Genomic DNA, 144,179 nt, shown 5'->3' on the forward strand with positions numbered 1-144,179 from the left:
TTAGAATTTGCTAAGAAACTATTAGTATGTTATAAAATAATGGTTATGGGAATGAAAACGTTCAGATATATAAAATTTGTGGAACTAAAAAAAGGGCCTAATGTAAGAATAAGAAGAAAAAAGAGAAAAAGCAATTTATTGGTTAGTTGCTGTCCACATTTAAAAAGAGTACATATTCTCACTTAGCAGTCCTGCTATGGGCCATTTGACGGGTCAGCTTTGGGCTGATTTATATAATGGGTTAGGATGGGTTCTACCAAAACCAGCCCATCAGGAAAATTCTTTATGCCCAACCCATTAAATGTTGGGCGGGTTGGACGGGTTGAATGAGTTTGAGACACTTTTGCCATCCCTATGCGCCACATTAATGGAGGAATTCAGAATCTTGCTCAAATGTAGGGTTGTTCAAAATCGAACCGAAACCGTTAACCAAACCAAACCGATAGCTTATTGGATTATTGGTATCGGATTATCGGGGTAATGGATGGTGAACGGATTAAGATTTTATAATTAACGGCTTAACGGTTTAGGGGCGGATTATTCAATTTTTTTATCGGGTAAACCGTTAACCCGTTAATAATTTTTATATTTATACTTTTACCCCATATGTATATAAAGTACTACTAAGAAGTCGCCAGTCACCAGAGCTTAGAAAATCTTTCAGCAGTTTTGCAATGTAACTTAGATGCCTTAGAAGTTACGTTCCAACAGATTCAGACTATGTACTTGCAGCAGATTCCGACTATGTTGCCTTAGATGGCATTTGGACTAAGTAACTTAGATGCCTTTGTAATAACCAAATGAAAAATAAGTGGAAACTAATAAGAAGTTAGAAGTGCATCTGTATTCTGTGCAGTAGTGATATAATTATTTTTTTTCATAGCAGAATTTTACCAGATATATAATATAATTTTTTAATCAATACTTTCCATAAAATATGCATGAAAATTGAGACAGTGCAAACACAATTCCAAGATAGAACCAAAGAAGATATCAACACAACATCTCAAGAGAGAACTAGAGAAAGAGATCTATGATAATGGCCAGAACTGGAAGTAATTTGTAGATCTCAGATGGTATTGATTTAAAATCATTTGGTATTGATCGAATGATTGTTCAAAATATTTCTATTTGACTTAGCCGATAAACCGCCTGATAACCGTTAATCCGATACCAATCCGCCCGTTGTCTTATTGGATGACTAGTGGATTACTACATTTATAATCTGATAATCGATAAGCCGAACCGTTAAGCGTAATTATTCACCCGATCCGTCCGATAAGCACCCCTACTCAAATGTAAATTGATGCAATATTTTGAATTGCCACAATGTGTGGCACGTTGGCAGACACACATTGTCATGCCAAAAAGTCAAGAATGCAACTTTTGTGCTTTTGAGTTTTGATGGAATTTTGAGCAGCCACCTCATGTGGCTTATCGTGCATCACGTCATGAGAGGCCACTTTATTAGCTTTGAACGTTTCTTTTCTTTCCTTTTTATATGCCTACTCAGTCCTAGACTCTTGAACTCGATCCCGGTTTACCTCTTGAATTTTTACTTAGACTTCAATGTTTTTTTTATTCACTTTAGCTCCAAAACTCATTTTAGCTCGGAATCTCAACATACACAATATAACATACGTAATAAGTACAAAGTACTAACAATTAGGCTCAAATACAATCAAAAAATTAGAGTGCGAAATATAGTTAAAAACGTGACTTCTTAGCCTACCATCAATATCCTACTCATCCCTTAGCCTACATTACAACCTGGAAAGACCTGATTGATCCTAAACTTTATAAGCTTAGATTAGTAGAGACATATACTATGGGCAAACCTATAGTACGACCTCGGGATGCACATGAATTTCTTTGTGAGAGTGAGTGAATTCTTTCGATTTGTAAGTCCTTAAATGCATATTTGAGTGCCTGAACTAATTTCTCTTTTTGATTGTGGTGAGAGCACATGATTTACAAAGGATTGGTAAAGTCCAGGCATTTTGAGTTGACACAAGAAGTGAGTCATAGTAAGGAAAGTATTGGAGTCATCTTTTGAGGTTAGGATGTTAGAAGAAGTCGCACAAATATTTTAAATAGTCCTGTCATGGGTCTAATTTTGAAGAAAGATGTTAAAAGTTCTTATCTTGGGTTCTAAGTATTGGTATAAATCATTGCCATTGGTAGGATGCTTGAGTGTGTTTTGAAATGTGTTTCTTGTCATTGTGCTTAATTTTGAAAGTTGCTTGAGGATGAGCAAGAGTTTAATTGTGGGGTGTTGATAAACAGTGAAAATGTATATTTTTTGGTGTACTTTCATCTCATAACTTGTGTAAATGTGGGAGGTTACATAAGTTTTTGTATTGAATTATGCTCATTATATGCATTCTTATGTGTAGGAGTAAGTTGGATGAAAGGTGAGCAAAAGAAGTTGATTCGGGACCAAAAAATAAAAGAAGAACTTTGCTCGTTCATTCTCACGTGTACACAAGGGAGTTTTAAAAAAGTAGCAAATTATGGCAAAAAGGCATGGAATTGTACGAGAGACCTAGAAGGAAACGAAAAAGAGAAGAACTTCGCTCGTTCATTCTCGCGTGCGCACAAGAGAGTGAACGAGCTAACCTAAAAAGACTGTTCCGAAGTTGGCTTATATTATTTCGCCCCATGCAAACCCTATCACATATAAATAGTCCTTAACCTCACTTTAGGATGGGGGATTCGACCTAAGGAGGCATGAACACACGAGCAAGGCGGAGAATTCTTCTACGAGTTTTTCACTTTCTTCTTCCTATTTCTATTGTTGGTTATGAATTCTAGTATTTTAATTTTATATACTTTTATGAGTAGCTAATTCTATTATCTAGAATTTTGATGAAACCTTTTGTAGGATGAATCATGATACGTTGATATAATTGAGTCTTTGAATTTTTCTATTTGTTCAACTACGTCCTTATTTTAGTTAATTGAAGAGTTCGCAATTGACTGTGCCTATTTATTATGTATTGCTTGAAAAAGAGTACATATTTAGGTGATTTTTGAACAACGTCACTCCCAACATATGTGAGAGATCAATACAGCGGGTTTAAAAGCAGGATTAGAGATAACAAAGATTTGACGTGATCATAGCGAGCGGTGAAAAAGTGCGAGCTAGCATAACTCAAGAAAATATTACTAGTATATTTTTATAGTTGCTCGAGAGAGAATTACGATAAGTTGAGTCCTCACAATCAGTAGAGAATAACTAGGCAAAATTAAAGAATAGGTAGCGGGAAGGATTCCGACAATTGGAAAAATCATAATTCTGGACCTCCGTCATCTTGTCTCCAATCCTTAGTATCTTTATATAATGATCTGACCAGTCGTTTTGAGCTCTAGCGTGTCGCTCGGCAGTCTGGACCTCCGTCATCTTGTCTCCAACTCTTAGTATCTCTAACCCTTAGTATCTCCAACCCTTATATGTTTTATGACTAGTACGCATAATCAGAATCGAATTTCGGGAAGTTCAGAGTTGATTCTGATGGAAAATTCTAATTTCGGAAGCTCTAAGTTGGAAAAATTGACTAATATTTGACTTTTGAGTAAACAACCTCGGAATCGAGATTTGAAGGTTCTGATAGGTTCGTATGATGATTTTGGACTTGGGCGTGTATTCGGGTTGAGTATCGGGTGGTCCGGGGGTATTTCGGCACTTATTATGAAAAGTTAGCATTTTGAAGGTTTTAGAATTTTATAAGTTGGCATTCTGGCACTTATTATGGAAAGTTGGCATTTCGGCACTTATTATAGAAAGTTGGCATTTTGAGTAAGCAATTTCGTCGAAGTTTGAATGTTTGAAACTTTAAAGAAGGTTTCGATCATTGATTCATGGTTTTGATGTTGTTTGGTGTGATTTGAGGCCTCGAGTAGGTTTGTGTTAGTTTTGGGACTATTTTGTGTAATTGGACAGGGTCACGGAGGCCTCGGGTGTGCTTCAGATGTGTTTGGATGGTGTCGCGCTCTTATTTGATGTTTCGATGGTCGTTTCTTTGTGCATAAAGGGAACTATATTGAGCAAACAGTCTTTTATTTGTGATTAGTTTAAACCTTTTGATCTGTATCATAATTACGGAGCTATATCAACAAGAATCGTCGAATTTCGATGTCGTACGAGCGAGTTATACACATTTTCGTGTTGGACAAAATTGCTGGTTTCTTGTGCGAAGCGTTGTTCTTCGCGAATGCGAGAGAGGTTCTGTTACATCTCATGTTTTTGTACGTAAAAGTTTCGTTGTAAGTTAATCGACGTAGACTCGGGGATGAGATTATCTTGAGGTTATAAGCATTTATGATATTTATAACAAGCGATAAGTAAGTGCCGTGAATGATAAAGGGTTAACGAATCAAAGAAAATAAGTTTCGTTGAAGGTTGTCGAATTGGATAAAATACGGTCCGAGCTATAATACCTGTCATTTATGGACTAGTACCATACAAGATACCATATGACCGTGGTAGTATGCTGTATAAAGTGTATTAAAAATAAATAAAATTTTAAGTAATTTAAAATAATTCTTAATTATGTGGGTAATTGGTTAATTATCGGGTAGTGGGATATTACCTAATTAATTAATTGGTTATAGGATAAGATTAAGACCCCTCCCCCACCCCACGTGGCAGCAAGACACTAACCAAACAACTGACTCTTGGTCCTTTGTGATTAGGTGGCAACCTAATATATTAATTTCAAGACACTTCATTTCTAGGATTTTGAATACAAACAACATTTCATTCTCAACCACTACAATCATATTCCTATAATTCCTTACACAACACTACAATCAAGAACGTGAGCTTTAGCACATTAGCAACACAATTTATTACAAATTCCTACAATTCCTACAAGTTCCTACAAAGACACTACAACGTGATTTCTTCAACCAACGAGATTTCTTAGTACAGTAGCAACGTAAAATTTTGTAGTTCTAAATTTGTCGCAATTAACATGTGTTAGAGGATTATCAAGAGAATCGACTCAGGTATGTTAAGGCTATCCCGTCTTTCTCTTTGGCATGATCTATACGACACAAACGAAATGAGCAAATGCACAACTTTCATAAATTACTCTATTCATAGAAATGCTAGAGATGTGTATATTCTTGTTTTCCCATAAGTCTTATTATACTATCGTATGTTCATGGGTCTCAGAAAATACGTAAGTTGATAAAGTCTATTTCATGATATTAATAAGAGGCATAATGGTCTTATGACACTCCGAAAGATTTTATTGACGTACTTATCATGCATTGCATTCATTTACATTGACCCATGACCAGATGGCGTTATATACGCGTATATATGTATAATATATGTATATGGGATATGGGAAAAGGTTACGATATTATATACGCACCACCACCTGATCTGTTGGTATATGTTGATGATTTTGCCCATAGTGGCCGAGATGATATGATGGGATGCCCTCAGAGGCTTGATGATATTATGTACACCTATACATATGCATGGCACAACATTTATACGTACGTGCATGATATTATAAATATTTCAGGATTACAAAGTTATTCAGACTTACAAGTGTATTTCTTTATTCCATGTTTCATCTATGTCTTTTTATGTACTGATTTTTATGCCTTTCCTACACCGTACATTATTCGTACTAACGTCTCTTTTTGCCTGGGGACACTGCGTTTCATGCCCACAGGTGCAGGTAGGCAAGCTGACGGTCCCCCTTCTTAGGATCTTTGATCAACGAGAGTTGGCGTGCTCCATTTGATCCGGAGCTGCTTTTGATTTTGGTATGATATGCTTGTATACATATATGGGTATGACGTGGCACAATCTCGTCCTTGTACAGTTGTATATTCTAATAGAGGTCTGTAGACAATATGTATAGTTGGATAGTATGTGGCCTTGCCGGCCTCCAGATTCGGGTATATAGTTATGTACAACAGCCTTGTCGGCTCGCCCTACGTATTCTGAACGTATATGTATATATTACTTTTGGGCAGGTTTCCTTTACTGTATGTTAATCTCGTAATTCAGCAGATATTATTCAGGTTTATATCTTAGATGAATGCCTAGGGGTGTTCGGCAGGTAGGACTCGGGCACCCGTCGTGGCCCATCGGGTTGGGTCGTGACATGTTCTGCGAACACGAAGAAGGATTTCTGGGTTGACCGGCCAACGCGAAAAATTGCTTTTTGCTAACGCGGAGGTCTTCAGCAAAGGCGATGAAGAAAAGTCATCTGGACAGTGATTTAAACCGAGAATTTTAGTATCCTGGGCATATCTTGAGTTTTAGAGCTCTATTTGAGGTGATTTTCACGGAATTGTTCTCGTCTCAACAATGGGGTAAATATATAACCTTTATTTTGATATTTCTCCATCATTATTTTCAATGGTTATTATTTTTATCCTTGAGTAGCTTCACTTGTACGCGTAGTCGAAATCAAATTTGGGATCGAATTTCGGGAAGTTCAGAGTTGATTCGAATGGAAAACCCGAATTTTGTAAGCTTTAAGTTGGGAGAATTGACTAAGATTTGACTTTTGAGTAAACAACCTCTGAACCGGGATTTGAAGGTTTCAATAGTTTCATATGATGATTTCGTACTTGGGTGTGTGTTCGGGTTTGGTATCAGGTGGTCTGAGAGCATTTCAGCACTTATTATAGAACGATGACATTTTGAAGGTTTTAGAATTTTATAAGTTTGGTTTGAAGTGGATTTTAATATTATCAATGTCCGTTTTAGGTTCCGAGCCTTGGAATAGGTTCGTATCGTGATTTGTGACTTGCACGCAAAGTTTGGTGTTATTCCGGAATGTTTAAGTATGAATCGGACGCGTTCATCAAAGTTTGAATGTTTGAAAGTTTAGAGAAGGTTTCAATCATCGATTCATGATTTTGATATTGTTTGGTATGATTTGACGCCTCGAGTAGGTTCGTATTATGTTTTGGAACTGGTTTGTGTGATTGGATGGGGCCTCGGGGGCCTCGGGTGTGTTTCAGATATGTTTGGATGGTGTCACATTCTTATTTGATATTTCGGCGTCGTTTCTTTGGACATAAAGGGAACTATATTGATCAAATGGTATTTTATTTGTGATTAAATTAAACCAATAGATCCGTATCGTAATTACGAAGCCATAGCAATAAGAATCGTCAAATTCCGATATCGTATGAGAGAGTTATGCCCATTTTCGTGTCGGACAAAATTGTTGGTTTCTAGTGGGAAGCTTTGTTCTTCGCGAATGCAAGAGAGATTCCGGTCTCCCGCGAAGGCGATGAAGAAAAATCATCTAGACATTGTTTTAAATAGAGAATTTTAGTATCTTGGGCATATCTTGAGTTCTAGAGCTCCGTTTGAAGTGATTTTTGCGGCGTTGTTTTCGTCTCAAAAAAGGGTAAATATATGACCTTTATTTTGATATTTCTCCATTATTATTTCCATTGGTTAATATTTTTATCCGTATTTGGATTGTAGAAATTGGGATTTTAAGCCTCAAAGTTGAGAAATGGTAAATCCTTGATTTGGGGGTCGATTCATGGACGAAATTGGATGATTTTCTGGATATAGACCATATGAGTTATGGGTAATATTTATTTTTAATAATTTTTCGAATTCGGGCACGTGGACCCGAGGGTTTACTTTATTGACGTTTCGAGTGGAGTTGGGAATTGTTATAAATTAATTAATTATGATGTTGGAGTAAGACAAGAGTGGGTTGCTCTAGTGGTGAGCATCCTCCACTTCCAACCAAGAGGTTGTGAGTTTGAGTCACCCCAAGAAGTTCTTGGAGGGAGGAAGCCGAGGGTGTATTGGAAACAGCCTCTCTATCTCAGGGTAGGGGTAAGGTCTGCGTACACACTACCCTCCCCAGACCCCATTAGTGGGATTATACTGAGTTGTTATTGTTGTTGTATGATGTTGGAGTATATTTTTATTGGGTTTTCATGATTGTTTGACTAGTTCGGATCGATGGGCTTTCAGTTTGAGGTATCGGAGAGGCATTGGAGCCGGTTATGGAACATCAGAGCGAGTTGAGTCTCTTGTCTAACCTTATGAGGTGGAAATGACCCCGTAGGTATTATATTCTTATGTGCTACATGTTGTGGGAGCTACGCACGTATGAGGTGACGAGTGTCTGTGCGTATCCTAGAATTTCTTAATATATCCGGGTAGACTTAGGTTCATGCCATGCTATAATTGTACCATTTGAGTTATCTTTGCTCGTTTAAATTCCTTTACTTCGTGTTACGACTTGAGACTAGACTTGCATAAGGTGATAGACTCGCTATTGTAGAGATGTGACATGCTACTTGAAAATCCGCGGAATAATTTGTGCTTTCCTTATGAATTTCTCCTGCATTGTGCGTATTCATCGCAAGGTTTTCCTTAAAATTCATAACTCACACATTTATTCATGAGTGGGATCAGGGATCCGTTAAAGCTTCTTATTCTAATGGAATTGGGCCATTCGCCTTGGCAGGATTATGTAGTACACTCTTATGGGAGCGAGTCATTCGCCTTGACAGTATAATAGATGCATATATGGTTCTTGCCAATTGACCCTCGGCAGTGCCAATTGACCCTCGGCAGTGCACACATTATGATGAGATCGGGTCGTTCGCCGCGACATTTCTATAAAACACTCTTACGGACCGGGTCGTTCACCTAGGCAGCATCGTGCGTTATATTTGATAAGAAATTAGTGTATCCATGTGTTGTTTTTCCTGATTTGAGTTGTGAGGACCTATCTAGTGAGGTCCATTTTATATATACTCCGGTTGAGGAAGTAACTGCTAATTGAGAGCTTGAGTTTACCGTCCAGAGGAGGATTGTACCTCGTATTTATATTGATTTATATCGTTTATTTACTCTTCCTTATACTTGTTTACTTCTTACTATACATGATTTATTTGATCACTAGTAAGTGTCGATGTCGATCCCTCCACACTACTTCTCTGGGGTTAGGCTAGATACTTACTTGGTACGCGTTGATTTACGTACTCATACTACACTTATGCACTTATTGTACAAGTTTACATTTCTGGAGGTCTCTTGGGCATAGAGGCGCAGCTATTGCGGGGACTTTACGGTGAGTTGAATTCTATATTACGATCTGCATCATATAGAGTCTCCATCGGCATTATTTATATTCTCTTGTCTAACTTGTATTCGAGACAGATGTTGTATTTTATTATACTTCCTAGTTGTTGCTCATGCACTTGTGACATCAGATTTTAGGGGTTCCTACTGGATGTTTAGTATGGTAGTTCATGTAATTATTATCATTTCATCCTGGAATATTCATTTTATATTATTTAATTAATAGGAATTATGATTTCAAGTACTAAAAATGAGTAATTAAGTTAATCAATCACCGTTGGCGCCATCACGGCCTATAGTAGATTTTGGGTCGTGACATCTTAGTAGTAGAGCTCTAGGTTCACTTGGGTATCATGAGTCATGAGAGAGTCTAGTAGAGTCTTGCGGATCGGTACGAAGACGTTTGTACTTATCTTCGAGAGGCTATAGGGTTGTTAGGAGCACTTACCTTCTTGATTCCTCATCGTGCGATTTGATTCTATTAAAGCTTATGCCTTCATTTCCTTCCTACTCAATCTTACGCAGTGTGGAGATATTTTTACCAATTGGGCACCGAGGAGTTGTAGTGGTACTGCAGTCATAGTGCAGGATGTTTCTCCCTGCGTATTCGTGAAGGCTATTATTGTCGCTTTACGGAAGGGTGTTATGTCGTTTCAGCCCAGTACTTGTATTTCCTATGGTTTCGGGGCTATACATAGATTATTATGATGTTCATGTCTTGTTATCACACAATGTTGGTATAATGGTAGGGTGCTAGTTCATGTGTCGAGGCCATGAATGACTCGAAAGGAGGATTTTTCAGTGCATGGTTTAAAGGTTCGACATCTAATCCCAGCAGAGGAAAGGCAATTAGACTATGTATGTTCAGGCTCTGGTTGATGGATTAACGAGACTTGATATTTCTGAGTGTGGTGGAATTGTCATTTGTGGTGTGGTGTCGTCGTCCTTATTGGAACCCATGACGGCCTATGGGTGTTAGGGCCACTTTTGATTTTCCTTAAGGGCAGGGTATTGTAAAATGATGCCTAAGTAGCAATTATCAGATATGGCGGTGTATGTTGGCTTCAGAGTCAAATCAGTGCTTCTAATGTTGATGAATTGAGGGAAATGATCTTTGAGGAGGCTTAGAGTTGGTAGAAATTTATTAGTTCAGGTGCTACAAAGAAGGATTTTGATTTGAGGCAGCATTTGGGCAGCGAAGGATGAGGAAGGACATGGTGGGAGGTGTCTCGCGGTGGTTGAATTGCTAGAAGGTCAAGTATGAAAAGCAGATATCGAGAAGTTTCTTAAAGGAGACGGTTTAACCGAAGTGGGAGTGACAGAGTAGCATATAGATTATGTGGTAGGATAGCCACGTGCCTTGAGAAAATTTTAGAGTGATTTGGGAATCGAGGTGGACAGTGACTAGCTCCGCAGATTCTATTTGGGATGTGGGCTATTGTGTTGAGGAAGGTTAAATATGACAGGAATGAGTTTGCTTGGAATGAAGAGGGGTGTAAAAGCTTGATTTTCATTATGGGATACGACGTGACTTCGAGTTTGGTAATGTATTGTTGGACTTTCAGTTGATGTCAATGGGGGATGAACATACTTTTACAGCTGGTGGGCGAGCATGGGCTCAGTAGGGTTTACTGATTTCGTGGTAGTTGTACCTAGTGCAACGTTATTGGAAGATGTCGGTACGGAATTCCATGGGTGGGCTATCTCCTGTGAGCAAGTTAGCAGTTGCATGATTTTGATAAAGCTTCTACGAGGAGTTCTACTTACTACCCAACCGAAGGTCAAATCTGCGATCGTGGCTGATAATTCAGAATGTTCATGAGAAGTTTAATAAGATATTACGAGAAATGTAATGGTGCGAGATCATAGTAATTGGGAAGGAGGAATCTTTGTAGGCTCTAGATTTATGTGATTGTAGCTTAAAGCTAAGTAGGGAGTCCACCGCCTACGATTGGATCGCGTGGTTGTCTGCTTGTGCGATTTCTGGTTATCGATGCATTGGTGGATTAATTATGACTAAGAAAAGAAACCATCAGGGGTAATTCGAGCAAAGAACTTGATGAATGTGTGCTATATTTCGCCTTATCGATTCATGTGCAGGTTTTGGGAAGACTCAGAGTTTATGCTTCTTGTGGATGTGATGTGCAAGGAAAATAATTCATCTGGTTGCTTCTTTGGGAGTGTTCATGTGCTAACAGAGCGTTGGAGTTTGATTATACTCGGGACCAGGTCAGAGTGTGTGACTCCGAATAGTGGTTCTAATGGGTTCAAGGATGTAAGCGCGGAGTCTAAGAATTTTGGGTCCATTGTGTGGTTAAGGATCGAGTTTTTGCAGTGGGTATTGAGACAATGTGATCTCATGATTTGGGTCACTCGTGATGATGTTGATCGAGTTTTTTTATATTTTTAATGGGGCAATTTATTTCTAAGGCAGGTCAAGAGTGAATTGGAGGAAGTTGGGTCGGTTGGTAATGGTTTGAATCAGCATGATTATGACAATGATCAGTTCCTTCGACGTGTTAAGTTATACAGGGGGTTGGTGGTTGTATGTACGGGCTTGACAGCCACCATAATTTTATTGATTTGGGAGGTATTTGATTCTAATGGCCTTTTTATGTGTAAATGGATCCCGGAAGAGTTATGACGGTTTAGACCACGACTCGAGGTTTGTATTTTCTGCAGTTTTGGGAATTCAGTTGCGTGTTGCAATGGTTCTTCTGAAATGAGTTGTGTGAAAGGGATTCTAATCAAAGAAGTGTTTATTATACTTGTAGTTCAGGGGTTATGATGAATTTTTATACTCTCGCATAGCGACGCGATAGGTGCAGTGAGTGGCATATGAATTAGAAGTTGAGGATCAAAGTTGCGGTTCGGTGTTGACAAGAATGTCACGATCTCGGATGAGCAGGGAAGAATTCAGATGTTCAGAGTAAGCTGGCCTTTTCTTTAGTGTCTCCTGAGAACAGTGTCCTGCTTAAGAGACTTTGTGTATTGATTTGCGGACTCTTGGTTGGCTTTATAGAATTAGTACGATTGGTGGTGTGGAGGTGCAGAATTTGCTACCTGGTGCGGAAGGTCGTGGGAGCGTATCCCACGGGAAAATTGTATAAGTGTGACATATTAGTCACTTGATTGTTAAAGATTGAAACCAAGCATGGAGATTATGTTACTATCGTTAATGTGATAGCTTATGCCTGGAAGGCGCTCTATTCCTTTGGTTGTGAATTGTAAGTGTTTGTTCCGGATTGGGAAAATTGCTTGTGTGTGTCATGAATAGGGCCATTGTGGATCCTTGAAAGGTTGTTGGCCCATTATGGGATGATCATAATTGTCTTGGGGTATGTTGGTGGGTCTAATGTGAATGTGTGGTCTACAAGGTCGGATATGTTCGTTCGACATAACATTACTTGCGGAGGAGTCTTCGGTCATTGAATGTTATTCCCGTCATCAGCTATTCCATGTAATACTCTATTGTGCCATGTGGGTTATTAGACGGGTTGATTATTCGCACATGTGTTATGATCCCGTGTAGCTTGTGGTGTATATGAGCAGGATGGATCTCGAGATGCAGGTCATTTATCACCCCTTAGTTGTGCTTGGGTTTTGTAGCGTATGACGCTATCCGTCTTCCCAGGGTTGTGTTTTTGCACGTAGCGCGCTTGTAGTCGATATTCGAGTATTTCGTAGGAACAAGCATTATGGCTCGATGGGCACTTACTTATTTATTGTTATGTGTGGATTGGGTGGCACACCGCCACGAGTATGTTGTTTGTATCGGGTTTCACCCCGCAACGGTATCATGTTTGGATCTGGTTGCACGCTGCAACGATGTCATTCTTGTATCGGGGTGCACGCCGCAACAATGAGATATTAAGTTAGGTTCCCTATACTTATTTCTATGTATTTTGTTTCTCATTCTCTGAGAAAGGTTCATAGCATCTTTTCGGTTGTTTTATTCGTTACGCAGGCTGGGATGGGTAGTTTTTTTCCAGAGTTCATTCTTCCTTATGTGTCATGTTCGAGTTATAGCTTTTTGGTGCTTCGATGGCGCTGTATGAGATTTTATACGGTGTGTGAGGTGACTTATTGCCTGAGCAACTTATACTGGGTGAGACAAGGTTATTGGACCTGAGGTCATTGCGATCGGATTTATGTAGGGTATATTAAAGAGAAAATATCATTATTTAGTTCAGAATGAGGTAATGATTCTTGCCAGGTGATAGACCCCCGTGATTTATTTATTTGGCAGGTGGTAATGAGTTTCTATGCATCTCTTTCGTCGTGGCAACACTGCGAGAGTTGGAATAGGGCTTATATGTGTTATGAGGTGTATTGCGGGCATCAAATTTGTGGAATTTCAGCTATTGTGGTCGGAGGATATTATTATGGGCAGACGACTTATGTGGTGTGCATGGTGTGATTTCAGCATAGGTGCATGATCACATTTTGGAACAGTGTGTAGGGATTGATGTGATGTTCGTATGTTAGAATCGGGTCTCATGGAGAAATCCGGATATTGGAATTTGGTTCTAAGGCTTGTTAACTAAGGTTATATGGAGGATCTTCAGTATCCCTCGAGCTAATATGCTCACATGGGTTGTGGTGGCACTGGAAGGTGTACGAGGTGTTAACCAATGATTTTGGACAACTCCGGAACGGTCCTTGACACGTTCGAGGACGAACGTATATTTAAGTGAGGGAGAATGTAACGAACCGACCGGTCGTTATAAGATCTAGCGCATTGCTTGGCATTTTGAGGCCTTGAGTAGCTTCACTTCATGTTTTACAACTTGTACGCGTAGTCGGAATCGAATTTCGGGAAGTTCAGAGTTGATTCGAATGGAAAACCCTAATTTCGTAAGCTTTAAGCTGGGAGAATTGACTAAGGTTTGATTTTTGAGTTAACAACCTCCGAATCGGGATTTCAAGGTTTTAATAGGTTCATATGATGATTTCGCACTTAGGTGTGTGTTCGGGTTTAGTATCGGGTGGTCTGGGAGCATTTCAGCGCTTATTATGGAAAGATGACATTTTGAAGGTTTTAGAATTTTATAAGTTTGGCTTGAAGTGGATTTTAATTTTATCAATGTCCGTTTTAGGTTCCGAGCCTTGGAATAGGTTTGTATCTTGATTTGTGACTTGCACGCAAAGTTTGGCGTTATTAAGGAATGTTTAAGTATGAATCGGACGCGTTCGTCGAAGTTTGAATGTTTGAAAGTTTAGAGAAGGTTTCAATCATCGATTCATGATTTTGATATTGTTTGGTGTGATTTGACGCCTCGAGTAGGTTCGTAGTATGTTTTGGAACTGGTTTGTGTGATTGGATGGGGTCTCGGGGGGCCTCGGTTGTGTTTCAGATGTGTTTGGATGGTGTCGTGTTCTTATTTGATATTTCGGCGTCGTTTCTTTAGGCATAAAGGGAACTATATTGATCAAACGGTATTTTATTTTTGATTAAATTAAACCATTAGATCCGTATCGTAATTACGGAGCCATAGCAATAAGAATCGTCAAATTCCGATATCGTATGAGGGAGTTATGCCCATTTCCGTGTCGGACAAAATTGTTGGTTTCTGGTGTGAAGCTTTGTTCTTCGTGAATGCAAGAGAGGTGCCGAGAACATGAAGAAGGATTTTTGGGTTGACCGATCAATGTGAAAAATTGCTCTTCGCGAACGCGAATGTCTCCCGCGAAGGCGATGAAGAAAAATCATCTAGACAGTGTTTTAAATAGTATCTTGGGCATATCTTGAGTTCTAGAGCTCCGTTTGAGGTGATTTTTACGGTGTTGTTTTCGTCTCAAAAAGGGGTAAATATATGACCTTTATTTTGATATTTCTCCATTATTATTTCCCTTGTTTAATATTTTTATCCGTGTTTGGCTTGTAGAAATTGGGATTTTGAGCCCTAAAGTTGAGAAATGGTAAATCCTTGATTTGGGGGTCGATTCATGGACGAAATTGGATGATTTTTTGGATATAGACCATATGAGTTATGGGTAATATTTATTTTTAATAATTTTTCGAATTGAGGCACGTGGACCCGAGGGTTGACTTTATTGACTTTTCGAGTGGAGTTGGGAATTGTTATAAATAAATTAATTATGATGTTGGAGTAAGACAAGAGTGGGTTGCTCTAGTGGTGAGCACCCTCCACTTCCAACCAAGAGGTTATGAGTTTGAGTCACCCCAAGAGGTTCTTGGAGGGAGGAAGCCGAGGGTCTATTGGAAACAGCCTCTCTATCTCAGGGTAGGGGTAAGGTCTGCGTACACACTACCCTCCCCAGACCCCATCAGTGAGATTATACTGAGTTGTTGTTGTTGTTGTATGATGTTGGAGTATATTTTTATTGGGTTTTCATGATTTTTTGACTAGTTCAGATCGATGAGCTTCCGGTTTGAGGTATTAGAGAGGCATTGGAGCCGGTTATAGAACATCGAAGCGAGTTAAGTCTCTTGTCTAACCTTGTGAGGGGGAAATTACCCCGTAGGTGTTATATTCTTTTGTGCTACATGTTGTGGGAGATACGCACATATGAGGTGACGAGTGTCTGTGCGTATGCTAGAATTCCTTATTATGTCCGGGTAGACTTAGGTTCTTGCCATGCTATAATTGTACTATTTGAGTTATCTTTGCTCGTTAAAATTCCTTTACTTCGTGTTACGACTCGAGACTAGACTTGCATAGGGTGATAGACTCGCAATTATAGAGATGTGACATGCTACTTGATAATCTACGGAATAATTTGTGCTTTCCTTATGAATTTCTCCTGCATTGTGCGTATTCATCACAAGGTTTTCCTTAAAATTCATAACTCACACGTTTATTCATGAGTGGGATCAGGGATCCGTTAAAGCTTCTTATTCTAATGGAATTGGGCCATTCGCCTCGGCAGGATTATGTAGTACACTCTTATGGGAGGGAGTCGTTCGCCTTGACAGTATAATAAATGCATATATGGTTCATGCCATTCGACCCTCGGCAGAGCACACATTATGATGAGATCGGGTCGTTCACCGCGACATTTCTATAAAATACTCTTACGGACCGGGTCGTTCACCTCGGCAACGTCGTGCGTAATATTTGATAAGAAATTTGTGTATCCATGTGTTTTTTTCCTGATTTGAGTTGTGAGGACCTATCTAGTGAGGTCCATTTTATATATACTCCGGTTGAGGAAGTAACTGCTAATTGAGAGCTTGAGTTTACCATTCAGAGGACGATTATACCTCGTATTTATATTGATTTATACCGTTTATTTACTCTTCCTCATACTTGTTTACTTCTTACTATACATGATTTATTGGACCACTAGTAAGTGTCGATGTCGACCCCTCGTCACTACTTCTCTAGGGTTAGGCTAGATACTTACTTGGTACGCGTTGATTTACGTACTCATACTACACTTATGCACTTATTGTGCAGGTTTACATTTCTGGTGGTCTCTTAGGCGCAGAGGCGCAGCTATTGCGGGGACTTTACGGTGAGTTGCATTCTATATTACGATCTGCATCATATAGAGTCTCCATCAGCATTATTTATATTCTCCTGTCTAACTTGTATTCGAGATAGATGTTGTATTTTATTATACTTCCTAGTTGCTGCTCATGCACTTGTCACACCGGATTTTGGGGGTTCCTACTGGATGTTTAGTATGGTAGTTCATGTAATTATTATCATTTCATCCTGGAATCTTCATTTTATATTATTTAATTAATAGGAATTATGATTTCAAGTACTAAAAATGAGTAATTAAGTTGATCAATCATCGTTGGCGCCATCACGACCTATATTAGATTTTGGGCCATGACATCTTAGTAGTAGAGCTCTAGGTTCACTTGGGTATCATGAGTCATGAGCGAGTCTAGTAGAGTCTTGCGGATCGGTACGAAGACGTTTGTACTTATTTTCGAGAGGCTACAGGGTTGTTAGGAGCACTTCCCTTCTTGATTCCTCATCGTGCGATTTGATTCCATTAAAGCTTATGCATTCATTTCCTTCTTACTCAATCTTACACGACATAGAGATCTTTTTACCAATTGGGCACCGAGGAGTTGTAGTGGTACTGCAGTCATGGTGCAGGATGTTTCTCCCTGCATATTCGTGAAGGCTATTATTGTCGCTTTACGGAAGGGTGTTATGTCGTTTCAGCCCAGTACTTGTATTTCCTATGGTTTTAGGGCTATACACAGATTATTATGATGTTCATGTCTTGTTATCGCACAATGTTGGTATAATGGTAGGGTGCTAGTTCATGTGTCGAGGCCGTGAATTACTCGAAAGGGGGATTTTTCAATGCATGGTTTAAAGGTTCGACATCTAATTCCAGCAGAGGAAAGGCAATTAGACTATGGATGTTCAGGCTCTGGTTGATAGATTAACGAGACTTGATATTTCTGAGTGTGGTGGAATTGTCATTTGTGGTGTGGTGTCGTCGTCCTTGTTGGAACCCTTGTTGGAACCTACAAAGAAGGATTTTGATTTGAGGCAGCATTTGGGCAGCGAAGGATGAGGAAGGACATGGTGGAAGGTGTCTCGCGGTGGTTGAATTGCTAGAAGGTCAAGTATGAAAAGCAGATATCGAGAAGTTTCTTAAAGGAGACGGTTTAACCGAAGTGGGAGTGACAGAGTAGCATATTGATTATGTGGTAGGATAGCCACGTGCCTTGAGAAAAGTTTAGAGTGATTTGGGAATCGTGGTGGACAGTGACTAGCTCCGCAGATTCTATTTGGGATGTGGGCTATTGTGTTGAGGAAGGTTAAATATGACAGGAATGAGTTTGCTTGGAATGAAGAGGGGTGTTAAAGCTTTATTTTTGTTATGGGATACCACGTGACTTCGAGTTTGGTAATGTATTGTTGGAATTTCAGTTGATGTCAATGGGGGATGAACATACTTTTACAACTGGTGGGCGAGTATGGGCTCAGGAGGGTTTACTGATTTCGTGGTAGTTGTACCTAGTGCAACGTTGTTGGAAGATGTCGGTATGGAATTCCACGGGTGGGCTATCTCCTGTGAACAAGTTAGCGGTTGCATGATTTTGATAAAGTTTCTACGAGGAGTTCTACTTACTACCCAACCGAAGGTCAAATCTGCGATCGTGGCTGATAATTCAGAATGTTCATGAGAAGTTTAATAAGATATTACGAGAAATGTAATGGTGCGAGATCATATTAATTGAGAAGGAGGAATCTTTGTAGGCTCTAGATTTATATGATTGTATCTTAAAGCTAAGTGGGAAGTCCACCGCCTATGATTGGATCGTGTGGTTGTCTGCTTGTGCGATTTTTGGTTATCGATGCATTGGTGGATTAATTATGACTAAGAAAAGAAACCATCAGGGGTAATTCGAGCGAAGAACTTGATGAATGTGTGCTATATTTCGCCTTATCTATTCATGTGCAGGTTTTGGGAAGACTCAGAATTTATGCTTCTTGTAGATGTGATGTGCACGGAAAATAATTCATCTGGTTGCTTCTTTGGGAGTGTTCATGTGCTAACAGGGAGTTGGAGTTTGATTATACTCGGGACCAGGTCAGAGTGTGTGACTCCCAATAGTGGTTCTAATGGGTTCAAAGATGTAAGCGCGATGTCTAATATTTTTGGGTCCGTTGTGTGGTTAAGGATCGAGTTTTTGCAGTGGGTATTGAGACAATGTGATCTCATGATTTGGGTCACTCGGGATAAGTGTTGATCGAGTTTCGTTATATTTTTGAATGGGGCAATTTATTTCTAAGGCAGGTCAAGAGTGAATTGGAGGAAGTTGGGTCGGTTGGTAATGGTTTGAATCAGCATGATTATGACAATAATCAGTTCCTTCGACGCGTTAAATTATACAGGTGGTTGGTGGTTGTATGTACAGGCTAGACAACCACCATAATTTTATTGATTTGGGAGGTATTTGATTCTAATGGCCTTGTTATGTGTAAATGGATCCCGAAAGAGTTATGACGGTTTAGACCACGACTTGAGGTTTGTATTTTCTGCGGTTATTGGAATTCAGTTGCGTGTTGCAATGGTTCTTCTGAAATGAGTTGAGTGAAAGGGATTCTAATCAAAGAAGTGTTTATTATACTAGTAGTTCAGGGGTTATGATGAATTTTTGTACTCTCGCATAGCGACGCGATAGGTGCAGTGAGCGACATATGAATTGGAAGTTGAGGATCAAGGTTGCGGTTTGATGTTGACAAGAACGATCTCGGATGAGCAGGGAAGAATTCAGATGTTCAAAGTAAGCTGGCATTTTCTTTAGTGTCTCCTGAGAATAGTGTCATGTGTAAGAGGCTTTGTGTATTGATTTACGGACTCTTGGTTGGCTTTATAAAATTAGTACGGTTGGTGGTGTGGAGGTGCAGACTTTGCTACCTGGTGCGGAAGGTCGTGGGAGCGTATCCCACGGGAAAATTGTATAAGTGTGACATATTAGTCACTTGATTGTTAAAGATTGAAACCAAGCATGGAGATTATGGTACTATCGTTAATGTGATAGTTTATGCTTGGAAGGCGCTCTATTCCTTTGGTTGTGAATTGTAGGTGTTTGTTCCGGATTGGGACAACTGCTTGTGTGTGTCATGAATAGGGCCATTGTGGATCCTTGAAAGGTTGTTGGCCCAGTATGGGATGATCATAATTGTCTTGGGGTACGTTGGTGGGTCTAATATGAATGTGTGGTCTACATCAGGTCGGATGTATTCGTTCGACATAACATTGCTTGCGGAGGAGTCTTCGGTCATTGAATGTTATTCCCGTCATCAGCTATTCCATGTAATACTCTATTGTGCCATGTGGGTTATTAGACGGGTTGATTATTCGCACATGTGTTATGATCCCGTGTAGCTTGTGGTGTTATATGAGCAGGATGGATATCGAGATGCAGGTCATTTATCACCCCTTAGTTGTGCTTGGGTTTTGTAGCGTATGACGCTATCCGTCTCCCCAGGGTTATATTTTTGCACTTAGCGCGCTTGTAGTGGATATTCGGGTATTTCGTAGGAACAAACATTATGGCTTGATGGGCACATACTTATTTATTGTTATGTGTGGATTGGGTGGCACGCCGCCACGAGTATGTTGTTTGGATCGGGTTTCACCCTGCAATGATATCATGTTTGGATCGAGTTGCACGCTGCAACGATGTCATTCTTGGATCGGGTTGCACGCCGCAATAATGAGATATTAAGTTAGGTTCCCTATACTTATTTTTATGTATTTTGTTTCTCATTCTCTGAGAAAGGTTCATAGCATCTTTTCGGTTGTTTTATTCGTTACGCTAGCTGGGATGGGTAGTTCTTTTCCAGAGTTCGTTCTTCCTTATGTGTCATATTCGAGTTATAGCTTGTTGGGGCTTCGATGACGCTGTATGAGATTTTAGACGGTATGTGAGGTGGCTTATTACCTAAGCAACTTATACTGGGTGAGACAAGGTTATTGGACCTGAGGTCATTGCGATCGGATTTATGTAGGGTATATTAAAGAGAAAATATCGTTATTTAGTTCAGAATAAGGTAATGATTCTTGTCAGGTGGATAGACCCCCATGATTTATTTATTTGGCAGGTGGTAATAAGTTTATACGCATCTCTTTCGTCGTGGCAACACTGCGAGAGTTGGAATAGGGCTTATATGTGTTATGAGGTGTATTGCGGGCATCAAATTTGTGGAATTTCAGCTATTGTGGTCGGAGGATATTATTATGGGCAGACGACTTATGTGGTGTGCATGGTGTGATTTCAGCATAGGTGCATGATCACGTTTTGGTACAGTGTGTAGGGATTGATGTGATGTTCGTATGTTAGAATCGGGTCTCATGGAGAAATCCGGATATTGGAATTTGGTTCTAAGGCTTGTTAACTAAGGTTATATGGAGGATCTTCAGTATCCCTCGAGCTAATGTGCTCACATGGGTTGTGGTGGCACTGGAAGGTGTACGAGGTGTTAACCAATGATTTTGGACAAATCCGGAACGGTCCTTGACACGTTCGAGGACGAACGTATGTTTAAGTGAGGGAGAATGTAACGAACCGACCGGTCGTTATAAGATCTAGCGCATTGCTTGGCATTTTGAGGCCTTGAGTAGCTTCACTTCATGTTTTACAACTTGTACGCGTAGTCGGAATCGAATTTCGGGAAGTTCAGAGTTGATTCGAATGGAAAACCCTAATTTCGTAAGCTTTAAGCTGGGAGAATTGACTAAGGTTTGATTTTTGAGTTAACAACCTCTGAATCGGGATTTCAAGGTTTCAATAGGTTCATATGATTATTTCGCACTTAGGTGTGTGTTCGGGTTTAGTATCGGGTGGTCTGGGAGCATTTCAGCGCTTATTATGGAAAGATGACATTTTAAAGGTTTTAGAATTTTATAAGTTTGGATTGAAGTGGATTTTAATTTTATCAATGTCCGTTTTAGGTTCCGAGCCTTGGAATAGGTTTGTATCTTGATTTGTGACTTGCACGCAAAGTTTGGCGTTATTAAGGAATGTTTAAGTATGAATCGGACGCGTTCGTCGAAGTTTGAATGTTTGAAAGTTTAGAGAAGGTTTCAATCATCGATTCATGATTTTGATATTGTTTGGTGTGATTTGATGCCTCGAATAGGTTCGTAGTATGTTTTGGAACTGGTTTGTGTGATTGGATGGGGTCCCGGGGGGCCTCGGTTGTGTTTCAGATGTGTTTGGATGGTGTCGTGTTCTTATTTGATATTTCGGCATCGTTTCTTTAGGCATAAAGGGAACTATATTGACCAAACGGTATTTTATTTTTGATTAAATTAAACCATTAGATCCGTATCGTAATTACGGAGCCATAGCAATAAGAATCGTCAAATTCCGATATCGTATGAGGGAGTTATGCCCATTTCCGTGTCGGACAAAATTGTTGGTTTCTGGTGTGAAGCTTTGTTCTTCGTGAATGCAAGAGAGGTGCCGAGAACATGAAGAAGGATTTTTGGGTTGACCGATCAATGTGAAAAATTGCTCTTCGCGAACGCGAATGTCTCCCGCGAAGGCGATGAAGAAAAATCATCTAGACAGTGTTTTAAATAGTATCTTGGGCATATCTTGAGTTCTAGAGCTCCGTTTGAGGTGATTTTTGCGGCGTTGTTTTCGTCTCAAAAAGGGGTAAATATATGACCTTTATTTTGATATTTCTCCATTATTATTTCCCTTGTTTAATATTTTTATCCGTGTTTGGCTTGTAGAAATTGGGATTTTGAGCCCTAAAGTTGAGAAATGGTAAATCCTTGATTTGGGGGTCGATTCATGGACGAAATTGGATGATTTTTTGGATATAGACCATATGAGTTATGGGTAATATTTATTTTTAATAATTTTTCGAATTGAGGCACGTGGACCCGAGGGTTGACTTTATTGACTTTTCGAGTGGAGTTGGGAATTGTTATAAATAAATTAATTATGATGTTGGAGTAAGACAAGAGTGGGTTGCTCTAGTGGTGAGTACCCTCCACTTCCAACCAAGAGGTTATGACTTTGAGCCATCCCAAGAGGTTCTTGGAGGGAGGAAGCCGAGGGTCTATTGGAAACAGCCTCTCTATCTCAGGGTAGGGGTAAGGTCTGCGTACACACTACCCTCCCCAGACCCCATCAGTGAGATTATACTGAGTTGTTGTTGTTGTTGTATGATGTTGGAGTATATTTTTATTGGGTTTTCATGATTTTTTGACTAGTTCAGATCGATGAGCTTCCGGTTTGAGGTATTAGAGAGGCATTGGAGCCGGTTATAGAACATCGAAGCGAGTTAAGTCTCTTGTCTAACCTTGTGAGGGGGAAATTACCCCGTAGGTGTTATATTCTTTTGTGCTACATGTTGTGGGAGATACGCACATATGAGGTGACGAGTGTCTGTGCGTATGCTAGAATTCCTTATTATGTCCGGGTAGACTTAGGTTCTTGCCATGCTATAATTGTACTATTTGAGTTATCTTTGCTCGTTAAAATTCCTTTACTTCGTGTTACGACTCGAGACTAGACTTGCATAGGGTGATAGACTCGCAATTATAGAGATGTGACATGCTACTTGATAATCTACGGAATAATTTGTGCTTTCCTTATGAATTTCTCCTGCATTGTGCGTATTCATCACAAGGTTTTCCTTAAAATTCATAACTCACACGTTTATTCATGAGTGGGATCAGGGATCCGTTAAAGCTTCTTATTCTAATGGAATTGGGCCATTCGCCTCGGCAGGATTATGCAGTACACTCTTATGGGAGCGAGTCATTCGCCTTGACAGTATAATAGATGCATATATGGTTCATGCCATTCGACCCTCGGCAGTGCACACATTATGATGAGATCGGGTCGTTCGCCGCGACATTTCTATAAAACACTCTTACGGACCGGGTCGTTCACCTAGGCAGCATCGTGCGTTATATTTGATAAGAAATTAGTGTATCCATGTGTTGTTATAAATTAATTAATTATGATGTTGGAGTATATTTTTATTAGTTTTTCATGATTGTTTGACTAGGTCAGATCGATGGGCTTTCGGTTTGAGGTGTTAGAGAGGCATTGGAGTCTGTTATGGAATTTCAGAGCGAGTTAAGTCTCTTGTGTAACCCTGTGAGGAAAAAATTACCCGTAGGTGTTTTATTCTTATGTGTTACATGTTGTGGGAGCTACGTACATATGAGGTGACGAGTGTCCGTGCATGTGCTAGAATTCTTGATTATGTCCGGGTAGATTTAGGTTCACGACATGCTATAATTTTACTATTTGAGTTATCTTTGCTCGTTTAAATTTCTTTATTTCGCATTACGACTCGAGACTAGACTTGCATAGGGTGATAGACTCGCTATTGTAGAGATGTGACAGACTACTTGATAATCCGCGGAATAATTTGTGCTTCCCTTATGAATTTCTCCTGCATTGTGCGTATTCATCGCAAGATTTTTCTTAAAATTCATAACTCACACGTTTATTCGTGAGTGGGATCAGGGATCCGTTAAAGCTTCTTATTCTAATGGGATTGGGCCGTTCGCCTCGGCAGGATTATGTAGTACACTCTTATGGGAGCGGGACGTTCGCCTCGACAGTATAATAGATGCATCTATGGTTCGTGCCGTTCAACCCTCGGTAGTGCACATTATGATGGGACCGGGTCGTTCTCCGCAGTATTTCTATAAAACACTCTTATGTACTGGGTCGTTCGACTCGGCAGCGTCGTGCATAATATTTGATAAGAAATCAGCGTATCCGTGTATTTTTTTCCTGATTTGGTTTGTGACGACCTATCTGGCGAGGTCCATTTTATATATACTCCTGTTGAGGAGGTAAGTGCTAATTGAGAGCTTGAGTTTACCATTGAGAGGAGGATTGTACCTCGTATTTATATTAGTTTATACTGTTTATTTACTCTTCCTCATACTTGTTTACTTCTTACTATACATGATTTATTGGACCACTAGTAAGTGTCGATGTCGACCCCTCGTCACTACTTCTCTGAGGTTAGGCTAGATACTTACTTGGTACGTGTTGATTTACGAACTCATACTACACTTCTGCACTTATTGTGCAAGTTTACATTTCTGGTGGTCTCTTGGGCGTAGAGGCGCAACTATTACGGGAACTTTACGGTGATTTGCATTCTATATCACACGTTATTTATATTCTCTTGTCTAACTTGTATTCTAGACAGATGTTGTATTTTATTATATTTTCTAGTTGCTGCTCATGCACTTGTGACACCAGGTTTTGGGGGTTCCTACTGGATGTTTAGTATGGTAGCTCACGCAATTATTATCATTTCACCCTAGAATCTTTATTTTATACTATTTAATTAATGAGAATTATGATTTCAAGTAATAAAAATGAGTAATTAAGTTGATCAATCACCGTTGGCTTGCCTGATGGCGGTGTTAGGCGCCATCACGACCTATAATGGATTTTGGGTCATGATAAGTTATTAACTAATTACTTTAATTTGTTAGTTAATTAGTTAAACACGAATCTTAATATTTATAACTTAGAAATTGTTCGAGCTTGCTTTCTTAGTAATATTGAACAGTTATAGCAAAACCTTAGTTTTCTGTGAGATTCGACTCCAAACTCTTAGACTGGATTATATTTGCAGCGACCGCTTATCCTACTTAGTACTAGAGTTAGGCGTGGTCAGTGCTAGTGAAATGGAAGATAATGGATGCCATATAATTACATTGTTTTGCAAATAGCTTTGATAGGTATGACGTACAATTTTGAGACAACATATTTTTTTTTTTGAAGTATTTGGCTAACTATGAACAAGGTGTACATAATTAATCCGAAAGTAGATTGTATAAAAAGTAATAACTACTAGGAAAATATTACAATCGAGTTTTACGACGCAATTAGAACGTAAAGAGGTTTCATGGAGAAGGTAATGATGAATGTAGCTTGAGTTTGCAGTATGTCTATGACTATGCTTCCATTCTTGTGGTAGTAATCTTTGTTTTTTAACCCTGCCTAAGAGCTTCCCAATTTGCTCCCTTGATGATCGAACCCGCAAACTTAGATTTGAAAGTGTAGGGTGCTTACCATTTGAGCAATTTTCTATAGTTTTTATGGTAATAATTAATTATAGTGCTCTATGCAAAAATAAAATAAAATAAAGGCATTTAAGTACTATGCTAGTACAATCGAGAAGCTTCTTCATATGATTTAAATTGCAATAGAGGTAAAAATACGAAGTGATTTTTTTTCACCTATTCAAATTCCGGTGGATAATAGGATAAGATACTCGATATTCATATTAAAAGGAACGTAGCATGGGAAATAGTATAGCGTACACACAAATTACCCTGAATACTACGGTATACAAAAAAAGATAACCGTGATTAAAGAATTTTCAGCACAAACGGACACTTTTTGCTAACTCCCAAACTGACTCGGACTCCCCAGTGTGGCTCGCGTTTGAGAAAGCATGAGTGAGGTCATTAATTACGAGTGAAAGAAACCTAAATAAAGAACACAGCTTCAATCCTCTATTCTTTTCCAAAAAAAATGGGAAGACCAAGGCCGATCAAGCTTCAGGCTAACCTTCACTATATATGCATTAGCACTTCCATTTTCTGTTGTATCCGACCCAAGACATGATGGACCCCCTTTTGCCTAAGACTTTCAACTTCAAAGGTAGAAGCTGTGAAGCCTCCTTCTGATAAAATATCAAGGAAAAGAGAAATAAGATACTTGATCAAATTGGCATATGATTCAGGTACAATAATACCTAATCACGACTACACGCCCCAAGAAAATTAAAACACATAGGAGATTGGTACAATGGAACAAAATGAGTTCTTCCTCCTGCCGAATAGTTCCATAGTACTTCAGACCTCCTATTCTAGCCAAATGTTGAAATGAGGAAACTCTTGTAGATGCTCATGAATTTGGCCACAAATGCTGCAAAACAAATCAAAAATGGAAGGTACCAAAATGAGCTCGTAATATATCTTGATCTATATTTCAGATGTCAAACTACAGCTGAAATAACATCTATACATATTTAACCCACAACAATAACATTGTAAAAGCTATTTAACTCCCACAAAAAAATTCGTGTTTAACCACTAGTATGTATGCAATGTAGCATAACTATAAACATCAATGACACTTATCGAATTAAGTATGTTTGCCTCCGCCAAACAGCAGAGTATACAGTCATAGACCTGAAGATAAATGCTGATGAACAGAGTTGAGCAATCCTCTTGCTTCCATTGATTATCTTCCCGATTGTAATGAAAGCACTACCATCGTTTATCGATAGTAATTGTTGCAGTATCACCTGGGGGATATCATCCCGTCACCATGGGTGGGAAGATGATAGAATCTAATTGATTTTCATGGCTCTTAATTGGGTTGTTTAACGGTGTAAAGTAAATATATTTTCAATTCATATTGAGCCCCTTCCCTCATCAGTAGTCAATTTGCGTTAAATCCCTTAAGTTTCTCAGCTCCAAGTTACCAATGTCAGACTAAAAGTAGGAGGACTAATTAGGAGAACAAAAATAGCTAATGTTTTTAACTGTTCAAAAACTTATTTCCTACGAAACAGGCAACCCCATAACAATTGAAGTATTATTCCTTAGCTTCAATCATTCTATTCAAGTTGTCCATCAACACTCTTCACACACTATCATGCACTCAGTCACTTATAAATAATGGGAAGAAAATGATGCTCTCAAAATAATAGCCAAAAAAATGTATATTTTTGTATAATTTTTTGTATATATATACATTTCTGTATATTATATACAAATAATATACAAATTTTATTCACTTTTGCGGCTTCCGGATGTAAATAGTTTCGGCCGCGGGCTAAAAGTGATCTTTGCCCAATAATGAATTATGTCTATATCCTAACCCTTTGTCGATATGCTCGCTATGATGCTGGACAGGAATTTAAGTATATTAGACACGCAGTTGATCAAAATATGAGCCCGTTTGGATTGGCTTAAAAAAAGTGACTTTTAAGTTAAGTGCTTAAAAGCATTTTATAAGTGCTGGAACTTGTTTTATAAATAAGAAATTACGTGTTTGGATAAAAGTGCTGAAACTGAAAACAAGCTGGTGAAGTGTTTGGTAAACAAGTGCTAGTAAGCAACTTTTCTTGTTAAAATGACTGAAATATCCTTAAAGTTGTTAACATTATAAAGAAGATGATGACTATAATATTATATTTTCCGTTCATAGGTTCAAATTCAGGGGTAACACGTAAATTCATTGAATGATTTGATTTTAGAATATAGTTACACCAATTAAAAAAAGAAGAAAGATTCAACGACCAAAAAAATTAAATGTTATGGAACCAAAAAAAGAAACTAAAAGAACAATATTTACAAAATATTGAATGTATCAAACATTATTTAAAAAACTACTGTTTGCTTCACGTTAAGAACTTCAAGAAATTGACAAATATTGGAGAATGACAGTAGCAAAGGCAAGATGAAGAACGAAGATTAGAACTGACATAAGGAATGTGACAGGGAAGGGAGCAGCACTGGAGAAGAAAGAAAGGAAAGGGAAAAGAGGGGAAAATAATGAACGAAAGTGTAAAGAAAAAAATGAAAGGAAAAGAGAGAAAAGTTATGGAAGAAGACGCAGAAGAAAACAGAGGCTGCTGCAACAAGAATGGAGAAAAGAAAAGATAGTATGTTGCAGGGTTTTCTACTGAGGGGTAATTTCGGGATTAAGAAAAATTATAAGGGATAAGAATGTAATATCTTTGGTCAAAGCAATATGGCTTTTAAGCCAATTTCGAAAAAGTTGGGTTTTCCAACTTATTGGAGATTTTAACTTTTTTTAAGCCTTTTTTTTTTGTTGCCAAACACTTCCACAAGTTAAAAACTGCTTAAAAGCTGGTTTAAGCCCATTCAAACAGGCTCTATGTATTCAACTATATGGACAATGTTGTAGAGTCAATCAAGCGGGAAGCTAATAAATTCCTTCCTACTACAATCTTCCAAGCTTCTAGTATCTTTTGTTGCTAAATCCCAGGTATCCATGTCTTCTTGTATTTGTATACGGGTGAAACCGAGACCGCGGGACGCCTCAATTTTCAATGAAGTAAACAGAGCAAGAGACGTGACTGCAAGGAACCGGAATCGAGACAAGGAGCTCTCGAGTCGGGGTCCGGGCAAAACGCCTACCCTCGGAAGCATCGGAGCCACGACCCCAGGTTCGATTCGAATCCCAAAAAATCTCGGAGAGCATTACCAGATAATCGAGCACGACTAACAAAGGGCCGTGATATCCGTGACCAGCCGGATGTCACAGCGTGAATATCGACACGTATCGGCAGAAAATCGGTGATTAGTAAAACGGAAGATTTTTACCTTTTATGAAATTGTACTTAGGGTAAAACTTCCTACTATATAAAGGGGGGGGTCTGATTATTCATTAGCAACATTGTAACACGCATATCAACACAATATACTCTTATTTTCTCTGTTATTCAAAGTTCTTACTTTTGTTCATCAGTTCATCATTAACGTGAGCCCGGGATCGAAGGCAGGCATTCCATTAAAGCTGCTACTGAGTCCGGGATCACTTCCCTTAATTGGTTTGACAATTTATTACGTCCTTTATATGTTAAATTTAATCTAACGCGATTCCTCATTTGTATTGAATTAATCCGCATATCCTTAAAACCACTTATAAATTTAATTGTTATCCGTTTTTAGGGTAAACAATTTGGTGCCCACCGTGGGGCTAAGGATAATAGTGGCAATTTGATAAAAATTTCCATAACACTCTATTTTACACTTGTTCTTTGAGTTTTTAATTTCAGGTCAAAATTAAAAATGTCGAACTCTCAATCTGCCCATTTGAACATGGATGCTGAGTCTAACCACCATGGCGAGAACAACGTGGTACCCAGCAACGAGGTGCCCCTTGTTGACCCCAACGGAGTCCTAGTCGCTGATCCGGTCGATGCTAACTCATACGTGGCTATCGAAGCAAACTTGCCTACCGACCCCGAAAACAACATTCGCGGGGGAGCTCGGTCGATAGCCCGGAGTACACACGACGGCGAAGGTGATGGGATCAATTTGCGCGTGATCTTCGAAACAGGCTCAACAAGCAGCGATAGCCAAGTTGCAGAACCAAAGTCGCGCTCCCAGCAGGGTTGAGCCCGAATCATCCCGAAAAAACGCTCGCAGACATGAACCGGCCACAGAAAGGCCGGGTGAAGCAGAACCCGGGACCAACCCTGAGATAACAAAGATGCTTGAGGAACTGACAAAACGGGTGGAGTCGGGAGAAAAGAAAATCGAAGCCAACGACAAAAAAGTACAGACCTATAACTCTAGGGTCGATCAAATCCAAGGAGCACCACCGATAATGAAGGGCCTGTATTCCAAGAAATTTGTCCAAAAGCCTTTCCCTTCGAGCACAGCTCCGAAGCCGATCCCAAAGAAGTTCCGTATGCCCGAAATTCCGAAGTATAATGGGACAACTGATCCAAACGAACATGTGACCTCCTACTATGCGCCATCAAGGGGAACGACTTGGAAGATGATGAAATCGATCCGTTTTGCTGAAAAAGTTCGGGGAGACCTTGTCAAAAGGAGCTATGATATGGTATCACAACTTACCCCCTAATTCTATTAACTCGTTTGCTATGCTTGCAGAAGCCTTTGTAAAAGCACACGCCGGGGCCATCAAGGTCGAGACCAGGAAGTCAGACCTTTTCAAGGTAAAGCAAAGAGATAACGAGATGCTTAGGGAATTCGTATCGAGGTTTCAAATGGAACTGCCTCCGACTGCAGACGATTGGGCCGTTCAGGCCTTCACCCAAGGACTCAATCCCCAAAGCTCATTGGCTTCAGAGCAGTTGAAGCAAAATATGATAGAATACCCGGCGGTAACTTGGGCCGAAGTCCATAACATGTACCAATCGAAAATCAGGGTCGAACCTCAGCTCGGGGCCCCTTCCGGGTCCGTCTATCCCGCCCGGACTAGTGACAGATCCAAAAGGGCCATCGATCATGAACCAAGATCGAACAGAGATCGGTATCAACCATAGAATGGAGATCGAAGGGGTAATGGGTCCGGACGCAACACTGTGAGAAGCGAATGAAGAAGCGACCGAGGTCATAATAACCGGGGACTCATGAGCAAAAACGATTTTGACAGACCTATCGGGTCTAAGGAAGCACCAAGGTTATCGGAGTACAACTTCAACGTCGATGTTATCGGCATCGTATCGGCCATCGGACGCATCAAAGATACTAAGTGGCCTCGACTATTGCAATCCGATCCTGCCCAAAGGGACCCCAACCTAATGTGTAAATATCATGGCACTCAAAACCGAAGACTGCCAACAACTGAGAGAAGTAGCCAAGTTATTCAATAACGGACACCTCTGAAAATTGTTGAGTGATCGAGCAGGGACTCCAACAAGCAGATCGAGCAAGAGGAACCTCAGCATATCATCAACATGATCATTGGTGGGGTTGACGTCCCCCAGGGGCCGATGTTAAAGCGCACTAAAGTGTCGATTACAAAGGGAAAAACAGACTCGAGATTATGTACCGGAGGAAACCGTATCTTTCAGCGATGAAGACGCTGAAGGCATCGTGCAACCACACAATGATGCACTGTAATATCTGTACTCATAAATAAATCTCGAGTTAAGCATGTGTTAATTGATCCAGGTAGCTCGGCCAATATCATCGGATCGAGGGTCGTGGAACAGCTGGGTCTACAAGACCAAATTGTGCCTGCAGTTCGAGTTTTAAACGGGTTTAACATGGCATGTGAGACCATTAAAGGGGAGATAACCCTGCCGGTAAACACTGCCGGAACCGTTCTAGAAACAAAGTTCTACGTGATCGAAGGAGATATGAGATACAATGCCCTATTCGGGAGGCCATGGATTCACAACATGAGGCCAGTACCCTCGACACTACATCATACATTGAAATTCCCCACACCGAGAGGGATCAAAACAGTTTACGGAGAGCAATCAGCTGCAAAAGAGATGTTCGCGGTCGATGGGGTGATCCCGATATCCGCACTCTCGACATCGAAGAACTCGAGTTCCGTCACCAAGGAAGAAACCAAATAGCAATCACCGACATCGGCCCTGACCGAACCAGAAAAGCAGGGGACAGGCGAGGATGGCGATTACAGAGTCCCCAGGTCTTTTATAGCCCCTGACGATTCCGATGCCACCAAGTCAACAGTTGAGGAGCTGGAGCAAGTCATATTGATCGAGCACCTGGCCGATCAGAAGGTATACCTGGGCACGGGGCTAACTCCCGAGCTCAGGAAAAAGCTCATTAAATTCCTTATAGCTAACATAGATTGTTTCGCTTGGTCCCATCTTGACATGACAGGGATCCCGCCAGAAATAACTACTCACAAGCTGAGCTTAGATCGGAAGTTTCACCCGGTTATACAGAAGTGAAGGCCTCAGTCCGAAGTCAAACACACATTCATCAAAGACGAGGTATCCAAACTCCTTAAAATAGGTTTCATTCAGGAAGTTAAGTACCTGGACTGGTTAGCAAACGTAGTGGTAGTGCCTAAAAAGGGAAATAAGTTAAGAATGTGTAAAGACTACAAAGACTTGAACAAGGCATGCCCTAAGGAATCTTTTCCCTTGCCTAACATCAATCGCATGATTGATACGACGGCCGGCCACGAGGCACTCAGCATTATCGACGCCTATTCCGGGTACAACCAGATCCGGATTGATCCGGGCGACCAAGAAAAGACTTCCTTCATAACTAAATATTGCACCTATTGTTATAATGTAATGCCATTCGGACTAAAAAATGCTGGTGCCACTTACCAACGCCTAGTAAATCGGATATTCGAAGAGCAAATAGGAAAATTAATGGAGATTTACATTGACGACATGTTAGTTAAGTCCCTGCGAGCAGAGGACCATTTGGAACATTTGCAGGAAACCTTCAACATACTGAAGAAATACAATATGAAGCTGAACCCGAGGAAATGCGCATTCAGAGTCGGGTACGGGAAGTTCCTCGGATTCATGGTGTCCAACCGGGGAATCGAGATCAATCCCGACAAGATCAAGGCCATAGAAGACATCACCGTGGTGGATAACGTCAAGGTCGTTCAAAGGTTAACCGGACGCATAGCCGCCCTGGGTCGGTTCATTTCGAGGTCCTCCCATAAGAGCCATCAGTTCTTCTCGTTATTGAAGAAGAAAAATAGCTTCTCGTGGACCCCGGATTGCCAACAAGCTTTGGAAGAACTCAAACGGTACCTTTCGAGTCTACCTTTGCTTCATACTCGGAAGGCAGACGAACATGTATACCTTACTTAGCGGTATCTGAGGTAGCAGTAAGTGGACTCCTAGTTCGGGAAGAAAAAGGTACGCAATTTCCTATATATTATGTTAGCAGGACTCTAGGCGAGGCCGAAACGAGGTATCCTCACCTGGAGAAATTAGCACTCGCTTTGCTAAGCGCCTCCAGGAAGTTGAGGCCATACTTTCAATGTCATCCCATATGTGTTGTGACTGCTTACCCATAAAGGAAAATAATGCACAAGTCCGAGCTCTCGGGACGATTGGCCAAATGGGCCGTGGAAATTAGTGGGTCTGATATTGAATATCGACCCCGAACCTCCATCAAATCTCAAATTTTGGCAGACTCCGTGGCTGACTTTACGCCGGCCATAATACCTGAAGTCGAAAAGGAATTATTGTTAACCTCGAAGACCTCCTCGAGGATCTGGACCCTCTTTACGGATGGTGCATCGAATGCAAAGGGGTCAGGACTCGGCATCGTATTGAAGCCGCCCACGGGTAACATAGTTAGGATATCTATTAGAACTGTGAAATTGACTAACAATGAGGCCAAGTATGTGGCCATGATTGCAGGTCTCGAACTAGCTAAAAGCCTGGGGGCCGAGGTGATCGAAGCTAAATGTGATTCCCTTATTGTGGCGAATCAAGTCAATGGGACGTTCGAAGTGAAAGAGGAACGAATGCGAAGATACTTGGATAAACTACAAGTAACACTACATTGATTCAAGGAGTGGACCCTGCAACATGGTAATTGAGCGTGAGAGCCAAATGAATCGAAAGATTCATGTTTGGTTCGGGAAGGGATTATTATCCCTTAAATAGTTAAAGGATCCTTCGGTTTGATTCGTATTCCGATCAAAAACTTTACCACTAGTAATTGTCCAATTTATGATTATGAGGATTCTTATCTGAATAATAATAACACGGGGAAATGCGTAGAGATCGGAAAGAACACCAACGGCGAAAGCACTCAGCGAAGCCGACGCTCTAGCTAACTTGGGGTCGTCGGTTGATGACGATGAATTCAATTCGGGAACTGTCGTACAATTCATGAAAAACGCCGAGATAAACTTGACAAGCTTAACCTGGGATTGGAAAAACAAGTATATAGATTACCTAAAAACGGGGAAGCTGCCCTCGGATCCGAAAGACTCGAGAACTCTGCGCATGAAGGCGGCCGGGTTCAGCCTGTCCGAAGATAACACCCTGTTCAGAAGAACGTTCAATGGCCCACTCGCCATATGTCTGTGACTGGGAGACACCGAATATGTTTTGAGGGAAGTTCACAAAGGCACCTGCGGGAACCATTCGGGGGCCGAATCGTTGGTTCGTAAGATAATCAGAGCTGGCTATTATTGGATCGACATGGAGAAAGATACGGAGTTTGTGCGGAAATGCGACGGCTGTCAGAGGCACGCACCGATGATCCATCAGCCTGGGGAGCTACTATATTCGGTCTTGTCACCTTGGCCATTCATGAAATGGGGAATGGACATCGTCGATCCCTTGCTCCGGGCACCCGGTAAGGCTCAATTTATATTATTTATGACTGACTATTTTTCTCAATGGATTGAGGCTCGGGCATTTGAGAAAGAGAAAAAGAAGTTATTAATTTTATTTGGGACCACATAATATATCGGTTCGGGATGCCGGCCGAGAACGTATGTGACAACGGGAAGCAGTTCATCGGCAGTAAGGTAAGCAAATTTTTCGAGGACCATAAGATCAAAAGAATCTTGTCAACACCCTATCACCCTAGTGTGAACGGGTAGGGGAAGTCTACAAACAAGACCATACTCCAGAACCTTAAGAAAAGATTGACCGATGCCAGAGAAAAATGGAAGAAAATTTTGCCCGAAGTCCTGTGGGCACACCGTACGACCTCAAAGTCTAGTACCGGGGCCACCCCGTTTTCGTCGGTCTACGGTGCCGAAGCACTAATACCGATCGAGGTAGGAGAACCGAGTTTCAGGTTCTGATATGCGACCGAAGAGTCGAACGATGAGGTCATGAGCACGAGCCTAGAACTATTGGATGAGAGGCGCGAGGCCGCCCTCGTCCGGTTAGCCACCTAAAAACAGCGGATCGAAAGGTATTACAACCGAAGAGCCCATCTCCGGCACTTCAATATCGAGGACTTGGTGTTAAGAAAGGTGACACTGAACACCCGGAACCCGAACGTCGGGAAGCTGGGACAGAATTGGGAAGGTCCATATCGAATTATCGAGATTATCGGTAAAGGTTCGTACAAACTCGAAGCAGGGAACGGTGAGCGGCTACCGAATAACTGGAACGTGACCCACATAAAACGATACTACTACTAAGGTACGACCCCCTTCATTCTTTCTTGATATATATTGCAAATTGGACTAACACTCGCATGCAACAGCCAAAGGATGATGTAGTTGTTAGGCCTGAAAGCACGCGTTGCACTCTTTTTTCCTTGAACCGATTTTGTCCCAAATGGGTTTTCCGGCAAGGTTTTTAACGAGGCAACAATGGATCGTGCTAATTTAGAATCAAAGACCGGTTTTGAATCGGAATCAATGGTCACCTCGACAGTACCCGAGCACTCTCGTCGATCGACCTCGAATACTGGGGGCCATCACCCTCGGGTAATGATTTTTAGCAATGAAGGAAACTTTGTGCTTTAACAGTCTAGGCTCGGTGGATAGGATTTATGGTAAGGGCCAAACGGTCAAATGAACCGTGCCTGCATAGACCACCTAAGCCATAACACGAAGCTTGTACACACTTACAATCTTGTATATTACGCACAAGAATGAAAAAAATATTTCTACCTTGCAGATACATATTTTGTCCCCTAAAACCATTACATTTTGTTCCTTATATCGAGCCCAAGGGCCGCCTCTATCCGAGCCCACTCGGGGACTGTCGTCCAAGACAAACTCGGACGGCTCGGGCTATCGAAGCCCGGAGGTACAAAGCCTATTAGGTAGTGCCTGAACTTAAGAGGCTACGGCAACCCCCACTCGGGGACTGTTGTCCAAGACAAACTCGGATGGCTCGGGCTATCGAAACCCGGAGGTACAAAGCCAATTAGGCATTGCCTAAACTTAAAAGGCTACGACCACCCCTAAAAACGGCTCGGAGACGTCCAAAGCCCGTAATTAAAACATAAGGCCTTCAAAATTCCAAACCGGTTCAAAGGTTACCCACGGCAAAATTATAGTCTAAGAACATTTAACCAAGCACTTTGGGGAAAGCTTCCGGTCATACCGAGCCCCCACAAGTTTCAAACAAAACTTACATCGACGACAAGTCTTGTCCGAACCTCCAAACAACTTATTACTACGTTTTACTCCGTGCTAAGGCATTTGAAATCATTGCAATCGTAAAAAGATGCTAAAGGTAATAGACTAGAAAATTGCCAAAAGGGAAAAAACCTTATATACACGTTCCAAAATATCTTTACAAAGGCCAATAAAAATGGTCTCAACAAAATAAATGTACAAAATGCAAAAACAAAGATAAAAATTCCTAAGGCACCTATGCCGGATCTCCACCGAAACCCACCTCGTCACCAGAGCCATCGAGGTCTTCTCCATCTTCGGGTTCGCCGGAGCCCTCAAAGCCTTCTTCACCCTCGGGTTCAGCCAGCTTCTTGGCCTCTACCCCGAGCCTTTTCACCTCTTCGATCTAATCCGACAGGTCGAAACCTCGGGCATGGATCTCTTCAAGGGTCTCCCTTCGAGACAACCGCTTCACGTACTCAACAGTAACTTTCAGGCGGGCCTCGGCTGCCTCAACATCAGCCCTGTACTAAGCCGCCATCTCTTCAGCATCAGCCCTAGTTATTTCTGACTCGGACCTTATTATTTCGAGCGCCTTGCCAAGGGCATCCCGTTCAGCAATGGCCGAGCCCAGTTGAGCTTGGAGGTCCTCGATTTGCCGAACCCGTGCATCGACCTTCTCTTTTGCGACTCAGAGTTGGACCTCTACCGATGCCAGCTGCTCCCGGGCGGTCTCCTTCTCCGAAGCCAGTCGGTCCATTTTTCCCTTCCAAACATCGGCCATGGCCATGGTCTTCTTCAGTTATCAGGCACTGGAGGTAGCTCGCTACTCCAACGGGGGCAGAAAGAACCCGGGCATCCTCCGGGAAGGTGATGATTATTGATCTCTTCCGGTCGGGATCCATGCTCGGGGCAGGAAGTAGTTGATTAATTTTGGGCTTGAGTTCAGCCCGCCAACCTCTGAAGACGGGTTTCTCCTCGAAACCTACAAGTTGCCCAACCCGAAGAAGTCTTCCAGAGCGATCGAGTCCACACCTTCGAAAAAAGAACGAACAGGATCGTCAGCTCCATGGGCCCCTTCGTTGGATCGCTCCTTCGCTGCTCGGGCTTCGTCAAACATGGACTCGATCAATGAAGGCGACCCCAAAATCTCTGACACCGGGCGGAGCGAAGCCGGTATCTCGAGAGGTCTCAGCCCTCATCTCTACATCGGCCTTCCGAACCTGAGGGGGATCAGCCTCCACTGTTTCCCCCTCGGCTGTCGCCCACTCTTCGAGGGAGGTCGTCTCACGGGCCACAAAAATATCATCTTCCTCGGGCTCATCCTTTAGCCGATAAAGCGAGACTGAGTCGGGTGCTCGAGAGCTAGAACTCTCCTTTGGCTTACGGGCCAACCTTCTCCTTGGCTTCTTCTTCTTTGAGCTCGGGGAACCCAGAGCCTTCCTTTTCTTGTTCTCTTTTGTTAGGGGTGGGCGTCAGTCGGTTCGGTTCGATTTAATCGGTTTTCGATTTTTCATTTGGTGCACCAATAACCGAACCAATATTAGTTCGATTTTATCGGTTTTCCTTAGTTCGATTCGGTCAATATTCAATTTGGTTAGGTCGATTTGAGGGATTTTTGTTTGAGCTTTTTCTACCAAAAAAAGGCCTTTAAATTTAGTTTTTTACAATTAGCTTTTTTTAAAAGTTAATTGGACATTTTCTCCAGTTAACTAGTTAAATACTAATACACCACAAACTCACAAAGATTAAAAAAGAATGAGGCCATACGTTCAACTTTCCTATGAAGCTCCTTGGAGCAACTTCAGTACATTTATAACTATGGATATTATTTCAAATATAAATTATTTTCATTTCGCCAAAATAAAAATTGGAAACTAAATACGTATCATAAAATATGAATAGCAAGGAATACAACAGTAGAAAACAAAAGGCACAACTTAGTCTTTATAGCTGTTATCTTTTGCTTTTCACTTAAATAGGAACCCTCTAAACTGGAACTAATCTTGAATGAGAAAATAGAAAAGGGATTTGGTAAACTGAAATCGTAGTCTAAACTATATGTATATAGATATTAACAAATATATATATATATATATATATATATATATATATATATTAACAAAAGGGCTTGGTTTTGAAAAATGGGTTTTTGGACTTCAGCCTTTAGAGTGTGGGTAAGCAAATTGGGCTAGAGATTATAGGTGAAGAAGAGCCCACCAAAACCTATACACTAAAATTTCGGTTTTTCGATTTAACCGAAAATTGGGGCACCAAAACCGAAAACCGAATCGATCACCGAACTTTTTAAAAATATAAACCACAAACCGACCGAAAAACCGAAAAAAACCGAAATTATCGGTTCGGTCGGTTTTTCCGGTTCGGTCGATATTATGCCTACCCCTATCTCCTGTTGCAACCCCGAGCTGCCCCAAAGCAAAGGGATCAACGGACAGGTCTTCGTCCCATACCGAAGGCCTAAGCTCAATGGTCTTAGGCAAGCCTACGAAAAGAAAAGAGAAGAAATGAGAATATGATGCTAAAAGGGGAGCCTAATGTTACTTATTCGAGAGAGAAATCTTACCGTGAGAACGGGCCTCCCAGCGGCCCTTCGAGAGATTGCGCCATCTGCGCTCGGAACAAGGCATCTTCGAACAAATGCCCTCGATCCACTCCTTGAAACGAGGAATGGCATTTGGTACTCGAGCAACAACTGCACCACCGCAAATACTGGTGAGGAAAAAAGAGATGAACGTAAAATCAACATTTAAAGGAAAGTTGTTGTTACGTGATACATTCCACTTCTCGCGGAATGGCATAAGCTCGGAATGGATCAAGTCTGCGGTCTTCACCCGGACAAAGCGTCTCTGCCAGCCCCGATCCCAGTCCTCATCGATGCTCGAGAATGGGGCTTTGCTAGCCCGGTGTGTGAGCTTTATCAGTCCCCCTCGGAAGATTCGGGGACTGTATAGGCGGAGAAGATGATCGATGGTGAACTGACAAGATTCGATCTTGTTCACAAAGTATCGAAGAAAGATTACGATCCTCCACAGCAACGGGTGGATCTGACCGAGGCATACTTCATACCTCTTGCAAAAGTCCAGAATAACCGAGTCCACCGGGCCCAATGTGAAGGGATAAGTGTAAACACTCAGATAACTCTCCACATGGCTAGTAATGGCGTCCTCGGGCCTGGGGACAACTACGTCCTTATCCGCCCAGCCGCAGTCCTTTCGAACAACAAGAAGGACGTCTTCGGTGATGGAGCAAATATACCTATATACCGCCTCACATCGGCCCTGCACCGACGAGGGCTTTTCGACCTTAGAGTCATCGGCGACCGAGCACCCCCCGGGGACGAACATTTTCAAGGGAGGCTCGGAAGCTGGTTCATCGGTAGCCGCGCCCAGAGCGGATCTCTTAAGGACGACCACATCGGGAATGGTCTCCTCGACTTCAGCGATCGATTGTGAAGAAGAGGAAGCAACCTTTTGGGGAACAGTTTTGGAAGTTTTAGCCATTATTATCTGGAAAAAGCTTGAAAAATATGAAGAAAGGTTGGAAGATGAAAGGTCAAGTGCGCTGGTTTGGGTAGAAAATAAGTAAAAGCTTGCAATTTACTGAGAAATCTTGAAGAACAGAGATAAAAATGTTAAGAGTATGAAGAAAGGCAGTGAAATCCTAAAGACTCGAAAGTAGAAGCTTGGTCAAAAGATAAAAAAATGAACGAAGGAGAGGGGTATTTATAGAGGCTTCGCGTCGTTTCACATAGAGGGATGACCTGCCGATTGTTGACACGCGTTTGAAGTCATAATGACACAACTGACGGGACGTTTTAGATTCTTTGTCGTTTCTGTCACGGCGTATTGAAGAAGGAATCGAAGTGCACATGTCGTTTCTCGTCGTTTCCGTAAACTCTCCGAGAAACGAGGGGACTATCTGTATACGGGTGAAACCGAGCCCGCGGGACGCCTCGGTTTTCAATGAAGTAAACGAAGCAAGAAACGTGACTGCAAGGAACCGGAATTGAGACAAAGAGCCCTCGAGTCGGGGACCAGGCAAAACGCCTGTCCTCGAAAGCATCGGGGCCACGACCCCCAGGTTCGATTCGAATCCCAAAAAACCTCGAAGAGCATTACCAGATAATCGAGCACGACTAACAAAGGGCCGTGATATCCATGACCAGCCCGATGTCACGGCGTGAATCTCGACACATAACGGCAGAAAATCGGTGATTAGTAAAACGGTAGATTTTTACCTTTTATGGAATTGTACTTGGGATAAAACTCCCCTACTATATAAAGGGGATCTAATTATTCATTAGCAACATTGTAACACGCATATCAACGCAATATACTCTTATTTTCTCTGTTATTCAAAGTTCTTACTTTTGTTCATCAGTTCATCATTAACGTGAGCCCGGGATCGAAGGCAGGCATTCCATTAAAGCTGCTACTGAGTCCGGGATCACTTCCCTTAATTGGTTTGACAATTTATTACGTCTTTTATATATTTAATTTAATCTAACGCGATTCATCATTTGTATTGAATTAATCCGCGTATCCTTAAAACCACTTATAAATTTAATTGTTATCCGTTTTTAGGGTAAACAGTATTAATAAGGCATTTCTGAGCAAGCCATAAACAGAATCTTGAGAATATAATATTTGAGGAGAAGAGATAAAGCACTCAGGCAGAAAGGTGGTAATTGGTCGAAACGTCAGAATGTTGAAATGTTACTTCTAACAATAATAATGGGTGAGCCAATCAAGTACTCAACTTTTTGATGTCTTTTCTACAACAAAAGAACAGATTGGTACACAGGAAATCCACGTACACTAAAAATGAAAGGCAACTCAGGTAATTTATGTTACATTCTGAGTAGTGATTACTTGTCCTTGACATGAGCTTATCAGGAAGCTTGCATCTCATAAAGAAACCTGAAAGTAATTTTGCATCTCATAGAAGTGCTTATTCTCTCAATTTAACTTAGGTTTATTTCATTTCTACGAGTCATTCATGTATCCTTTTCTCAAGTCAATGTATATTCTATTTCAGAGGTCCGATGTTAAGCTATATCTAGCCATATTATTTATTTATTCATCTAATATGTTTTTTGTAACTGATAAATCCCTCAAGGTCTGTGGCGCACAGTTTGATACTCGGTGGATAATGGGCACACTCCATCTACCCTTCTCCACTTAATACCAAGGCTTTGTCTATGGCAAGGTTCGAACCCGTGACATGCGCTTAACTCAAACATCATGCTGCTTTCTTACAAATAGAAAGCCCCAGGCAGCTATATCTAGGCATATCAAATTAATTTTTCAACACCATATCAACCTTCTTTCTTAAAATTGATTTCTAGTGCCTAACATTCAGCTGTGACCTATGAGATACACCTAAAACACCTGACATTCATCCATATATATGTAAGGACCTCATATCCTATATAGTTTGATACTTTGATTCGAGATGAAAACTAGAGAGATTTAATAGACTGAGGAATTCTAATAGACTATCTACATCATAATACTTGGAAAAGCTTCAGCAATGTTAAACTTTCAATCTAGTTCAATTCAAGATGAAAACTAGAGAGAAATGCTCGCATATTGCGGTGGTTCAATAGAAGAGAATAGGATGGAAGCAAAAGCCTCTCATAATGTCCCTTTTTCCTATTTGGCAAGCAAAACAGAAAGGGAAGGAAAGTTTTCCTTATCTAGAGGTGACAAGTTTACGCTGCTCTGAATATGGTGGACCACTTGGATGGAAAGAAACAGTAGATGTTTCGAAGGAAACAGCAACTCCTTACAGAAGATCAAGATGAAATGTCTTTTTTTGTTTCACTTCTGGTGTAAGGAAGATTTTGTACAGGATGTAGATTCAATGATAGATATCATAGGATCACTGTAGTAGGAGATAGCAGATAGCCTTGGTTTTTGCTCTTTTTGATATGTGGCCTTAGTACAGCCTTTTTGCTACAATTATATAATATTTTACCGTTCTCAAAAAAAAGTTTACACTGCTCTAATGGAAAGTGCTTTAGATTTTCTGTTTTTCTAGAGGTAACAAGTTTCCACTTCAACACAGCCCGTCTAACCCATTTTCACATTATGCTCAAAGTACTTCTGATTGAAAGGTTATACAATACCTTCAAGATGAAATATAGCCTTCTGACCCAGGCGCATCCTATGCTCCTGAAAGACAGTGAGAAATTTTCTAAATTAAGAAATGTTTTAATTTTCTTTTTATAAATCTGCATAATTCATCCATGCACAGCAAAAATTTCCAGAAGAATCTATAAAGCAGAAGAGCACTATAACCTAATGAATCATATGACATTGGATAAAAAGCATCTGTTAGCTGCCCCCCCCCCACCCACCCACAAACACAACACAAGGAAACACAGTTGACTCGGTAGTTACTACTGCTTAAAGAAACAATTAATCCTTTCTAGTTACCTATTGCTTCAATATTTGTGCCTACCTGGATATTAAGTAATTTTCTTCTGCATATCATAGTAGTGATGTTGGTCTTCTTTTAGGGAAAAACCAACTCAAATCAAACCGCAAACACCCTTACCTTCCAGCATGTTTAACCAATTCTAAGTTCACACGTGGACCTGAATCCGACTTACAAGTGTGAGAATAAAAGGTTGATTCTAGTACCACGTGAATGAATTTGGTCATCCAATCCAAACCCGTAAGGCAATGGTTGGGGTAGTCAAGACATCCATAAGTTCCTTTGATTCCCTTAAATATCCAACGTGCTACATTATGTAGCTCAACAACTTACATAATAAGCAGCCCAGTGGGACACCTCATGCTTCAACTCTGAATCCAATTTCTTCAATAGTTCGAAAAGCAGCCTCTGCAGTCAAAGGCAGAATCAATAAAAAACACAAAGGATTTCTAACACCTTATAAGAGAGGAAGGTGAAGCACCTGGAGAAAGACCTTACCTTCAAAATAATTTCAGGTGGAATACAATTTGTTAGTAGTTCATATAACTTTCCCCTAACCTCAAACAACCTGAAACAAATGACATTGCAGTTTAGATAAAGAGGCAAATGTATTATAGTTTTGAGGTGCTGTCATTAGTACAAAAAGGAGACAAGTTATGTTGTCCACGCTCTAGAAGTTCAGCCCTGGCGTGCCGGGGGTGTTAAGTGTCCCACATTGGTTGAGAGAATTAATTGTTGTCTCCTTATAAGGTCTTAAGCAATCCTTCATCATGAGCTATCTTTTGAGTTTGAGTTAGGCCTAAGGTCTATTTTCTTAGCAATAACATACTCTTCTCTTTGCACTCAAAAGCCTAGACTCCTCCACTATACAGTTTCCCTTTTCTCAAAGTTGAACCTTCAGTTGCCTTGTATCTCTAGTGTCAGCCTCTAGTTCTAAAGTTAGACAATCAAAACACAGTTATCCAGAACACATTGACATAATACTTCAGAGCTGGAAAAGAAAAAAAGGCATCTTTGTCATCATAAAGCATAAGCTTCTGAATCACTTGCTGGACATTAAATACCCTATTTAGATGGACGCGGCCGTACCTTTTAGGGCTCTGCTCTTTCATTATGTCTGATGCAATTTCTGAAAGATATTGCTCCCAGTCCATTGGAGGTATAGCTTGGTTGTTTGTGAAGGGATACCTTAGGCAAATAGTACAAGGGGTCAGCACATGCATAAGGAAACTCTGGTGCAAATAGTTCAAATAATATGTGAAAAGCTTGGATTTAGCAGCTCAAGCTAGCAAGAAGCTAAGACAAAGCAGTCCAGCCAAGGTGTTACGAGCTCAACTGTTGAACACGACAAGTCTCAAAAGTCAAGACTGCCCTCCTCAGATTCCTATTTGACTTTTCCACAATACGAGCAGCAAATCCTTGTGGAAGCTGAAGTCCTTCCTTTTTGGCAATAAAATCCAAAACATTAACAATCTGCCAAACAAGAGATATTGTTAGAAAATTTCAGGAATGCACCAAATAATCAAAGAACATGTCAACATTTGCTACATGACTAACCAGGCTGTATATATACTCGGATTTATAGCCTGTTTGGCCAAGCTGCAAAAATAAGCTTATTTTGAGAAGTGTTTTTTTCTCAAAAGTACTTTTGGTGAGTAGCAGTTTGTGTTTGGCTAATTAATTTGAAAAGCACTTCTGAGCAACAATTAGTGTTTGACCAAGCTTTTAAAAACTGTTTTTAAGTGTATTTTTCTCAAAAGTGCTTTTCAAAAAAGTCCTTTTGGAGAGAAGCTACTTTTTTCCTGCTTCTGCTTCTCCTCAAAAGCACTTTTTTTTCTTCCAAAAGTTTGGCCAAACACTTTAACGTTGAAAAAAAAAATATTTTTTGGAGAAGCTTGGCCAAACAGGCTATTAGAAAGTTTTAATGATTTATAAGACTCAGAGAACTTCCTGATGGACCTACACCAACGTAAATTACGCATTAGGTCAACTAGAGTTACAGGGTCCTCAAAACAATATGTTGTATAGCCCTTCAGTTGAGGTGATTTCTAAAGTCAAATATTAATCTTAGACACGTCTTTTCCTGGATACAACATGTTAGTGGAATATCATTGAATCATGCCTATCCATGATTAAACAAAAACTGAAATAGGATCAAGAAAATGATCAATTGTTCTTAAACTTTATCCAAATATAACGAAAGAATTCAAATGGTAGAAAAAATTAAACAAACTCATGTGACGATAAGTTTTACAAGTATGCTACACTTATATCCTACTACTGTATAATGTGTTGACTAGGTAAATGTTCTCCTTAATGAGCCTACATCTATTATCTAAGGCACAAATTGGTATATAAGAGTAAAGACTGCTCAAACTATTTCAACGATGAACAAACACCCTTTTCTCAAAAAGTGCACTTTCAGTGTCACACAATTAACCAACACAACTGACTACGGGCATTTATAGTCCACCTCGTCTAAACAAGTGCAGCAGGCTACTACACTTAGCACTCCATTTGGTGAGTCAATGTATACTACGTTGACCATTAAATACGGCATTTACAGTCCACCTCGTCTAAACAAGTGCAGCAGGTTACCTCTCTTAGCACCCATTTTGGTGAGTCAATGTATGTCATTACTGAAAAACCCTCCACCATTAAATGGGTCCTGGAGGCAAGACCAGGAACACACTAGTCTAAAGCAAGCCTGAGCCTAGAAGATGCAGGCAATTGTTATACAGAACACACTTCCACTCCTGACTTTGTAGTATACAATGCAGAAAAAAAAAGGGAAAAGAGAAGAAGACATAGTTGTCATATCAACTGTGGGACAACTGAATTTCACTGACCTCTTCCTCCATTGGCGCATTTATTCTCACATTAAGGCATCGTGAGCGGACTGCTTCAGTAACCTTTGAAGAACTGTTGGAGCATAGAATTAGGCGGCACGACGCACTGTACTTCTCCATTGTTCTTCGAAGAGAATGTTGTGCTTCTCTTGAGAGCTTGTCAACTTCATTTAGCACTAATACTAACATTTACCAAAATGAAATATTATCAGCTAGGTAGCTTATATAAGTAATCCACAAATTACAAGTAATACGGCATATCTACATAATGCTGCTGGGAAACAGTTGAAACTCTGGAAAATAATATTTCAAAGTTGATAAAATATTTCAGTATCTTTTTTTTTTAACTCCCCAACTATTATTTCTTACCTAAACTAATTTCTAGAGGAAATCACCTTAGATTATCAGTCTTCTTGCCCTGTTTCACCTTTGTCATGCTATCTCACATGAATCTTTTTTTTCCCTTCTGACAAGCAAGGTATAACAGATGACATGTATTTCCCTTATAAAAAAAACATGACATGTATTTCAGTTACAGTTCAAATTTGCAATATATGAGAACTATTTTGGCCCACATTATGCATCAATATATATATATGTTTTTTTGTAAGTTAACTGAAATTTTGTCAGGGTACTTAGCCATAATATTTAACATAATAGTAATAAGATATTTTAATGTTTCGCCATTTTGTAGATGATTGCACTGCAGATCGCAGCAGATGCTCTTTGTGTGCATCTCCTCTCAATAATTTGATAATAGTCAACTTTAAATGTCCGAATTCAGGAGGGAAATTCTTCAGAAGAAATTTTAAACATTTTTTTTAAAAAGAGGCAGAGAAACGAAATATTGGCCTAAATGGTGGAGAGTGGAGAGAGTAAAACAGCTATGACCAAAATGGTCCCTTCATTATTGCATAAACAAAATAACATGCTTCTGAAGCTGCTATGTATAACCAAGCATAATTTATTAGAAACTAGCATAGTACAAGAAAACATGAACAAAGCCATACTTGAAACTAAGAAAACTTTTATAGCTCCCACAGAAGATACGAGCATGCAAGGCGAGGAAGACGGAGATAGGGGGCAAGCTCAGAGAAGAGAAATCCAATCCAAAATGTTGTGGTAAAGGTCATAACGCCAGAGGAATCATTACCACGAAGCATAGAGGGGGAGGTCATAAGCGTCTATACCGTAAAATTAATTTTCGATGGAATGAAAAAGACATATATGGTAGAATTGTAACCATAAAATACGACCCTAATCGAAATGCATACATTTATCTCATACACTATGGAGATGGTGAGAGGAGATATATTTTATATCCCAGAGGGGCTATAATTGAAGATGCCATTGTTCTGGTGTAGAATTTCCTATAAAAATGGGAAATGACCTACGTTTGAGTGTAGCTTGAACTATCGATTTACGTAATTCGATATAACATGACAAAACCTAGAAAAACTCGAAGGCTATTTATGTCGACAGTTGCATATTAAGGACCAAAATAAACGTATAGCTATTATTAATGAACTATTTTGGTTCTTTCTTCCAATCAAAAAATTGAGATTTTAGTTCATCAAGTGACTAAAAACCACCGAGTCTGACAATATAAATGGGCTCCAAGGGAACAGCACTTCAAGAGAGAGGCAATCTGCTCAGACGAAGGCAAACAGACAATTATTTAGCAAAACTACACCTCAACATCTAAGTGCCACTTGCATAAGAAACAAAGGTAAAGTTTAAATCATAGACAGAGGTAGAGTATGGCATCTTTCAACATACTCTTAAAACTAACTGACTTATTTTTAAGGAAATAATTTTTTTTAATCCCTCCCCAAGAACTCCCCAATTTGCTCCCTTGGTGACTCAAACTCGCAACTTTTGGGCTGGAGGTGAATGGTGCTTACCACTTGAGCAACCCTCTCTTGTCCTCTTAAAACTAACTGAAGTTGAAGACACTATATAACCAAGTACAACCAAAGTCCAAGGTGTAGCTTTATCATCATCCCTTCAAGAGGTCCAAAGTAGAAGGTTTTGAGTGCTCTCCAAAAAAGCCCAAGTTCAGTAAAGAGATTATATCCATTTAGTTTATCTTCACAATAAGAAATTTGGGCCTCAGAAGAATTGGCTTTACTTTCAAGACACTCTTCTATCAATTAATTCCTTACTTGGGCGAATAAGAAAATCATTACATATCTTAAACCTTTTCCCATTACTCTTTCCTTTCCTGGGTTGGCCTCTATTTAGTCTAAAAATGAAGCTGGTATTAGTGCTGTCAGCCTTTTTCATTGCATCCTTGACATGGTAAGGTCTTAGGACCCTACTCCATATAAAACCACGTGAACAAAAAACAACACGCCTCAATCCCAAACAAGTTGGGTAGGCTGTATGAATCCTAGCTGACCGTGTTACTCCATTTAGGCTCATCACATGCCAATATTATGTGAATACAAATGAAAAGTATTAGGAGTTTGCAAAATAAAACCACATGAACACAGATGAAAATAAAACATAAAAGGTGAGTCAGAACTTCTACAACTTCTCCATGGATTAAAATCAAAAGATAAAGTTGTTGAATCACCTTTAAACCCCTTCTTTCCTTTAGTGTCAATTGGTCTATTCTTGGCCATTTCTTTGATTATCTCTTGAACAACGTATCTATCCTGAAATCCAGCATCACTTGGACTCAATTCCACGTGGTGGGTGCTTGACAATGTTGTAAGCTCCACATCAATTGTCCTCGTACCAGCCTGAGAAGAAAAGCATAAATCAAATTAACATTACTAAGATCTCAAGCGAATCACCATGCTTGTTTTCAATTCCCGGAAAACGAGTATGGATGAATCCCAGCCAATGCAAGAAGTAGTGCTCCTCGTCGTTTCCTTTTCTAACTAATTTTTTCCTCTCTAGCCAAATGTCTCTCACCTCACAGATAACATCTCCATCTACTCTTGAATATCAAATTTCTCAGTGTTGACAAATAGATTAGAGGCATACTTGCACAAAAAGAGGGATCTGTTTTCTCAAATGCAACAACACCCTCAATCCCAAGCAAGTTGGGGTCGGCTATATGTATCCTCAGTCCCTCACTATCCATGTAACTCCATTTAAGGTCATCACAGTCCAATATGTTTTCTCAAATGCAATAAATAATTAAATATTGTTAATATGTAAAGAATGTATCAAAGTAAGTTTATGAATAAGTACTTTTTTAATTAGAATTTTTATGAATAAATACTTGAATTAATCAGTTCCAGACATCAACTGAATCAAAGTAGCTTTCGTAACCGATAACACATTTCGTTTCATTTTGTGGTACTCTAAATTTTCTGCCTCTTTACATGGAAAAAGCATTATGAGGAATCAAAAGGATTATCATGATTTTGACACTTCTGTTTATTTCAATTTAACTAGCAATACTTCTCCTGAAGTTAAAATTTATGGCACTTGTGCATTCACATGTTGCCTAACCCTTTTATACTTTAAACTTGAAATCCACATAATATGTTACTAAAACAAAGAGAAAAAATACACATGCACATGGGTACAGTAAAACTAAAAATTCTAAAAGAATTAAAGAATATAGAAAGAAAGAAGGATATCAGTTGCAATTGATCCCTAACCATGGAAGTCACTGGTTGTTGTCACTTTTACCAAAAGTGGATCTCTAGTGATTGCACCCTAAGTTTTGTTAAAACAATATAAAACCAATTATACTTGACTTTTTTCATCCATACAAATTGTGTGAATACATCCTTTCCCTCTAGCATCAATGTCTGATGATAAGTCATGCATTTTATATTTAAAGCAAATACACATTAAAAAAGAATTTCTACTATTACATGTGCATCATTCAAGCTGACACCAGTGTTTTAAAAAGCGACGAAGCGATCGCTTTAAGCGAGAAGCGACGCAAAGCGATGGCTGCTCGCTTTTCCATGCCTGAGGCGACTCGACCACACGAAGCGCTCGCTTCAGTCGAAAAAGCGCGAAGCGACCTTGAAGCGAGAAGCGCAGAATCGCTCGCTTCTGTTCAGAGAGGTCAGTTTTTTTAAAAGAAAAAGTTTGGGTCTGTTTTTTTATTATACAAAACATATCCCTAAGACCAAAGTAAAGACCATTTCTCTCTTCTTCCCAAAATCAATTGTTGTTGAGTACTGCTAGGGTTCAAGTCGCCAGAAACCTCCTCCAATACTCCGGGTAATTTTTCTTCTTTTTATCTTCTTTCTTCTTCTTCTCCTTCTCCTTTTTTTCTTTCTTCTTTCTTCTTCTTGTTCCCGTCCAGGCGTCTGCTCACAGCTAGGGCAGGCACGATTTATTTTTCCTTTTATTCTTTTTATTTAGTATTTTAGCCTTTATTTATTAATTTGTATGTGTATTTCAATTTATAAAGTTAATTATTATATATATATATATATTATATTTTCAGTTTATTTGATTAGTATTTTAGCCTTTATTTATTAATTTTTATGTGTATTTCAGTTTATAAAGTTAATTTTTATGTGATTTTGCTTGTCTATATATATATATATATATATTATTTTCAGTTTATTTGATTATGTTTTTTTCTTATATATAAATTGAACTCTTTGATTATTTATATTGTGTCTTTGCAAGGTTTACATTATATTTTTTAAGAATTGCGCTTCACTTCAATGAAGCGTGCGCTTCGCTTTGCGCTTCGTTTTTGAAGCGAGGCGAGCCCCTGTCGCTTTTTTGCGCTTCTCGCTCTCAAAAACACTGGCTGACACAATATCAATCATGAATTGTTGCCACAAAAAACTACAGCAAAGGAATAGGATTTTCTAGCCAAGCTACTGACCCTTTTTCTTTTCTTTTACAAACCAAAAGAATTTATTAAAAGAACATCAAGATCATGATAACTTCACAAAAGAAGTTCAGCTGCACTGCACATTAAATCTCCCACAACTCTAACCAACTATCTATAAGTAGGTATGGCCGCTGTGCACCAAAAGTATAAGAGGATCAAAATAGAACTTTTCACTCTTCACTCAAAGCTCTCAACGCTTCAAAAATTCCCTATTCCTTCCTCTTCAACTTCACCAAAAAACAAAATGCAAAAAACACAAAGAATGCAAAAACTAAAGCTGTTGCTCATTAAAGATAACCTATTTTCTGTTCTGTGCCATCCACTTTCTGAACAATGTAGGAATGACAACTACAAGTCAAACACGAGGGCAGAAAATATTAAGCTCTAGAAATGCAAGAAGAGAAAGATAGATGAGAACAGAGCTGGTGCTCATTAATAGCAGGAATGAAGATTAAGGGGAATAGATGAAATCAGTCAGCTATTAGCTTTTTTAGAACCCTTCAAACTGGACAGTTCAAAGAATGACTCACTGGTGTGGCTGACGAACAATGAAGGAATTTTTACAGAAAGTAGCTGCTATAATATGTTTCAAGAATATTTGAATAATTGGAAGGAGACATGGTCTTGGAAGATGATATGGAAGACTAAAGCACCATCAAAAGTGGCATGTTTTGGCTGGGTTGCTACTAGAAATGCTTGTCTAACTCAAGATCTGCTCAAGAGGAGAGAATTTATAATGTGTGCAGGTGCTATCTATGTGAGAAAGAAGTAGTATCAAGAAATCACATACTGATTAACTGTGTTTTTGCCTGGCAAACTGGACTGTTGTGTTATGTTTATTTGGAGTGCACCGGGTGATACCTAGAGATGTGCAAGAGTTTGTGAAGCTGGAAGGCACAGAAGATTGGAGGAAACAGAAAGAAAATTTGGAGAACAGCTCCTTTATGCATCTTACGGACTGTATGGTTGGAAAGGAATAGGAGGTGTTTTGATAAAAAGAAGAAACAGATAGCAGTTGTAAAGTATAATTGTTTAGAAAATCTGTTGCATTGTTGTAAGGAGATATTTTATACTTTTTAGATTCATTGAGATGAGTGTGCTTAATGGCTATATGGTGACCTCTGTACGAATGTAGTTTTGTATTTTGCACTACCATCTTGGTACTTGCAATATTTACTTATCTTATAAAAAAAGATTAAGGTCATTCTTAAATCCCATTTTCCTCTTGCCTCTTTTAGCCAACTAAAGTATCTTTTTTTATGAGCTTAGCTAGACTAAAGTATCTGTATGGCCACTAAAAATCAACATACACAGTGTACTCCCACAAGTGGGGTCTGGGGAGGGTAGTGTATACGCATACCTTAATCCTACCTTGTGGAGGTAAAGAGGCTGTTTTCGATAGACCCCCGGCTCAAGAAAATCATTTCTAATCAGGATTGAAAAAAGAAGCAGCCACTAAAAAACATAAAGAAATAGAACAGAATGCTAACTCAATGGGCTATTCATTATGTCATCTAAATATTCCACGTTTATGCAATATGAAGCACAATTTATTGGATGGAATAGATCTTCCAACTTTATTTCCCTCAAGAGCAAACATCTCGAAGACCAGATTTCAACCAGAGTTGGAAGTTTGCAAGTTATTTCCCAAGTTGGATTGGGAGGACGATGGGCTTCATTTTTCTACTTCAGTTTGTATTATGGTTATGCTCTGATTTCGGTAATGTTTGTAATGCATGAGACGAACTTCCTGAGAAATCGTTAAGGCACCAGATTGAGTTGTAATTATTAAGTACCTTTGTCAATTGTTGGCATCTTCAGTTGTTTTTTCCATGTCTTACTTTTAAATAAAAAAAGGCATTGAAATATATCTCTAAACACTTATAGTACCAAGATTTCTTCTTAATGTTTTTCCTTATATTGTTCACCTTGAACAGCCCCTTGCCCCTTTAAAAAATAGGAACCTACTGATCTAAATATTTAGATATATGTACAGAACTAAGAATAATACAGCAATATACAGAATTCACGTTAACATACTTGCACCCTGAAAAAATAAATTCAAGGAAAAGCTTACATCAACTTTCCAAATCTTGTTCTCAACCTTAACCTGCATCAGTTGTCCAAGCAATGGAAACCATATTACTTTAGAGATCAATTAAGCAGGTTCAAATTTTTGGCGAAGAAAACACATAAAAAGAAATCACTTGAAAAGAGACACAATTACCTTATCGGCACTTGGACCAAAAATCTGCCTAAGAAGTGCCATAATCAGAGTTTTCTTTCCTGACCCGGAAGGGCCATAAAAGAGAAGATGAGGACAATCTCCCTCTGACACCTATAGTAATCATAAAGAAAAGGGTCACAAACAGTGAATAATTCGAGAATTCACAAAGGTGTATACTATATGTAAAAGAAGTTTTACCAGCTTTTGAAGATTTTGAGCAACATCCTGGTGGACAATAACTTTGTCTAGGGTTTTGGGGCGGTACTTGTCAACCCACAACATCTTCAAATTCGAGCCAAACTACTCTAAGAGAATGTGGAGAACAGGAGCCTGAGAGCAGATAATAGGCGACAATTTTTTATAATTCTTATGCTAGACCAAAATGGAAAGCCCTGTGATTTTTGAAGTTTAATTTTCCAATTACATATTAAACAATCCCCAAGCGAAGCTACCGAGTTTTTACAAGTAATCTTGTTAATGACGAAAAGGGGAAGCTTCAAGTAAATAAAAAAAAAACCTATTATGGAATAAAAAGCTAGACAAACTAAATAAGTCTGATCGAAATCACTAAATAAAGTGGTATGCAGAATTTCACTGTCAAAAAACTCAAAAAAAATAAAATAGCAAATAGAAAGATCATGAAGTAAGCAGCTATTATCAGAGGCAAAGAAAGGCTCAGGTAAGGGGTAAAGTAGTATAAAGCCAAGCATTTCTTAGGATATACTTCCGCCAAAAAAAACGAGAAATACTCTATGCACAATGGGCATGCACGTGGTCAGTCAAGTTGTATGCAAAACTAGTTCTTCGAAGAAAAATAAGCACAAAATAACACAGGCCTTAGGTAAATTTTCGACCAAAAAGATGCTTACAAGCTGCTTCTTCAATTTAATTTAAAGTAGAGGGTTTACAATTGTTCGCAAATCCAACTCTAAAAATCTTCATTCTTATTTTTAACTGAAATTCATCAGATTTTTTGTGACTTTCGAGATTCGGAAACAAAGAAAAGGGAAGAAATTTGACCTGATTCGCGACCAACTTTCGGGCCAGTGAATGAGCAGACTAAAAAGAGACAATTGCAGCAGAATGAGTAAATCAATTCACCGCCAAATGCGAACGATGTCGTTTTCGCCCTGCTAGCATGGGCTACTTACTAGGGTTGGGCCTATTGTATAGGCCCACAAAGCTATAAATGGCATTAGATATCCACTTTGAGCACCCCTATTTAAAATGTATCCAGTTTTTAAAAATTATGTAACGTTTAATCAACTTTAAGCACTTAAGACCATTCGCAACTTAACGTAGCATTGATTTTATAATGATTTACAATAAAAACACCGCTTATTAATTAATATGATGCATGTTTGAGTGTTGTGCCGAATGTTTTTCTGTAGGATATGAATAGAGCTTTCATTTGATTCTATCTTGTTTAGGGTTATGCAGCTGCAAACTTGACTTGCAATCTGACTATATGGTTGAAAAGTTAGGCTAGTCATGCAAATTTTTATATTGAAAACAAATGCTCTATAAGTGATACGGAATTATTATTGTGAAATTAGTTTTTTATAATTTTTTTATTTATAGCTACCAAAAATATCTGACTTTGGTAGATGGTGGCAACCACAACTTCAGCACAATGTGATCTCCGCTATTCTTTAGTATGGATCTTGAGAGTGGGGACACATCACCTACTCCCACAACAAACTTTCTTTGAATGCTGCAAAAATTATTTACAAAATAATGAAAGGGTAATTTGGGCAATCAATATGAGATTTGCTTCCCTTTAATATGTAATATGTAAGTTCCCAACCGTAATATGACGAGAAAGTGGCCCATGACGAACTCATCCAGCATTTATATTTAATGATGAATTTAATATTCATATTCTCACCATTAATTTGTTACATTTTTGTAGTTACGTATGAGTTTAATGTTGATTAAAATATTAATCATTATATTTATACTCTATCTGGAAAAATATTAAATTCAGTACAACTTATTAAAACTACAATTAAGGGTTACATGGGTCGGGTTGGTTCAGATTTTCTAATTATCAAACCAAATCAATTGTATCCGGTTATTAAATCTAAATAACAAACCAAACCAATAAAAGTCAGGTTTTTTAATCTTGTTTTTCTCGGGAGTTTTGGGTTTTCGTTTTTTTTTTCTTCATAAAGTCTTCATAGCACAAAACGTAAAATTTGTACTCCAAATATTTCTTTAATCCTAGTAAGACAGAACTATATAAGGTATTTTTCAATAAAATAATATAAATATGAGATGAGTCATGCATTGTACTGAAATATTCAACAATAAAGATAATAAAATCGCATAAAATAAATATTATTAATAAGCCATAATGAAAACAAACATAATTTAAAATTATGACTAATAAGTACTATTATTTACATGACTAACCACTAAAAGAAAAATAAGTTATACATTTTATCTAAACCATGGAAAAACTAAAAAATAGATATCCAACACTATTTTCATGCATAGTACAATTGAATGGATTGTCTTTTATTAGCATTAGTATTGATTTGATTTTGATTTAGGATTTATTTGAGTTACTAACATTTATGAATTATAAAACTTATTGGAGCATCCAAAAATTATAAGCTCAAGCTTGAAATAATACGTTAAAAGATAAAACTGTGAAAAAGTTTAAGAAATATTTATAAACTACACTACCATAAATATTTGTATGTATTAAATATATTTAAAACTTCTACACATATAATGCCGGGTTTGTTTGGTTTCTGTTTGACTTTTTTTAGTTAAAACCAAACCAAATCAAATATGACGGAGTTTTTCTTTCCAACACCAAACCAAATCAAATCAAACCATAGTCGGTTTTTTTTCTCGATTTGACTCATATTATCGGAATGGTGTGATTTGTCGGTTTCATTTGTACAACCCTAACTAGAATACGTCTACGTATACAAGTACTACCGAATACCAGTGTTTGTGGGCATGTCGCTTTTCTAGTTTCTTCACCAACTACAGCACACCAACTTCTTAATCCCACCCACCGTGCAACTTTTTCTTTGGAGTTTTCTGAAAAGGATTATATTTATATTCAGGCTCAGCGCAAAAAGAATGGAGTTTGAGGATTTTCTTTTGGTTAAAGATTTTGAGGATTAAAATTTAAACAATTTTTATACAAAAAATCTATACTTGTTTAATATTTTAGAAAAAAATATATATATTTAAAATTTACTTATGTTGTTACTCTAAATTTAAGAAAATGATATAATTAAAATATTTTTTAAAAGTTGAAAATTTCATAGTAAATAATGTTAATTTCCAAGATTTTATAATATAAAATAGGACCGATCGAGCATCTAAGATAAATAAATAAATAAAAATTATTATAAACTTTACACTAGAATACATTTGTTAAAAATTCTAGTTTGTTTAATTAATGTCGGCTCATTAAGCTTTCATATGGTTCCAGTTGCTAAAATATGCGAAGTTGATAGTGAGTTGAATGGTCTGAAACCAAAGTAGATCCAGCTGACAAAGTAGAAAAGTATAGCTCCCTTTTTTCACCAGATATTTAGAAAAAGGAAAAATATATATTTCAGAAATCAAATGATCTAAACAAAATAGATCTTAAAATGAAAGAAAGGAGGAGATTTATAGAATTACATGTCAGCTGTTTACATTATTAATTTATTCGAAAGTCTTAACAAAAAAGAAAAAAAAAGAAAAATGAAAGAAAGCAGGAACGTTGAAGCATCAGTTATAAGAATCATTTTTGCTACATTGGTAGAATATAGAGTGAGAGTGTAGTGTATTTGCAACATGAATGAATTCCCTTACCTTAGAATGAAAGTAACACAGAATCAGACAGCAGCATTAATTGTTTTGCTCAAATGAAGTAAACCCAATAACTTCCTCAAACCTCAGTTCCTATGCTGGTTATATACTCCGACACCCAAGTCTGATTCTAGCAAGAAAAGTTGATTTTCATTTTGCCCCCTCAGAAACTTGAAAATGCTCTATTTGCCAGTTAAATATTCCAAATTAAGTGTTGTTTTAGCCAAATTGGTCCTTAGGAAATCAATAAGGCATTTTTTGTTTCAAATTTAACCTTACTCCAATAAATGATAAAAAAAAGTTGTAAGAGAGATAAAATGATAATTTGAAGAGATATCAGGATCATTTAGTCAACTAACCTTACGATTAATGCTATTAAATTATTTTTTCTTAATAGATATTCCAAAACATTAAATCACACTTATTTTGAAATTTGAACCGAATGGAGTTTATTCTTTCTTTTTCCAAGGTGGGAATATTATCAATTAAACTTATTCTCATTATTTATAAATTTAATTTGTAATAGTTACGTTTACCATATGAATTATACTTATTATTATTATTTTAAATGATATGTAAATACTAGTACTATATTTATAAATGCATAACTTAAACTAAAACACAAAACTTAGGAGACCCACGTGATTTTCTACAATTGTTGGGTTAGGAGTAAGAACTTAGGTATAACAGCCTCTTTGGCCAAGCTTCACAGCATATTATTTTTTAAAAGTATTTTTTTTCTTAATTTGAGGTATTTGGCCAACCTTTTTTTGAAAAAAATACTTTTTGGTTAGAAACAGAAAAAAGTAGTTTCTCCCCAGAAGCAGAAACAGAAGCAGTTTTGACTTTTCTTCCTACCAAAAATATATATCAATAAAAAAAAAAAAAAAAAAAAAAGAGAAAGCACTTGTAAGTTATTTTTACAGTTCGGGCGAAGAGGCTATAAGTTGCCATTTCCATTTTCAGACGCAAAATCAGTTGCTCGTTTCCATTGTTGTTACTTGTTAGCGCGCCAACAAAGGGTAGAATTACGGAGTATTACCTTTTAGCACTCCATTTTTATTTGCTGTGGTTTTTTTAATTATTTTTTAATTTCCAGATCTACCATTGCCACCAACTCTGAATCTCCCATTTTCTCCTATATAAACACCATACACTTGCCCTCTTCAAACTCGCGTCAGCCCTTTTTCCTCTGCTAATTTTGTGTCGAAGAAACAGTCATCTTTCTTATCACTTCTATCTCTTCCTATAGGTACGCTCTGTCGTTGCTGCCTTTTGTGGGTCTCCCTGTTTTACCTTGTACTATTTCTACTGCTTATCTTCTTTCTGCTTCTCTTTGCCCACGTTCATATACTTCTTTTTTCAAATTACCATATTGGTTTCTTCATTTGATTCAGATCTATTGGTATGATAGAATTCTTGATTCATTTGCATATTGCACGTATACCCAAAATTCTACTATATTTTATCCTCATGCTCACGTTCAGATTTCTTTACGAGTTCAGTTCTTTGTTTTACTTCACATTTATTTAAATCTATTGGTATGAACACATTTGTAGATCTAGTTTAATGTATACATCCTTTTTGGTTGATGCAACTTAGATCTGGAGTTATAGATCTAATCTAATTAATTAGATCGTTCAATTCGTTGAGGATTTTCTTTGCAACTTTTCATTCTTTGCTTGTTTTCTCTTTTACATTTTCTAAGGTTTCATAGACTCTGCTTTGCAACAATTCACCTCGTTGTGCACAATATTTCATATTTAAGAAAAGAATGGATCTTTACTAGTATGTCTTTACTATATCAATGGGTTGTTGTTGAATACTTGTCTGACTGATTGAATTTGGTGAAGCAGAAAAATGGCATCTCACATAGTTGGATATCCTCGTATGGGCCCAAAGAGAGAGCTGAAATTTGCTCTCGAATCTTTCTGGGATGGAAAGAGCAGTGCTGAGGACTTGAAGAAGGTCTCTGCTGATCTCAGGTCATCCATTTGGAAACAGATGGCTGATGCTGGCATTAAGTACATTCCCAGCAACACATTCTCTTACTATGATCAGGTGCTTGACACAACTGCTATGCTTGGTGCCGTCCCATCTAGATACAACTGGACCGGTGGTGAGATCGGATTCGACACTTACTTCTCCATGGCCAGAGGAAATGCATCTGTCCCTGCTATGGAGATGACCAAGTGGTTTGATACCAACTAGTGAGTGACATGAATGTCATTTGAATCAACAATTATTATTATTATTATTATTATTATTATTATTATTATTATTTTGGTTTCTCGCTCATCACTATTTGATCCAGCCACTTCATTGTCCCTGAATTGGGACCTGATGTTAACTTCTCTTATGCTTCTCACAAGGCAGTGGATGAGTACAAAGAGGCTAAGGGGGTATGTGACTTTGTATTAATCTTTACTTTTGATTTCACGAGACATGTCCATTGTCTTAGTTATTTGAAAAGAAGCATTATTAATGTAGTGTCCATAGTGGGCTTCACTTTTAGGGGTAACCTTACAGCAGAAACCTTGTGGTCTGTGATACAAATTGGGTGGTGTGGAGAGAAAGAGAGAATATACATGTACATATTCTTTTCAGTTTTTCTCCTTTCAGTTTGTTCAGAGGCAGGGGTTGGTTCATTATTCCCTATATGTTTATTACAACTATAAATTGTCTTGTTAAATTCACTGTTTGTATGTACCTTTGGTATGTTTTCAATCATGGAATTTAGAGATAGGACTGATGACTGATTGATCTTGATCTTTCTCTTCGCGCAGCTTGGTGTAAATACTGTCCCAGTACTTATTGGTCCAGTCTCATACCTGTTGCTATCTAAACCTGCTAAGGGTGTTGAGAAATCTTTCCCCCTTCTATCACTTCTTGACAAAGTCCTACCAATCTACAAGTAAGAAATACACTCTTTTCTTTGTCTCAGTCATCTGTTTCTGTAGACATTCCCATTTTAACTCAAAAACATCATTGCAGGGAAGTCATTTCCGAGTTGAAGGCTGCTGGTGCTTCCTGGATTCAGTTTGATGAGCCTACCCTTGTGTTGGATCTTGAGGCTCACCAATTGGAAGCATTCACCAAGGCATATGCTGAGCTGGAATCAACTCTATCTGGCCTTGATGTTCTCATCGAGACCTACTTTGCTGATGTTCCTGCCGGCGCATTCAAAACCCTCACTGCTTTGAAGGGAGTTACTGCCTTTGGTTTTGACTTGGTTCGTGGAACTCAGACCCTTGATTTGATCAAGGGTGGCTTCCCCTCGGGAAAGTACTTGTTTGCAGGAGTGGTTGATGGGAGGAACATCTGGGCTAATGATCTTGCTGCATCTCTTGAGCTCTTGAAATCACTTGAGGGCATTGCAGGAAAAGGTATGTAACCCACATCTCCACGCTGCACGACTTATTTTGTTGGCGCTTTGCTGCAGAAGATAATATTTTCTGTGAACATAATAATGCAGACAAGCTTGTAGTCTCTACATCTTGCTCATTGCTCCACACTGCTGTTGATCTCATCAATGAGCCCAAGCTAGATGATGAAATCAAATCATGGTTGGCATTTGCTGCTCAAAAAGTTGTTGAAGTGAATGCTTTGGCCAAGGCATTGGCTGGTGACAAGGATGAGGTATACTTCATTCTTACCTTAAAAGGTCTTCGAGAAGAGTGCCTGCCAAAAAATCAAAGTTTGCGATTTTATCCTTACTAGATTATTCTATCATTCATGACCAAATGTTTTGGTTGTATTTTCAGGCATTCTTCTCCGCTAGCGCTGCTGCTCAAGCTTCCAGAAAGACCTCCCCAAGAGTGACAAATGAAGCTGTTCAAAAGGCTGTAAGTGATGAGCTATTTACAGTTTATTTTTTGTCACGACTTTGTTAGGGAGTATGCTTAACTTACCAGCTTGGGCTTCTTTTTTGTTTTGTCAGGCTGCTGCTCTCAGAGGTTCTGACCACCGCCGTGCAACAAATGTTAGTGCTAGGCTTGATGCCCAACAAAAGAAACTTAACCTCCCGGTTCTCCCGACAACCACCATCGGGTCCTTCCCTCAGACAGTGGAGCTCAGAAGAGTTCGTCGTGAATACAAGGCCAAGAAGTGAGTCTTGTACTAGCTCTTGTCATTGTCAATGTTGTCAAACCTGTATTCTGATGATTTGTTTCTAGGATCTCTGAGGAGGAGTATGTTAAAGCCATCAAGGAGGAAATCAAGAAGGTTGTTGACCTCCAGGAAGAGCTTGACATTGATGTCTTGGTTCATGGAGAGCCCGAGGTAAGGCAACTCACATGCTTGCTAGGGGACTGCTTTTTTCTTGCTTTATGCATATTCTGGGTCTTTGATGTCTTCCAATGCATCTTTAGTCACTTTGGATGTTCAATGCATGCAGAGGAACGATATGGTTGAATACTTTGGGGAGCAACTTTCTGGTTTTGCATTCACTGCTAATGGATGGGTTCAATCTTATGGATCTCGATGTGTGAAGCCACCAATCATCTATGGTGATGTCAGTCGCCCAAAGCCAATGACTGTATTCTGGTCCAGCATAGCTCAGAGCATGACCAAGCGCCCAATGAAGGGAATGCTTACAGGACCAGTTACCATTCTCAATTGGTCATTTGTCAGAAATGACCAGCCAAGGTAATTAATATTTGATCTATGTCCCCCATCTGAAATTGTTTTTACGAGTTGATGTTGACGTGCGTCATCTGTCTCCAGATTTGAGACCTGCTACCAGATTGCTTTGGCCATTAAGGATGAGGTGGAGGATTTGGAGAAGGCAGGCATCACTGTCATCCAAATCGATGAAGCTGCATTGAGAGAGGGGTTGCCTCTTAGGAAGGCTGAGCATGCTTTCTACTTAAACTGGGCCGTTCACTCCTTCAGAATCACCAATGTCGATATCCAGGACACTACCCAGATCCACACTCACATGTGCTACTCCAACTTCAATGACATTATCCACTCCATCATCGACATGGATGCTGATGTGATCACAATTGAGAACTCACGTTCCGATGAGAAGCTCCTCTCAGTTTTCAGGGAGGGAGTGAAGTATGGTGCTGGAATTGGCCCTGGTGTCTACGACATCCACTCTCCAAGAATACCATCAACCGAAGAAATTGCTGATAGAGTGAACAAGATGCTTGCTGTTCTTGACACCAACATCTTGTGGGTCAATCCTGACTGTGGTCTCAAGACCCGCAAGTACACCGAGGTGAAACCAGCACTCCAAGCCATGGTTTCTGCAGCCAAGGCCATCCGCACCCAGCTTGCCAGCGCCAAGTGAGCCAGTTGGAAGAAACAAACCCCTCGGGGCATTACTCATGGTGTTCTTTAACTAGAAAAAGGAAATTTTCTATTGAGTTTTAATAATTGTGCTTGCTATGATGTTATTCTGTAGGTTAGTAGTACTGCCTCCCGGGCATCCTATTCTTCTTTTTTCTGTTTTTCTTAGAGCATTCTCTCTCGGAGGAAATCATATCGGCTCTATTTTGATGATGTTATACTCAAATTTATTTCAAAGGCATCAAGAGGATTCATGTACTTTAAATGAATGAAAACCAAAGAAGTGCCATCCTCCGTTTTCATGTCTGTAGGTGATTGTTTGCAAGTCAGCATCTTCTTCTTTGAGTTCTGCTTTGGCATAATAGGTCTTCATTTCTAAACTTTAACCACTTTGTAGCGTTTGTTTTTTTTCAATTTTCGGTTTGACCTGTTAAAATTAAATAATTGGGATCCTCATCTCCAATTTTTATGACGCTATGTTGTTTGATAAAGCTAAGTGAATCCACGTTCAGTTACTTTAATTAGGTTGAACTATATATATATACATTTTATGGAAGCTGTTTAGTGAATTTAAGACATAGTTAAGAGCAAAATTGGCAAGTTCTCCGGAGGTTGGATAATTCTGAGTAGCTCAGTTGGTTGGCTACCTGAATTGTCACCTTGTTGGTGAGAATTTGATTTCCGACCTTGTAATCTTCCCCCCATCCCATTTTTTTTTTTCCTTCCCCTGACCCCTATAAAAAAATTAGAAAAAATATCCGTTTAGATATTAAGTCGTAGATCACTGATGATACAATGAGGGAAATAGAGTGATTGAAATGCGAAATGATGCTTATTTTCATGGTTAATAGTAGTAGACAATTACTCAACCTAACAACAATAACTATTTTCTGCCTGAATCTTATCACACCCCACCTTACTTAAAGGGTATTTAAGGGTCATGCATTAAGTTCATTACGCCCCAATCCAACTAGTTAAATTTAACTGAATGAATTATTTATACCATTAGATTTATTGTTTCGAAAATTCATGTCATTTAATAAACTTTGGCAGATGACAGAATTTCACTACATTGATGAATTGTAAAACGGACCCTATTGGCCTAAATTTTCAGACTACAGGAAGGGCCGAAGGCAGGGGGAAAGGAGGGTCTTAGCCATATGAAATGTCAAAACCCCCTCAACATTACTCAACTAGAAAACATTAGTATGAGCTTGCATATAATTTAACGAGATCATTCATGCGTTAGCTTTACATTTCAAAACTCCCAAGTAGGATTTCAAACTTGTCAGTGTATAACATCTCTTGCTAGAAACATCAGTTCAGCAGCATTGCCAACATCACTCCTTCAATCTGTAGAAACCAATGAAGAATAACAATAAGATCACGTACAACATAAAATGTTGCAATAAGATCAAATGTGAATTCTAATCAACACACAGTTAAATTTCAGTTCGTCTGTTGACTACTAATCTAATGTTGGAATAGAAATGCAAAAAACTGAACCCTGAGGAATTCCAAGACATTGGAAACCAACATGTTTTTTTACAGGGAACTACTAAACGACTAACAAGGGACTCATCTGACACTGTTTACAAAGGTCCAAAAGAAGCTATACCAGAAGCTGTAGGTACGGCAATATGGAACTAATACAGCGTGCACAGAAAACCAAGATGACCATAGAGAACTCTTAATCTTCAAATAATTTTCAAAAGGACGATGAAAACCAGAGCAATAAACTGCTGACCCCCACCCCCACCCCCCACCACAAAAAAATATGATTAAGATTTCGACAAATAGTGAATCAAGATAGCCTTATGGGCATCACCATGTGACATTGTGGGTTAAGATCAGATGTAAGGAAAGGGTTCATTTGGACACACTCAAATGTAACCACCCAACCAACCAAACTAAAGTTAAAAAAAGAAAAAAAAAAAAAAAAAAGGAAAAAAAAAAGAAGCAAGACAAGCAGGAAAAGAAACCAACATTTGAGACCCTTTGCTTATGACTACATTAGTCAAGACACAGCATCTGAGTATTAGGAACACCTCATTTGCAAGATCACTAGCAAGGAGAGAAGGAAGGGTTTCAAAGCATAAATCAAGCGAAAAAGACGCAATCAGCCAAGCTAATTTAAAAAAGCATTCTAAAGGCCAATAAGATACCAGAAGAAGTTTACTCACATCTACGATATATGCTACTATGTCCACCATAAGGGCCGCGCTCGTGAGACTGCAAGCCAAACAGAAATAACGATCAGAAACTCTATTCTGAGCTACAGCTCAGAAAATGTCAGTCTCTAACATTTTGATCTTCCTTTAATGTTGAAAAGAAAAAGAAATGTCTATAATAATTAAACTTAAAAAGGAGAAAAACAACAAGGCTGGAAGGTCTTGATTAAATAATTTGATAAGAATGTATACAAAGGTATACTTTATCAATTACATTTAGAAACTTTTGTTCTTTAGCAACAGAGCTCAATGGCTAGAGCTTTTCATCCTTCCCGAAATAGAATGAAGAAATTTTGAACTTCTTTAGACACATGCAAGATTCAACACTCAACAGGTATCATCAACACCTACGGACTAAGGAGGAAATCTCCTTAGCTTAAGAACTTTTTCCAGGAAAATAATCATCATAATCAGGTTGTATAAAGTATAAACCACTTCAAGTCATTTTGCAAAAGTGAACTTGCTAATCAGGAATATGAAAAAATCCTAGGTCATTGGACATTGAACAGAATGGAGTTAAAAGGTTTGGAGTTGGTCCATTTACATGCCATTTCTTTCTTTTTCCTTTTCTGGAGGGCTTAAATATGGCCTACTGTTCATACTTTCATAAAAAGAAGATGCATCCCCCACAATTGCAAGTGTATTCTACACAAGATTTGCTTTCGCAACAGTGAGGTATACTACTATCCACATGCAGAATCAAGCAACAAATCTTTTAAAAAAGGTGCAGTTTGCAGGCAATTAAATTGAAAAATATGCAATATACAACAATTAGCATAAATTGGAGCGCTATTCGATTCGAACTATAGAGAAAGGCCCAATTATACCAAGGATCAGATAGGCAACGGAGTTTCAGTTTAAAAAAAAGGATAAAATCTCAATAGAACGAGGTTCAGTTCAGTTCAAATCGGGTGCTCAAGATGATGAATGCCACAAGAGAGATAGAAGAAAGAAGATCTGTCTCGATTCTATCTCTATCTTTCGACAGCTCATCTCTATAATAGAGATAATAATGGGCGGAGAATCCTTGTGTATTCTACTGGTATAGAATCTCTGTGGAAGGCAGGAAGCACAAGTTTGTAAGAGTGTCAGGTGTATATACTATATAATAGAAATGGAATGGGAAATAGCTGGGAACTCCAATGAACAACTGAAAGCTTGCCATGCAAAACTGTGAACAGTAACAACGACCACAGATCATTCATTTCTATACCTGAAAAGAACTCGGAAAGCTTCCGACTCCATAAACTGAACCTGACAAGACACAATAAGGAGACAACTTAAACACTAACACATACTCAGAAGAGCAAAAACTATTGAGTCAAAAATTAAGTCAAGAACCAAGTAATTGCAGTATTAACCCACCTGGTGACTGGCCACTGCCTATCTGGCGATAATAGGCAAAAGATGGTGTAGCAAGAGGTCCACGGCTATGTGATAACATACTGAATGAAAGAAAGCACATAGTCATAAATTACTGAGGTAAAGTATCTGCAAGACACTATCCTAGTTTAAAAAGACGTCCACCAGCAAAGATAATGGTATGAACCTTTGGCTAGCAGTTGGAAAAGAGCTTTCTAACCGCAGTCGAGAAACTCCAACGGAATCTATACGATGTGGATTATCTACCTGCATAGGCAGAAAGAGGGTGCCTCAAAGATAAGTCTAGGTGTAGACGAGAAGCTAGGAACATAAAATGAAAAAGCAGCATAAATACAACCAATTTGCAACTTACTACAGCTGAAAGTGGCCGCTTGCTTCGAGATAACAAATACTGATGGTCAATGCCTGAGCCTTCTCGGGCAAGGACAACAAAAGACAAACATCAATTATATTCAACAGGAAAAGGGGGGAGGGGATTCAAAGGGCAGGGATCTGGGAATGTTTGCAATCAATAAACATTAAACATAACACACATCCTCTAAAAGAAGAAACATCAGAATTATAAAAAGATAAATACATCCTCTATTTTTTTTTTCCTTTACAAGGTAACAGCACGCCCAAACTCCCCTACCCATGACTGCACAACAATCTTTTAATAGTTTGTTCCCTTGATGACTCGAACTCCCGACCTCTAGGTTGAAAGTGGACTGCTCTTTTTTTATTTGCACCGGGTGTCCGAGTCTCTTCGAGCCCTGACTAATCCCGGGGTGCACAGGCCCTCGACAAGGAGTTTCCCGCAAGTGCACCACGGTTAATTCAGGTTTTACCCACTCCGATGGCCCTCAGAAATTGTTTGCACCCAGTGGGTTTCGAACTTGAGACCTTGAAAGGGAGCAAACCCCAAGGCTCAAGTCAATTGCCACCAGGCCAACCCCTGAGGGTTGAAAGTGGACTGCTCTTGCCACTGGAGCATGCCCACTTGTCTAAATTCTTCATCTTGTTACTTAATATTTATCTGGATTCTCCTTCACCCTCGCCCATTCATCTTTCCGTTTGTCTCAAGCATAGGAAAAAAGTACCAATAATTGCAGAGCGCATTGTGCTATGAGATTAACATAGGAAGTCTAGTCCAGCCAATTGTCCGGATCGAGAAGATTAAGACTGTCCAAGCACCAGGTTGGGGCTAAGCTTTCTATTATTTTCAATATACATGTTATTTACCTTTTTTTTTTAAAACACAGATGAAAGAAATCTAATCCCGGCACCAATAAAAGACCGAGATAAAAGGACACTTTGTTACCAATACAAGCATTAGAAGCGCAATCACGATTGTCATTTTCTACCTAATATCCAATCCCGGCACCAATAAAAGACCGAGATAAAAGGACACTTTGTTACCAATACAAGCATTAGAAGCGCAATCACGATTGCCATTTTCTACCTAATACTATCAGTTACCATTTTGTTTTCATCATTCATCATTGTCAGGTTCTCAAGAGTTCACATATATTGACTAAACTTGCCCCCCCCCCCCCTCTTCTTTCCTTGCTTTCTCCAGCTCGTTCCTCATGGCAATCATGATAGAAGTCAAACTCTCCCACCAGACATTATCGTGCTACTTGCTTCATTTGATCTGGTGTGAAGGCAGCAGCTAGACTATTTTAATTTCAGGTGATAAAATCTCTGCAGACCATCCCTAAAGCCTGACAAGGCACCAATCTTGTCCCGTGCATCTGTAGCACTTATACCTCTCACAAACATGGATTCATATGCCTATGTCCCTCTACTAGGCACTAGATGGTACTTCCAACATCCTGCTTTCTTTCTTGCTTGCTTTAATGTTTTCTTTGAAAATAAAAACAGGGCTCCAAAGTCTTCCTTTTAACACCCAAGGGTGTAGCCTAATGGTAAGCGAGTGAAACCATGAGAGATCAGTGCTCAAATTCCAGCAGAGACAAAAAAAGTTATGCTATTTCCCTAGGGGCCTCTATTTAGGAGCAACGCCTGGTTCATTAGATGTCTTGGCACTAAGGTATAACATGGTCCCTTGCAGATGACATTCCGGATTTCATGCCCTTCGAACCATATTAAACACAAGGAGTTGAATAAAACGGAATAAACAACACATAGTGCATCTGCATTAAGTTCTATTCACATAGGCATTGTGTTACCCTAACACGCCATTCTACTCTAAGTAACTATCTACTTAATTATCAAAATGCCAATGAGTTTTGGGAGGATATTATAGAAAAACAAGTACATTACACAAGCAGAACATTTGAAATGGAAAGCTAAGTCAACCAATTATGTCTAATGACGTGAGGAAAAGAAAAAATTGTAGAATTGAAAAGTAAAATATTAAATCTGAATGGATCTGACCAGCTGGCTCTTGTTGTCTCAAGAGGTGCAGAAGTTCATTGGTTGCAGAAGATCCTCTATCGACTCTATGATCCTCAGTATATCTTCTCATGTAATTTACCTTTTTGCTGGGTTCATTCCGATTTAATATTGCTATAACCGCAAGAAAGAAATTAATCATTAGAGACAAGAACTCACTGCTGCTATCAAGTGACAATTGTTTAACTCCATAGATGTTGTGAAGTGTACATTGGGCCTAACTCAACCCCAAAAACTAGCTCATGAGGTGAGGATTGCCAAAATCGTACGAGGAGATCACAACCCATTCCCTCAACTAATGTGGGACTTAACTCCACTCCTTTACCCGAACAACATGTCCCAACATTGAGAAACACAACATCAGGGATCAGTGGGTCTAGCTCTAATATCATGTTAAGAAATGAACATTGGGTTTAATTCAACTTATGAGCTAACTTTTGGATTTGAGTTAGTTCATTTCTTCACAATGTTAAACGTATTCTCTGTTTCATTTTACGTGATGGTGTGTGAGTTAGGACCGGGCATATATCGAGTAAAACCGATAGCCCGAACCGAAAAAATCCTATTGGATTATCGGTATCAGGTTATTGGTTTAACGATTCGGTAACGGTTTAGTGTTATTTTACTATTGGGTTATCGGTTCGGGTCTCGGTTTGCCCAATTTTTTAACGGTTTAACCGATAACCCAATAAACTTTATAAAAATACGATTTTACCCTTAGGTATATAAATTTTCTAATTCTCCCCAATTTTCTATCTACTTCTAACCCTTCCAAATTTGTCATTCAACACACAAGGAAACAATGTTGGAAGGTTTACTATATTCTTTGAGAGGGTTACAACAATCGAGAAAGTTTATCATATTTTTTATACAATACACATTATCTTTCATTACTTCTTCTAATAGAATCGAGATTGAGTTATCTTATCGGGTAAACCGATAACAATTGATAATCGATTAACCGATAACCGAAAACCAATATCTTATCGGTTTAGCATATTTATAAACCGATAACATTCACAACCAAACCGAACCGACCGATGCCCACCCCTAGTCTGAGTGCACATGGATTTTAAGTAAGATGCCAATTTGACTTTTATAATATATGTTATGTTCTTTATATCTCGTCTAGCAGAAACTAATCGAGCTCCGTTTTATCTCCCAGAAGCGGAAGCTTAATCAGTTGCAGGCTATAATGTAGAATAGTGAATGGAAGAGAATATTAAAGTAGTGGTTGAAAAGAGGCAACCATCACATTAAAGTTAAAGTGTGAATATGTTAATGAACTTAGAATCTTAAAAGTTGTGAAAGTTGCAGAGAAATGGAATGGTGTCAAACATTTTGGAGCGTCCTAAAATGAAAAGAGTGTCGGATCATTTTGGTTCCTGTAATTGTAGAGCGAACTAAGTTTTTTCTATATACATATTTCTGCACAATCTTAGTGTTGTTATTATGAAGAATATGATCTTTACTTGTATAAAAAATATGCACCTTGTAAATGAAAAGGTTTAGAATGCCAGTAATTATTTAGGTAGGAGAATGAGCTAGGTATGTTCCTTATCTGGCTTGTACATCATCGAAATTCCAACATACTTGAGAGGATAATCAAGCAATTCATTCCCCAAAGATCTCTTTGATCAATATTCTTTACAGAAATAAGGGTCATCAAGGTTTTAAGTCAAAAAGCACACAGATAATCACATCAAACTGTCATGGGACATTCCATGGGTTCTAGGGGGAGACTTTAACACTATTAGATTCCCGGAGGAGAGATTAGGGTGTAGTGTGATTTCGAGGGCCATGGAGGAGTTTTCTGACTTCATATCACTTTCTCATTGACCTTACTCTGTCAGGGGAAAGGTTTACTTGGGCCAGGGCGGAGGATTCCAACTCATGGTCTAGACTTGATAGATTCCTGACATCTCCCTCATGAGATGAGCTGGTGCCGAATGTGCTACAGATTCTTTTACCTAGGTTGACTTCAGATCATTTGTCTATTTTGCTAAATGGATGCAGAGGGAGGGGGGTGCGTGCTCCCTTGCGATTCGAAAACATGTGGTTGAAAGTGACAGGATTCGGTGACAAGGTGAAAGAATGGTGGACAAGCTACGGGGTATCAGGGACACCTTCATACTGTCTTTTGAAGAAACTCGAATTGCTCAAGGGAGATATTATTAGGTGGAATAAGAAGGTTTTTGGGAGGGTAGAGGTTAAAATGAGGGAGCTTATGCATGAATTGGGGGATCTAGAGAGAGGGGAAGGGGCGAGGGAGTTAGATGAATCTGAGAAAGAGAGATTGGGGGAGGTTAAGAGGGAAATAGTCGAGTTAGCAATAGCTCAGGAGACTAGTTGGCGGCAAAAATCGAGGGCGCTGTGGTTAAAGGAAAGGGATTCGAATACCAAATATTTCCATAGGGTGGCGGTCGCAAATCGAAGGAGAAACTTCATAGAGTCCTTAGTTGTGGATGGGGTGAGGATTGAGGGAGAGGAGGAGGTAAAAGGGGCGATAGCGGGGTTTTATGAGAACTTATATAAAGAGGAAGTTAGTTGGAGGCCGACTTTGGGGGGAATAGAGTTCAACCATATAGGGAAGGGAGACAGCGAGTGGCTAAAAAGGGTTTTCGAGGAGGAGGAGGTGCACGAGGCTGTGTCGAGTTGTGCTGGTGATAAGGCCCCCGGGCCTGATGGTTTCTCCTTGACTTTCTTTCAGCTCTTTTGGGACACCATCAAGGAGGAGTTGATGGAAGCCATTGAATACTTCCATGCGAATGGTGTTTTCGAGAGAAGTATCAATGCTTCCTTTATTACTACTGTGCCTAAGAAAGAAGGTGTATCTTGTATCAGAGACTGCAAGCCTATTAGCCTCATGGGGAGCATTTACAAGATTATTTCTAAAGTGCTTTCCAACAGACTTAAGAAGGTTCTTGACATGACTGTTTCGTCCTCCCAGAATGCGTTTGTGGAAGGTAGGCAGATCTTGGATGCTGCCTTGGTGGCAAATGAACTTGTAGACTCCAGAAGGAAAAATAGAGAACCCGACTTACTATGCAAGTTGGACCTTGAGAAGGCTTTCGACCATGTCAATTGGGAGTTCCTGGACTTCATTATGATGCGGATGGGGTTTGGGGAAAGATGGAGGGGATGGATCAAGTTCTGCATTTCCTCAGTCAGATTCTCTGTCCTGGTTAATGGTAGCCCGTGTGGTTTCTTTGGCAGCTCCAGGGGTCTCAGGCAAGGTGACCCCCCCTATCCCCCATGTTATTCATTCTAGTGATGGATGCTCTGAGCAAAATGATGGATCGTGCGGCGGGCGGAGGTTTCTTGAGAGGTTTCTCAGCTCCGATTGGGGTGCTCAGTGCCCGAAGAATCTCACATTTGCTTTGCTTTTTGCGGATGACACACTGGTTTTCTGTGATGCCGATATGGATCAGTTGACCTACCTGAAGCAGGTCCTGCAGTGGTTTCAGTTAGTATCAGGACTCAAAATCAACATCGGCAAGTGTGAGATTTTCCCGGTAGGTGAGGTTACTAATATTGATGCCTTGTCTGGTGTTCTCAGATGCAAGGTGGGCTCCCTTCCCACTACTTACCTGGGCCTCCCTTTGGGCGCTTCATATAAGGATACTACGGTTTGGAATCCAGTGATCGAGCGGGTTGAAAAAAGATTAGCAGGGTGGCAGAAACGGTATTTGTCAAAAAGAGGTAAGGAAGTGCTTATCAAAAGCACTTTATCGAGTATGCTCACCTATTACTTATCCATGTTCCAAGCACCGGTGAGCATCACAGAAAAACTGGAGCGACTTCAAAGGAACTTTCTGTGGGATGTGGCGGATGGAACTAGAAAGTTTCATCTAGTGAATTGGCAGACAGTCACTTCCCCAAATAAGTGGGGTGGACTTGAAGTGAAAGATCTTAGGGTATTTAACAAAGCTTTAATGGGAAAGTGGTTGTGTAGATTGGGGGTAGAAGAGCATGCTCTATGGAGGAAGGTCATAGTAGAAAAGTACGATTCAACAGGAGGGGGTTAGAGGACCAAGGCGATCACAACACCTTTCGGGTGTGGCATGTGGAGGAGCATCATAAAGAATTAGGAAGCATTCAGTGGCAACATCACTTACAGGTTGGGAGATGGAAGGAGAATCAACTTTTGGAATCATAGGTGGTGTGGAGAGGATACTCTGAGGGTCTCCTTCCCCCACGTCTTCAGAGTTTCAAACCAGAAGGAACTGATGGTCCAACAGATTCGCAAGGAGCATGAAGAGGGGGTAGTATGGGACCTCTCATTCAAGAGGAACATGCAAGATTGGGAGATTGCGGAGCTCCAAGATTTGTTGGCACTGCTATACGGGCAAGACAAGCTCCAGCCATCCTGCAACTCTTGGAGATGGGGCTTGCGTGGCGATGGTTTGTTCACCGTAAAGTCCTTTTACCAGAGTATGTTGGTGAGAGAGGAGACCATTTTTCCATACTCCTCGATCTGGATTCCTAGGGCGCCCACGAAGGTGTGCTTTTTTGCATGGCTAGCGGCAAGGGGAGTGATCTTGACTGCTGAAAATCTCCGAAAGAGGGGAATTACACTTGTTAGTTGGTGCTACATGTGTAAAAGCTCAGGGGAAGAAGTTGATCACCTTATGTTGCATTGCCATGTGTCCTCTGCTTTGTGGAGGGCAATCCTGAATCTTTTTGGTGTTCAATAGGTGATGCCAAGCACTGTAAAGGAAATGTTATATAGCTGGGGCGGTTTTCGTAGAAGAAGAAAGCAAAAGGCGTGGAAGTTCGCCCCGTTAGCTCTCATGTGGGTAGTATGGGGGGAGAGAAATAGGAGAGCTTTTGAGGAGATTGAGTCTCCTTTTTCACATTTTAAGAATAGTCTTTTATCTTTGATCGCTTTTTGGTGCACTCATTTAGCCCCTACTTGTATAGAAGATTGGGCGTTTTTTGTAGAGAATCATGTTCTGATGTAAATTCTCTACGTCTTTGGTATACTTCGTGTATACGGGAGTTCTCTCCCTTTTGATTAATACAATTTGCCTTATCAAAAAAAATCAGATTGATAAACATAAGGGTTTCAAGACACTCACATGGGTCCTGTATTTTCTTCTCCTCACGAGGTTTCCTTTTAGTAGGAACAGTTGCACGTTTAGTTTGCTTGCTCTTAGGGACGGGTTTTGCAAGAGATACCTTCAAGTTTACCTAAAAATTTTAATCAACATTAAAATAATCATGAGCAAAGCAATTTTCTCAATAACTTAGCAGCAGATTACTCTAACACTGAAACCTTGGATCCACTTACGTTGAATGGTTCGTGACTGAATGTCTCAATGCACGCTAGAGCAGACTCACGGCTTATATAATTGACGAAGGCAAAATCTTTTCTTCTTGAGGAAGCAAGATCTTTTGCAAGAACAACACTCTCAATTTCACCAAATTTGCCAAAGTAGTCCCGCACTTTCTCTTCATTCCATGTGGAAGGTAAATATTCAGCATAAACTGATTTAACCTTGACAAAGGCAAAACACTTTCAATTTAAGTATTTTAATCAAATTAAAAAGTGCATTTTAGATAGAGATAGTTAATCTGCTAGGAAAGGGAAAGATACAGAGCAAAATAGAACAAATTGAGGCTTCTCTCTGACACCACTTGGCATTTATTTCAGGTAAACAAGTTGATAAGAATCAATATATTAATTCCTAAAGTTTCCAAACTGACCTTTAGCATTTCTTCTTCATTTGGCTCAACTAAAGGCTGCGCCCATGCAACTTTTACATTCATGTGTTTCCCAAAAACATCCTTCTTCTGGAGCTTATTGAAAGCAATCTTAGCTTCTTTATTTGTTTCAAGTTCAACAAATGCAAACCCTCGATTCTGCTCAATGTTATTAGGATTAGCCATAACTGTAACCTTATCGATATTTTCAATTCCAGCCTTCTTCAGTAGATCAATTACCTGTCAAGAGATAAACTCTTTAGAAGTCACTTTAACCCAGAGGAATTACAATGATCAGCAGCAAACAGTAGAGCTTACGTCTTCAGTCTTCCATTTCCTGTCAATATTGCCTAGGTATATTGTGTCATTACCCTCAACAAGGGATACACCACATTGCTTTCCAGATATCTAGGTTTCAAGATCAAACAAATATGTTAGTCCATTGCACACAGCAGCTTAGGCCTTAGTGCAGAAACTGCAAATATTTCTCAACAGGACTGCACAAGTAAACTTAGCTAAAAGATATTATTCTCTATGCCGTAATTTTGGGTGGAAACTGAAAATTGCATGAACCGAGAATCACAAGAATCGACATCCACACAGTATGACTTTACCTCAAACCATAGTACTTATGACTAGTACAATTACACAAAGCAAATCTTAAGAATTGGTAGCCACATCCACTCATCAACCAGAAAAAGGGTATCTGTAACCAATATCCATTTAAAGCATGGTATCCAAAAATAAGCTTTAACTGAACCACTTTCCAAAATGTAGCACCTATCTCTAACCTGTATTAGGGTACACAAATTTACTAGATAAGCTTCCAGCAATCTATTTTTTGGGATAAATACAGATAAGCTTCCAGCATATAAATCTTAAATCATCTAGATTCCTGTAGATAAACTTATATCATACCATCACACTCTAAAGAGAACAAAATAATAAATGTTTGAAAATCACACCAGTGTAGCAAAACTGGTACGATCGGCGATCGCATAGAGAGAACAGAGAATGAACTCCCAAATTGACATTATTTAAAGCATTATACTGAATATTATCGAAATCATTGGTGCTACAGTGCTATTTCTGACCAGTAGTAACATTAGGTGGGATGTATGATATGACAAAAATCTGACCATAGTATTCTGCCAAAACAAAACAACAGCATGCAGCTAAGAAACAAAGTCATGTGCTTGCATTGTAAATCGATCAAACTAAAAGAAAATCCTTAGTCCATAACTACCATTAGCCACAATTGAAAAGTAAGCTAAATATTCCATATTTTAATGTTGATCTTTATCAGAGGATCCAGATCAACTTGATAGATATAATAGATCATAAGATCGTCAAATTCATCAGAGCCCTATTGACGTTTTCAACAAGTTCCCTTTATATACAAGCATGGCCCACCAATAGTGACATTACTATTAAATCGCTCCAAGTCCTTCCAGGAAAAAAAGGCAACTATTGCTGCTTGGAAATAAAGTTTTTGTAGGTTAAAGTTGCTCTGCTGTCAGCTTTCTCCCAAAAAAAAAAAGTTGTTGTGCTAAGATCCTTATCTAAAAGCCTACACAATTCGAGATAAGACATTGTTACTTATTCATTTTAGTTTTGCAAGACACCCTCTAAATTGCTGCCTATTTTTTTTACCTAAAACACAAAGAATTTTGGGGATGATTGATGGTACAACAAAAATCCGAAACTTTGCCTATCATGTTGAATAGTATGAGGCGCCTCATATAAAATACTTAGCTATTAGATTGTAGCCACTTTTATCTATTCATTTGAGGCTTATGACAAAGGATACTTCAAACCACGAGAATTAGCTTTGTTATCAAACTGCAAAATGAGAAATGTTTGAAAATATGAGAGGGTAAGTCTGAACAGTTGAAACCTGAAAGGCTAGAAGGCAGTCTCTATAATTAATCTTTTTGGAAAAATCAAACTGATTTTGTAAAATGGTTTGGATATAACAGCTAATCATTCTTTTGATAACCTATAACAGCTAATTGTTTATGAGAGTGAATTAGTGAAAGAGGGAACACCAAAAGACTCTACTCTCTTCATAAAGGATGACAGTAAAATCACATGCTTTCATTTTAAAATTTCTTTGCTATTACATAACATTATGAGAAGCCGAATTTATTAAGAATTAGTTTAATTAATAAGCTTGAAACTTTTGTAGGATCTAGGAAATTGATAGTTAGGTCAAAAAATCCATACGAATCCTGTCACACACTAGATTTAATAGCTTTATGTGTAGACAAAACAGCCACAAACGCACTACTTAAACAAAGTTTTGCTCTAATTAGAAGACTACGCATAGTAATTCCAAACGGCATTACCTCAACTTTGGAATATCTTTCTACAGCCTTCTTCGCATCAGCCGCGGAAGCAAACCGCACGAACGCAAACCCCTTGTTCTTCCCTGTTTCACGATTTGTCACCACTATTACATCCACAACCTCACCAACTTCCTCAAAGATTCTCCTAATATCACCCTCCTTTGTCTCCTTGTCTAATCCTCCAATGAAAATCTCTGTCCTCCGCCTCTTCTTCCGCTCTAATGCCTCCAATTCCCCACTCATTACTATTCCTTGGTTCAACCTCAGACTAGTATCTGCAGCTTCCATTGTTTTATCCCTGCTCTGACTGTTTTCTTCCAAATTTTGATCCTTACATGAGTCCAAATTATCACTAGTAGAAACATTAAGATTACCTGTTTCTGAATCAAGAAGTGCAGCTTGAGAAACAGTATCAGCAGTCTCAACAAAAGCAGTGTCTTTACATTCCAAAACTGGAGGCTCTAATGTATTTTGGGTTGCACTCACATTAGTAGCTTTCTCAACTTCCATAGGATGTAGATTGTATTTCATTGACTGCTCAGCTTCAGCTGAAACAGCCTTACAAGACTCTAGATTTTCAGTTTCTGGAGGACTACACTTAGCTACTGAATCCAAAACAGTTTCTGCGTCCCCACTTTTGACCGAAGATTTAAGTTTGGGGACTTTCTTCTTGACAATCTTCTTGACAATCTTTTTAACTGGACGAAGGTTACCTTTTTCTGAATTAAGAACTACGTTTCCTGTCTCAAGAGAACCTATATTATCCTTTGCATCCGAAATGGGAAGCTCTAATTCATGTTTAGATACACTAACGTCACAATCCTTCATTCCATCGTTTCCTAAGATATCTTCAGCCGCAACGATAGTACCTTTCTCAGCTTCTACTGGATAAAGATCGCCTTTTTTTGGGTCGCCAACCTCACCAACTGTAGCAGCAGTAGTAGGCTCTAAATTTTCAGTTTCTGATTCAATAATGCCTGGAGAGGTGGCCAATGAATCCGAAACAGCTTCTCTGTCACCATTTTCCCCGCCTTTGACTGATTCCTCGTTCTTCGATTTGGGGACTTTTCTCTTAACAATCTTCTTGACAATCCTTACAGTCTTTTTCACCACTTTTTTCTTACCAACTCCTACTTTCTGCTCCCCAGCAGCTTCAATTTCCACTTTGTTATCCTCCGGCGAGCTCAACATGGTTTCCTCGGTGGTTTCCCCAATATTCATAACCGTGTTTGTTGTTTCAGGAACTTGGGAGATCACGGATTGCTCGCTGATGCCTTTAGAATTGGTAGAGTTGGGAGACAATTCATCGGATGTAGTTGTGATGACGTCAGCGGCATCGGACGGTGAGGGATTAGGGGAACCGGTGGATTTGGTTACTTTGGGAATGGATTTCCTGGCAGTCATTATGGTTTTGCGGCGGCGCCGCGGCACCGACGCAGCTTTCGGCGGCATTGAGCGGCCGGGGAAAAGACAAGTCACTTCTTGTTATTTGCAAGTCGAAAAGGTCGTCTGAAGAAGAAACTGGAAATCTAAAAAAGGAGCTAACTATTTCCCTGCCAAAGTTGAGGAATAAATTGGCAAATAGGCCACTTTTAAATGGCCTCTCGCAATTAAACTTTTAACTGATTGTCGTGCCGGTAAATATACTTTCAAAATTGATATATGAACACTTAAACTTGAGCATAGGTGAACTAATAAATACCTTCGACCTATGACTCAATCTACGTGGCATCAGTTATTCCTAGTCAGTTGTTGTGCGTGTAAGACACGCCTGGCAGAAGCGTGATTGAGGTATTTTTACTGCCCAACGGTAATAAAACACAAGGGGCCATCTATTTAAAGGGCCTCTTCTTCCTCAATGTTTAACAACCTCCATTATTGACGCCTAACAAGCTCTGCAGCACTTCTTTTTTTCAAATTTTTTACAGATTCTAAGTATTTTTCTTCTGTAAGTCGATATTTTATTCTTCAGGCCAGAAATGCAATGGAAAGTCGTGTAGTTTGTCGTTGTGGAGTTGACGTTGTTGTGTGCATAACCTGGAAGCCCACCAATCCGGGTAGAAGGTTCTTAGGATGCTCAAATTATGGTACAACTAGTTGCTGTAATTTTTTCAGTTGGGTTAACCCACATCTTCCAAATCATTACAAACAAGTAATTTCGGGACTGCTATCAAGAATTCGCGTCAATGAGCAGCGAAGGAACATGTGAAAACAATATGTAATTGTATTTGTTGTTGCTGCACTGTTCTTTGTAGTGTTATTCTTAGCTTAGGATCTTTGTATTGTATGTTTATTCTTAACAAACAATGACAATGTCAAGTGTATGAAGTATTTTGCTGCAATGAAAAGTTATGCTTGGCATTAACATCTGAATAATTAGACAAGTTCAAAACAACCATTTTGATTGTGAATAGTAGGCCATCAAATCTGCACACTACCAGAAACCAGTTTACTATTGTGTCTAAAACCAAACCAAAACAACATTAACTAAGTTCTGAATATTTCAGATCAAATCTTCCACAAAATAACCTATAAATAAGTTCTGATATTAACAGACTTAAACTTTCACAAAAAAAAATATTTCTTCAAATCATTATGGTAGAGACAGGTTGAAGTTGGACTGAGATTGGCTCAGGTTTGGCTGAGTTGAAGCATGAGCTTCACATTGGCTTAGGGTTGCCTGAATTTGTCTCCTTCTAGCCTGTTGTTGAAGCTGCCTTTGGGTTACTGCATTTGTTCCTTTCCACCTTAGTCCAGGTGTTCTATATCCAAGATCAATAATGGTCTGGCTAGCATCAATTATTTGCCTAGGATCATACGTGACTCTGTCCCTTAACCCAAACTACATTCAAATAGAAATATAATTTTAGAACTTAGTATAGTAATTAGACCCAACAATTGGACAGAATTTCACATACTTACCCTCTCTATGACTGTCCCTGATTCACCAAACAGTATTCCAAATCCAGTAGTCCTAGGCCTAAGCCTTCCACCTAAAGTTCTAAGAATTTGTTGAGGAGACCTTGATCTTTCTTCTGTAGTTCCAGATTGTTGTGTTCCTGATCCACCATCACCAGTAGTTCCAGAATTTCTTTGTGTTGCAGATCTTGCTATTGCAATAGTAGCAGATTGTTGTGCTGCAGATCCACCACCACCACCAGCAGTAGTACCAGAATGACCTCCTGATGCAGTTGTTGTAGCCTAGGCATTTGCAGTACTACTCCCAGCACCAGCAGTTGAACTTTTCCCTTTCTAAAACACCCAGAATATTAAAATTGAGCAAAAGACTAAAAACACTTAAAGCATAAGAAGTATTTGATTCTTACCAAAATTGCACAACCTTTCTTGTTATGCCATGTTGTCTTGTAATGAGAACATGTCATTGGTGTCCCCTTTCTCGATCTCTTACCAAATTTCTTTGTAGGTTCATATTGAGCCTTTCTTCTATGTTTCTTAGGTTTACCAGACATCTTAGTAATTACAAGAGGCTCAACTTCGGGGTTTTGAGTTGGAGGCCACATCTCCATGTTGGTCATAGGTTGTATGTAACAACTGAATGCCTTGAGGTATGTTTCCTTTTTATACCAATGCTCAACATAGTCAGCAGTGTCATACCTTTTTAAAAAAATTGCACAAAGTGTATGGGAGCATGGTGTGCCTTTCAGCTGCCACATTATACACGTGCACTCCTTCTTTACAAAATCAACTATGTGTTTGCAAATTCCATCTTGGATCTCAAATCCAGTGTCCCCATTCCATTTATATTCATGCTTGGTAGCTCTTATAGATTGCTCTTCAATGTACCCCCCAGTGCCATAGGAGATATATCAGAATTCCACTTTGTAGCTAATTCTCTCATATTAGTCATCCTTTCCATTACCTTCACTCTGATCTCTTCCAACATAGTTATGATTGACTTGTGCCTAGAAGTAAGTATCCAAATGTTGAAGGTCTCACACATATTATTCTCCACAACATCACACTTACTACAGTCTTTAAAAAAAGCCTTGTACCATGACTATTTGAGATATCTAAGCAAGTCTTCTATTATCTTATTGCCACCCAATTCTGTCAACTCATCTAGTTTAACCTTCAGAAATGCTTCAAATGAAGCTCTTGCACAACCCCAGAACTTCTTCCTTCTTTTCCTCACCACCCCAGATTTTCTTCCAGTTGCTCCATACGTGCCTTGCACACATTCTATGCTCAGCATTTGGCATCAATTCAAATACAACTTGAACAAGTTACTTGAACAACAAAAATACACTGTTAGAGTTCATCCAATGCAATCTTAAATATTAAAGTAAAAAATGAGATTAAAACAATACACATACCTTCTGCATATCAGACATAATTGTTAGTCCTTCACCTTTAGATTCTGTCAGTTTCAAGTCCTCCATTAGACACCTAAAAAACCAGGACCAACTGTTCTTGGTCTCTTTCTCAACCACTGCCCAAGCCACAGGGTACATCTGGTTATTACCATCCTTAGCAATGCATGACAATAGCTCACCTTTACACACTCCCTTCAGAAATACATCATCAAATCCAATTACTTTTCTACACCCTTTTAACAACCTGTTTTCAAAGCATGTAAACAAATGTATATCCCCACAAAGACCTCTTTACCAGGTTCTATTTCTTTTGAAGTCCTCACCACAACAGTGCTGCCTGGGTTAGTAGTTCTTATCATGTCAGCATAATCTTAAATCCTAGCAAACTCTATTTTGTAATCACCTAAATACTTACCCATTAACTTCTGTCTAGCCCTGGTACATATTGTTTTTCTAACATACACACCATACTTAATCCTTATCAACTCTCGCAACTTCTTGAGCTTTATGTCAGGCAGATTAATGATCTTATCTTTGTAATGTTTAACTATCCAAGCTGTGTTAGCAAGCTTGTTCCTTGTGACTAGGAAGCATGAATGGACAGGGTAGTATGTGTTAACAATGAAGTTCTGTGTGTGGCCTTGTAAACTGCCTAAAATATGCCATCTACATCTACTAGAGTTCAAACGTCTTGCCCTGACCCTATTCCTCTCATTTCGTCTCAACTTTAACTGAACTCTCCTCTGTACAGCATAGTCTTGTAAAGCAGATCTAAATTGTTTAAAATTTTCAAAGATCATTCCCAGTTAGAAAATAATTTTCTTACAGTTTGGTCAAAGTAGAACCTTCTACTGTATCTTCTTGGAGGAAGGTTATGCACCTCATCATCTGCATATGCATCTATATCATCATCAATACTATCCTCACTCCCTGGATCTGAATTGTCTAGGTACTGCTCATCCCCTCCCAATTTGCCAGCATATTTAGCAGTCTTGTCCTGTAAATGTCTTCAAATCTAGGGTTAATGCCTAACGGGCCACTAGGTAGCTCATCTACATTAACATCACTAGATCTCTATTTCCAGTTCTTCTGATTTACTTTGGTCTGTCTAGCAGCAACAAGGTCAGCTTCTATATCACTTGTCTCTCCAACAACATCCTCATCAACATCATAAAGTGAGTCATATGTATCCTCTTCACCAGAAACACTCTCATATTCACCATCCTCACTCTCAGAATTATCTCAAATTCATCACAATCTGAATATGTGGCTAGATGAAAGTTATAGAACTCCCCTTCATCCTCAGTAGAATCTTTTATATCAACAGCCCTCCCTTTACCCTTTCCCTCAGTAAAACAACCACTATTTATATCATTGGTAGATTAGTTTGTTGCCCTAGCATTAGCTATACTTGTTTGTCCTTGTGACACTTCACTAAAGCCAGATGTTTGTGTTACACCCCACGTTTTCGTACGTGAAAGTACGCCATAAGTAAATTGATGAAAGCTCGAAAATGAGATGTTACATCCCGCTTTTTCGTACGTTAAAGTTTCGTCGTAAGTTAATCGACGTAAGTTCGGGAATGAGATTACTTTGAGATTATAAGTATTATGCTATTTCAAATAAGTGATAAGTAAATTCGTGAAGGTGAGAGGGTAAGCGAATCGAAGAAAATAAGTTTCGTCGAAGTTTGACAATTTGGGATAAAATACGGTCCAAGCTATAATACCCGGGTATTTATGGACTAGTGTCATACAAGATACCACATGACCATGATAGTAAGGTGTATAAGGTGTGTTAAAAGTAAGTAATATTTTAAGTCATTTGAGATAGTTCTTAATTATGTGGGTAATTGGTTAATTATTGGACTAGTGAGGGATTACCAAGTTAATTAAAAAGTTGGTGGAGGATTAATTAAAATTTTCTGGATTAGCCTTGAACCCCAACGTGGCAGCAAGATATAGTCAATCAAATGACTCTTTATTCACAAAGCAAGGTGGCAAAGTTAGATGAATTGATGGCCAAGTCTTACTAAGTGGGGCCCACACTCAAATATTAAAAGAGACATCTCTAATTCATTATTAAATCTCTACAAAGTTCAAATAAGGCTTCAACAAAACTCATTCATAAAAGATTAGATGTTGGCAACGTGGTTTTGCTACAAAAATCATACGAGACTACGTAATGTTATAGTAATGGGATTTTGCGATTCTAAAGGAGTACGGTGCAATCTTTCTCAAAAAATATCATACAGATTTTCCCCTACTTCGATCCACAGTTACATGTTTTGTCGCAATCAACGTGTGTTAGAGGGATTGTCAAGAGAATTGGTTCAGGTATGTTAAGGCTATCCCTTCTTTCTTTTGGCATGATCCATACGATACAAAGGAAATGAGTAAACGCATAATTTTCATAAATGACTCTATTAATAGAAGTACTAGGGGTGTCTATATTCTTGATTCCCCATGTGAATTATTATTATATCTTCTGTTCATGGGTCTTAGAAAAATACGTATTTGATAAAGTTTATCCGAAAGGCATATTGATTTTATGACATTCCAAGAAATCTTATTAACGTATTTCTTATGCATTTCATGCATTTATACATGTACATTAACCCATGACCAGATGGCATTATATACGCCTATATTATATGTATATGAGATATGGGAAAAGGTTATGGCATTATATACACACCACCACCTGATCAGCTGGTATACGTTGATGATTTGCCCACAGTGGTCGAGATGATATGATGGGATGTCCTCAGAGGCTTGATGATGTTATGAACGCATATACCTAAGCATGGTATGACGTTTATACGCATATGCATGACATTATAAATATTAATGATTTAAAGAGTTATTCAGACTTATATGTCGAGTCTTTTACTCCATGTTTCTCTCATGTCTATTATTTAGTGATTTTTATTTCTTACATACTTGGTACATTATTTGTACTGACGTCTCTTTTACCTGGGGACGCTGTGTTTTATGCCCGCAGGTCCCGTTTGACAGGTTGAGAGTCCTCCAAGTAGGCTATCAGCTCAGCAGAAGGTGTTGGTGTGCTTCATTTGCTTCGGAGTTGCTATTGGTCAGTATGATTAAGACATGTGTTGATTGCTATCGCGGGGCTCTGTCCCAACCTTTATGATATTTATGTACTCTTAGAGGCTTGTAGACAGACGTCATGTATACGGATACTTGTATGGCCTTGTCGGCCTTTGTTTTAAGTGTATAATGGATCACATTGGCCTTATAGGCATGTATGTCACATATATGAGTTTCTATATCAGGTTGGGTCATTCTATATCGGGTATTCCCTCATGTTTACTCTGTTTATCTCATGACGCCCCTTCTGGCCCACTTACCTATGATGATGTAATAAGAAAGATACGTTACGTTGGTACTCGGTTGAGTAAGGTACCGGGTGTCCATCGTGGCCCATCGGTTTGGGTCGTGACAAAAGTGATATCAGAGATGTTCTCTCCTAGGGAGTCTACATGCCGTGTCTAGTAGAGTCTTGTTTATGGGTGTGTTGTGCACCACACTTATAAGCAGGAGGCTACAGGGCATTTATGACTGTCACTCTTTCTTCTTACTCTAGATCGTGTGATAAAGCTCAGTTGTAAGAACTCAATTTACTAAACTCTATCTTATTCATAATACCATGATGCCTACATCCTGAAAGATTGTTTGTAAGAGATATAGCTGCGGAAGAGTTGAGTCATAGGAACTCAAATTTTGCATCATGCTTATGATGGATAAATATGAGGTATTTAGCAGATCATGTGTATACTAAGATATGTAAACTTCTTGATAAGGGTCCCTAAGGCAAGAATGTCTATCCACTATTACGGTAAAAAGGAATAAGAGAATCGGAAGGTAGACACAAGTTTCAGCAAGTAAAAGAAGCAAGATGAAAAAGGGTACCAGCTACCCAGCTAATGAAGATTATCGCAGAGGAATATAAGCCTTTGGAGTTACCTTCAACAATAATAAAGGTATGTACAATTGGCCACACCCATCTCATTTATGGCCTATGAGGGCTAACAAGTGTAGTTTAAGAAGAAGGACGGGATATCAGGATCCGCCTGGGGTTAGAGTAACCCAAAACATTGAATGGATTGTTTGTGTTAGCTGACATTTTTGAAGGATATTGCAAATGTGCTAATAGAGATTCATTGTGAGACGCCCAGATGGTGCACTCTAAAATAGTACAACTAGATATGAGTACTACAAAGATAGGCACTGGAAGTCTGGAAGGGATAAATATTATCTTAGTGTAACTCCTGTCCCTAGTAGAGAAAGAATGTTAGGCAACCCGAAGAGCCAGTAGATGGAGCAGGGGGAGCTAAAAGCAAAAGAATGTCTTGTTCGAGTTTTTAGAATAAAGTGATAGACATAAATGTTAGCGGGAAATAAGAAGAGAGTCAATGAAGCATTATGATTAAGATGTGATACATGGATGACAACGGTAGATCAAAAAGATGACAGTATTACAGAGTCTATAGTCAAGTGAAGGAAAGGACGAGAGGTGACATGTCTTGAGACAACAAAAGAGTATAGGCCATAAAGTCATATCCTCCTTTCGAGAAATAAGTTCGTGACTCCAATGAGACTACCAAAAGGAAAAGTTAGCCCCCAGAGTAATAAGAAATCAGCATGGACTGATGAACAAGATAAGCTAAACATGAATTAGGGACTCAGTGATTTGATAATAGTCGGCATTATGAGAATTTCATATTTGCATTTTAGCGATAATAGAATGGACGACAGAAGAATAACCTTTAAAGGTCATTCAGGAAGACGCTTCCGTAAAGCAAGCAATGTGAGCAAAATTAAGCTTAAGGGACTATGTGTGCCAGTTACACTAAGTGTCACCCTTGTGAGTAAGGAATTTTGTTATCCTTGGTACAGAAGGATTACCGCAAGGCGAGTAAGGTTCATCGATGATGTGAAAAGACGCCAAAGATGAAGAGGTAAAACATCTATAGGTAAATCGGCGTAGCACTAAATCTTAGTACTCCCCTAAAGGGGAAATATGGAGTGATATGGCATTACGTCAGAACTAAGTGATTCTAGTAACTATGGAATGGTAAAGGAAGAATATGATAAAAATGAGAAAGGGATGAGATTGCACTTATTCAAATCCTATAGATATGCTACGATTCCAGAACATTATGCAAATATAACGTAAAGGAGAGGAAGTAAGGGTTCCTGCCCGAGATGTTATTGATAGATAAAGAGCATGTGTGAGACGTAAGTTAAGATAAAAGAGATAACCCAAGAAGATTACGCGAAATATTGATATGAGAATGGGCCAACGAGTAGTTAGTAGTTGATCCAGGAAGAGCCTAGTTATGGCTAGACAAGAGGATACATGCAAATCAACAGATCGTGCAAGATATACATAGTGAACCCCCAACATAGTGAATCCAGTCTCGTAGATAATGATTTCGTGACCCTTGGGAAATATTCAGATAAGAGTTGGGGTAGTTAAATGTACCGTATGAATGTTATGGAAATAAAAGATAGCCTCATTGGGAAGACAGTCAAAACTTCAGTTTAGGAGCAACCCTACAAGCACAAGGGCGAGGAAATAAGAAACTAAGGATAATTATAGGTGAGTACGAACATCAAGAATTCCATCGAGTATTCGATGTAATAAGCTTGCAGCTTTACAAGAGTCAGAGGGTCCTCTCTAAGTACTACAATGAAAGGCTAGCTGAGGAAATAAGGAAGAAGGCTTCAACCTAAGTATAGTAACTTGAAGAAGGAATGGTCATGTAAAAATAGTCTCACTACAACATTGCATGCACTCTATGAGAAAGTGGCACCTACCATGGCTAATGAACGGGAAGTAAAAGCAAAAGTAGGATTCGAAATCATATGAGTTGCACGAAAATTCCGGCATGCATGGGAACTAAGATAAGCTAAGTATGCACGCAACAAGGAGGCAGAAAGACCAGGAAAAGTAATTGCTTACATTTAAATAAAGTTGAGAAGGAATTATTCGATCAATGATCCAGAGTTAGTTACATTATGAATGCACTTAAGATTTCGGAGTATTATCTATGCAGCATATATGTTGACATTCATACAGCCGTAGAAGACTCTGGTATAAGTTAAAAGAAATAATTGAGCCCAGGGCATAGACAAAGGATTGAATTGTCAGAAGATTATATCATGGATATTCCACAGCGCCCATGAAAGGCTAAAGTAATAACTAATACTCGGAGCCGCAGATCGGAAGATATCTTAAGCCTACATAAAGGTTGATCAGAAGGAAGAGGAAACTAAAGAGTTACATCAACTAAGTAAATCTGGAGTCTGATTATTGGATGCAGAGAATTATAGAAATCGTGATTGAGAACATTGCAGAATTACTTTTAAAATTGGAGGTACAAGAGAGATAGTACAACAACCATCTTCTGTAAGAGCTCTACGAGAAAGCTAGTTAGAAGAGTACCAGCCTCATAAGAAGTCAGTATGAAGCTCCCACCGGATTGTGTATGCACCAGAGGTACAAGTATTATAATAGAGCTTCAAGTTGTGGACGTGAATTATACTACGTGGAAGGGGGTTATGAAAGAGATAGAAGATATGATGTGAGACTTTAAGATAAGTAAAGTAAAGGTGGACAATGTACAAGATACTCAAAGGTAGAAGGTTGTGAATAGTCCTTACTTCAGATAGAAGGCTAGAAGTGCGGGGATTCAATATCCAGGAATAATAGCGGCGTCGTCAGTGACATGTCTTCCAGCTTATGGTTTTTAGGTATGGAGAATCCTGATTAAGAGAGTAAATAAGAGTTAGAGATGATGTGATGTCTCGCTTGATGTTCGAGAATGACATAAGGAAATCTATGGTGCAAGCAAGTTGAAGGAAGGCTGCAAATAGTATAAATAGATATATATAGGTCACAAGCTAAAGTATGGTAGAGCAACAAGATTTTAGGAAGACATAAGTAAGGATAAGAAGGAGCGAGTGAGAAAGTGACAATAATGGATAAGCCCTCGAGATTAAGCCTATGAAAACAAGAGAGCTAATGATTTCTCTAAGTTATAGAAAACTCAGTATAACCTGAATGAACTCAAAGGAGTCTAAGACTAGTAGCATTTAGAAGAAATAGAATGCTACCCTAGTAGTAGAATGAGGGTGTAATTGTGATAGATGAAGGATGTTGTTTGGGCCTTCGGTTGAGTAATGATTTCATAAATTGTACAGGATTAAAATACCCACGTAATGTGAATCACATTACGATGCTATGAAATACGATTATGGAAGTATAGTATCGCCCCCAGGTGGATCAGGAAAGTCACCTTATATATTCCTCAATGAGACGTAAGCCTTAGTGACAATGCATTACATAAGAGATTTCAAGTTGTCAGTGGTACATTATGGATCAACTTTAAGGTGAATCGACAATAGATGAATAAAGTTCCAACGTATGAGTAAAGATAAGGATTCTATCCTTTAGATGAATAGTAATAACGAAGCATTGAAGGACTTGGATTTATACATCTATCATAAGAAGCAAGAGAGTAACCTGGAATTGGGTAGCAGACCTCGATAATAATAAAACCAAGGTAAGAGTTATGGTATAGTAAAGTCATACGTATGGATAAACGGATCTATGAAATAAGGTATAGCAATATTCGTAAGTTCGACAATACCGAGCGAAGAACTTCAATATACCTATAGATTCCCAGAGGGACATCTTGTCAAGCTCTGTATAAGTTTACAAAGTAAGGAAAGAAGAGTTGCATAGGCACTTACAAGGTTAATGTCGTACATGCTACATGATAGAAGGTAGCAACAATTACGAGATTAAAAGGATTCCGACCACAAGTCGTGGTGTGAGGAAGAGGCCTAAAGGGGGGAGGGGGGATGCCCTAGCCTTTGGATTTATTCACAGAATAGTTGCCTAGATGAAAAGGAGAGTACTAAAGTATTCGGAAGACATAGATTATGAAAATGATAAGAGCATCAGTCAACATTCGAGGACAAATGTTCCAAAGGGGGGGAATGATGTTATACCCCATGTTTTCATACGTGAAAGTACGCCATAAGTAAATTGATGAAAGCTCGAAAATGAGATGTTACATCCCGCATTTTCGTACGTTAAAGTTTCGTCGTAAGTTAATCGACGTAAGTTCAGGAATGAGATTACTTTGAGATTATAAGTATTACGCTATTTCAAACAAGTGATAAGTAAATTCGTGAAGGTGAGAGGGTAAGCGAATCGAAGAAAATAAGTTTCGTCGAAGTTTGACAATTTGGGATAAAATACGGTCCAAGCTATAATACCAGTATTTATGGACTAGTGTCATACAAGATACCACATGACCATGATAGTAAGGTGTATAAGGTGTGTTAAAAGTAAGTAGTATTTTAAGTCATTTGAGATAATTCTTAATTATGTGGATAATTGATTAATTATTGGACTAGTGAGGGATTACCAAGTTAATTAAAAAGTTGGTGGAGGATTAATTAAAATTTTCTGGATTAGCCTTGAACCCCAATGTGGCAGCAAGATATAGTCAATCAAATGACTCTTTATTCACAAAGCAAGGTGGCAAAGTTAGATGAATTGATGGCCAAGTCTTACTAAGTGGGGCCCACACTCAAATATTAAAAGAGACATCTCTAATTCATTATTGAATCTCTACAAAGTTCAAATAAGGCTTCAACAAAACTCATTCATAAAAGATTAGATGTTGGCAACGTGGTTTTGCTACAAAAATCATACGATACTACGTAATGTTATAGTAATGGGATTTTGCGATTCTAAAGAAGTACGGTGCAATCTTTCTCAAAAAATATCATACAGATTTTCCCCTACTTCGATCCACAGTTACATGTTTTGTCGCAATCAACGTGTGTTAGAGGGATTGTCAAGAGAATCGGTTCAGGTATGTTAAGGCTATCCCTTCTTTCTTTTGGCATGATCCATACGATACAAAGAAAATAAGTAAACGCACAATTTTCATAAATGACTCTATTAATAGAAGTACTAGGGGTGTCTATATTCTTGATTCCCCATGTGAATTATTATTATATCTTCTATTCATGGGTCTTAGAAAAATACGTATTTGATAAAGTTTATCCGAAAGGCATATTAATTTTATGACATTCCAAAAAATCTTATTAACGTATTTCTTATGCATTTCATGCATTTATACATGTACATTGACCCATGACCAGATGGCATTATATACGCCTATATTATATGTATATGAGATATGGGAAAAGGTTATGGCATTATATACACACCACCACCTGATCAGCTGGTATACGTTGATGATTTGCCCACAGTGGCCGAGATGATATGATGGGATGTCCTCAAAGGCTTGATGATGTTATGAACGCATATACCTAATCATAGTATGACGTTTATACGCATATGCATAACATTATAAATATTAATGATTCAAAGAGTTATTCGGACTTAGATGTCGAGTCTTTTACTCCATGTTTCTCTCATGTCTATTATTTGGTGATTTTTATTTCTTACATACTCGGTACATTATTTGTACTGACGTCTCTTTTACCTGGGGACGCTGTGTTTCATGCCCGCAGGTCCCGTTAGACAGGTTGAGAGTCCTCCAAGTAGGCTATCAGCTCAGCGAAAGGTGTTGGTGCGCTCCATTTGCTCCGGAGTTGCTATTGGTCAGTATGATTAAGACATGTGTTGATTGGTATCGCGGGGCTCTGTCCCAAACTTTATGATATTTATGTACTCTTAGAGGCTTGTAGACAGACGTCATGTATACGGATACTTGTATGGCCTTGTCGGCCTTTGTTTTAAGTATATAATGGATCACATTGGCCTTATAGGCACGTATGTCACATGTATGAGTTTCTATATCAGGTTGGGTCATTCTATATCGGGAATTCCCTCATGTTTACTCTGTTTATCTCATGACGCCCCTTCTGGCCCACTTACCTATGATGATGTAATAAGAAAGATACGTTATGTTGGTACTCGGTTGAATAAGGTACCGGGTGTCCGTCGTGGGTGGATTGAATAAAATCCCCATCAGGAGGGTTTTTGCAGAATTCTAACATACCAGCATCATACTTAATGATAGGTTACAACTACCTTGCTTTATGTTTTGATGATCTAACAAACTTACTATCAAAAACCAGATAAGGAACCAGTTACATATCCTCAAGACCTTAAGATCGAAAGGTTCCATCTTGGAATATGCTTCAACTCTTCAGCGTCAGAGGAACAATAGAGGGAACAGATAACTATCGTTTCCCGAGAAAATAGTACAAGTCAACTGCCCCAGCTGTAAATAGTGGAGCAGTCAACTTTATGGGGAGTGTTTTTTTACCTACCTTGCTTACATCATCTTAGTGATGTCACAAATGTATTATTAACATCAAGGAAGGTAAAACAAATCACTTATTCACTTAGAGAAATTATTGAAGCTCTCACACGGTCATTGATTATCAAGCAATCAACTCTCAAGTGCATCAAGAATAAAGAACAACACTACTACAAACCAGCTCCCCACAACAAGTCATTGTATGTCCTTAGTTAAGTTATAACTTTGTAATAGTTTTTAAATTATATTTCCTACTTAGCTTGTTCAGAAATATTCTGTAGGAAACCCTTTGTAAACCTTAAACATTTGTGTTTAAGTCTTGGCTAGAGTTAGTTGAGTTGTAAAGTCTTTGTAATAGAGTTAATACAAAGTGGCTTGTAATATAGTATTACAAGTTAGTGAGAGATTGAGAGGTTAATTCCTAGGTTGCATAGGTTGTAATCTAAAAGTTTCTCAGTAGTGAAGTTGAAATCCTACAAGGGTAGGTTGTGGTTTTTAATCCTGTTGAGCTGGAAATTTTTCACGTAAAATTACTCTTATCATCTACTTACTGCAGTGTGCGTGTGTTCTAGTGGAACTGATAGAACCTGGTTCTCTATAGAGTTTGGTGAACCCTTATATTCTATCAATGGGTATCATATCGGGTTCTTTTTATCAGGTTAACACCTAGAAAGGATTCTCATGGCTGCTCCTACAAACTTCGAAGAAGGCCAGTCTACTTACATACCACCTAGGTTCAATGGAAAGTATTACGAATGATGGAAAACTAGGATGCACGAGTTCATCATGGCTGAAGATTCTAAGTTATGGGATGTCATATGTGACGGACCCTTTGTTCCCACCAAGAATCTTGTCGACCTAGTTGTTGCCATTCCCAAGATGAGGAAGGAATTCAATGACGCTGATCGAAAGGCCATAGAAAAGAACTTTCGTGCAAAGAAAATTCTTGTTTGTGGTATTGGTCCTGATGAATATAACAGGATATCGGCATATCAATCAACAAAAAAATTTGGGAGGCTCTTCAGACAGCTCACAAAGGAACAACACAAGTTAAGCAATCCAAGATCGACATGCTCACAACTGAATACGAGCTCTTCAGGATGAAAGATGATGAATCCATCCAAGATATGCACACTCGCTTCACCTCCATTATTAATGAGCTTCACTCTCTTGGTGAAACTATTCCAAGAAACAAGCTTATCAGGAAAATCCTTAGTGTTCTTCCCAGTTCTTGGGAAAGCAAAGTGAATGCCATTACAGAGGCGAAGGACTTGCAGTCACTGACCATAGATGAATTTGTTGGCAATCTAAAAATATATGAAATAAAGAAGAAAAAGGACAATGAAAGAAGAGAACCCAAAAGGGAGAAGAACCCGGTCCTCAAGACAGACAACAATGATTCAAGTGGTGAGGATGGTGATATGGCTTACTTGACAAGAAGATTTCAGAAGATGGTTCGTAGGAATGGAGGCATTCCAAAAAGGGAAAACTCTAGCAAGCCAAAAAATTATGACCTCTGTCATAAATGTGGCAAGCCAGGACACTTCATCAAGGAGTGCCCTATCTTAAAGCAAGATCAGTACAAAAATAACTTTGACAAAATAACCAAGAGGAACCCGTCTCTTGATAAACGCTTCAAGAGAAATAATGCCACTGACAATTGTAAAGCAAGCTCTTGCTGCATGGGGAGACTCCTCCAGCGAATCTGAAGAAAAAGTGATCACGGTGATAGTTCAATGATGGCAGTGGAAAGTGAAGCAACTGAGTATGACTCAATCTTTGCCTTGATGGCTCAGTCTAATGATGATGAAGATGACGACGATGATGAGGTAAATTTCTTGGATGTTCAGAGAAATCTGAAATCTTATTCTCCCAAAAAACTCATGTCTTTGGCAAATGTGTTAATTGATGCTTATCAGAGTCTTATAAATGATAAAGATGCTTTAACTGTGGAGTTAGGAGAAGCAGAACAAACCAAAGATGACCTAGTAATCGTTGTTGATGATTTAAAGGAAACAATTGAGAACCTGAAGAAAAAGAAGGATGCCTTAGATGAGAGAGTTTCTAACATTGAGCATGAGAGAGATGACCTATTAGTGGTGGTAGTGGACTTGAAGGAGACAATTGGAGAACCTAAAATAGAGAGTAGGACTGAAAATTCTCAAAAGGGAAAAGAAGTTGCAAGCGAGGCACACATTAAGCTTGAAAGTGAGTTAAATTCAGTGAAAGTCTAGTCTGTGTGCCGAGATTGAGACAAACAAACAACTTCATGAAGAACTAGGAAGAGTGAAGAGTGATCTTGAAAAATCACTCAAGTAGACCTGCTCCTCTGATGCTATTACTGCCATGTATACCAACTATGAGGGAAACATGCAGGGGATTGGGTTCCAAAGGGAAAAGATTCCCTACAACCCTCACAACAAGTATGTTATTGTACCTGATAATTGGCTTTGCACTCACTGTGGCAACACTGGGTACTTTAAAGAAAACTGTAAGGCCAGATTTCAGTCACAACAGAAAAATAAAGTTTTCGCTGAAAAAGTAACTACTGGTAGAGAACCTGGTCCCTCATATAAAAAATGCATGATGCCTACTTGGACCAGAAGATCCTTCATTCACCCCTTCCCTCATTATAAGGGACCCAAACTCATTTGGGTTCCTAAGTCTAACTCCTGATTTTCTTGTGCAGGGAACAGTGAAAGGAAGTAGCCTACAATGGTACATGGATAGTGGCTGCTCAAAGCACATGACTGGAAGTACAAATGATTTCCTTTCACTTAAAGCCCTGCAAGGAGGGAGTGTATCCTTTGGAAATGGCAAAAAATGATACATTTTGGGAGTTGGAAGGATTGTGAAGTTTCTCTCACACTCAATCGAAAATGTGTACTACGTGAATGAGTTGAAGTACAACTTGCTAAGTGTTTCTCAGATCTGTGACAAGGGAAACAAGGTGGAATTTGTGTAAAAAATATGTACAGTCACAAACATAGTGACTGGTGAGGTGGTGCTAGTAGCAAAAAGATACAAAAATATCTATGTTGCTGATTTTGAGTCTCTGCAGAATGGTGATCTCAACTATCTAAGTGCTATTGATGATGATGCTGAATTATGGCATAAGAGGCTGGGTCATGCAAGCTTCACGTTGCTGAACAAATTGGTCAGGAAGGACCTGGTTCGTGGTCTGCCCAAGTCAAGTTTCAAGGATCACAAAGTGTGTGATGCATGTGTAAAGGGCAAGCAAGTCAGATCCTCATTCAAGCCCAAAAAGGAAGTCAGTACCTCAAAGTCACTTGATCTTCTTCACATAGATCTATGTGGACCCATGAGGGTGGCAAGCAGGGGAGGAAAGAAATATATCTTCGTTATAGTTGACGATTACTCCAGATTCACCTGAACTTTGTTTCTCAAAACCAAGGATGAAACCTTTGAAGTGTTTGTTGCTTTCGTCAAAAGGATTCAAGTGAAGATGGGTAATAATGTACTTTGCATCAGGTCTGATCATGGGATAAAGTTCGACAATGCCAAATTTGATGAGTTTTGTACTGAAAATGGTATCACTCATAATTTTTCGGCTCCAAGAATACCTCAACAAAATGGTATTGTGGAGAAGAAAAAATAGAACTTTTAAAGACATGGCACGGACAATGTTGATTGACAGTGGGATCACATAGAATTTCGGGGCTAAAGCTGTCAATACTGCTTGCTACTTGGTGAACAAGTGCATGATTAGGTCCCTTTTGAACAAGACTCCATATGAACTCCTGAATGGAAGGAAGCCCAAGCTGACACATATAAGGACTTTTGGGTGTAAATGTTTTGTCCTCATCAATGGAAAGGAAGCTCTTGGAAAATTCGATGCGAAAAGTGATGAAGGAATCTTTCTGGGATACTCATCCCAAAGCAAAGCTTACAAAGTATACAACAAAAGGACTCAATGTGTTTAAGATAGTATACATGTGATATTTGATGAATCTCACCTCTCATGTGAGAAGGACAGACGTGTTGACCAAGATGAAGAACCTTTATCTGTTCCAGGTGAAGTTATTGGCATGGAAAATGGAAAGGCAGACATGAGGAGTCATGTCAAGGAATCCACTAAAGATGATGCAAATACATCTTCATCCATTAGAGAGGAACCTGGCCCCACGATAACAACAACTAAAGCTGAAAATAGAGTTGCCGATGCAGTCCAAGGTACTCAACTTGCTGAAGTAAGAAGCGGCCAAGAACCTCAGTCAGATACACCTGGGTCCTCTACAAATGAGATTCGGGTACCAAACTGGAAGCACAAAAGCTCACATCCTCTTGACAACATAATCACCCCTCTTGACTCAGGTGTTCAAACCAGATCAAAAACCAGAAACTCAGTTGCCTTTTCAACCTTTCTTTCTCAAATAGAGCCCAAAAACATTAAAGAAGCGTTGAAAGATGCAGACTGGATCACAGCCATGCAAGATGAGCTGCATCAATTTGAAAGAAACAAGGTATGACACCTGGTCCCTCGACCTGCAGATCAAACTATTATAGGAACCAGGTGGGTATTCAGGAACAAACTTGATGAGTTTGAAAATACAACAAGAAACAAGGCAAGGCTTGTATTTCAAGGCTACAATAAGGAAGAAGGGATCGATTATGATGAAACGTTTGCTCCAGTTGCTCGAATGGAAGCCATTAGAATTCTTATTGCCTTTGCATCTCATATGGAGTTCACACTGTTCCAAATGGATGTCAAAAGTGCATTTCTAAATGGATATCTGAAAGAAGAAGTCTATGTCAAGCAGCCTCCTGGTTTTGAGAGTCACGAGCATCCTGAGCATGTGTTCAAACTGGACAAGGCATTGTACGGGCTAAAGCAGGCTCCCCGGGCTTGGTATAAAAGGTTGTCAAAATTCCTTCTAGAAAATGAATTTACAAGAGGAAAAATTGACAACACTCTTTTTCTGAAAAAATGAGGGAGGAACCTCCTCATTGTTCAGGCATATGTTGATGATATCATCTTTGGAGCCACAACTAACTCTCTTTGTGAAGAATTTGCAAAACTCATGGGGAGTGAGTTCAAGATGAGTATGATGGGTGAATTAAATTTCTTTTTAGGACTTCAAGTGAAGCAATCTCAGAAGGGAACATCGATAAGTCAGCAGAAGTACTTCAAGGAATTGCTGAAAAGGTTTGACATGGAAGAATCAAAAGTCATCGACACCCCTATTGCCACAACTACCCGTCTAGACATGGATGAACTTGGTTCCCCTGGAAATCATACCATGTATAGAGGGATCATAGGGTCACTCTTGTACCTTAATGCAAGCAGACTAGACATTGTGTTCAGCGTGGGCCTTTGTGCAAGGTTTCACTCCAATCCAAAGGAATCTCATCTGAAGGTTGCCAAGAGAATATTCAGATATCCCAAAGGAATGCAGGACCTGGTTCTCTACTATCCCTCACGTGACTGTCACGCCCCTCTTTCTCGCGAAAACGGGTTTCGACATTGACAACTCTTTTAAAAGGAAGGGTTATTAAAAGAGAGAGTCGCCACCTAACGGATTAAGGTGCGTTAGGGCACCTATTTGCAAATGACTCAGGTTTACTAGTTTGCGTCACCAAAGATCGGGTATGGGCTCAAATTACCTCGAGGAGAAGGTGTTAGGCACTCCTCGAGGTCCACAACTGTGGGTCCCAGTCGAACTCAAATCATGTAAATTAGTCTAAGAGAAAAGAAACAATTTGGACAAAGAAAGAACTATTTTAATAGGAATGGGGGGGGGGTCCTAAGTTTTTTAGCCTAAAGGATCACCCCGTGCAACATAGATAATACTTCGTAACTCCCTCAAGACGGGGTGTTATTCATATTATTCAGCGGACACAGACTATCATCTCCTGCTACCCGATTACTATCTTTAAGTTGTTTACCTAAAGCGCTCTATTTGATTCTAAGTCGTACCCTATGCGTGTACTACCCGTCCCATGCCTATGGTCCAGGAGGCATTTGGACCTCTATTTTAGGGTAGTTCTAGACCTTAACTTAGGTTGCTCAAAAGGAGAAAACTAGGCGACATACAAAAATAGTTAGGACTTTCAAATAGAAACAAGTATGGGCTGAAGTTACCCTCCGCATTTAGACATCAAATGCAGGCCAAACTGATTAGCACTAACAATTTTATTAATTGCAAAATCACAGAATCCTATAGGCCTGATCTCTATGTGATACTGAACGAATGAGCAGACAGTTATACGCAAAAGTTAGTTTCTTAATACAATTACCAAGACCTACATAAATTTGCCTACTGATTTTTAGCATAATGAGATTAAACATACTAGCATGATGTCTAGATGTTTTGTGCGATAGTAAATAGTGGCAATCACAGAAGCATATCCAGAATCACTTGTTTTGATCCTATAGGCATGTTTTCTAATGAGGATAGTAGCACAATGTTTGACAAAACTCCTGAACCAACGGGGAAAATGATAAATAAAACTGATTCAAACCTATAGGCATGCTTTCTACAATTTGGTCCAGTTTTAGATCCTATAGACATGGTTTCTAGAATAAGGAAGCATGCAAACAAAATTTTTGCACATACATTGAATCACACAATTTTCTATAAGCACAATCTCTAACAAGCAGAAATAAAACACAATTGAACCAAGTATTGAACCTATAGGCAGGGCTGCTATCATATGATGACTGAACATAACAAAGTATCTATAGGCATGATTTCTAAAATATGACATGTAATAACACATTATCGAACCTATAGGCATTATCTCTACCCAACTTGTTGCAAGTAAGATTAAAATCCCTTTCCCAATTTTACTAATACCCCACAATATTATTACAATAATTATTACAGACCCAGAATGAATATAGTAAATTACAGAATAGATATAGCTATAGGGAGCCTACAGCAGGCCCAAATACACCTGGATAGGCCAGGCCTTCATTCTCACAATTCACAACAGCTCCAAAATTTCATATTCATAGATACAAAACAACTAACCGTTGAGTGATTCACCCAGTGAGCATATGTCAAGGCTGAGCATATAGAACCCAAAACCCTAGTGTGTCAGAGTTTCCAAGGGCTTCAAGAACCCAGGGCAGTGCACACACTAGGAAGGTTGATTAGAAATAATTCAGAGGAAAGACTAGGGACCAGGTCTTAGTGTGTCAGAGTTAACAAGGGTCACAAATAAACCCTGAGCAGTGCTCACACTAGGGAGGTCAAAGGACAAAATCTAAGTAGCCTTGGCTTTCAGCCGGCTAAGGATAAGAATTCAGAAGGACCAGATAGTAGAGGAATAGAATGACGTCAAGGGATTCCACTGAAGGACAGAATCAAATGAGCATATAAAAACAAATAACAGACATACTTAAACTTAAAGCAGACTTAATCAAGTTTCAGGAAATGAATTCAATCACATGCTAGCAAGGGAAGTTAAAAGACAGATTTATAGTGGTAAAAGAGAATTCAGATTAGGCTAAGTGCAGAAACTAGTGTCATAAGAAGAAATCATATCAATTGGCAGTAGACCATAACATGCTGAAAACTAATTAGGGTAATTACTAGATATGTCAAAACAGGACCAAACAGGCCACATTATAGTGAATTCAGAAATAGACTTGTTATCCTATTAATGAATACATCCATACCTAGTTAACTAATCCATAGAAGGAGATATGAGAGCATGTTCAAAGAGCAGGATAATAACAAACTTAAACTTCAAGAGGTGGCTATCAGTGACATATAGGTTAGGCAGAATCAAATTAATCAACTCAAAGTAGGTCTAAACATGTCTCAAACTACGGATGTAATGGCATTTAGGTTTGCAGAGTCTAATTGAAGTAACACATTAAACGAAATGACAAATAAATCAGAATGAAATGGCAAAGGCTTGTTAACTCACCAGTTAAAATGAAACAAGAAAGAAAGAAATCCTACAGTATTGTGAATATCACCCAAAGAGCAAGAACTCAGAATTTATGACCTTGGCTTTCAGCCGGCCGGGAACAGAAGTACAGAACAAGATTATTCAAGAGTAAGGAGTATACAACTTTAAATTTATAGCTTTTTAATAATTTTCAAGGATTTTCGAACTTAACCAAAGGGGAGTGGGGAGGGGTTTAAATAGTGTAGGAACTAAACACATAAATATGGAAATATAATTAATTCAAACAATCAGTAAAGAAGAAAAATTTTAAAACCCTAGTTTTTAGGTAAACTCCACAAAGTCGGCAGAAAATAAAGGCAAAGAAGTCACATATTGTATAAAATGAACATAGACATAAATATTATTCACAAAACACAGAATCGAACTAGATTTAGTTCAAATAAAAAGGATCTAAAACCCTAATTTAGGGCAAGTAAAAATAATCGGTAGAAATAGACAGATTCATACATAATAAGGTGAATATAGATGAGATAGTACTTAAAATTAAAGCTTGAACTAATTTCGGTTCGAATCAAAGAGAATCTGTAAACCCCAACCTTAGGGTTAAGTACGAATCAACAAGATACGAACAAATCGGACTCACACAATGCAAAATAACGTGTTTGGACTCAATATTGTCCAGATTCAAGAGACGAAAGTTAAATAGGACAAAATCAAAGTAAGAGTACTTGCCATGTTTAGGCAAGTACTAGGTAATACCGTAGAAAATCACCCAATAATGAAAATATATTGAAATGGTAAGTGAATGGGAAGAAAATTCCATTAGAAGCGGGATTGTGAGAGGAATTGTTATGAGGCGGCGGGCTAGGGTTCTTCAGAGGGGAGAAAGTAGAGATGCGGCGGGTTTGGAGGAATGGGGTTAGGGTTTGAGGACGGGTGATATAAGGAAAAAGGGGAGGCATTTGTGAGTCGTTGATCATTTTTTATCAACGGTTGGAATTTGAACAGGGGTTGGGTCGGGTTAATTAAATGGGTATGGGTACTGGGCTAATGAGTTTGGGCTTGGGGTAATTGGGTTATGTTTGGGTAGTTAGGTCCGAAATTAATTATGAAATTAGGGCCAGATTTTAAATACCCAATTTTAACAAATAAATAATTTATAAAAATAATAGATAAATATAAAAAATATCAGTTGCGCATGCAAATGATTAAAAACAATTATTTAATATTATAAAAATATAAAAAGTTATTATTTTGTATAAGGCCATATGTAGTTTTGGGTCCAGGCCATGTGTAGTTCTGGTTCCAGCTGTGGAATAAGCCGATGGAGTTATTGTAAGAATGGACAAGATATTATGGGAATGGTTATGGGTATTCGAACGGTTATCAGATGGAAATGGGTAACAGACAATGGTTGGTTACGTTTTAAATAATTGCAGGATGTGAACATTGAATGGAAACCGGAGCGAAGATTGCTCCAGTTAGGAGAACGGTTACTTCTTGGATCACCTGCAAATTCAAAATACGATGCATACAAATACATATAGATTATTGCATAAATTTACGCATGATGCAAATTCCCTTTGGACTATGGAGATCGTCTTCGGACGGTGGGGATGATGTCCTTCGACCATGACGTCCTGGGCCATGAATCATGTGATAAGAGATTCGCATGCCATGAAATGATGTTCTCGGGCTATGAAGATGGTGCCTCCGAATTATGATGCCTTTGAATAATTATGTGTAATATTGAGAGATCCTCAGGCCATGGCATGGTGTCTTCCGACTATGAGGATGATGCCTTCGGATTATGACGCCTTTGGATAAAATGGCGATGTTTCAGCCTATGATATGCAATGACATGATGCTTGACCTAAAACAAGACAGAGCTTAGTCTCGTGTAAGAACCGGGGCCAGAGCTTAGCCCCGAGAGAAGAGAATAATGCAAGGGTTTTGAACAACGTAAAATTTGTGGTTATGCATGGAGCGACAATGCTTAGTCTTGGGCAAGGTTGGAGACAATGCTTAGTCTCATGCAAGATTGGAGACAATGCTTTGTATCGTGCAAAGGGGAAGCAATGCCTAGCCTTATGCAATTGAGGAGGCAGTGCTTAGCCTCATCCAAATATTAGAGACAGTGCTTAGTCTCATGCAATTGAAGATAGTGCTTAGCTTTATGCAATTAAGGAGGCAGGGCTTAGCCTCATGTAATGGAAGGCAGTGCTTAGCCTTATGCAGCTAAGAAGGCAGGGCTTAGCCTCATGCAAGATTTGAGACAATGCTTAGTCTCATGCAATGGGAAGGTAGAGCTTAGCCTTATGCAATTGAGAAGGTAGGGCTTAGCCTCATGCGAGATTTGAGACGATGCTTAGTCTCATGCAGGATTGGAGACAATGCTTAGTCTCGTGCAAAGGGAAAGCAGCGCTTAGCCTTATGCAATTGAGGAGGCAGGGCTTAGCCTCATGCAAAGATTGGAGACAGTGCTTAGTCTCATGCAAATGGAAGGCAATGCTTAACCTTATGCAGTTGAGGAGGCAGGGCTTAGCATCATGCAAAATTTGAGACAATGCTTAGTCTCATGCAATGGAAAGGCAGAGCTTAGCCTTATGCGGTTAAGGAGGCGGGGCTTAGCCTCATGTAAGATTTGAGACAATGCTTAGTCTCATACAATGGGAAGGTAGAGCTTAGCCTTATGCAATTGGGGAGGCAGGGCTTAGCCTCATGCAAGATTTGAGACAATGCTTAGTCTTATGCAATGGGAAGGTAGAGCTTAGCCTTATGCAATTGAGGAGGCAAGGCTTAGCCTCATGTATAAAGGACAGTGCTTAGTCTCATGCAAATGGAAGGTAATGCTTAGCCTTATGCAGTTGAGGAGGCAGGGCTTAGCCTCATGCAAGATTTGAGATATTGCTTAGTCTCATGCAAATGGAAGGCAATGCTTAGCCTTATGTAGTTGAGGAGGCAGGGCTTAGCCTCATGCAAGATTTGAGACAATGCTTAGTCTCATGCAACGAATAAATAATAAGTGATAGCGGAGTATTTCTTAGTTGTGGATGAGTTCGGTAGCCTTGTTGTTGTGAAGACAGTGATTCTAAGGTGCGCACGTACTGGCAACTATCTCCTGTTCCTACATTCAAAGAAAAATCGTGAGTATTGCGGGGGAGGTTGGTTCGTGCCTTTGTCTGCTCCGCTCCGCGTTGGAATCCTGTTCGAGTTACCATGTGTAGTATCTGTCAAAACAAAGTAATGTGCAATTTAAAAATTGATTAGATGAACCAATAACTGCGACATTGTTAGAGATATTGCGACCTTCTTGCCATAGAATTTTGAGGGTCCTCCTCAAAATTCTGCCCCAGTTACCTAGACGAATCTCTGGTTGTTCCGCATGCGGTGCCGTTGGCTGAGCTTGCCCCAGAATTTTGAGAGCATACGGTGCCGTTGGCTGAGCTTGCCTTTCTGATTGTGGGAAAAAATGAGAATTTTATTGCTGCCTACATATCCCCTCTTAAACGGGAATTAGGTCAAGCGTAGTTTAATTACATCATATGAAGAAATGCAAAAATTTTAGACATAGTATCTTTTGACTGCATCTGAATTGATAGGCTTTGGCCAAATTTCTCCATCCATCTCTGCCAGTATGAGTGCTCCTCCTGTTAGTACCCTTTGAACCATATAAGACCTTTGCCAGTTGGGTGAGAATTTTTCTTTGGCTTCATCCTGATGTGGAAAGATCCATTTCAGCACCAGCTGCCTTGGTGTGAATTGTCTAGGTTTGACCCTTTTGTTGAAAGTGCTGGACATTCTGTTCTGATAAAGCTGACCATGACACACCGCATTCATCATTTTCCCATCAATGAGAGTTAACTACTCGTAGCGACTTCTTATCCATTCGGCATCACTAAGCTCAGCTTCTTGTATAATTCTCAAGGAAGGAATTTCTACCTCGGCGGGGATGATGGCTTCAGTACCATAGACCAATAGATAAGGAGTTGCCCCGGTTGACGTGTGGACTGTGGTACGGTATCACAATAAGGCAAATGGTAACTTCTCGTGCCACTGTTTGTGATTCCCTACCATCTTCCTTAGTATCTTCTTAATGTTCTTGTTGGCGGCTTCCACAACTCCATTCATTTGAGGCCTGTATGCTGTGGAATTCTTGTCCTTGATTTTGAAGGTCTCGCACATAGCTTTCATTAGGTCACTATTGTGATTGGCGGCGTTGTCGGTGACGATGGACTCTGGAACCCCGAATCGATAAACAATACGGCCCCTGGCAAAATCTGCGACGACTTTCTTGGTTACAACTTTGTAAGATGCAGCTTCAACCCACTTTGTGAAATAGTCGATGGCCACTAGAATAAACCTGTACCCATTTGAAGCGGTGGGCTCGATTGGTCCAATGACATCCATTCACTAGGCAGCAAAAAACCAAGGAGTGCTGGTTGCATTAAGTTCATTTGGAGGTACCCGTATCATATCTGAGTGTATCTAGCACTGATGACATTTCTGGACATACCGGATGCGGTCTGTTTCCATAATCATTCAAAAGTATCCGGCTCTAAATATATTCTTGGCTAGGACGAAACCATTCATATGTGGGCCGCAGGTTCTGGCGTGTATCTCTTCGAGCAGTTTGGAAACTTCCTTGGCGTCAACACACCGTAATAATCCTAAGTCTGGAGTCCTACTGTACATAATCCCTCCACTTTGGAAGAAATGTTTGGACAATCTTCGGAGCGTGCGTTTTTAGTATGATTTGCATGCTCCGGGTACTTTCCTTTTGCCAAGTATTCCTTGATATCATGGAACCATGGATTCCCGTCTGGTTCTTCTTCAACATGAGCGCAGTAAGAAGACTGATTATGAATCTTTACCGGAATAGGGTCGATGAAATTCTTGTCCGGATGCTGTATCACGGAGGACAAAGTGGCCAATGCGGCTGCGAACTCATTCTGGATTCTCGGGACATGTCTAAACTCTATCTTCGTGAACCTCTTCATCATCTCTTGAACATGATATAGATATTGTAATATCTTGGTATTCTTTGTAGCCCATTATCCCTGAATCGCCAATTACCAATAATTCTTGGATATTCATGTCAACGGCCAAATTGAGCTCCAATATGCAAGCCTCGTATTCTGCCATATTATTGGTGCACGAAAATCTGAGTTTTGCGGATACCGGATAATGTTGACCTATTTCTGACACCAAGACGGCTCGAATACCCACTCATTTGAAGTTTGCGGCTCCATTGAAAAACATTCTCCACCCATCATAGGCTTCGCTGATATCTTCTCCTACGAATGATACTTCTTCATCAGGAAAATATGTTTTTAGTGGTTCGTATTCTCCTCCTACAGGATTTTCCGCAAGATGATCCGCTAATGCATATCCTTTAACCGCCTTTTGAGTTACATAGACAATGTCGAATTCACTCAACAATATCTGCCATTTTGCCAACTTCCCTGTAGGCATGGGTTTCTGGAAGATGTACTTCAGAGGGTCCATCCTTGATATGAGATATGTGGTATAGGCACAAAAGTAGTGCCTCAGTTTCTGGGCTATCCAGGTCAAAGCACAACAGGTGCATTCCAGCAAAGAATATCGTGCTTCGTAGGGTGTGAACTTCTTACTCAAATAGTATATGGCATGTTCTTTCCTTCCCGTCTCGTCGTGTTGTCCCAAGATACAACCGAAAGCCCCATCTAATACATAGAGATAGAGTAGCAGTGGTCTACCAGGTTCTGGCGGGACCAGGACTGGCGGTGTGGACAAATATTCTTTGATTTTGTCAAAAGCTTTGTGGCAATCTTCAGTCCAATTGGTTACGACATCCTTCTTTAACATTTTGAAAATTGGCTCACAGATCATGGTTGATTGTGCTATGAAGCGGCTGATGTAATTAAGACATCCCAAGAATCTCATCACATCTTTCTTGTTCTTTGGAGACGGTAAATATCAGATAGTCTTGACCTTTGATGGGTCTAGCTCAATTCCTCGGCGGCTGATGATGAACCCTAATAACTTTCCTACGGGGACCCCGAAGGCACATTTTGCGGGATTCAATTTCAAATTGTACCTCCAAAGCCGATCAAAAAATTTCCTCAAGTCTGCTATGTGATATGTACTCTTCTTGGATTAGATGATGATGTCATCCACATATACCTCTATCTCCTTGTGTATCATGTCATTGGAAATAGTTATCATGGCCCTCATATAAGTGGCCCCAGCATTCTTTAGACCGAACGACATTATTTTATAGCAGTACACCCCCCATGGTATGATAAAAGCCGTCTTTTCGGCATCCTCTTCATCCATCCAGATCTGATGATATCCTGCGAAGCAATCTACAAAGGATTGGAGTTCATGCCTGGCGCAATTGTCGATCAATATGTGTATGTTGGGTCACGAGAGATCATCTTTGGAACTTACTCTGTTTAGGTCCCGATAATTGACGCATACTCTGACTTTCCCATCCTTCTTCGGAACTGGCATGATGTTAGCCAACCAAGTTGGATATTCAACCACTCTGAGAACCTTAGCTTTGATATGTTTGGTGACTTCTTCTTTGATTTTCAAACTCATATCTGGCTTGAACTTTCTGAGCTTCTGCTTTACTGGCGAACACATTGGGTTGGTAGGTAGTTTATGAGCCACTGTGGACGTGCTCAAACCGGTCATGTCATCATAGGACCATGCAAAGATATCCTCATATTCCTTCAGGAAACGAGTGTATTCTTCTTTCTCTGATGGTGACAGTTGAATGCTTACACGTGTTTCCTTGACCGTTTCGGAGTCTCCTAGATTAACTGTTTCAGTCTCATCCAAATTTGACTTAGGCTTGTTTTCAAAGTTTTCCACTTCTGTTACAATTTCCTCGGGCATTATATCCCTTTCCAGATCTTCTAAATCGTTATCTTTATGTTGTGTTGTCTCATTACATGTCACAGTCATAAGTTCATCGGGGTAGGTAATAATAATGTTGTAGAAAAAAACGTAAAGAATAATAAAAAATATAAATGCATTTAGATAAATCTTGAAAACGTCAAACACGTGCGGCTCGATAACCCAAGCAATTATTTCAAAACAAAACATGCTTAAAACAAAATGCTGAAAACGTCTTAAATGCTCATAAAAAATGCTTTTTAAAAAAATGATGCTAATTTTAAGGCTACCCAGGAACTCGATGGGCCCTTGATGGTGCAACAGTCCAGTTCTTGAGAACAGCTCCCTTCTCCAAGGTCTGGATAATGAGGCCTTCCTCCTCTTCCTCCTCAACTATCGCACTACAATCTATGTCTCCGTCATCCAGAAAAAGATTCCTTATACCGGCTAGAACTTTATCTTCTTCAGACTCCCACATCATGTCAACTTGGTAAAATGACTGGCTCAAATGTGGTACTGGTTGCTCTAGAGGGTAATAAGGATAATTCCATGGTGGCGACTAATTCTGATACTTGTGCCGTGTGTATTCATACCCAAGCCCAAAAGTTGTGCTGTGACGCTTTAGCTGTATTGGTTTGGTGATCCCCTGGAGATTCTTGCCGAGACCTTTGCCAGGCTCATACCCTGTCCATGCCAATATGCCTTCTATCTTACTGCTCCACTATTTTTCCTTTTCAATTGCGTTGACGTGCTCGATGTTATGATATGTTTCTCCACCTAACTTCCTTCTATTCTCGATGACCGGAGCAGTTTGACTGGTGTAAATGGGATTACTTCTGTCCCCATGGATGATCACTTCATGGCACCTCATGATGGTTCCATTCAAACTTCACGACCTGATGTAGAGTAAAAGCTATGGCCCCAACGACGTGTATCCATGGTCGTCCCAACAATAGGTTGTAGGTATCAGATATGTCCAACACTTGAAACTCAACATCAAACCAGGTTGGGCCCATCTGTAGGCTGAGGTTGGTTTCCCCAATTTTGGCCCTTTGAGATCCATCAAATGCTTTCACATTCATACTTCCTGCTCGTATCTCGTGGAGGCCTTTACCCAATCTTTTCAGAGTAGTTAGTGGACATATGTTAAGACTCGAACCCCCATCTATCAGGACTTTGGCAATGAACTTATCCTCAAATTGCACTGTGATATGCAGTGCCCTGTTGTGACTTAGTCCTTCTTGTGGTAGCTCGTCTTCATGAAAAGTGATCTTATGGCTTTCCAACATTTGTCCTACCATATTGTCCATCTCTCCACTAGTAATGTTGTTGGGTACGCAAGCCTCATTCAACACTTTCATCAACGCGTTCCTATGTGCCTCAGAATTCTGTAGTAGTGACAGAATGGATATCTGAGCGGGGGTTTTGTTCAAATGATCAACCACATAATACTCCCTTGCTTGAACCTTTCTCCAAAGATCATCCGGGCCGGTTTCAATGCTGGGATGCTTGGAAACGGCTTCTTTACTTGTTTTCCCCAAATGCTAGGGCGTGTAAACCTTACCAGTTCTAGTCATACCTTGTGTTGTACCATTTTCTTCCATTTTACCCTTTCCTTTCCTTCTTGCTTCTGCAACATAATCCCATGGTATAGCCTTAGACTTATAAGATGGTGTATGTGCTACCATCACGGTGAAGAGTGTTGTTACTTCAATCTCAAGAGGAGTTGGTGCAGCTACCTCAACTTCAATTGGTGTCTGATTTTGTACCATGATAGGTGTGAGAGTGACTAGAGATATTTCAGGATTATCCCCTTCTCGAATGAGTTTAATTGACCCCTCTGAGTCCCATTCTTCATCGGTCTCTATCATGTTTACCCCTCTGCCCTTGTGATCTGGGAGAGGATTATTTCGGACATTGGGTGCAGCCTCCTTTGTCTGCATGACTTTGGTGCCAATTAATGTCTGAATCTTATCCTTTAAAGTATGACACTCATCAATAGTATGACCTTTCATGCCTGAGTGATAGGCACATGTCTTATTTGGATTGACCCACTAAGAGGAATTTTCCATGTCGACAGCGGGAATGGGAGTGATATAACCGGCAACCTTCAGTCTCTCGTACAATTGGTCTACAGGTTCAACAATTGGGGCGTATTGTCTGGGTGGTCTGCGGTCGAAATTTGGTCTAGGTTTTTGGTAGTCTTGGCGGGCTGGTGGTGAGTGGTAGTATGCGGGTTGGGTGTTATAGGTATGGTAAGTGATGGCAGGTTATTGGTATATAGAAGGTGAAGGCTGATATGTGGGTGGAGGTATTTGGTATGTAAGAGGAGACTTCGGACCTTGGGCTACCATTACTGCACCTACTTCTTTCTTCTTGGAGATACCTCCTGACTGCAGGGCCTTATTCGTGGCTTGGAGTGCTTCAAAATTTATCACCATTCCGCTTTTGATCCCTTCTTCTATTCTCTCTCCTTACTTGATGATATCAAAAAATTTATGGTTTTCAATAACCATCAATCTTTAGTAGTATTGCGGATCCTGAGCTCTGACGAAGAACTTATTCATCTGTTCTTCTTCTAGCGCTGGCCTTACTTTTGCAGCTTCAAACCTCCACCGAGTAGCATACTCGCGGAAAGTTTCCGTTGGCTTCTTTTTGAGATTTTGAATATAGAAAACGTCTGGTGCGTTTTTTGTGTTAAACCTGAACCGATCCATGAAATATGATGCCATGCCTACCCAATTAACCCATTTCTTTGGGTTCTGACTGATGTACCAAGACAGGGCGTCTCCAGTGAGGCTTCTCATGAACAGCTTCGTACGGATTCTTTCATCCCTGTTAACTCCTACAAGCTTGTCACGATATGTTCTCAAATGCACCTTCGGATCACCTGTTCCGTCAAACATCTCGAACTTGGGAAGTTTGTAACCCTCCGGCAGTTCTACGTCTGGATGAATACACAGATCTTCATAGTTCAAACCCTCAATGCCTTTACCCCCTTCGACACCCTGGACTCGGCTTGTGAGCTTCTTAAGTTCCTATGCCATATTCTTGATGAGCAGGTCCTTATCGGCAGATTCTGGTATGTATGGGGTTTGTTGAGTGCGGTGAGGTAGAGTTTTTATGAATATAGGGTTACTTTGGTGGATACCAGGGGTTTGGGTGTAGTGATGATCATTGGTTGAGTTTTGCGGATCGGGGGTGGGTTGTAGTGTATTTTGAGGAGTATGGTAGGTAGTAATTTGTGGATACTGAGTCGGAAGATGTTGGTGTTGAGGAGGAGTTAGCACTGGTGGAGGGTTAGGACTTTGAGGAGGTGTGGCGTATTGATGAGGTGCAGGAGGATTTTGTGGATTTTGGTTTGGTGTGTTTTGAGGAGGTGTTGGGTTTTGGGCATTCTGTTGGTTAATATCTGGGACGTTTAAGGTGAGGGAGAGGTTTGCCAAGTTGCGGACCTGCTCAAGTTTCCCTTCCAATTCCAGTATTTTCTGCTCCAACCATAGAACCAAATCATTTTGTGCCGGAGTACTCCGACCATCTGAAGTTCCAATATTTTCCGCATGCGCAACGTTATCTTTCCTGATACCACTTATGTCATCCATCTTAGCCTTTCCCTTACTTTTAGGATCACTTGGAGGAGGAGGAGGTGGAGGGCCTCTAGATCTGGTATGATACGCTGATGATTCCAGTATGCAAGAACCAACCTTAGGGGGTGGGAATAATCAAAGCAAAGAAAAGCAAAAAGGTAAACAAGTCAGTAGGGGATTTTGGAAGGATATTTACAGTATTTAAACATGTATTGCAGAATTATAAATTTGCGTCCTAATTTTGGGGACCTCATTGTGCCTGAGGTAGGCCTAGCGACACATAGATTTGGAGAAACTTGATGTCGATAACTGTCTCATTTCATTAATGTAATAAATAGATCAAACCTCTAAAATGACAATAATTAAAAGAGTTGCTAGTGGCATTTGCCTTATTACAATCAATTTCTAAAATGACTCTAGAAAAGCAAATAAACAAAAATTATATTCTATTTGGTCCTGGAGGGACCCTCTCCAAGCTTGGCCTTCTTGGCCCCATCGATCAAATTCCCTAGGTCGCGCATGTCCAGCAGTAGATACCCCCTTGCTAGGTGTCCTCATTCGTTTCCCTCTGTATTCTGACAATACACGATCCTTTTCCTCATCTTCCCTTCAAGTTCCATCAAACCCTGCTCTAAGTACTCCAACCTCTCTGCTGATTTTGTAGCAACTTCCCTCCATTCATTGATTGATTCCATGTCTATCTTGTGTTGTTCCGAATGTCTAGCTTCAGACTCAAGGATTCTCTTGCGCAACCTCTTGTATTTTACTTGTGCTTCAACAGCATCGTCTATGACCCTATTTCCTCAATCGATCCATGTCTTGACTTCTCCTGCTTTGTCATCATCCAACCATGATAGGTAGAAATACACATGACCGACGTGGTACCGATTTGGTTCGATGGTATCCTTTTCCACATTAATCTTCAAATGCCACATGTGTTGGGCCTCACACTTAAATGGAATGGAACCACCCTGAAAGTCTGCTTTGTAGTGAACCATCTTAGAAACTCGTGGTATGACTTGTTTTCTCCCAGCCTATCTCATGACCCTGGTAGGAGCATAAAGATAGATACCCCTCAACCCGATCAGCACTAAGTGAGGAACATCCCTGCACCTGATGATGAGCTCGCTAGTAGGGAACCACTCGAACATCCAATGGACCTTATCATCAGTCAAATTGCTAAAGAAGTGTACCCAATCTACGACATTTTCCGATTGTGCAAACCTGTTTGGGATGAAAGTCATTCTTTTTGGATGGTGAAAGACTATGTGGTCATTCCATGGTCGCTGCAGAAATTCTTGACGATACTGTCCTCTTTGAAGATGCTCCAACAACCATATTTGCAGTAACAAATTTTAACCCTCAAAATGTCTGAATCCCTTCTGACAACGGTCCAAAGCTCGGTATATCTCTGCCACGATCATTGGGACAATAGTGTAAGTTTGTCCCTCAATCCCTTCCATTAAGGGCTTGGTAACCATAGCCAAATGAGTGTGAATCCTGTCTCCTTAAATTGGAAATACTATCATACCCAGAAAAGAGACAATGGACATAAAAACCCGACGATGAGTCCCGCCCAAGGAAGTGATGGCAAACTCATCATGATAGATACGGTAGGATGTGTTGTGCCCATAACGCTCATAGAGGAAGTCGAAAGGTATGTAGTACTTCTTCAAGCATACGAACTCGTCATTCTTTCTAAGACCCATCATTTTCAGAAATCCCCTAGAAGTACGATTTTCTAGTACCAGCAGACCAGGGCTATCCCAGGGTAGCCCGGCAAAACCTCTTATTTCCTCAAGAAGGGGAGTCATCTCTATGTTACCAAAACGAAAAACAACCCTCTTTTCATCCTAGAACATAGTAGGGGCCTCGATCAGTACATTGTTTGGCTGAATGTCCATCAAAGAAGGTAAATTTCCAAGAATTCTTTTCATATGGTTCTTGTCGCTTGGTGAGAGATTTTCTCACCAGTCTAGAAATAGAGGTGAGATACTTCGGACCATGCCGAACCTGGGGACTTCGTGCCTCATTTCTACAAAACAAATAAAGTTAGCCCTTTCCCCCTCCACGTTTGACTACTTACACATTAATGATTAGCATATCGGCACGTTTTCTCCAGATAATGCACATATCATGATCATGCCCGTTGGGATTATGGAAATCCCGATGGACTTTGGACAAGGATTTCCTTTGAGAGTTATTATGCGGACAACATTCTAACTCATGCTAGGTTTGGACATGATGCATACACAGTTAACATCAGAGTAGGGTTTTCTATAGAAGTCTAGACGGTACCCTCAAGCGGACAACATAAGAGGGAAAGGCACGGAACCATCGACTGCACCGCTGATCGACTGGTTTTACCGTAAATAAGCCTTTCCAAATTTAAAAAGGGTAATATTGGAAGAGTGCGGACACTCATCAAGTGTCGCTATGGTATTAATTGCGCACGAGTGGAATATGATGCAGAGCATGTAATTATGCAAAAAATAAAACAACACCTTGTCAAGTATTTTGCATGATGAAAGCGATAAATGCGGTATTTAATAAATGTAAAGACAGGAAAGAAAGAAAAACAAAGAAGGAGTTAGTTCGCATAATGGAAAAATTATAATAAAGCGGTAAAAGGGGTAGGGATTGGGTAAGACATAAAGATTGAAGCCAGCGAACAAGGTTAAATGAAAAGTTGCATGTACATTCATGTAAAAGGGAAAATAGGGAAGGGGGTGTGCATGTAGCAAATAAACGGTGAATTCGAGCATAAAATAATAAAGACACGCTTATCGAGGGAGACTAATTCACACAGACCAAGTTCATTATGGTAAGAGCCTAAGGATATCCCCAACAGAGTCGCCATGCTGTCGCGCCCCTCTTTCTCGCGAAAACGGGGTTCGACATTAACAACTCTTTTAAAAGGAAGGGTTATTAAAAGAGAGAGTCGCCACCTAACGGATTAAGGTGTGTTAGGGCACCTATTTGCAAATGACTCAGGTTTACTAGTTTGCGTCACCAAAGATCGGGTATGGGCTCAAATTACCTCGAGGAGAAGGTGTTAGGCACTCCTCGAGGTCCACAACTGTGGGTCCCGGTCGAACTTAAGATTATGTGGATTACGATTAAGCAAGGTGATCAATTAAACAAAGGGAATTCATTTTAACAGGAATGGGGGGGGGGTCCTAAGTTTTTTAGCCTAAAGGATCACCCCGTGCAACATAAATAATACTTCGTAACTCCCTCAAGACGGGGTGTTACTCATATTATTCAGCGGACACAGACTATCATCTCTTGCTACCCGATTACTATCTTTAAGTTGTTTACCTAAAGCGCTCTATTTGATTCTAAGTCGTACCCTATGCGTGCACTACCCGTCCCATGCCTATGGTCCAGGAGGCATTTGAACCTCTATTTTAGGGTAGTTCTAGACCTTAACTTAGGTTGCTCAAAAGGAGAAAACTAGGCGACATACAAAAATAGTTAGGACTTTCAAATAGAAACAAGTATGGGCTGAAGTTACCCTCCGCATTTAGACATCAAATGCAGGCCAAACTGATTAGCACTAACAATTTTATTAATTGCAAAATCACAGAATCCTATAGGCCTGATCTCTATGTGATACTGAACGAATGAGCAGACAGTTATACGCAAAAGTTAGTTTCTTAATACAATTACCAAGACCTACATAAATTTGCCTACTGATTTTTAGCATAATGAGATTAAACCTACTAGCATGATGTCTAGATGTTTTGTGCGATAGTAAATAGTGGCAATCACAGAAGCATATCCAGAATCACTTGTTTTAATCCTATAGGCATGTTTTCTAATGAGGATAGCAGCACAATGTTTGACAAAACTCCTGAACCAACGGGTAAAATGATAATTAAAACTGATTCAAACTTATAGGGCATGCTTTCTAAATTTTGGTCCAGTTTTAGATCCTATAGACATGGTTTCTAGAATAAGGAAGCATGCAAACAGAATTTTTGCACATACATTGAATCACACAATTTCCTATAAGCACGGTCTCTAACAAGCAGAAATAGAATACAATTGAGCCAAGTATTGAACCTATAGGCAGGGATGCTAGCATATGATGACTGAACATAACAAAGTACCTATAGGTATGATTTCTAACACACGGCATGTAATAACACATTATCGAATCTATAGGCATGATCTCTACCCAACTTGTTGCAAGTAAGATAAAAATCCCTTTCCCAATTTTACTAATACCCCAAAATGTTATCACAATAATTATTACAGACCCAGAATGAATATAGTAAATTACAGAATAGATATAGCTATAGGGAGCCTACAGCAAGCCCAAATACACCTGGACAGGCCAGGCCTTCATTTTCACAATTCACAACAGCTCCAAAATTTCATATTCATAGATACAAAACAACTAACCGTTGAGTGATTCACCCAGTGAGCATATGTCAAGGCTGAGCATATAGAACCCAAGACCCTAGTGTGTCAGAGTTCCCAAAGGCTTCAAGAACCCCGGACAGTGCTCACACTAGGGAGGTTGATCAGAAATAATTCAGAGGAAAGACTAGGGACCAGGTCTTAGTTTGTCAGAGTTCTCAAGGGTCACAAATGAACCCTGAGAAGTGCTCACACTAGGGAGGTCAAAGGACAGAATCTAAGTAGCCTTGGCTTTCAGCCGGCTAAGGATAAGAATTCAGAAGGACCAGATAGTAGATGAATAGAATGACGTCAAGGGATTCCACTGAAGGACAGAATCAATTGAGCATATAAAAACAAATAATAGACATGCTTAAACTTAAGGTAGACTTAATCAAGTTTCAGAAAATGAATTCAATCACATGCTAGCAAGGCAAGTTACAAGATAGATTTATAGTGGTAAAAGAGAACTCAGATTAGGCTAAGTGTAGAAACTAGTGTCATAAGAAGAAATCATATCAATTGGCAGTAGACCATAACATGCTAAAAACTAATTAGGGCAATTACTAGATATGTCAAAACAGGACCAAACAGGCCACATTATAGTGAATTCAGAAACAGAATTGTTATCCTATTAATGAATACATCCATACCTAGTTAACTAATCCATAGAAGGAGATATGAGAGCATGTTCAAAGAGCAGGATAATAACAAACTTAAACTTCAAGAGGTGGCTATCAGTGACATATAGGTTAGGCAGAATCAAATTAATCAACTCAAAGTAGGTCTAAACATGTCTCAAACTACGGACGTAATGGCATTTAGGTTTGCAGAGTCTAATTGAAGTAACACATTAAACGAAATGACAGATAAATCAGAATGAAATGGAAAAGGCTTGGTAACTCACCAGTTAAAATGAAATAAGAAAGAAAGGAATCCCACAGTATTGTGAATATCACCCAAAGAGCAAGAACTCAGAATTTATGACATTGGCTTTCAGCCGGCCGGGAACCAGAGTACAGAACAAGATTATTCAAGAGTAAGGAGTATACAGCTTTAGTTTTATAGCTTTTTAGTGATTTTTCAAGTATTTTCGAACTTAACCAAAGGGGAGTGGGGAGGGTTTTAAATAGTGTAGGAACTAAACACATAAATATGGAAATATAATTAATTCAAACAATCAGTAAAGAAGAAAAATTTTGAAACCCTAGTTTTTAGGTAAACTCCACAATATTGGCAGAAAATAAAGGCAAAGGAGTCACATATTGTATAAAATGAACATAGACATGAATATTATTCACAAAACACAGAATCGAACCAGATTTGGTTTAAATAAAAAGAATCTGAAACCCTAATTTAGGGCAAGTAAAAATAATCGGCAGAAATAGACAGATTCATACATAATAAGGTGAATATATACGAGATAGTACTTAAAATTAAAGCTTGAACCAATTTCTATTCGAATCAAAGAGAATCTATAAACCCCAACCTTAGGGTTAAGTATGAATCAGCAAGATACGAACAAATCGAACTCACACAGTGCAAAAATAACGTGCTTGGATTCAATATTGTCCAGATTCAAGAGACGAAAGTTAAATAGGATAGAATCAAAGTAAGAGTACTTTCCATGTTTAGGAAAGTACTAGGTAATACCGTAGAAAATCACCCAATAATGAAAATATATTGAAATGGTAAGTGAATGGGAAGAAAATCCCATTAGAAGCGGGATTAGGAGAGGAATTGTTGTGAGGCGGCGGGCTAGGGTTCTTCGGAGAGAGAGGCGGAAGGTTTGGAGGAATGGGGTTAGGGTTTGAGGACGGGTGATATAAGGAAAAAGGGCAGGCGTTTGTGAGCTGTTGATCATTTTTTATCAACGGCTGGGATTTGAGCAGGGGTTGGGTCAGGTTAATTAAATGGGTATGGGTACTGGGCTAATGAGTTTGAGCTTGGGGTAATTGGGCTATGTTTGGGTAGTTAGGTCCGAAATTAATTATGAAATTAGGGCTAGATTTTAAATACTCAATTTTAACAAATAAATAATTTATAAAAATAATAGATAAATATCAAAAATATCATTTGGGCATGTAAATGATTAAAAACAATTATTTAATTTTATAAAAATATAAAAAGTTATTTTTTGTATAAATAATATAAATTATATGTATGGGCTATTATTGCAAAAATGTGCAATTTAGCCCTGAAAAATACAAATATAATTATAAGAAATGCACTAAAAATATTTAAAACCTTATATGGGTATAAATAATAAGTTTAGATAATTAAATCAGCATAAAAAATAATTTGTAGGGATATTATTGGATATTTATATAATAAAATACAGAAATAAATTAATTTAAAATCTTTAAAAATTATGAAATAATACTTGTGTGTGCTTGTAAATCAAATGATGGTGCATATGCACTATTTTGAAGGTATATATATATATATATATATATATATATATTTCTGAGGGAAAAATCGGGTATCAACAGTGACATCTTTGATCTTATTGGGTATGTTGACGCTGATTATGCAGGATATCTGGTGGACAGGAAAAGCACGTCTCGAATGGCACATTTCCTGGGTTCTTGCCTAATCTCGTGGGGTACAAGGAAGCAAAATTCAGTGGGACTCTCAACTACTGAAGCGGAATATGTAGCAGCTGCTTCTTGCTATGCTCAATCGTTGTGGATCAAGCAGCAGCTGGAAGACTTTGGAGTGTTCTCAGATTGTGTGCCTCTCCTATGCGACAATACAAGTGCATTCAATATGGCCAAAAATCCAGTCCAACATAAGAGAACTAAGCATATTGATGTGCGTCATCACTTCCTCAGACACAATGTTGAAAAGGGGCTCATTTGCATTAAATTCTGCAGCACAGAAGATCAGATTGCAGACATATTTACCAAGGCCTTGATTAGAGAACATTTTGAAAGAAATCATCTAGCACTGGGATTGATAAATCCCAACTGAGAACCTGGTCCCTTGGTGATTGACTATGAAAGACATGTTCAGGTAAATTAGCTAAAAAGTATTTTCTGGCAAAGTCTAACTCATCTTTATACCGTTACAGGTAGACACGCATGATGATTACTGAGCAAATAGCAGTTGATGTAGTACGCGCTGGTAAAAAGGGCAAAGCTTATAGATGCAAGATTAGTCAGGGAACCTGGTTTCTCTGTTAGTAGCTTCTCTGTTCTCTCATGCACAATTTTGAAAGGTTAAAACAAGTGCCACATCATCAGTGTGTCAGTTTCTTTTCCCTGCGTCTTGTGAACCCAAACGTCTCACCCGATAATTATCGACCTGACTCCCAAAACTGCCGCCCTTTCTTAACTGGTCCCTTATCTATCGTAAATCCATCTATCACTGTCACTACTCATCCCATCAAACTTCAAAACCCCATTCTTATGCCTCTCTTCAAACTGCCATATCCCTTCTTTTCTTCTCACCATGGCTGAAAATCAAACAACCTCGAGTGTTCCAAGTGACATCCCCATTGAGTCCTCACCTGTTTACATACCCATATTAGACTTCTCACCCCACACCACTGCAAACCAAAACCCTAGGACAAAGTCACCCCCACATTCTGTCTCCTCTCCTACCCACTCGAGTTCTGGTTCTCATAGGAGTCGCAAAATCTCCACTCCCAAAAGATTTGTAGCCTAGAGCCCTTCTCCTATTTCGCCGGAAAAAGGGGATGAACAAAGTACTACTGACAAAGAAGAAAATCACACAGTTTTAAGCTCGCCTATGAAAAAGGGGTCAAAGGTAGATCTAACTGATAGTTCCAAGAAGTTTGACTCAACAAAGACTGCTCCTGATCTTATGTTCACAGGTAACACTCCTTTTTCTACTGCGTTTTCAATGGATGTACAAGAAAATGAGGCAATAGAGAACATGATGTCCATAGCTCATGAAGGGGTTGTTATAGAAGGAGGTTATGATGGTTTTGGGACTCGGGGAGAAGAGTCTAAGACTGTGAAAGAGGATAGAAATCTTGTACCTGTTGAATAATCGACACATGACAATTCTACTGGAGTACCAAATGAGGGACCTGATTCCTCCCAAGAGGATCTAACTCAGGAGCCCTCTCAAGAGCCCTAGTTTAGTGTTGACCCTGCTCCCTCTCCTCATTTTGATGTCGAGCCTTTGTGTGTGGTGATGTCTGAGGAAAGATCTGTGTCCAGAGAAGAAAAAGGTGTTAGTGAAGATGATTCTGATGATATGCCGATTGCTATCTTGACTAGGAATAGACCAATGGTTGCTCAAGAGTCCACTCCTAAGAGACCTACTACAAAGTTGCAAAGGAAGGAGGCTCTTGAGTCTACGCTTAAGAACATCCATGCTAAGTCAAGGAAAAGAAAATTAGTGAAAGATGGGAAAGTTATGAGCGAGAAGACAATGCTAGTTGTGAATGTGGATGATGAAATAGAAGAGGAACCTAGTTTCTTGACTAGAAAGCTCTCACAGAAGCATGGTCTCCCCAAGCCTAAAAGGGGATCTTTTGTGTATGCTGAAAGTCTGAACAAGTCTGATGATGTTGTTGCTAGTGAAAATGTGGTGAAAGAATCTGGTGATAAGTTGGTAGAAGAGTCTGCTGCCAGGGTGATGGAAGAATTGGGTGGAAAGTCTGTGAAGTCTGATGAAAAGGGAAAGAATGTTTGCAAGTCTGCTAAGAGAAGAGCTGATACGGATGAGGAACCTGGTTCCTCAAAGAAGGCTAGAATGGGTGATCCAAGGAGTGCTGGGAAAGAGAGGTTAAGAAGTCAAAAGGTGCTATGGGGCCGCACATTTGCCCCTGATATCTTGGAAGAGGCTGGTACGAGACAACTGGTTGAGATCTGTGAGTTCCAATAGTGGACACATTTGTTCACGAATGATGATCCAATGGTGTATGAAGAAGAAGTTCAAAGTTTCTATGCTGACCTTTTTAAAGTTGAAGATGATCACATATGTGTGTTGGTGAATGTAGTTGATATGGTGATGGACTCTGCCTTGTTGGGGTCCATTCTTGGTGTGCCTGCTGAAGGGTTGTCTAGTGTTCATAGATCCTGTTCTAAAAATTTTAGAAATGCCATATTAAAGGACAGAGCAGTTCAGCAGGGGGGAACGGGTTCAGAAGAAGGCCCTTATTCCTGTATAACAACTGCTATTTGAGATGGTGAATAAGGTACTGCTGCCTCGAGCTGAGAGAAGATCTATCATCTCTCGTGCAGACCTGTTCCTCATGGAAGCACTGGACAACTTCACTACCATCAATGTGCCTGGGATTATGATAGAGCACATGAACAAAGTGGCAGACTTTAAAAAATGGTAATCATGGGATGCCGTATGGGTTCCTTCTCACCAAGGTCTTTAAGCACTTCAAGGTTCCTCTGGGACAAGCTAAAGTGGGCACAAAGAAGCAAACTTTCTCCAAAGCTACTTTTGAAGAATGTGAGTGTATCGAGAAAATTGGAGGGGTTGGAAACACTTCTACCATATCTCAGCTGATCAATGCCCAGAACAGTGCTACCTCGGAGATAAGGAAATTGAAAGCAAGGAATGCTATCCTTGAGACTCAGTTAAGTCAGCTATAAGAGACGCCTGGTTCCAGTTGTTCTCAAGGAGAAGAGGTTGCTCGTCTAACCAAAGAGAATGCTGATCTCAGGAAATGTGTGGAGGACCTGAAAGAGAGACTGCTCAACGAGCAAATGTCAGCAAATGCTCGAATGGATTTAGTCCTCCAAGCCCTTTTCTAAACCATCTCCTTCCAATGCTCCCTAAACAACATCTCTTCATTGTCCAGTCTTTAGTGATCAGTCTATTCCCCCAGTGTTAGTTTTTTTATGATGATGTTTGTGGTTTTTTTTTTGTTCAAAACTGTGGATGGGGGTAGTAACATTGACTCTGCTCCTGTTGAAAAATCCAAATTAATGATAATGCAAGCTTTTCCCTTTTTGCTAACTATGCCTTGCCATTATGCTCTGTTTTTAGTCATGTTGTATGCACACAAGTGGCATTAGTTAACTCGAACTAGACTTATTTTTGCTATATACTTCTTTTTATGATACCAAAAGGGGAAAGATTAATGGTGCATAATTGATTAATGATCATTGATTAAGGGGGAATACAGACTCGGGGAGAAACTTGATTAATGGTGCATAATTGATTAATGAGCACTGATTAAGGGGTAATACACACTGAGGGGAAAACTTAAGGCTTTTCTAGTTCACGGTCTGGTTCTGTGCATTTTCTTTGGGATCTTCAATTATAAGTTTGTCATCATCAAAAAGGAGAAAATTGATAGGTTACAACTACCTCGCTTTATGTTTTGATGATCTAACAAACTTACTGTCAAGAACCAGATAAGGAACCATTTATATATCCTCAAGACCTTAAGATCGAAAGATTCCAGCTTGGAATATGCTTCGATTCTTCAGCGTGAGAGGAACAACAGAGGGAATAGATAACTATCGTTTCCCGAGGAAACAGTACAAGTCAACTGTCCCGGCTATAAAGTTGATGCCTGCACACGCTACATTGTATCAGTCAACTTTATGGGGAGTGTATTTTACCTACCTTGCTTACATCATCTTAGTGATGTCACAAATGTATTATTAACATTAAGGAAGGTAAAACAAATCACTTGTTCACTTAGAGAAATTATTGAAGCTCTCACACGGTCATTGATTATCAAGCAATCAACTCTCAAGTGCATCAAGAACAAAGAACAACACTACTACAGACCAGTTCCCCACAACAAGTCATTGTATGTCCTTAGTTGAGTTGTAACTTTATAATAGTTCTTAAATTGTATTTCCTACTTAGCTTGTTTAGAAGTATTATGTAGGAAACCCTTTGTAACCCTTAAGCCTTTGTGTTTGAGTCTTGGCTAGAGTTAGTCGAGTTGTAAAGTCTTTATAATAGAGTTATTACAAAGTGGCTTGTAATAGAGTATTATAAGTTAGTGAGGGATTAAGAGGTTAATTACTAGGTTGCATAGGTTGTAATCTAAAAGTTACTCAGTAGTGAAGTTGAAATTCTACAAGGGTAGGTCGTGGTTTATAATCTCATTGAGCTAGAAATGTTTCACGTAAAATTCCTCATGTCATCTACTTACTGCAGTGTGCGTATGTTCTAGTGGAACTGATAGAGAACCTGGTTCTCTATAGAGTTTGGTGGACCCCTTATATTCTATCACTTAATAAATCGAAGTGGTCATTTTTTATTGACTCGACATGCGAATTTCTCCACATCTAAGTACCCCATATCATTTGCCCATTTGTTGAATTGAATAACATGCAATTCATCAGTGTCAGCAGTTACAATAGAAGGCCATGTTATACCATTTTCATACCTCATTAATGGGCCAGCTACCAGTTGTTCCTGATGGTGAAATTGTAATTTCACAAGAACAGCCATCCTGCCTCACTACGCCTATGAAAATAAGAAAAGATAAGTCCAAATCAGTAAAATATTCAAAAGAAAGAGACAATATTGTTTGAAAAAGAACAAGCAAATGCGGAAAAAGAACCCTAACTTTATCACTTTAAGAGACAATTTTTTTTTGATATAATAAAAAGCCCTAATATTTTATCCCTATATGCCAAATAAGCGATGGAACCGACAAAATTCAGAGAAAAAAAATAAGAATTTAGTATGTCATTCCAAAAAGCCCTAATTTTAAACCCTAAATAAAGAAAGAACCATTGTATGCATACAAAACATTATTCTACCATGACCAACTTTAATAACGAATAAAAGTACAAGAAAACAATCAGAAATTCATGAAAGACAACAATCAGACCTTTAATGACTTCTATGTTTCTGGTGGAGAAAGGGACGGTACACGATTATCTCAGATTCTTGTTTTGGGACCGATTTTGAAAGAAAAAGGCATAAACGCAACTTTCAGATGATCTAATGGAATCCTATGACAACGTTCACTCCATTTTGAGGAGACGAGTGAGAATGTTAGAGGGGAATTGAGAGAGACGACTGAAAAAAATAAAAATAAAATTAATATTTTAGGGCAAAAATGAATGGAAAATATCTGTACTTAGTGTGTTTTTCCGCCTAACACGTGGCATGTTTTTATTCGTTTATTGCTGACTGGGTTGCCACGTTTGTGAAATTGTAATGCACACGCTATGAGTCATAGGTCAGAGGTGTTTATTAGTTCGCCTATGCTCAAGTTTAAGTGTTAATATGGGAATTTTGAATGTTCATTTACCGGCATGATAATAGGGTACAAGTTTAAGTGGCTAGGAGGCCTTTTTGCCTAGTATTTAATAAAAAGTTATCAGTACTAGTATTTAATTATTTTTTTTGTAAAAAATAAATTTGAACTAAGAAAACCCCAACACTAGCAAGAAACAACCCCAGTAATCAGTGCTTGAGTTTGAAACTTTGACAAGTTAATCCTCAGTATACTATACTGACAGTAATGAACTTATAAAATTTTTATTTGTGAAACCTCAAGTGCTGAAATTTATTTTCCTTTGTTAATTTGAAAACTTGCAAGAAATACTTTAAATTGCTTTCCTCAAATTTTATCTCACATTATGAGATAAGTATTTCTTCCATCATGACATAAGTACACATTTATTGTTTTATCATCCTAAAATCTCGCTAATTAATCTTTAGGGTGCTTTCTCTATCTCTATCAATTAAAGCCTTATAACTAACTTTTATGGGTGAATGATACAGTTACCCACAAAAATAAAACTATTTAGCCTTACCTACCCATTTATTTTTCTACCCATCAAACTAATTACATTTCCTATCCATAATAGTTTTTGTGGGGAATTTTCTCTTTTTTCTCCAATTTTTTTTTATTTCTATGATTCTTTTATTTTTTTCTTTTTTTCTTCCTTTTCTCCTTTTCTTTTATCTCGTTTTCTTCTTATTTTTTTCTTTTTTCTCTTTTATTCATTTATTTTTGCCCAAATTATATTATTGTTATTTTTACCATAATTTATTTCACACTCAAATTTGACTCCTTCTTTATTTTTTTTCTCTTTATTTTTTTATTTATTTCTTGTTCCTTTTCTAATTCCACATGATTGTCATGCAAACCTTGATCTCTTTTCCTACAAATATCAATACGCATTCTACCATTAACAGTAACACAACCAGTTATGGAGCAAGAAAACATAATCCACGGCCACCAAATCTCCATATATACTAATTCGAATAGAAATAATAATAAAATATTAGAAAATACAATAAAAATATAAGTAGCAAAAAAGATTTCTAGTACCATATAATACCAATATGGTATACATGTATACCAATAGAGTATATGATTGCTCTAGAATATTGCTACAACTATCTGCGACTATACTACTGTACCAAAACATTAAAGGATGCAATAAAAGTATGAGAAAATTACATGCTCGTATTGCAAGCTAAATATTCGTAAAGCAACTTGCTCATTCCGTATACTAACAGCGTATATAGTTGTATGTGGTCGTTCCAATAATTGCCTATAACTATAAAAACTATTGCATAATACATATAATCTATGCCCATCGGTACAAAAAAATTTTAACACTGCAAATCATGTTCATATAAATAATTTCAGAATAGAATTCACTTAAAAATGCAGCTAAACAACCAAAAATATATTTAAACTACCATATGATACCAATATGGCATATAACTATACCAACATGGTATATAATTTTACTGGTTAATTCCCGACAACTATATGACTATACTACTATTACATAAAACACATGCATAAAGAGAAAAATAAAAAAAAATAGCGTACCACGTATTAATATAATAAAGTATTTCAAGATATTGTACTATATTACTATTATTAAAAGAAAATCAAATAGTGTACCAATTAAATACAGCTAATATAACCAAAAAATGATTCAACTAGCATATGATACCAATACTATATATAGCTATACTAACAGGGTATATAGTTTTACGAGGTCGTTCCAACAACTGCATATAAATATAAAAACTATTACATAATACATAAAATATATGTCCATAGGTACAAGAAAATCCACACAACAAAACATGATCATATAAATCATTTCAGAATAGAATTCACTTAAAATGCAGCTTAAACAACCAAAAATATTCCAACTATCATATGATATCAATATGACATATAATTATACCAATAGGGTATAAAGTTCTACTAACTAGTTCCAGGCAACTATATATGACTATACTACTATTACATAATACGCATGCATAAAGAGAAAAATCAAAAAATAATGTACCCATATTAATATAATAATGTATTTTAAGATATTGTACTATAATACTATTATATAAAACAAATACATAAAGAAAAAATCAAAATGATTACATAATACACATGCATAAAGGAAAATTTAAAAAATTATAGATATTGTACTATTCTACTATTACTAAAGAAAAATCAAATAGTGTACCAATTAAATGCAGCTAATACAACTAAAAAATATTCCAACTAACATATGATACCAGTATAGTATATAGCTATACCAACAAGGTATACAATTGTACGCAAAGAGTTTAAAATTTTTTTTTAATTCAATTATTAAACTGAAATAATATCAGTTGTCAATAAAAATTTTAAAAAATTCTAAAAAGACTTAATTTTAAGAGTATACCATTACATTATATAGTATGCTATAATAGTATATCATTGGAATGAACTCTATACCAAAATGATATATAGTATATCATTTTTGGTATACAGTACAAATTCTTCTTCGCCAGTTCAACGCAATAAATTATACATTATTGAATTAACTAAAATGGTATATAATATGTTATTTTGGTATATAGAGGATTGGTTCATTCCTTTAAAAACAATTAGTAGTATACTATTGTAGTTAATTATATACTCTTGAATTAATTATTATATACCAATACAATATACAATATACCATTTTGATATACTATCTTCTTTGCTAGTTCAACTCAATTTCAGCCCAAAATTTAAAACTCTACTCTAAAATATCCATCAAATTAACTCAGAATATAGCCACATCCTCCAATTAACATTTCGAACATACCCAGTTAGAATCAGATCAAAATAACCACAAACTCAACAAACCCAATTTATGAGTATCAAGCTTCAAGGTCCTCCAATGGCAGATTAATGTTTGTCACAATTAAATCTTCAAAAATCATCATTAACACCACAATCTACACATCATAAAATAATACCCACTAAATTCCAACAATAAACACTTCAAAACCCACATGAAAATTCATCGGAAATGTTAAACTTATTCACATGGAGTTTACATTCTTTTCTTTTTAGTTTGAAATTTTATCATAATTGAATTACGTGCTCAGCTAATCTAAATACTAAATAAATTAGTAGCTAATTCAATACTGAATTTAAAACTGAAACCGAAAGAAAGAGGGAGAGAAATAAAGAAAATATTTAGCTATTTCCAGAACCAACAATTTTGCAAAAAAATTAGAATTTAAAGAAGGTTACTTTATTTTTGGTTGATTAACCAAAAAATAATTTGGAAAGTTTGTCAGTTTGGCTTTAGGAGTCTCTTGTGACTGAAGGACTAGAGTTATGGTGGACGACCGGGTAATAAGTTTGAGTGAGGTGGGTATGTTTTGTAATTATTTTAAAAATGGGTAACCGACCGAAGTCGGTCGGTTTTTTAAAATATTTTTTAAAAATATTTTTTTACGAAATCGACCGATTTCGGTCGGTTTTGTTTGGCGCAAAAATGCGGGAACAATTTTAGTATCCCGCGAAATTTATTTTTTAAGAAACCGACCGAAATCGATCGATTTTTCATATAAAATAAATTAAAATTAATATTCAAAAAACCGACCGAAATCGATCAGTGATTTCAGTCAGTCATTTTAAAAAACCGACCGAATTCGGTCGGTAATTTTATATTTTTAATAAAATCGACCGAAATCGTTGGTTATTTTTGCGCTAAAATGCAATTAAAGAGTACAAATAAATTAAAAAAAAAGTCATAAACCAAAATATACCAATAGTTTAGTGGTAGAATAGTATCCTGCCATAGTACAGTCCCTGGTTCGAGTCACAGACGGTGCATTTTTTAATTGCATAATTAAAAATACCGTCCGACTTCGGTCGATTTTTTCGACAGATTTTTCTTTTTGGGTCGTTTGTGAAAATTAATTTACCGACCGAAATCGATCGAAAATTGCGACCGACTTCGGTCTCTATTTTTTACCGACCAACTTAATTTCGACGGATTAAAGTAGGTCGATTTTTCTAGTTTTCCGATCGATTTCGGTCGGTAATGCTGGACGATTTTAGGCAGTTTTCTAGTAGTGATGACAATAAATTTATGTTTCATGGGCATTTAGCGTAGATTGCTCATTATCCTTAGAACAAACTACGCATTTTATTTTTTCCTATTTTGTCGGTAAATAAAAAAAAGATAATGAAATAATTAGTTAAAATATGTTTTTGAAAGCACTTAACACGCTTTAGCTCTATCGGTGTTATTGACAATTGAATTTGGATAGATGAAATGATTTGTATCCATGAGCAAAAAGGTATATACCAATCTCACTCAAATAATTATATTTCTAATTGATCACTCCTCGAGCTCAACTATATCTGATCTTGGCATGAATTTATTAATTTGTTAACTAACCAATGTGCAAGTTAATGTTTTCTAGCAATTAATAGCTACGGCAAGCATACTTGAGAGAAACACTGGAATAATGAAGATTTTTCATCTAAGATTGGTAGAATTATGTAGACTTCAATATACATATGAATAAAGATTTTAGTAATCAGAAGAGTACTTCTAGTCTGTTCAATATTTGCCTTCTATCAGCTTACTATTGTTTCACTCTTACTCGTTGTATATGGTCGAGATCGAGTTCGCCTACGATATAAAAGGACATGCTCGGAACATGACAATGCAAGACTGAAAATCGATCTCGAGTCATACCGGGCTAGAACCCGGGGTGAGAACACCTGTCTTCGAGAATATTGAGTCTGAGACCCTAGCCCCGAAAGAGCTCGAAGAATATTGTTAGCATAACCAACAGAAGACCGAAATATTCATAACCAGACAGATGTCGCGGCGGAAATCTCGGCGTGTATCAATAAAGAACCGACAATCAGCAAATCAAGAGATTTTTATCTTTTATAGAATTGTACCTAAAGTAGGACTCCTCTACTATATAAAGGGAGGTCTAATAATTCATTGAACACATTGTAACACGCATTCCAAAATAATGCATCATTATTATTTCTCTTTAAGCTCTTGTTCTTATATGTCCTGACACCGATCGAAGCGTACCTGGCTCAAGAGTGATTAACTTCCCAAGGCTAAAACTGTTTAATTCGTGTGGTTTGCATTTACTTTACCATTATTTATTTCAATTGCAATCTAATTTATCGTTTTGCGTCAAGTTAGTCCATGTATCCTTAAGCCACTTACAAATTCAATTGTTATCCAATTTTGAGGGTAAACAGTTTGGCGCACACATTGAGGCTAAGGATAATAGTGGTTATTTGATATGAATCTCCATAACACACACTGCTTTATACTTGTTCTTTGAAGTGTCTCTAATTGCAGGTTAAAACTCAAAATATCGAACTCTCAATCATCACCCCTACATGTTGATAATGAGTTCGGCCATCACGGTGAAAATAACAACATAGTGCCCGGTGACGAGGTACCGCCCGTTGATCCTATCGAAATTCCGGCATCGGACCCGATTGACGCTAATTCACATGTGGCTATCGACACAAACCTACCTACCGACCCTAAGAATAACGTCCGTGGTGGAGCCTGATCGGCAGCTCAAAATACACAAAATATTAGAGGAGATGGGATCAATTTACGGGTGATCTTCAAAATGTTGCAGGCTCAACAGGCGGCGATAGCTCAATTACAGAACAAAGTCGTGCACCGAGCAGAGTTGAACCCAATCTACCACGGGAAGTCACCGCAGGGATGAACCGGTCGCAAAAAGGTCAAATGAAAATGAATCGGGGGCTAACCCCGAGATCATAAAGATGCTCGAAGAACTGACAAAACGGGTAGAATCAGGGGAGAAGAAAATTAAAGCTAATGACAAAAAGGTGGAAACCTACAATTCCAGGGTAGACCAAATCCCGGACCACCGCCGATATTGAAAGTCCTAGATTCCAAGAAGTTTGTGCAAAAACCTTTTCCTCCGAGCACGGCTCTAAAGCCGATCCCTAAGAAATTCCGCATGCCCGAGATTGCTAAGTATAACGGAACGACTGGCCCAAATGAGCATGTAACCTCTTACACATGTTCCATAAAAGGGAACGACTTAGAGGATGATGAGATCGAGTCTATCCTATTGAAGAAGTTCAAAGAGACCCTGTCAAAAGTGGTTATGATATGGTATCACAACTTACCTCCTAATTGTATTGACTCATTTGATATGCTTGCGCATTCTTTCGTGAAAGCACACCTCTGGGTCATCAAGGTCGAGACCAGGAAATCAGACCTTTTTTAAAGTAAAATGAGATGCTCAGAGAGTTCGTGTCCCGGTTTCAAATAGAACGAATGGACCTACCACCGGTCGTTGATGATTGGGTCATTGAGGCTTTCACCTAAGGTCAATGTTCGAAGCTCGGTGGCTTCATAGCAGTTGAAACAAAATCGGATAGAATATCTAGTTGTTACTTGGGCCGACGTGCATAACCGATATCAATCGAAAATCAGAGTCGAAGATGATCAACTCGGGGCCCCTTCGGGGTCCATTTATCCCATCAGAACCATCGACAAAGTCAAGAGAGACATAGATCGTGAACCGAGACCAAATAGGGATCGATATCAGCCGTATAATGGAGACCAAAGAAGTAGTTGGTCCAGGCTGAACTCTATGAGAAATAAAAGGAGAAGTGATCGAGGTCAGAGCAACTGGGGACTCATGAGCAAAAACAACTTCGACGGGCCCATCGGCCCTAAAGAAGCACCGAGGTTATCGTAATACAACTTTAACACTGATGTTGCCACATTGTATCAGCTATCGGACGCATCAAAGATACCAAATGGCCTCGACCTCTACAATCTGATCCAACCCAAAAGGATCCTAACCATATGTGTAAATATCACGGCACTCACGGCCACAAAACGGAGGATTACCGATAGTTGAGAGAGGAAGTAGCCCGACTATTCAACAACGGGCATCTTCGAGAATTCCTGAGCGACCGAACCAAGAATCATTTCAGGAATAGGGATTCTAAAAAACAGACCGAGCAAGAATAACCTCAACACGTCATCAACATGATCATCTGTAGGGTTGATGTCCCTCAGTGGCCGATGTTGAAACGTACCAAAATGTACATCACGAGGGAAAAACTAACTCGAGATTACATACCGGAAGGAACCTTGTCTTTCAACGACGGGGATGTGGAAGGGATCGTGCAACCCCATAATGATGCACTGGTAATATCTGTACTCGTAAATAAATTTTGAGTTAAGCGTGTATTAATTGATCCATGTAGCTCGGCCAACAACATCCGATCGAGGGTCGTGGAGCAGTTCGGTCTACAAGATCAAATCATGCCTGCAGTTCGAGTACTAAACAAATTCAACATGGCATGTAAAACCACTAAGGGGGAGATAACATTATCGGTGAACACCGTCGGGACCATCCAGTAAGCTAAGTTTTATGTGATCGAAGGAGACATGAGGTACAACACTTTGTTCGGAAGGCCATGGATCTATAACATGAGGGAAGCACCCTCGACTCTGCACCAAGTGTTGAAATTCCCAACACCAAGTGGGATTAAAACAATCTACGGAGAACAGCTAGCCACAAAGGAGATGTTTGCGGTCAAAGAGGCGATTTTGATATCCACACTTGCAACGACAAAGGGACCGGGTTTGGCCGCAAAGCAAGAAGCTAAATAGCAATTACCGACACCATCCCCGATTCAACCGGAGAAATAGGGGACCGATGAAGACGATGATTACGATGTCCCCAGATCTTTCATAGCCCCCGATGACTCTGACGCTACAAAATCAATGGTCGAGGAACTATAACATGTCACATTGAGTGAACGCTTGCCCGATCGAAAGGTATACGTTGGCACGGGGTTAAGCCACGAGCTCAGGAAAACACTCATTCAATTTTTTTATAGCTAATGAAGATTGTTTCGCTTCTTCCCACCTTGATATGACAGGGATCCCGTCGGAGATAACCACTAACAAACTGAGCCTGGACCCGAAGTTCCATCCGGTCAAGCAGAAAATAAGACCCCAGTCCAAGGTCAAACATGCTTTTATCAAGGATGAGGTATCTAAACTCTTTAAAATAGGGTCCATTAGGTAGCTCAAATACCCGGATAGGTTAGCAAATGTAGTGGTAGTCCCTAAAAAGGGAAATATATCAAGAATGTGTGTAGACTATAAGGATTTGAATAAGGCATGTCCCAAGGACTCCTTCCCTTTTCCCAACATCAATCGCATGATCGATGCCACGGCCGGCCACGAGATCCTCAGTTTTCTCGATGCTTACTCCGGGTACAACTAAATACGGATGAACCCGGGTGATTAGGAAAAAACCTCCTTCATCACTAAGTACGGCACGTACTGCTATAACATGATGCCATTCAGATTAAAAAATGTCGGTTCCACTTACCAACGCATAGTAAACCGGATGTTCGAGAAACAAATAGGAAAATTAATTGAGGTTTACATTGATGATATGTTGGTTAAGTCCATGCGAGCAGAGGACCATTTAAAACATCTACATAAAACCTTCAACATATTGAAGAAATACAATATGAAGCTGAACCGAGAGAAATGTGCATTTGGAGTTGGATCAGGTAAATTCCTTGGGTTCATGGTATCCAACCAAGGAATCGAGATCAACCCCGACAAGATCAAAGCCATCGAAGATATCACAGTTGTAGACAACGTGAAGGCCGTGTAAAGATTAACCGGGCGCATAGCTGCCCTGGGGCGATTCATCTCAAGTTCCTCCGACAAGAGCCACCGGTTATTCAAACTATTGAAGAAAAAGAATAACTTCCCATGGACCCTGGAGTGCCAACGGGCCTTGGAGGAACTCAAGCGGTATCTATTGAGCCCACCGCTGCTTCACACGCCGAAGAAAGATGAACAACTATACTTGTACTTGGCAGTATCATAGATAGCGGGTAAGTGGAGTCCAGGTCCGGGAAGAGCAAGGTACACAATTTCCAATTTATTATGTTAGCAGGACCCTAGGTGAGGCCGAAACTAGGTACCCACACCAAGAAAAGCTAGCGCTCGCTTTGCTAAGTGCCTCTAGAAAGCTAAAACCATACTTCCAGTGTTACCCCATATGTGTCGTGACTACTTACCCATTGAGGAATCTTATGCATAAGACCGAGCTCTCAGGCCGGTTGGTCAAATGGGTCGTGAAAATCAGTGGGTACGATATTGAATATCGACCCCGGACCGCCATTAAATCTCAAATTTTGACAGACTTTGTGGCCGATTTTACACCGGCCCTAATACACGAGGTCGAAAGAGAGTTATTAATCAACTCAGGTTCCTCCTCGGGGATCTGGACCCTCTTTACGGACAACACCTCGAACGCAAAAGGGTCCAGACTTGGCATCGTATTGAAACCACCAATATGAAATTTAGTTAGATAATCTATTAGGACTTTGAAATTGAATAACAACGAGGCCGAATATGAGGCCATGATTGCAGGTCTCGAACTAACCAAAAACTTGGGGAAGAGGTGATTAAAGCCAAGTGCGACTCCCTCCTCGTGATGAACCAAGTTAATGGGACGTTCGAGGTTAGAGAAGAACGAATGCAAAGGTACTTAGATAAGTTGCAGGTAACATTATATCGGTTCAAAGAATGGACTTTGCAACATGTACCTCGGGATCAAAACAGTGAGGCCTATGCCCTTGCTAACTTAGGATCATCGGTCGAGGACGACGAGTTTAACTCGAGGGCAGTCATACAACTTATGAGATCGGTAGTAGAAGAAGTCCATGCCGAGATTAACTCAACGAGCCTAACTTAAAATTGGAGAAATAAATATATAAAATATCTGAAGACCGGAAAACTACCCTCGGATACAAAAGAATCGAGGGCCCTGGATATGAAGGCAGCCCAGTTTAGCATGTCCGAATACGAAACCTTGTTCAGAAGAACATTCAATGGCATACTCGCGATATGTCTAGGACCAAGGGATACCGAGTACGTTTTGAGGGAAATCCACGAAGACATATGTGGAAATCATCCAGGCGCCGAATCATTGGTTTGAAAAATAATCAGAGTCGGCTACTATTGGATCGATATGGAAAAGGACGTAAAGGAGTTCATACGAAAATGTGATGAATGTCAAAAACGCGCTCCGATGATTCATCAGCTCGGCGAGCTGCTGTATTCGATTTTGTCACCATGGTCGTTCATGAAGTGGGAAATGAATATCGTTGGCTCCTTCCATGGGCATCCGATAAGGCTCAATTTATATTATTTATGACTGACTATTTTTCTAAGTGGATGGAAGCCCAGGCATACAAAAAGGCCAGGGAGAAAAAAGTCATCGATTTCATTTGGGACCACGGCATATGCTGGTTCTGAATGCCGACCGAGATCATATGCAACAACGAGAAACAATTCATCAGCAGTAAAGTAAGCAAGTTTCTCGAAGATCATAAGATCAAAAGGATCATATCGACACCCTACCACCCTAGTGAGAACGGAAAAGCAGAATCGACCAACAAAACCGTACTCCAAAACCTCAAAAAGAGGTTGACCGACGCCAAAGGAAAATGAAAGAAAATCCTGCCTGAAGTCTTATGGGCATACCGTATGACATTGAAGTATAGTACGGGGCCACCCCGTTCTAACTGGTTTACGGTGCCAAAGCTCTGATACCGGTGGAAGTCAAAGAAGCAACTCTCAGGTTCCGATATGCGACCAAAGAATAAAACAACGAGACTATGAATACGAGCCTCGATCTATTAGACGAAAGGCGCGAAGCAACCCTTGTCCGATTGGCCGCCCCAAAATAGCGGATTGAGAGATATTATAATCGAAGGACCAACCTTCGACATTTTAATATCGGGGACTTGGTATTAAGGAAGGTCACACTACATACCCGGAACAAGGATGAATGGAAGTTGGGACCAAACTAGGAAGGCCCTTATCAATTTATCGAGATCACCGGTAAAGGATCGCACAAACTCAGAACAATGAATGGTAAGCAACTACCGAACAACAAGAACATAGATCACCTGAAGCGATACTACTGTTAAGGTACGACCTCGTTCATTTCCTTTTACTTATTTGAATTCTAAACTAACACTTGCAGGCAATCATCAAAGTGTGATACAACCTTTAGGCCTGAAAGCATGCGTTGCACTCTTTTTTCCTTGAACCGGTTTTGTCCCAAATGGGTTTTTCGGTAAGGTTTTTAACAAGGCAACAGTAAATCGTGCTAACTAAGAATTTAAGGCCGGTTATGAACCGGTATCTAAGATCATGACAACAGTATTCGAGGCCTCTCTACGATTGGCCCCGAACACTGGGGGGCATCATTCTCGGATAATGACTTTAGCAAGGAAAGAAACTTTATGATTGAATGGTCTCGGCTCGATCAATAGGATTTACTCTAAGGGCCAAACGGTCAAAGGAACTGTGCCCGCATAGACTGCTCGAGCCCTGACACAAAATTTGTACACATATGTAACTATTACGCACAAGAATAAAAAGAAGCTTCTACCTTGCGGATAAATATCTTGTCCCTTAAGAATTTCTCTTTCTTATTTCCTCTTAAGGAATTTCCTACATTCGATCCCCTTAAGGTATCGAGCCCAAGGGCTACCTTTATCCAGGTTCAAACGATCACTCCCAATTGGGGACTGCCGTCCAAAAGCAAACTCGGACGGCTCGGGCTATCGGAGCCCGGGGGCACAAGACCTATTAGGCAGCACCCGAAACTTAAAGGCTACGACCATCCTCATTCAGGGGCTGTTATCTTAGGCAAGCCCGGATAACTCGAGGTGACAAGCCCACTGGGCAACACCCGAACTAAAAAGGCTATGGCCATATTAAAATGGCTTGGAGACGTCCATGACCCATAATAAAAAACAAGGTCTTGAAATATTTCTAAACCGGTTCTAAAGGCTACCCTCGGCAAACTATAATCTAAAACATTATAAGTACCTTGGGGAAAGGTTCTGGTGATACCGAACCCCCACGACGCCTTAGATAAAATAATGTCAAAAGCAAGGCCTCTTCGAACCTCCAAACATGACATGACTAGTTCATGCTAAGGCATTTCGATCTTTGTAAATATAAATAATAAAGAAAAGTACACAACAAAGCTCAGAGATTGTCGAAAAGATCATCGAAGGGAAAAACAAGCCTTATATTATATATACAGTCTTTACAAAGGTCAAATGGCCTTGACAAAATGTACAAAAGTACACAAGTACAAAAATACAAAAAATGTAGAAGGCATTTAAACGGCCTGGTCTTCACCGGAGCCCGCCTCGTCGCCTGGGTCTTCGAAGTCTCCTCCACCGCTGGATTCGCTCGAAACCTCGGATTCCTCCTAGAGATAAGCCAATCTCTTGGCCTCATCTTCGAACCCCTTAACACTCTCGATTTCGGTCGACAAGTCGAAACCCCGAGCATGAATCTACTCGAGGGCCTCCCTTCGGGATTGACACTTTGTATGCTCGACGATATCTTTCGTTCGGACCTGGGTCGCCTCGACATCGGCCTTATATTGGGCCATCATTTCGTCGGCATCGACTTTAATAACAACAACCACCGACTTGGCCGTTTCCAGCTCTTTGGCAAGATTTCTTCGATCGGAGACGGCTACACTTAGCTAAGACTGGAGCTTTTCAACCCTTTTAGCCTGCACCTCAGCCTTTCCTTTTGCCTCTCGAAGTTGGGCCTCAGCCGAAGCCAGCTGCGCCCGAGCAGTCTCCTTTTTCGAGGCCAGGCGGTCTATCTTGCCCCTCCATTCGTCGGTCTCGGCCTTGACAAGATCCATCTCAGCTCGCACTTGATCGATCCGATCGATTTTTTGTTGGACCTGCGGATTATGACCGTTAGTCATCGAGCCTAGCTCATCGTCACTAACCTAAAATATTTTTACCTGCTCGACCAAATTGGCATGCTCCTTCCAAGACACCTCCATCTCAGCTCAGAGGCTCTTAGCCTCCCCCTCACGCTGCTCGCTGAGAAGTTTGTAAGAATCTCTCTTCTCAGTGAGCCCTCAGACCTCGGCCTCAAGATGGTTTAGCTCATCCAGATATCGTAAAAAGGTTTCATGATGAAGCTCCGAGGCCTGCAGACACAAAGAAAAATGTTAAGATTATCCACAAATTAGTTTAAGTATGAACTGAAATCATCAAGAGATATTTGATGTTACCCGGTTTAGTGTCTGTTATGCTTCATTGAACAGGCAGGGCGCGTCTACCTTATTCATCTTAGCTTGGTCCTCCTCGGTCACCAAGCGTCGTAGATAGCTGGCTACACCTATGTGGGCGGAAAAGACCCGGGCATCCTCCGGAACGGAGATGATAATCGACCACTTTCGGTCGGGATCCACACTTGGAGCTGGAAACCGGTTGACCAGCTTCGGGCTTGAAGAAGGCCCGCTTGTTCCCGAAGACAGACTTTTCTACAGCACCTCCAAGTCACCCAACCCGGTGACGTCCTTCGTGACGGTAGAATCCACGCCATCACAAAAGCCGCAGAAGGGGTCATCCGCTCCGAGGACCCCTCGTTGGGATGTTCCTTCACCGTTTGAGCCTCGTTGTACATATAATCAGTGAACGAAGGTGACTCGGTGATGTCGATCACACCGTGTGCTTCCTTTAGGGTGTCTCCCACATCCCGAGAAGCTTTGGCCACTGCCTCCATGTCGGCCTCCCTAACTTGAGGCAAATCATCCCCATCTCTCTCTGGTTCGGATGCCCCTAGCCCTTCGAGTTGTGACGACACTCTGGACACCAGATTGAAGTCTTTTTCTTCTTGTTCTTTTTCAGATTCATCCCTCAACCAATAGAGAGAATCCGAATATGGTGCTTGGGCGATGGTGCTTTCTTTGGATTTACGCACCGGCCTTCTCCTTGGCTTTTTCTTCTCCGAGCTCGGAGAACTTGGAGCCCTTTTCCTTTTATTCTCTTCACCCTGTCTTGGAGCATGGGACACGGTGGGGAAATCATCGCCACCGGATGGGGGCCTCATTTTGACATCCTTGGATAAACATGCAAAAGGAAATAAAATAAGTGAGGACTTAATGATGCAAAAGGGAAACCAACTATTACTCATGAGAGGGATCTCACCGTGCGAACGAGCCTCCGAGTCGAACGCTCTGAATAAGGCCTTTGTAATACGATGCCCTCGACCCACTCCTTGAGTCGAGGAACTACATTCGGGACCCAAGCAACAGCTGCACTACCACAGAACACCGATAAGAAGGAAGGGAAAAAGCAATAAATTGAATTTTGGAAGCACAATTATACTTACGTGACATGTTCCACCTCTCAGGGAATGTCATGTGCTCAGTCGAGATCAAATTCGAGGTCCTCACTCGGACGAAACGGCCTAACCAACCTTGATCCCTATTTTCATCGATACTCGAGAATGAGGCTTTACTGGCCCGATGGGCGAGCTTGATTAGTCCCTCCCCGGTAGAGTCGGGGACTGTAGAAATGCACGAGGTGGTCGATAGTGAAAGGGCACCCTTCGATCTTGCTTACAAAGAAATGTAGGAGGATTACAATCCTCCAGAAAGAAGGGTGAATTTGACCGAGGGTTACCTCGTATCTTTTGCAAAAGTCGATGATAACTGGGTCCAAGGGGCCCAACGTGAAGGGATAAATATAAACACTTAGAAATCCCTCGACGTGGGTGGTGATGGCTTCGTCAGGTTCGGGAACCACCACATGTTTGTCAACCCAGTTACAATCCTTTTTGACTTCGAAGAGAATATCCTAGGTGATCGAGCAGATGTACCTCGAGACTTCCTCGCACCAGCCCGGTACGGAGGAGGGCTTTTTGACCTTAAAATCAGCATTGACCGGGCACCCCCCCGGGATGAACATTTTCAGAGGAGGTTCCAGTACTGGTTCCTCGATAGCTATACGCTAAACGGTCTCTTTGGTAGCTGGCCGCGAGGTAGAAGGAGTTTCTTTTTGTGGAACGATTTTAGAAGTCTTCGCCATTTCTTTGAAAATGAAGGGAAAAGGAGGAAAAAGAGGAAGTTAAAAGAATACACTTGATGGTTTGGGATGAAAACGGAACAGAAGTTCTTATAAAAAGATCTCAAATAACCGAAATATAAGTGCTTGAAAATATTAAGATTGCTAAGGTACGAGGACAGAAGGTTTGAATGTAAAGTTTGAATGAGCAAATGAGGAGGTATTTATAGTTTTTCAATGACGGGTCGCATCCAGGAGTGGCCGACCAGCAACTGACAAATATTTAATACCATTAAGACTTGATTGACGAGACGTTTTGACAGTTTTATAGTTTTTGTCGTGTGATGTCGAAGAAAGAATCGGAAGCTCATATCGTTTCTCGTCGTCTACTCTCCGAACAACGAGGGGACTATCTTATACGGTCGAGATTGAGTTTGCCTACGACATGAAAGGACATGCTTGGAACATGACAATGCAAGACTCAAAATCGGCCCAGAGTCACACTGGGCTAGAACCCGGGGTCAGAACACCTGCCTTCGAGAACATTGAGTCCGAGACCCCGGAGTCGATCCTAGACCCGAAAGAGCTCGAAGAAACATTATTAGCATAACCAACAGAAGACTGAAATATCCGTAACCTGACAGATGTTGTGGCGGGAATCTCGGCGCGTAACCGACAATCGGCAAATCAAGAGATTTTTACCTTTTATAAAATTGTACCTAAAGTAGAACTGCTCTACTATATAAAGGGGGTGTGATAATTCATTGAACATATTGTAACACGCATTCTAAAGCAATACATAATTATTATTTCTCTTTAAGCTCTTGTGTTAAGTTATATTCCAAAGTTTCAATGATGACAACGTTCACTTACCTGGTTTGCAGGAATCGAAATCATCAAAAGGAAAGAATACTAATGAGAAGTTGTCTAAAGATGTGATTGCTTAATTAATGGACAAGAAGAAGGAATCAAATTTTAGCATATCCATTCGGGCTCAATCAAAGGAAATCATGTTACAAATCAATGAGCTATTGCCAACAAATATTAAGTATCCTTAATTAATCTCAATTGTAGGCTTGAATGTCTCCTCAATGTAAGCCTGTGACAAGGAAAGTCATGATCGGATCCGGTCCCTCCCAAGAGCACGATTTGAAGAGGCACCCCTTGGGTCAAATCCCTTTGTAAATCTCGTGCCTCTATTTTCGGTCAAGGCTCAACGACTCTCTTCTCTCCTATAAGAAGTCTGCTAAGATCAAATGGAAGACTTGCGCAACTACACACATTGTTTTCTATGTCTCTCTACTTCTTAGCCTAAACATTGTAATCCTCAGTTTATTAGTGTCTCAAAAGATAGGAAGAATTAGAAAACAAAAGAGAGTTGTGCCATAATTCATAATTCATTGTTGCTATACTTCGTTGGTGGTGAACGAATTAAAACCATCTGTATTGTAATACTTTCAAGATCTAAAGGGAACTCTTGTGACCCAAGGAAAACTGGATGTAAGTACCACACCGGTACCGAACCAGTATAAAATCGTTGTGTGTTATTCACTTTACATTTATTGTTTATCTTACATTCTGCTCTTAATCTAGTCAACTAAAATCATCGTTAGTCGACTATTTTTTAATAGACCATAATTCACCCCCCCTTCTTGTACCTTCATCTTGTTCTTCTGTGTCCTGACACCGATTGAAGCGCACCTGGCTCGAGGATGATTAACTTTCCAAGGCTAAGACTATTCAATTCATGTGGTTTGCATTTACTTTACCATTATTTATTTCAATTGTAATCTAATTTATCGTTTTGTGTCAAGTTAGTCCACGTATACTTTCAAGATTTAAAGGGAACCCTTGTGACCCAAGGAAAACTGGATGTAAGTACCACACCGGTACCGAACCAGTATAAAATCTTTGTATGTTATTCACTTTACATTTACTATTTATCTTACATTCTGCTCTTAATCTAGTCAACTAAAATCATCGTTAGTCGACTATTTGTTAATATACCACAGTTCACCCCCTTCTTGTACCTTCAATTGGTATCAGAGCAAGGCTCACAATCTCTGCTTAACAGCTGGTGAGAAAAAGATCATTGGATCTAATACTGTTATTGGTGCACTATTTCAAGAAGAAACCTCTCAGGTTCGACCTCTTTATTTCAACGGAAAACACTTTTCTCATTGGAAAGTGCATATGGAAACATACACGATGTCATATGACATTAAAGTTTGGAGTGTGATCAAAAATAAAAATCTTCCAATCTCACCAAAGAAGGATGCCAATGGTCAAGTCATCGTATCAACTGATCCTCTTGACTTAGATGACTACACTGATGAACAAGATATTGTCATAATTATAAATGCCAAAGCAAAAAATCTACTGTACAATGCTATCAGTGGAGAAGAGTATGAAAAGATATCAAGTTGTGAAACAACAAAAGAAATGTAGGATAAACTGGAGGTCACGTACGAAGGAACCAACAAAGTGAAAGAAACAAAGATCAATCTTTTGGTTCGAGACTACGAGCTATTTCAAATGAAGGATGAAGAATCAATGGAAGAGATGTTCTCCAGGTTCAGCAAAATTCTTGGAGATATGAAGTCCTTTGGCAGGCCTATCAAAAGTGGTGAACAAGTTAGAAAAATTCTCAGGAGTTTACCTACCATTTGGCAGTCAAAAGTTATCGCTTTGGAATGTCATGATCTTGACAAAATTTCCTATGATGAACCCAGAGGTGATCTAATTGCTTTTGAGAAAACTCAATTGGATAGACAAATTCAAGAAAAGAAGAAAAATGTTACCTTTAAGGCAATCGTGGCCGAACCAGAAAATGAAGAAGAAGAAGAAGAAGAAGAAGAAGAAGAAGAAGAAGAAGAAGAAGAAGAAGAAGAAGAAGGAGGAGGAGGAGGATGAGAACAAGATGAAAACATTGCCATACTCTCTCAAGTTGTAACAAGCATGACGAGGAAAAACAGAAATAACAGAAGAGGGAAGCCGAACTTCAGGAAAGGAAGGATAAATAATGAAACAGATAAAAATGATGGAAGGTGCTACGAATGTGGAAAGTTTGGCCATATTCAAGCTGATTGTCCTGAACTAAAGAAGAAACTCAGCAGAAACATGCAAAAGAAGAAATCCTTCGGAGCATGGAGTGATGAAGAAGAGTCTGATCATGAGGAAGTTGCTAATATATGTTTTATGGCTATAAATGAAAATGAAGATTCGGGGGAGCTTGGACTAATGACAGATGGATATGATGAGGAAGACAAATCAAGAGAACTTGGCATTATGACAGACGAAGGAACTAGTGAGGTACGTCTTCCCACATGCCCTAATTATTATGAACTTCAAGAATTTGTTGATATTGCTCTTGCAGATATCAAAAAAGTTGTGAATGAACTTAGAAAGATCAAGAGAGAAAAGAAAGACTGGGCCCTGAAACTGGAAGTATGTGAAATTGAGCGTGATATGCTATAGGATGAAGTTAATGAGCTTCAACTTCAATTGAATTGATTGCAAAAATTCACCAGTCACAGCTCAGACAAATCAAATCAGACTACTCATCACAAATAGAAATTTCTTGCCTATTCCTTTTGTGGTAAAAATGGCCATAGCACTAACCAATTCATGAAATGAATTAGAGCAGAAAAAGGTTCTGGAAACTCTAATAGTCCACCATATTTTTATTGTGGTAAAAGGGGTCATACCTCAAATTGTTGCAGGTTCAAGGATAACAGGAGATGGGTCTAGAGACCTAAATCTTCAAATCAAGCTAACACTCAGCATTCTAACCATTCAGGACCCAAGCAGGCTTGGGTACCTAAAACCAAGTAACTTTGTTTTGCAGGAACACCGCAAGAAGAATCGAAAAGGAAAATGGTATCTCGACATCGCGTGTTCCAGACATATGACTGGTGACAAACAATTGTTCAAATCAGTCACCAAACTAGATGGAGGAACAATTACCTTTGGAGACAAATCCAAAGGAAATGTAATTAGTGTTGGAAAATTTCCTCTGAGCTCAACATGTGATGTAGATGAAGTCTACCTAGTTGATGAACTCGGCTATAATCTTCTCAGCATTAGTCAACTATGTTACAATGACTATGAGGTTCGTTTTAAGAAAAACAAACTATGCATGTCAATTGGAAAAACAAACTCGCTCTTCTTTCAAAATTAAAAACATTATTTCGAGTCCAAACCTCTTCAATTATTGCATATGGATTTATTTGGTCCAACTAGAACTGTTAGCATAGGTGGTAGAAAATATGCTTTTGTCATTGTAGATGATTTCTCTAGATTTACCTCGGTTATGTTTCTAAGTCACAAAGATGATGCTCTAAAGAAATTTGAAGTTTTCTGTAAGAAGGTTCAACGAGAAAAAGGGATACTATATATCTACTATCAGGAGTGATCATGGAGGAGAATTTGAAAGCAGAGCTTTTGATAATTTTTGCAACGATCAAGGAATCTCTCACAACTTCTCTTCACCAAGTTCACCGCAGTAAAATGGAGTAGTAGAGTGTAAAATTAGAACTTTACAAGACATGGCAAGAACCATGATTGTGGAAAATTCCTTACGTCATCACTTCTGGGCAGAAGCTGTGAGTACAGCATGACACATCATCAACAGGTATCTGATTCGACCAATCTTCAAACAGTCTCCTTATAAACTATGGAACGTTAAAAAACCCAATATCAACTACTTTCACCTTTTTGGATGCAAATGCTTTATCCACAACAATGGAAAGGACAATTTGGGTAAGTTTGATCCTAAGAGTGATGAAGGTTGGATACTCTCCTTCAAGTAGAGCATATAAAATTTACAATAAAAGAAATTTATGCATTGAAGAATCAATTCATGTTGTTTTTGTTGATACTAACCCTCGCCCAAGGAATGAAAAAATTCCTGAAGATGAGGAAATCTTGTTTGTCCCTAAATCTGTTATTGTAGGAAAGGGTCATCAAAGTGAGTCAGCTATTCAACAGACTCAACCAGCTAAAGAGCCCGAAGAAAATCTCGAACTGTCTCCAGCAGATCAGTCGACTAATGTAGAAAGAGAACCTTCCTTAAACACTCCAAATGAATGGAAAAGTGAACCTGGCTATCCTCACAAATTCATTATAGGAGATCCACAGGAAGGAATCACTACAAGAAGGTCACAGAAGAACAAATCTCATGTGGCTCTTATTTCTTAACTTGAGCCAAAGAAAGTGGATGAAGCTCTCAAAGATACTCACCGGATAAGTGCTATGAAAGAGGAACTAGATCAATTTGAAAGAAATAAAGTATGGGAATTGGTTCCAAGACCTTCAAACTCATCCATCATTGGAACTAAGTGGGTATTCAAAAACAAATTGAATGAATCAGGTCAAGTGATTCGAAATAAAGCAAGATTGGTTGCTCAAGGATACTCTCAACAAGAAGGAATCGACTATGATGAAACCTTTACGCTTGTAGCGAGACTCGAATCCATTCGGATATTACTTGCTATCGATGCTCACAAAGGACTCAAGCTATTTCAAATTGGTGTTAAAAATGCATTCCTAAATGGCCACGTCTCTGAAGAAGTATATGTGAAGCAACCACCAGGATTTGCAAACGTCACCTTTCTTGATCATGTACACAAGCTTACTAAAGCTTTGTACGGTCTCAAACAAGCTCCTCGTTCATGGTATGAAAGGTTAAGCGATTTTCTTCTAAATCAAGGGTTCAAAAGAGGTAATATCGATACAACTCTTTTTATTAAGCATTCTAGTTCAGGTAATCTTATTACTCAAATTTATATTGATGATATTATTTTTGGTAGTCCTAACTCTGTTCTATGTGAAGAATTTGCTCTTTCCATGAAAAGAGAATTCGAAATGATCATGATGGGAGAACTGACATTCTTTCTCGGACTTCAAATCAAACAGTCTCCTAAAGGAATTTTCATTAGCCAAACCAAGTACACTAAGGAGCTTATCAAAAAGTTTGGCATGGAAAATACTAAGTCAATCGGCACTCCAACGAGTCCAACAACAATGCTCGATGAAGACAGTAATAGAAAAAAGGTTGATGAAACCATGTATAGAGGAATGATTGGATCCTTATTATATCTCACTGCTAGTCGACCAGATATTATGTTCAGTATGTGCAAGTGTGCAAGATTTCAGTCGACTCCTAAGGAATCCCATCTCACTGTTGTTAAACAAATTATTAGATATCTAATTGGTACCTCTGAGCTAGGATTATGGTATGATCGTTCTAACAATTTTGCTCTAAGAGGCTTTTCAGATGCAGATTTTGCAGGTAACAAGATTGATAGAAAAAGCACAAGTGGCACATGTCAACTCTTGGGAAATGCATTAGTATCTTGGCATAGCAAGAAACAAAATTGTATTGCCATATCAACGACTGAAGCAGAATATTTAGCTGTTGGAAGCTGTTGTACACAAATTCTATGGATTATGCATCAACTTCTCGACTATGATTTATCTTTTACCTCTACTCCTATATTTTGTGATAATACCAGTGCTATTTGTTTATCAAAAAATTCTGTGCATCATTCTAGAGCAAAGCATATAGAGATTAAGCATCATTTTATCCGTGATCATGTCGCTAAATGTGATATTATTTTAGAATTTATTAGTCATGATTCTCAACTTGCTGATAGTTTTACAAAGCCACTTTTGGAAGAAAGATTTTGTTTTCTTCGAAAAAAGATTGGCATTGTGCCAAATTTATAAAATAAATCTTTTACCGTATTCTAAAATATTTTATTTCCTTAAGTATGTGTGGTTTAATTAATTTTCTTGTAAGTGTAATAATTGCTTCATCATCAGTACCGCCGATCAGTTTCTTCAGAAGCATCACTTCCTTTTGAACCCGCCTTTTCCTTTAACCAAAGCGACCCTTCGTTCCTCCCAAAAAGTATCGATAAAAACCCTTCCTTCCTTGGTACTCTCTCCATTCTCACCATGGCCAAAAGAAACCCCTCTTATTCCATTGCAACCAGATGCAGCCAAAGGTTTCAAAAACCCCTCAACCCTGAAGAACCTGTAAACTTGGAGTCATCCATTGACTCAGATTTCCTCAAAACGGACAGTGAGAGTAGTGAATCTTCCGAAAATCCTCCCATTAGCCAGAAAAAAGCAGGCAAAAGACCTATGGAGCAACCCCCCCAAAAGGCTGCATGCGAGAAAGGAAAAGTGGAGAACACGAAATTTGGTCCTGGGGACAAATTAATCTTTTATGGCCCCAATGAAAAAGCAAGGTTTGAGTCCCACAAGTCAAAATCTATGGCTTATGTAAGTCTCTCTCTCATGAAAAATCTACATTGTGATGTGACTGCTATATTTGATTCTCAGCATCTTTCTTCTCTGATTGATACCATGCCTCATACGGAACCATCTAGATACTCGACTGATAGTTGTTATTGTAGGCACACTCCGCTAGAGATAGAAACTAGTCCCACTGACCTCCGAAATCAATAGTGCATGCCCTCAACATATCCTCCAAAATATGAATGATCTACTCAAACTGCCTATCCATCTGAGGGTGAAATACAGTACTCAACTCAACCTACGTGCCCAACTCACATTGAAAAACTCTCCAAAAATGTGAAGTGAACAGGGTTCCACTGTCTGAAATGATAGAAATGGGTAAACTGTGCAGACAAATAATCTCTCTAATGTAAATTTGAGCCAACCACTCTGAAGAGTAAGAAGTCATCACCGGGATGAAATGTGCGGACTTGGTCAACCGGTCCACAATGACCCAAATAGCACCATACTTCCTCAAGGTTGATGGTAAGACTACAACAATGTCCATAGTGATGTGCTCCTACTTCCAGTCCGGTATCACTCTGTTTATGAGGAACCAGATATTTTATGCAAACTTTTTTGTGAATGACAAAGATGATTTGGAATCTATGGTGTTAGGCACTAGAATTGTTTTGGA

At 39.2% G+C, this 144,179-nt stretch overlaps 5 protein-coding genes across 10 annotated transcripts; 2 read left to right on the forward strand and 3 right to left on the reverse strand.

Annotated features, from left to right (window-relative positions):
* Positions 1–25,811: 25,811 nt before the first annotated feature.
* Positions 25,812–53,649, reverse strand: LOC107797733 (replication factor C subunit 3). 3 transcript variants are annotated; one of them, XR_012706514.1, is made up of 14 exons: positions 53,512–53,649; positions 52,690–52,821; positions 52,492–52,602; positions 52,342–52,374; positions 48,015–48,183; positions 45,437–45,618; positions 43,924–44,060; positions 43,677–43,775; positions 43,086–43,155; positions 42,921–42,995; positions 42,277–42,322; positions 26,366–26,486; positions 26,127–26,241; positions 25,812–26,044 (listed from the first exon to the last, which is right to left on the reverse strand). XR_012706514.1 is itself a non-coding variant. In XM_016620656.2 (12 exons), exons 2-12 carry the CDS (start codon positions 52,771–52,773, stop codon positions 26,428–26,430), a joined length of 1,065 nt encoding a protein of 354 aa, XP_016476142.1. In that variant the 5' UTR covers positions 52,774–52,821; positions 53,512–53,649; the 3' UTR covers positions 25,812–26,427. The 3 variants fall into 3 exon arrangements, 2 of the variants coding, with proteins under 2 accessions (XP_016476142.1, XP_016476143.1); XM_016620656.2 differs by having other exon boundaries at positions 25,812–26,486; XM_016620657.2 differs by having other exon boundaries at positions 25,812–26,486; positions 53,361–53,524.
* On the reverse strand, positions 38,264–39,782 carry LOC142177979 (uncharacterized). The gene is made up of 2 exons (XM_075247231.1): positions 38,710–39,782; positions 38,264–38,628 (listed from the first exon to the last, which is right to left on the reverse strand). The coding sequence occupies exons 1-2, from the start codon at positions 39,644–39,646 to the stop codon at positions 38,324–38,326; spliced, it is 1,242 nt and encodes a 413-aa protein (XP_075103332.1). The 5' UTR covers positions 39,647–39,782; the 3' UTR covers positions 38,264–38,323.
* A 3,610-nt stretch (positions 53,650–57,259) lies between the features above and the next one.
* Positions 57,260–61,914, forward strand: LOC107797732 (5-methyltetrahydropteroyltriglutamate--homocysteine methyltransferase). Of its 2 annotated transcripts, none has more exons than XM_016620653.2 (11): positions 57,260–57,565; positions 58,170–58,523; positions 58,628–58,715; positions 59,100–59,227; positions 59,308–59,699; positions 59,789–59,952; positions 60,078–60,158; positions 60,254–60,420; positions 60,489–60,594; positions 60,710–60,960; positions 61,039–61,914. In XM_016620653.2, exons 2-11 carry the CDS (start codon positions 58,174–58,176, stop codon positions 61,607–61,609), a joined length of 2,298 nt encoding a protein of 765 aa, XP_016476139.1. In that variant the 5' UTR covers positions 57,260–57,565; positions 58,170–58,173; the 3' UTR covers positions 61,610–61,914. The 2 variants fall into 2 exon arrangements, with proteins under 2 accessions (XP_016476139.1, XP_016476141.1); XM_016620655.2 differs by having other exon boundaries at positions 57,488–57,718.
* A 704-nt stretch (positions 61,915–62,618) lies between these two features.
* Positions 62,619–77,254, reverse strand: LOC107797735 (uncharacterized). 3 transcript variants are annotated; one of them, XM_075247233.1, is made up of 12 exons: positions 75,674–77,254; positions 73,644–73,733; positions 73,329–73,565; positions 72,913–73,119; positions 72,701–72,812; positions 67,602–67,733; positions 65,575–65,627; positions 65,389–65,468; positions 65,205–65,284; positions 65,053–65,093; positions 63,792–63,840; positions 62,619–62,961 (listed from the first exon to the last, which is right to left on the reverse strand). In XM_075247233.1, the coding sequence occupies exons 1-12, from the start codon at positions 77,123–77,125 to the stop codon at positions 62,957–62,959; spliced, it is 2,538 nt and encodes an 845-aa protein (XP_075103334.1). In that variant the 5' UTR covers positions 77,126–77,254; the 3' UTR covers positions 62,619–62,956. The 3 variants fall into 3 exon arrangements, with proteins under 3 accessions (XP_075103334.1, XP_075103333.1, XP_075103335.1); XM_075247232.1 differs by having other exon boundaries at positions 65,575–65,633; XM_075247234.1 differs by lacking the exon at positions 67,602–67,733 and having other exon boundaries at positions 65,575–65,633.
* Positions 77,255–91,446: 14,192 nt separating this feature from the next.
* LOC142178201 (uncharacterized) lies at positions 91,447–116,082 on the forward strand. The gene is made up of 8 exons (XM_075247527.1): positions 91,447–91,644; positions 92,266–92,554; positions 93,325–93,518; positions 93,762–93,838; positions 94,077–94,260; positions 94,339–94,830; positions 95,323–95,788; positions 115,646–116,082. The coding sequence occupies exons 1-8, from the start codon at positions 91,447–91,449 to the stop codon at positions 116,080–116,082; spliced, it is 2,337 nt and encodes a 778-aa protein (XP_075103628.1).
* Positions 116,083–144,179: the final 28,097 nt, after the last annotated feature.

The sequence above is a fragment of the Nicotiana tabacum genome, chromosome 24, assembly GCF_000715075.1.
Source record: "Nicotiana tabacum cultivar K326 chromosome 24, ASM71507v2, whole genome shotgun sequence".
NCBI classification, from domain to species: domain Eukaryota; kingdom Viridiplantae; phylum Streptophyta; class Magnoliopsida; order Solanales; family Solanaceae; genus Nicotiana; species Nicotiana tabacum.

Bases quoted from the DNA above. Each gene is read 5' to 3' on its own strand.
- LOC142177979 (XM_075247231.1), bottom strand. From the start codon at position 39,646: ATGGCTAAAACTTCCAAAACTGTTCCCCAAAAGGTTGCTTCCTCTTCT. The intron at 38,629-38,709 runs GTAAGATTTCTC...TTCTTTTCGTAG, and splicing joins CTGGGAGGCCCGTTCTCACG to GCTTGCCTAAGACCATTGAG.
- LOC107797733 (XM_016620656.2), bottom strand. From the start codon at position 52,773: ATGTTGTGGGTTGACAAGTACCGCCCCAAAACCCTAGACAAAGTTATT. The intron at 48,184-52,341 runs GTAAGCTTTTCC...TTTTCTTCTCAG, and splicing joins ACAAGATTTGGAAAGTTGAT to GCTGGTACGAGGACAATTGA. The intron at 43,776-43,923 runs GTTGAGCTCGTA...TATTTGCCTAAG, and splicing joins GAGACTTGTCGTGTTCAACA to GTATCCCTTCACAAACAACC.
- LOC107797732 (XM_016620653.2), top strand. From the start codon at position 58,174: ATGGCATCTCACATAGTTGGATATCCTCGTATGGGCCCAAAGAGAGAG. The intron at 60,159-60,253 runs GTAAGTGATGAG...TTGTTTTGTCAG, and splicing joins ATGAAGCTGTTCAAAAGGCT to GCTGCTGCTCTCAGAGGTTC. The intron at 60,961-61,038 runs GTAATTAATATT...ATCTGTCTCCAG, and splicing joins GTCAGAAATGACCAGCCAAG to ATTTGAGACCTGCTACCAGA.
- LOC107797735 (XM_075247232.1), bottom strand. From the start codon at position 77,125: ATGCCGCCGAAAGCTGCGTCGGTGCCGCGGCGCCGCCGCAAAACCATA. The intron at 65,469-65,574 runs GTAAGTTGCAAA...CTGCCTATGCAG, and splicing joins AGCGGCCACTTTCAGCTGTA to GTAGATAATCCACATCGTAT. The intron at 63,841-65,052 runs GTATAGAAATGA...TTTGGCTTGCAG, and splicing joins GCTTTCCGAGTTCTTTTCAG to TCTCACGAGCGCGGCCCTTA.
- LOC142178201 (XM_075247527.1), top strand. From the start codon at position 91,447: ATGAAAGATGATGAATCCATCCAAGATATGCACACTCGCTTCACCTCC. The intron at 92,555-93,324 runs GTGAGTTAAATT...AAATATGTACAG, and splicing joins GGCACACATTAAGCTTGAAA to TCACAAACATAGTGACTGGT. The intron at 93,519-93,761 runs GTTCGTGGTCTG...CTCAAAACCAAG, and splicing joins AATTGGTCAGGAAGGACCTG to GATGAAACCTTTGAAGTGTT.